The sequence below is a fragment of the Salmo salar genome, chromosome 12 (genome assembly GCF_965601325.2).
Source record: "Salmo salar chromosome 12, fSalSal1, whole genome shotgun sequence".
Taxonomy (NCBI): Eukaryota; Metazoa; Chordata; class Actinopteri; order Salmoniformes; family Salmonidae; genus Salmo; species Salmo salar.
In genome coordinates, this window is record NC_138302.1 from 59,807,339 (window position 1) to 59,925,829 (window position 118,491).

The following is a 118,491-nucleotide window of genomic DNA, read 5'->3' on the forward strand; positions in this document are numbered from 1 at the left end:
CGTACTATTGTTTGTACAGATGAACAGGGTACCTTCAGGCATTTTGAAATTGTTCCCAAGGATGAACCAGACTTGTGGAGGTCTATGATTTTCTTTCTGAGATCTTAGCTGATTTCTTTTGATTTTCCCATGATGTCAAGCAAAGAGGCACTGAGTTTGAAGGTAGGCCTTGAAATACATCCACAGATACACCTCCAATTGACTCAATTGATGTCAATTAGCCTATCAGAAGCTTCAAAAGCCATGACATCATTTTCTGGAATTTTCCAAGCTGTTTAAAGGCAGAGTCAACTTAGTGTATGTACATTTCTGACCCACTGTAATTGTGATACAGTGAATGATAAGTGAAATAATCTGTCTGTAAACAATAGTTGGAAAAATGACTTGTATCATGCACAAAGTAGATTTCCTAACCAACTTGCCAAAACTATAGTTTGTTAACAAGGAATTTGTGGAGTAGTTGAAAAATGACTTTTAATGACTCCAACCTAAGTGTATGTAAATTTCCGACTTCAATTGAAGGTGTTCCTTCTCTCCAGGTGGGAAAGGGCAGTGTGGAATGCAATAGAGATTGCATCATCCGTGGATCTGTTAGGGCGGTATGCAAATTGGAGTGGGTCTAGGGTTTCTGGAATAAAGGTGTTGATGTGAGCCATGACGGAAGTCATTTAGGCAGGTTACCTTAACCTCTATGGGCTAGGTGGGACGCTAGCGTGCCACCCGTGGTGCACTCCATCAACAGCAGGTGCATTTCAAGAGCGGCAAATTTGAATCCAAATAAATGTCAAAATTCAAATTTTTCAAAAATACAACTATTTTACACCCTTTGAAAGATAAACATCTCCTTAATCTAACCACGTTTTACGATTTCAAAAAGGTTTTACGGCGAAAGCATAAATTTAGAGTATGTTAGGACAGTACATTTACAAGAGTTGTGTGTAATGTTTTGTCAAGTCAAAGACAGGGTCACCAAAACCATAAAACCAGCTAAAATGATGCACTAACCTTTTACAATCTCCATCAGATGACACTCCTAGGACATTATGTTAGACAATGCATGCATTTTTAGTTCTATCAAGTTCATATTTATATCCAAAAACAGCGTTTTACTATGGCATTGATGTTGAGGAAATCGTTTCCCTCCAATAACCGGCAGTCAAGTCAGCGTCACAAATTAAATAATTAAAATTAGAAAACATTGGTAAAATATTATATTGTCATTTAAAGAATTATAGATTTACATCTCTTGAACGCAATCAACTTGCCAGATTTAAAAATAACCTTACTGGGAAATCACACTTTGCAATAATCTGAGCACTGCGCCCAGAAAAATACGCGTTGCGATACAGACTAGACGTCATGTTGGGGAGATCTAAAATCGAAAATACTATGTAAATAATCCATTACCTTTGATTCTCTTCATCAGATGTCACTTCCAGGTATCACAGGTCCATAACGAATGTAGTTTTGTTAAAAAAAAGCTCATCATTTATGTCCAAAAATCTCCGTCTTGTTAGCACATGATCTAAGCCAGCCGGACTTCTCGTCATGAACGAGGGGAAAAAATATATTTACGTTCGTTCAAACATGTCAAACGTTGTATAGCATAAATCATTAGGGCCTTTTTTAACCAGAACATGAATAATATTCAAGGTGGACGAATGCATACTCTTTTATAACGTATTGGAACGAGGGTACCCAACATGAACTCGCGCGCCAGGTGTCTAATGGGACATCATCGTTCCATGGCTCTTGTTCGGTCAGATCTCCCTCCAGAAGACTCAAAACACTTTGTAAAGGCTGGTGACATCTAGTGGAAGCAATAGGAAGTGCCAAAATATTCCTCAGCCCCTGTGTTTTTCAATGGGATAGGTTTAAAGGTAATACAACACATCAGGTATCCACTTCCTGTCAGAAAATGTCTCAGGGTTTTGCCTGCCAAATGAGTTCTGTTATACTCACAGACACCATTCAAACAGTTTTAGAAACTTTAGAGTGTTTTCTATCCATATATAATAAGTATATGCATATTCTAGTTACTGGGTAGGATTAGTAACCAGATTAAATCGGGTAAAAAAAATTTATCCAGACGTGCAAATGCTGCCCCCTAGCCCTAACAGGTTAATGTTCTTGGGCACAGGGACTATGGTGGTCTGCTTAAAACATGTTGGTATTACAGACTCAGACAGGGAGAGGTTGAAAATGTCAGTGAAGACACTTGCCAGTTGGTCAGCGCATGCTCACAGTACACGTCCTGGTAATCCGTCTAGCCCTGCGGCCTTGTGAATGTTGCCCCTTTTGAAGGTCTACTCACATCGGCTGCGGAGAGCATGATCACACAGAGCTAGTGCTCTCATGCATGTTTCAGTGTTATTTGTTTCGAAGTGAGCATGGAAGTGTCACTGGGCAGCTCTCGGCTTTGCTTTCCTTTGTAGTCTGTAATGGTTTGCAAGCCCTGCCACATCCAACGAGCGTCAGATCGGTGTAGTACGATTCGATCTTAGTCCTGTATTGACGCATTGCCTGTTTGATTGTTTGTCAGAGGGCATAGCGGAATTTCTCATAAGCTTCTGGGTTAGAGTCCCGCTCCTTGAAAGCAGCAGTCTAGTCTTTAGCTCAGTGTGGATGTTGCCTGTAATCAATGGCTTCTGGTTGGGGTATGTACTAGAGGTCGACCGATTTATGATTTTTCAACGCTGTCATAAGCTTCGTCTTCAGAAGAGGAGAAATCAATATCGGACCAATACGCAGCGTGGTAAGTGTCCATACTTATATTTTTATTTAACCATGAACACTAAACAAAACAAGAAAACGAACGACAGTCCTGTACGGTACTACGACAATACAAAGAAAACAACCACCCTCAAACACAAGAGAAAATAAACCCATATAAATATGGCCTCCAATTAGAAGCAACGACAACCAGCTGCTTCTAATTGGAGGTCGTTCCCAAAACTAACATAGAAATAGAACAACTAGAAATACGAAACATAGAACAATACCCCAAAAAAATCCGACAACACAAAAAACACACCCCTGCCAGGACGTTACAGTACCCCCCCCCCCCCCAAAGGTGCAGACCCCGGATGCACCTGAAACAAACAAAAAAAAATAACACAATAACCACAAAATAAAGGGAGGGAAGGGAGGGTGGCCACCGTCATCGACGGTTCCTGTGCAAACACCCCCCCCTTCCCCAATCCTCCCCCCTACGGAGGTGGCTCAGGTTCCGGCCCTAGTCCCCAACCTAACCTGTCCACCCCCGCTGAAGGCTCAGGGCTGTAGCGCGTCGCTGGAGACCTTGGGCTGAGGCGTGTCTCTGGAGACCTCGGGCTGAGGAGCGACTCTGGGAGCCCTGGACTGGAGGGCGACTCTGGCTGCGCCGGCTCCGGACTGGAGGGCGACTCTGGCTGCGCCGGCTCCGGACTGGAGGGCGACTCTGGCTGCGCCGGCTCCGGACTGGAGGGCGACTCTGGCTGCGCCGGCTCCGGACTGGAGGGCGACTCTGGCTGCGCCGGACTTGATAAGAGAATTATCTAATGAAGGTAAATGAATCAATAATCCATTATGAATTAGTAGTTATGTAGCATGGATAATGAACTGTAAGTCAATGTACTAAACGTTAGTCCCATCAAGTCTAGACATGGGTGTGTGAGATACCGGGAGTAGCCTTCAAGGTTCTCCTAATCTATGGGGAATGGAACAGGCAGTGCTGGAACAGTGGTGGGAGGTCAAGGAAGAGACACTGTTCACCTACTGTCTGTGCGTATGTGTGCGTATGTGTGTGCATAGGTTATCTACTGTTGGTGTGTGCGTAAGCGGAGAGAGAGGATAAAATGAACATCTTTGTTATTTGGACTTCAGAACATTCTCTGAATAAACTGTACAGACCTTTTGCAGAAAGCTGAGTCCTTGCCTAATTATTAACCCAGTGTCTTACAAACCCTGGGGATTAGTCAAGGCTTATTGATTGTTAATTATTCATTAGGATAGAAAATTCCTTTGACAGGACTGGAGGGCGACTCTGGAGGCTCCGGATTGGAGGGCGACTCTGGCGGCTCCGGACTGGAGGGCGACTCTGGCGGCTCCAGACTGGAGGGCAACTCTGGCGGCTCCGGACTGGAGGGCGACTCTGGCGGCTCCGGACTGGAGGGCGACTCTGGCGGCTCCGGACTGGAGGGCGACTCTGGCGGCTCCGGACTGGAGGGCGACTCTGGCGGCTCCGGACTGTAGGCCGTCTTTGGCGGCTCCGGACTGGAGGGCGACTCTGGCGGCTCCGGACTGTAGGCCGTCTCTGGCGGCTCCGGACTGTAGGCCGTCTTTGTCGGCTCCGGACTGTACAGGCGCACTAAAGGCCAGGTGCGTGGGGCTGGCTTTGGAGGCGCCAGACTAGGGACACACACCTCAAGGCTAGTGCGAGGAGCAGAAACAGGACGTACTGGACTGGGCAGGCGCACTACAGGCCTGGTGCGTGGGACTGGCTTTGGAGGCGCCAGACTAGGGACACGCACCTCAAGGCTAGTGTGAGTAGCAGGAACAGGATGTACTGGACTGGGCTGACGCACTACAGGCCTGGTGCGTGGGACTGGCTTTGGAGGCGCCAGACTAGGGACACACACCTCAAGGCTAGTGCGAGGAGCAGGAACAGGACGTACTGGACTGGGCTGACGCACTGGAGACCTGGTCTGTGGAACTGGCTTAGGAGGCGCCGGACTAGTGACACGCACCACAGCGCTAGTGCGAGGAGCAGGAACAGGGTAAACTGGACCCTGGAGATGCACTGGAGGTCTGGAGCATACGGCCTGCACAACCCTTCCTGGCTGAGTGCTCACCATAGCTTGGCCATACTGAGGAGCTTTCATCAATAGCAATGGCCTTTGAACGCGTCTGGGCAATATAGTGCGCATTTCTGCATAGTGCGGTGCTTTCATGATCCGTTGCTCCCCATAATAAGCACGGGGAGTTGGCTCAGGTCTACGACCTGACTTAGCCATACTACCCGTGTGCCCCCTCCAAAAAATGTTTTGGGGCTGCCTCTCAGGCTTCCTTGCCAGCCGTGTTCCCACATAACATTCGCGGTTTTCTTCAGCCTTCTTCCATGGTCCCTCTCCAGCTAATATTTCCTCCCATGTCCACGACTCTACATAGCTCCTCTGCTGCTCCTTCCTCCGCTGCTTGGTCCTCTTTTGGTGGGTGGTTCTGTCAGGTGCGTCGTAGTGATCAGACCAAACTGCAGCGGGAATGTGAAACATCTTCTTTTATTGAAGAAAAGAAACAAACACTTGAACAAAAACAACGACGAAAAACAGTCCTGTAAGGCTCACAGCTATACACGGAACAACCACCCACAAACAAGAGAAAATAAACCCATATAAATATGGCCTCCAATTAGAAGCAACGACAACCAGCTGCTTCTAATAGGAGGTAGTTCCCAAAACTAACATAGAAATAGAACAACTAGAAATACGAACATAGAAATACAAAACATAGAACAATACCCAAACAAACCCGACAACACAAAACAAACACACCCCTGCCATGTCCTGACCAAACTACAATAACAAATAACCCCTTTTACTGGTCAGGACATGACAAACGCTGATACCGATTATTGGAGGACCAAAAAAAGCCAATACCGATTAATCGGCTGATTTTTTCCTTTATTTGTAATAATGACAATTACAACAATACTGAATGAACACTTATTTTAACTTAATATAATGTTTCAAATAAATAATGAAACATGTTCAATTTGGTTTAAATAATGCAAAAACAAAGTGTTGGAGAAGAAAGTAAAAGTGCAATATGTGCCATGTAAGAAAGCTAACGTTTAAGTGCCTTGCTCAGAACATGGGAACATATAAAAGCTGGTGGTTCCTTGTAACATGAGTTTTCAATATTCCCAGGTAAGAAATTTTAGGTTGTAGTTATTATAGGAATTATAGGACTATTTCTCTCTATACGATTTGTATTTCATATACCTTTGACTATTGGATGTTCTTATAGGCACTTTAGTATTGCCAGTGTAACAGTATAGCTTCTGTCCCTCTCCTCGCCCCTACCTGGGCTCGAACCAGGAACACATCGACAACAGCCACCCTCGAAACAGCGTTACCCATGTAGAGCAAGTGGAACAACTACTCCAAGTCTCAGAGCGAGTGACGTTTGAAACGCTATTAGCGCTCACCCGCTAACTAGCTAGCCATTTCACATTAGTTACACCAGCCTAATCTTGGGAGTTGACATGCTTGAAGTCATAAACAGCGCAATGCATTGCAAAGAGCTGCTGGCAAAACGCACGGAAAGTGCTGTTTGAGTGAATGCTTACGAGCCTGCTGGTGCCTACCACCACTCAGTCAGACTGCTCTATCAAATCATAGACTTAATTATAATATAATAAACACACAGAAATACGAGCCTTAGGTCATTAATATGGTCGAATCCGGAAACTATCATCTCGAAAACAAAACGTTTTTTTCTTTCAGTGAAATACGGAAGCGTTCCGTATTTATTCTAACGGGTGGCATCCCTAAGTATAAATACTCCTGTTACATTGCACAACCTTCAATGGTATGTCATAATTACGTAGAATTCTGGCAAATTAGTTCGCAACGTGCCAGGCAGTGACACAATTTCGCGTTGGACTAGTAACCAGAAGGTTGCAAAAACAAATCCCCGAATCGCCCCTGAACAAGGCAGTTAACCCCCATTCCTAGGCCGTCATTGAAAATAAGAATGTGTTCTTAATCTGATTTGCCTAGTTAAATAAAGGTGTAAAACAATAAATAAATAAATAAAAAAATCGGCGAATCGGTGGCCAAAAATACCGATTACCGATTGTTATGAAAACTTGAAATCGGCCCTAATTTATCGGCCATTCCGATTAATCGGTCGACCTCTAGTATGTACGTACAGTCACCGCGGGGACGACGTCATCGATGCAGTTATTGATGAAGCCAATGACTTATGTGGTGTACTCCTCAATGCCATCGGAAGAATCCCGGATCATATTACAGTCTGTGCTAGCAAAACAGTCCAGTAGCTTAGCATCTGCTTCATCTGACCACTTTGTTATTGATCGAGTCACTGGTGCTTCCTGCTTTATTCATTTTTGCTTGTAAGCAGGAATCAGTAGGATAGAATTATGGTCAGATTTGCCAAATGGAGGGTGAGGGAGAGCTTTGTATGCATCTCTGTGGAGTAAAGGTGGTCCAGAGTTTTTTCCCTTTAACATCCCATTTAACATGCTGATAGAAATTCGGTAAGACAGATTTAAGTTTCCCTGCATTAAAGTGCCCGGCCACTAGGAGAGCAACCTCTGGGTGAGCGTTTTCCTGTTTGCTTGTGGCAGAATACAGCTCATTCAGTGCGGTCTTAGTGCCAGCATCGGTCTGTGGTGGTATGTAGACAACTATGAAATATACAGATGAAAACTCTCTAGGTAGGTAGTGTGGTCTACAGCTTATCATGAGATACTCTACCTCAGGCGAGCAAAACTTCAAGACTTCCTTAGATATCGTGCACCAGCTGTTATTTACAAAAATACACAGTCCGCCACCTCTTGTCTTACCAGATGCCGCTGTCCTGTCCTGCTGATACAGTGCATAACCAGGCAGCTGTATGTTGATAATGTCGTCGTTCAGCCACGACTCCGTGATGCATAAGATATAACAGCTTTGACTGTCCCGTTGGTAGTTTAATCTTCTGCATACGTCATCGATTTTATTTTCCAAAGATTGCACGTTTGCTAGCAGAACGCAAGGCAGTGGGGGTTTATTCGATCACCCACGAATTCTCAGAAGGCAGTCCGACCTCCGGCCCCTTTTTCTCTGCCTCCTCTTCACACAAATGACGGGGATCTGGAACTGTTCCCGGGAAAGCAGTATGTCATTCATGTTGGGCTCGTCAGACTCATTAACGGAAAAAAGTATTTTGCCAGTTCGTGATGAGTAATCGATGTTCTGATGTCTAGAAGTTATTTTCGATCATAAGAGACGGTAGCAGCAACATTATGTACAAAATAAGTTAAAAAAAACGAAAAACGAAACGAACAAAAAAACACAATTGGTTAGGAGCATGTAAAACGTCAGCCTTCTACGGCGCCATCTTACGATCACTAACTATTCACTAATCAGCTCTGGGTGTGCGGTAGATTCCGCCTATTATCTACAATTTTTGGTTAGGCAATGCTAATATTAGCGGTCGAAACTGTTGCAAACATTTGCACCAACATTGGGGATTGTAGCACTGGCACCTAAAATGACAAACTGAATGCAAACAAGACAAAGCCATTTGACATGAAATGCAATCCATGAAGCACTCCTCTAATATCAAACAAAAGAAGGGACAATATTTGTAACTTTTTCAAATGTAATTGTATAATACATAATTCATTTGTTGACTGTTGTGTACAGTAAGATCCCACCATTTACCATACAGCAAATATCTGTGGCGTATAGTGTCCAGTAGCCAGGGGCGGACTGGCCATTTGTATCCCAGTGGGCCTGTCTAACTTGGGTTTTTGCTCAAAATAATCAGTATCTGGCTAATAATGGGGGGCTTGAGAACAAAAATGGACCGGTGTGGGGGCCACAAGGAAATAAAATGTGTTGGTGTGTTTGAAATGCCAGGGCTAATTTCTGGTCACAGTCCGCCATGCCTGTAGACCACTACAGTCTTACATTTTGCCATCATTCAAATGGACTGACTGCATGACAAGCGCTTGAGACTAGTACGCTATTGCCACATACAGTACAACTACTTACTTTCAGTGGGACAAAAACAATCACCACTCACTCACCAAGGAACTAAGAACCAGCTGTAGTAACATTACTTGAACAGTTGGTGGTACTAACGCACTACAGCTGTGACATGGATATGGTTGTGGTAAAGTCATTTTCATGGAACTACATGCATTGATTATACTTTTGTAATAATAATAAGACGATTATTATGGTACCAGAGGTGTCACGCACCAAATTATTGAAGGGCCACGGATGGCCAAATTTTATATATTTTAATTAAACAATATCTTAAATATTTACATTTTGATAATTTATCAGATGCTCTTCTCCAGAGCCACTTACAGTAAGCTGATTCAACTAAAGGTTGCTAGATATCACAGTATTTGTAAAAACCAGTCATTACAAAGTCAGTGCTAGTAGAAAAGACACATGTTAGTAAAAGAAAACAAGTACAACTGTAAGGTGATTGTTTTTTTGTTAGGGGGTAGGGGTTTTAGGGGGATAACAGTGAAAGAGCCTAAATGGGTCTGTTTATAAGTAACTAACATCACCTTTACATCACAGTCTTACATAACTTTTTGTGTGGTGACACAGTTTAGTGATCTGTATTCTTTGGCCAAAACCGTGAAATGGAGATAATTTACTAACATTTAGAATAAAGGAGCATCTTTCTCAGTTTTGTCTTTTCAGAGCGCTCTGCCTTACAGTAGGTCCACATAGGCAAATATAGCACAATATTCAAATCATAAAAATACAAGAAAAACGTTGTGATGAATGAAGTTAAGAGGCGTTCAGGGGAAATTCTTGAAGAATGCTGCTTAACTACAAAGCATGGAGAATGGTGAGCACTACAGATTTCATTAACTGCTTTGAGCTAGATGTTTTGGTAACACTTTATATTACAGTGCCCTTATTACAGTGGAATTATTCCTATAAGTACAGTGCGGCAGTATTGTAATTACTCATTGTTATACTGTACTTACACTGTATTGTAAAATGCAACAGATTTTCTTGACGTGACCCTCACCTGAAAGTCACTGGATGTTTACACTACTTTAACATAATTACTGTGTCATTAACATGTTATTTCTTAGTAAATGGCTGGTCATTTATGTTCTGTAAAATATTGTTTGGACACACCTACTCATTCAAGGGTTTTTCTTTATTTTTACTATTTTCTAGATTGTAGAATAATAGTGAAGACATCAAAACTATGAAATAGCACATATGGAATCACACTATGGGCCTTAAAGAGGCCTTAACAGAATGCTTTTATTTATATCATATTTCATTGGCTGAAGTTTTAGATTCCATCCACAGTCATTAGACACCATCCATCCAGTTAGCAATTGTTGATCATGCTGATATGTTGAAATACTACATAATGTACAGCATATTTTAAACTGTTGAAATCAGTGGACTTTGGTATGAGGTAATAAAAAAAATACATCTGTCAAACTCGATGTAACATTATCACTCTCCATTACATTTTAAAAGTTTTGCAAGTAATGTACATTAGATGTATTATGCCCCCTTTTCCTATTCATTTAAGTGCTCATGTTCTGTCACTCCTCTCCTCTGTCCATTGTAAAGTCATAACGAAGAGAGTTTATTTGTTCACATTACACAAATCCATGCCCCTTCAGCATTCACATATGGTGCGATGGGTAGCCTAGTGGTTAGAGCATTAGGCCAGTAACTGAAAGGTTTCTGGATCAAATCCCCGAGCTAACAAGGTAAAAATCTGTAATTCTGAACAAGGCAGTTAACCCACTGTTCCCCGTCGTTGTAAATAAGAATTTGTTCTTAACTGACTTGCCTAGCAGCATAATTGTCAAAACTAACTGTCGCCAACTCTTAGCTATGATGTGGGCTTGCCCCAAGGGAATGGGGGATACCTAGTCAGTTGTCCAACTGAATGTATTCAACTGAAATGTGTCTTCTGCATTTAACCCAACCCCTCTGAATCAGAGAGGTGCGGGGGGCTGCCTTAATCAACATCCACGTCTTCAGCGCCTGGGGAACAGGCGGTTAACTGCCTTGCTCAGGGCAGAACTACAAATTTTTACCTTGTCAGCTCGGGAATTCAATCCAACAACCTTCCGGTTACTGGCCTAACGCTCTAACCACTAGGCTACCTGCCACCATGCCGCCCAAGGGTCAATACTGTACATTCATGATTTGCCTTCTGTCTGTACTGGGTCTGAAGTTCAAACGTATGCAGATGTTACGCACGCCTCTAGAAAGAGGGAACGCAACACCCTACTACAACTTAACTCTCCGTGGTGTGAAAGTGATATGGACTGTAGGTGTGAGTAAGGATGACAAATAGGCAGAGAATACCATTAACAGGGAATTTATTCCTTCACACGGTAAGTTTGGGGAAAAGGGGCTGGACGGAACCAAAGCAAAGAAAGTAAATATCAAAGCCCCCTCTCCTACCTTACCTGTCTACCCACTACTTACCTAACTAGCACCACCTGGTGCACTAACCAAAATACAGGGGATGGTCCGCCCAGGTCTTTCCTAGTGTGCATAGACAGTAAACTACTACGGGTATATGTATGCCCGCGGGCCTCTTGCCTAAGCACTCCCTAGGTGCCTTCCCCTTCCCACCTGGGAACAAAGGAAACAGAATAACACAAATGTACAAACTACTTCACAACAAAACCTGAGAAAACACTAACCCAGGACATTAAAGAAAAACTCTGAGCACTAAACACAGAACATAACAATAAGCTTACTCAGCAACAACTAACTAAGTACATACCCAATTCTCTTTCTGAGAAACAACCAACATATATAACCCTCTGCCATCAACCTCTCTCTCAGCAAATATCTCTCTGCAATCATCTCTGTGTGTCCTCTGAGCAACAGCACACTGGCTTATATAGCTTTAGGTGGGGTTGTTAATTGGAGACAGCTGCGTCCTGACGAGGGGGCGGGGTAAGCTCTCCAATCATCGATGGGGCCGACCAATCAGCTGCTTGGAGAACTTCAGGAAGCCATTACCTGAAACTCACTCACAAATATACAAACTACAACACAGAAACTGGGGAACGTAACAGCAGATGATACAGCGATATATGTGCATGCAAAGAGCAAACAACAAGCTGCACAAGAACTCACTACTGTAATGGTCCAGGTTACAAAGTGGCTCAGTGACTCATGTTCGCATCTCAAAAATCAGTCTGCATGTTCTTCACAAAGAGGGCAACTGATGCTACTGAGCCAGATGTCTATGTGTCAAGGGAGAAACTTCAGGTGGTATCTGATTTTAAGTACATTTTAAGGCATCATACTTGATTCCAGCCTCTCTTTTAAAAGCAGGTGAAAAAGGTAACTCAAATAACCAAATTCAACCTAGCTAATTCCCGATATATACAAAATTGTTTGAGTACAGAGGTAGCAAAACTGTACTTCAAATCTATGATACTCCCCCACTTAACATACTGCTTGTCTAGTTGGGCCCAAGCTTGCTGTACAACATTAAAACCCATTTAGTCGGTCAACAAACAGGCTCTCAAAGTGCTTGATAGGAAGCACACTTGTTACATCCATAGGAAGTATGAGCTCCTGAGTAGGAAAAATATTGTGCAATACACCGACAAATGTCTTGTATTCAAGATCCTAAATGGCCTGGCTCCCCCTCCACTCAGTACTTTTGTTAAACAGAAAACCCAAACCTATGGCAGCAGATCCACAAGGTCTGCCATGAGAGGTGACTGTATAGTTCCCTTAAGGAAAAGCACCTTTAGTAAATCCGCTTTCTCTGTGAGAGCTTCCCATGTCTGGAATACACTGTCGCTTTCCATGTTGTCTGTAGCTGGTGAGGTGTGGAAACACTTTGTTGCTTTTATGGATTTTGTTTTGTTGCTTTTTGCGTGCTACGTGTTGCTTGGTCTATGTTTATGTGCTCACCGCTCATTGATTGTCTGTATTGTTATTGTAATTGTTTTTAATAACCTGCCCAGGGACTGCGGTTGAAAATTATCCCTGGCTAAAACTGACACTTTTACTGAAATGTTGATTCATGTGCACTGTTCCTGTAAAAATACAAATAATCTCAAACTCAAAACTGCAATCCATTTTAATGACCAGACATTATTCCACGTAATAGAAACAGATTATAATGTTAGAATACATTCATTTCCTGCTCAAATTCACTGGTGTTACCTAAACTATAAAACCCAGCAACAGTAATCAGAAATCACAGATTGTTTCCGATTCAACTATTCAGACCTCTACTGAAAACGACCCACTACATCCCTTACAGCCCGATATAGCCCAGCGAGCACGACTAACTCTTCTATTCTTACCAGTAGGAAAAAAATATAACCCATTCTCAAACAACGTTCTGCCTTTACCTCTATCGTAAGGTTAAAAACAAACTTGACAATTATCTCTTCTCTTCCGGCTTCCTACTTATGAAAAGTACAAGACTTTAAAAGTATCAAGTAATGCGCCAAATTTATAAAATACATCAGTCAGTCCATAATAAAACAAAATGTATTAAGTTATTTAAATATGATTCCTTTCTCAATATGTTATTCCAGCAGACCATTTAGGCAACAGACAACGTATTACATCGAAATCGCCTCGCTATATGTTGAATAAATTAGCCTTTCAATTTGAACTAAGCAAGTTGTTAAAATGTTCAGTTTATATCTTAAACAAACACTGGCGGAAGTATCTGTCCAGACAAAACGTACCAATACTTGAATTACAATCAGAAACCCATTTTTTGTCAATATCATTGACCCAATGCTATTGAAATGACAAATAAATCCTGCAAATAACCCAATTACAATGGTTTGTAAGTCTTAACATCTGGCACATAATAACGACACAATTCCCAGAAAATAACCTTAATTAATTGTCAAAGCGTTTCTCCGTAGAGATTCTCACATGCGCAAAGGGAATAGATTTGCAGTCAATGAGTTAAATCGACATTAATTGACTAAGAAACAGATCTTGCGCTTTTCAATAAAATCAGATTATGTTTTCTCATGCAACATATTTCAATTACTTTGCTACATCACATTAATCCCGCAATGATAATTAGTTTGATGGCTAGCCTAGGCTTTGTACGACGTTACAAATTACGTAGAGAATCCATCTTAATTCGCTCTAACTAAAAAAGGTTTATTCAATAAATATAGCAACTCCTCTCACACTGGGAAGAAAATAAAAAGACAATTTTCAGGCCTCAAGGGCAGTTTTATTTCAAATGTAGTAACCGAAAGTAGAAAATCCAATAAGCGTTTTATAGTTACATCGTTAGGGTAAGTTAACCAAAAGTGGACACACTCCAATCAGTTTCTGAGATTATTGTCCAGACTTTGTTGACAGTTTTATAATGCTTAAACCTCATCTTTATCAAATAATCCATTAAAGGGACCAACTCAAAACCTCATCTTTATCAAATGATCCATTAAAGGGACCAACTCAAAACCTACGTACGTCTACGTATGGGTTGTTTAAGTTGCATTTCATTATATTCACAGTATTACTTTATCAAATCTCCGGTAATTGATTATACACACATACAATTCATCATATTTTCATATCGTCACAGAACCCATATAAAGTGTAAGAATTTCTTAGGTACTCACAGCTACGAAGTCTCCACAGCTACGAAGCAGCTCTCCAAACATACTCCCAACTTTTGTTTCCCGGACAATGACCGGCCTCAACGGTTCTCTAACCCCCCCAAAAATCAAGGCAAAGTCTAGCCTCCCAGAAACAATAGACTTGCTGCTAACATCCCCCTCTCAATGCTACCCTGAGATATTCTATGATGGGCAGTGATGGACAGAACCCCAAAATAACATTATATCAACTCTTATTACCAAATTTCAATCATCTTATTATGCAAATGTCTATATCTTATTTACACACTCACACAACTCTCATATCACATTCACACAATGCTAATCCCAAACATGCCTAATCAATTAGAGTTTAACCTACAGGGATATTTTCTCATTTCTATCTCATGGTTAGTTACTATGATAATGCAACTCATGCATTTAAATCTTTCAATACTTCTGAAATGGGGTACAGGTTTAAAACAATTACAGGTGCACCTTACTATCTTATACTATATATCATAAATGGTCTTACCTAGTTCACACAGATTCTAGTTTTCATCCAGGTCACATAGATTCCGGACATTTTAACATTAAATGGCCAAAACTAGTTCACACAGATACTAGATGTTTAACACTAAATGACCAATCCCAGGGCATACCTGGTTAGCACATTTAAAATAATTTGAATTCACCACTTCTGAGGGTCACTTAGACGGTCACACAGACACTTTTCAGAATGAGATACTTCTTCCAATATGGTTTCACCAGGTACCGTGTTCACACAGAACCCACAGTCACCCTGGCCCCTCACTCCTACAGACCGCGCCAATCCCCTCTGTGTTCAATTCAGTGTCAGGACGGATCTAGGTCGCCCGCAACTGACCAATGATAGGTGTCTTTGAGTCGACTATCTCTCAGATCATCCTCCACTGACTCGGCCCTGTTTACGCCTCCAAGGTGCCCCCCTCACACAGGAATACAGACGCAGAGCCTACGTAACAGAGGCTTTTCTTAAAAACTCGACTTTGCATGTTTTGCTCACCTCTTTCTTTTTTTAAACTAAGCTCGGGACGTGGTATCCACTCGGCTCGCTGCCTCTCAGATCAAAGGTGGGTCAATCTGCTTCGTTCCCGAAGTGTGGTCTCCCTGAGATCCCAAGTTTGAGGGATCCCTCGTGCACCATTTACACAGGTCGTCAGGAGCGGTCACCAAGTGAAGATTCACATCCCATCCTCGTCACCAAATGTGGTGGTTAATTTATTTACTATCAAATGAGAAGAAACAAACTTATCACACAAGTCAGAGTTATACTTAAACTAAATCTTTATTCACTTATTAATAAGGGAGCAAGTCAATACAACATACAAAGTGAATCAATTGGGTGATCTACGATAATGGATAGCTGGTCGACGAATCACCAGATGATTCGTTGAGAGCCCTGAGACAAAGTGACAAAGGTTTTATAGCCAAGATACACCCCCTTCAGTCTATATGACAAACAACAGATGTATGGAATGGGTCACAAGGTAAACATTTGTATGAAAGATACTTATAATTCACAACAGACAGTATCTTTGCACCCCATTATTTATATTTTTACTTTGCACTTTCTTCCACTGCAAATCTACCATTCCAGTGTTTTACTTGCTATATTGTATTTACTTCGCCACCATGGCCTTTTTTGCCTTTACCTTCCTTATCTCACCTCATTTGCTCACTTTGTATATAGACTTATTTTTCTACTATATTATTGACTGTAGGTTTGTTTTACTGTGTAACTCTGTGTTGTTGTATGTGTCAAACTGCTTGCTTTATCTTGGCCAGGTTGCAATTGTAAATGAGAACTTGTTCTCAACTGACCTACCTGGTTAAATAAAGGTGAAATAAATAAAGGTGAAAAAATCTTCTGTAAAAACTGTTCTCATTGTGTATAAACCAGGGTCTGGCTCCGAGCCATCTCTCCCTTGTGCCTTATAGAACAGAAACATTAACTAATGCTCTGGAATGCAGTATCACCCAAAGACATTGTGAATCTCATGTCAGTGTTAAATCTCCAAGAGGCCCACTTTCAGTTCACACAGACACAATAGAGTTAAAACAACCCTCTATTCTGTTGCATAAAACAACCATTTCATGCAATTATAGTATTATAACATGATCCTGCAATTTTGCTCCCACATAGATCATATGTAGCTGGTCATATGTAATGTAGCTGGTCATATGTAGCTGGTCATATGTACTGTAGCTGGTCATATGTAGCTGTTCATATGTAGCTGGTCATATGTAACTGTTCATATGTAGCTGGTCATATGTAGCTGGTCATATGTAGCTGGTCATATGTAGCTGGTCATATGTAGCTGTTCATATGTAACTGTTCATATGTATCTGGTCATATGAAGTAGGTCATATCTAGCTGGTCATATGTAAGTGTTTATATGTAGCTGGTCATATGTACTCTAGCTGTTCATATGTAGCTGGTCATATGTAGCTGGTCATATGTAACTGTTCATATGTAGCTGGTCATATGTAGCTGTTCATATGTAACTGTTCATATGTATCTGGTCATATGAAGTAGGTCATATCTAGCTGGTCATATGTAACTGTTTATATGTAGCTGGTCATATGTACTCTAGCTGTTCATATGTAGCTGGTCATATGTAGCTGGTCAAATGTAAGTGTTCATATGTAGCTGGTCATGTGTACCAGGTCATATCTAGCAGGTCATATGTAGCTCAGCATATGTAACTGTTTATATGTAGCTGGTCATATGTACTGTAGCAGGTCATATGTAGCTGGTCATATCTAGCTGTAGCTGGTCATATATAGCTGGTCATATGTAACTGTTCATATGTAGCTGGTCATATGGAGCTGGTCATATGTAGGTGTGCCTATGTAGCAGGTCATATGTAGCTGGTCATATGTAGCTGTTCTCATGTATCTGGTCATATGTAGCTGTTCTCATGTAGCTGGTCATATGTAGCTGTTAGCTGTGTGCCCATATACTGTCTTCATAGCACACAGACTATGGTAGATAAATGTGTGTTCACCGCATAAAACCAACATTGTCTTTGTCTTCCTCAGTGTTATGGAAAAGCATAATGATCCCAATTTGAGGTTCAATATGCTTTCCCAGCAGGAGATGGGTCTGGTCCATCCTGTCCCTGTGCCAAGCACCCAGACTAGGGGACAGTGGTCCAGCAAGCTGGAGTTCCTCCTGGCTGTGGCCGGACAGATCATAGGCTTGGGGAATGTATGGAGGTTCCCATATCTGTGCTACAAAAATGGAGGAGGTGAGCCTCACATCACATCTTTTTATAGAATTTTTTTTTTTTAAGTAATCTTTATGAATTATATCATAAATAGGACTGGTGGAGTTATGTCACACATGCAGCTAACACCGACATGTGGAAATGTCTGCTCTACCCAAAATTACAACCAAGTGATTGCAGCATTACCTCAAATATGGAAAAGGCAAGTGGAAGGGGGAACAAGTAAGGAACTTGTCTGTCGGCCCTGCAAGACCAAAATTGGTTAAAGAAAATTATGCTAAATAAAAATATATACCATTTTCATTTAAGGACCAAAACAGTGACAGCTGTGCCATATAAATTGCAAAATAGTTGGGAAGAGATTTTCGATGTTCCGATTCCATGGCACATGGTTTATGAATTGACATGTAAAACGACACCAGATTCAAAACTTTGGATTGTTCAATTTAAATGAATTTGCTAAATTCTTGCAACCAATAGAATGTTATATATATGTAGGGGATACAATTTTCCCAGCTCTACAGAATTTGCTGTGTGGAGGCAGAGTCATTAGATCATTTATTTTGGTACCGTCCATATGTAGCTGAATAATTGCAACATTTACCTAGAGCTAACGCTGGAGATAACAATACTAGGTGATTGGAAAAGTCATAGTCAATTGATCAATAAAATAATAATTATTTTAGCAAAAATGTTTATCTTTTATTTATAAACTGTAGAAACTATGAGAATAGAAAGATTCAGTACTTTTGTGAAGCATCACAGTACAGTTGAAAAATATATGGCAAATAGAAATCCAATATGGATGGTGTTAAGAGATAGATGGGAGGGGTTGAATGGAGCTGAAGGGTGGGAATAATAACAACGGGATAACAAATGTAAAACATATGGGGTCTGTAAAATGTATATAGGTTCAGAACTTTTGTGAAATAGCACAGTTACAAATGTATGGCAAATATAAACATCAGAAATAGAGGAAGGCCAGGACAAAAAAAAAAATATATATAACTATTGTAAATTAGATTGTGTCTGTAAAATGTATATAGTATGTATAAGCTGGAAGTAGAAACCTAAGTGTTGTTATTTATTAGTTTACTCAAATTGGGCGAGGGGTGGTAGGGTTTTATTTATATATATATATATATATATATATAAACATTTTTTTTCACCTTTATTTAACCAGATAGGCTAGTTGAGAACAAGTTCTAATTTATAACTGTGACCTGGCCAAGAGAAAGCAAAGCAGTGCGACACAAACAACAACACTGAGTTACACATGGAATAAACAAGCGTACAGTCAATAACACAATAGAAAAAAAATAAGTCTATATACAGTGTGTGCAATTGGCGTGAGGAGGTAAGGCAATAAATTGGCCATAGTAGCAAAGTAATTACAATTGAGCAAATTAACACTGGAGTGATAGATGAGCAGATGATGATGTGCAAGTAGAAATACTGGTGTGCAAAAGAGCAGAAAAGTACATTTAAAAAACTATATGGGGATGAGGTAGGCATATTGGAGGGCTATTTACAGACGGGCTATGTACAGCTGCAGCGATCGGTTAGCTGCTCAGATAGCTGATGTTTAAAGTTAGTGAAGGAAATATAAGTCTTATATAAGATTTTTGCAATTCGATCCAGTCATTGGCAGCAGAGAACTGGAAGGCTTTGGGGATGACCAGTGAGATATATAAAAATATATACTAAAAAGATATGCATATATGTATGTGTATTTGTATGTATGTATATGTATGTGTATTTGTATGTATGTATATGTATGTGGATATGTATGCATGTTTATGTATATATATTTACACAAAAAAAATATATGGGGATTGGAAATGATGCAGACAATTACATTGATGGAAGTGACAGTCTATCCACAATATTAAAGCTGGTCCACCCCCTAAAAATATATAAATAAGAAATACTTGCGTTCTCTTCTCTGGGTGGTATAAATGCATTCAAACCTGAAGTGGGGGGGATGGTTTGAGGTGGTTGAGATGGCTTCTGTGAAAAATATTTGTCTTGTGAAACAATAATCACGTGAAGTGAAACATTAAGTTATGGTCTTGGGCCATATGTTTAATTGTGGTTTAACTTGTGTTGTTCATAAGGGGTGTTCTTCATCCCTTATGTGCTCTTTCTGTTCACCTGTGGCATTCCACTCTTTCTCCTGGAGACCTCCCTGGGCCAGTACAGCACGCAGGGCAGCATCACCTGCTGGAGGAAGATCTGCCCCCTGTTTGAAGGTAAATATCAGGGCTCATATTTATAAATTTTCATTGAGTAAGACTGCCGATCTCGAATCAGGTCCCCTCTGTCCATATAAGCTTAGTCATTATGATCTAAAAGGCTAATCTGATCCTAGATCAGCCATCCTACTGGTATGCTATATGAATGCTTTATGAATGCGGCCACAGGGTCTTGTTGTACGTATTGCATCCATATTAGGGATTCAATTGTCAGTGTTTGTCTGACCATTGATAGCATTTACTTCCTAAGATGGATGCCATCTTGGGGAAATAGACATGAAAGCCTGATAGCTAGAAGGAAGAAAGGCTAAAGCCTTCAGTAAAGAAAAGATAACATTTAGAGGGACTGCAGACCAAACTTTGTCTGTTTGTTGTATTTGTACTCAGGAAAACTCCTAGCTGCAATATCAAAACTTGAGAAAGTAGCATTGTAATCCAAAGCAATGTCAATATGATTTAAATTGGTATTCAGCACATAAACTCAAGGTTTCTGTCTGGAGCCTTTGTCAAGAATGTGCTGTTTGAGGGTGACATATACGGCCAGACAATTAGCCATAATAGGTACAATATATGCACAGTACATGCAGGCTTTTCCTTCTGTAAATGATAATGCGCTATTGTACTTGTACAAGTCAATCCACCATGATTTTGATCACATTGCTTTAACAGTTTGAAACAATGTAAGGATACATTTTAGATTCCTTGGGGGATGACTGGTCTGTTTCTGACCTGATTTAACTTCAAAAATGAAAAAGGGGTTAAAGTAACAAAACATTTCACTCAAGTTATTGGATGAAGGTTGGATTAAACATTAACAGTATTACTCAGGCTCACACTAATTCATGAGCTATTACATGATAGAGTAAGTGACAGTCCTTAAAGTGACACAACACGTGCATTCAGGACACTTGTCCTGCGTTCAAACATTCACAAATGTCTGTCTTGTTGGAATACCACCATAACTTATTAATCGGGGCTGGTGACTTTGAAAGGAGTCTAATCCACATCAAAAAGAATCACAGTTAAATGTTTTTTTATGGTTTTAGGTTGAGAATGTGATTGGAATTAATATATGTCACATATATTTCTTAGAAGAAGCCTTTTTTTACATTTACATCTTCATGTTTGTCTGTAAAATCTCTTCCTCCTCCTCCTCCTCAGGACTGGGTTATGGTAGTCAGGTGGTGGTTCTATATTCCAGCATCTATTACATCATCATTCTAGCCTGGGCCTTCTTCTACCTCTTCTCCTCATTCAGCTCTGAGCTCCCCTGGGCCAGTTGTAGAAACAGCTGGAACACAGGTATGTACTTCAGAGTAGCCTGAGTGCCAGTCTGCTTGTGCTGTCATACCAACTGCATGTCACTCATTGTCATAACAAACCAGTTTGGATTGACAAGAAACAGCAATGGAGTTTGCATTGCAAAGAACACAAACAGATCTGGGACCTGGTTAACTTCAGTGTGTAGACATACCTTTGTCATGCCCAAATGACAGATAGTATCTTAAATTTATGGACACCACTTCAAACTGAGATATTCTGTTTTTGACAAGTGAGGTATTATTTTGTTAATGTCTCCTTATCCAGGAACGATTCTGAGAGTTCTGAGACATGCTTGTTATTGTATAATTTCCTCCTAACCAGCAACCTGCACGGAGTTTAACAAAAGAGTAGTGGGACATCTAAATTGGACAGTAGCAGGAAACGCAACATCGCCAGTGAGAGAGTTCTGGGAGTGAGTACACAAAATCATTCCAATTTATCAACTCCTTATTAAGTCCTTACAGATGAAAATCATGGCTATTTGCCTTAGGAGGCAAAGAGAGAAGGGTGAAAAGCAAGTGGTGGGATTTAAACTGAAAATATGATTTTCAGGAGAAGAGTTTTGAGTCTCACAGACAGTCCAAACAAGCTAGGCAGTGTTCGCTGGGAGCTGGCTCTGTGTCTTCTACTGTCATGGATTCTCTGTTACTTCTGTGTCTGGAAAGGAGTGAAGTCTACTGGGAAGGTAAGATGGGATCTCTGCCATTCAACCTGATGACACCATGAACACTGTAGAGTTGTTAAGATGAGTCATAGACTGAGGGAATGTAATGCTGGTCTGGTCCCCCTCCCCTCAGGTGGTCTACTTCACTGCCACCTTCCCCTATCTGATGCTGGTGGTGTTGCTGGTCCGTGGACTCACACTGCCGGGGGCAATAGATGGTATCAAGTTCTACCTCTACCCAGACCCAGCCCGCCTCACTGACCCACAGGTAGGAACACACTTCACTGTATAATTTGTGTCCAGGTGTAACAGAAACTATCAGTACATACTGTAGTGATTCGTGGGGGATACATGGTAACGTCTCTGCCGGTGTTTGAACCCTTTTCAACATGACCGAGGGCAGCAATCATTACCACTGGCACAAGAAACGTAACTCCCTTGGTGGAACAGTTTCTGGTTTAAGAGCATCAGATATGTTACAATATCAATATCTAATAAAAAAATTACTCTGAATTTCAAAGCAAATGCATATCCTGTTGACTTATAGCTTGAAGGTCAAAATAGGTACCATTTGAATTCACCTCTAATACCCTGGGATGAGACTAGTGTATCGGAATTGTGAAACTATGAAGACTATTGTGTCTCTCTCTGGTGTGTCTCACAGGTATGGATGGATGCTGGAACACAAATCTTCTTTTCCTATGCTATCTGCATCGGCTGTCTGACTGCACTTGGCAGCTACAACAAGTATGACAACAACTGTTACAAGTGAGTGGAAGAATTAAGTACACAAAAAGTGGAGGAATGGAATGTATGATGGGCCTATGGAGAACCTACCTCAGAACAGTAACATGCAATAAATGGACTTTTGTCAGCCAAAATGGGGGTAATGACGATAGATGGAATATGAAAATGAGTGTCATTTTTGTTATGTTATTAAAAGTTAAATTACGACGTTATAAAGGAAACATTGTAACTTGAAGAGTCTTCATAATATGTACCTGATGTTTACATACTGTATGTTATGTGGAAAATGTCCAGATGAAATAGAATGTTTTTGTAAAGATGAAATGTGAAGTTAGTTGTCTAAATTGGATCTGAGTAAAATCCAGACCTTGCCTCGTAACTAGCGACGCCAAGAGAACTTACCATAAAGACGGAAACGCCCATTTCTGACCCGAGGATATTAAACATGTGAGTTTAGAATTTACATAGCAGACTAGGTGACCAGGGTCACGGTCAGAGGTACAGTAGTTGCAAACCCAAAATGCAACACAAGGTCGAAGAAGACAATGGAACCTCTTAATCTATGCTACAGATGAGTAGCTGTGTCGAAGAGGGTGAATTCGAGCAGGACCACCCGGTTATTCTCTCCAGGGAACCGTGTGTCTACACTGCTTTCATTCCCACGCTGGAACCAACTATACGGCTAATTAGCCGTCCTCAGAAGACCCTTTTTCAGAACAAGGGCGTGGATAACAGACCACTAAGACAAAGGACACTTACATCGTGTGGACAATCAGAGACTTATACCCGGTAACATCGGAGGTGCCGCAATCAGAGGAGAAGGAGGAACTCGGTACACGAGGAGCTACCCCACCGGAGACCTTCGACACGTAATTACATCATTATATTCTGACCCATAAGAGCGGCAGTTCAGGGCAAGGTTAGGGCTAAACTTAGCATAGTTTACAAATGTTCCCAAATGTGCCTTTCTTTCTTTTTAAATCCCCATTTTGTGTCATACTGTGTTGACCTGCTAGGGTCCTGTTTCATTGTACTAAGTTCTAATCAATAGCCTAGACTGTGTGTTTGTGAATCTTATACAAAGTACTATCATTTTAGCTTGTTAGTAAATAAATAATCAACTCAATTGGTGAGGTACAGACTTATTTAGTGGGACTCGGGTTTGTGCAGATTCACAGATTATGCGATGTTCAGGACGAGACTGTAGAGGAAATTAATGAATTAGCGACTGTTGTAAAATCAATATAGTGACATTCTTTGAGTTAATTTGGGAAATGTAACCTCAATAAAACCAAACTTTCCCATGATGCCCCAGGTTGCTGAGTTAATAATTACCTGATTCATTTAATCACGTAATTATAAACAGTTATTTATTCGATGAACAACAGTCGTCACATTAATCAATACAACATCACGACACTACATAAAATGTGCAGGCAGAAAGTTTTCTCTTGCCAGCAAAAACATCCCCTGTGCACATAATTCTTTGGAGGTTGGGTTGCAGAAATGGTATGGTATCTGGAAAGTTTGACGATCCCCATATTGTAGGTCATTTGGATGCCTTTGCGTTGTGACTAACAGGGAAGTGAATCTCTTTTTAGGGACTGTGTGTACCTGTGCCTTTTGAACAGTGGAACCAGCTTTGTGGCCGGTTTTGCGATATTCTCTGTTCTGGGCTTCATGGCTTATGAACAAGGGACAGACATCTCAACCGTGGCGGAATCAGGTAAGTGTTGCAGCAGTGAGATACGAATGAATTAATGAATAAACAAATTAACATACCCTTCTAAATTCTGCTTTGTTACAAGACAGGTGTCTTAGCATTTGAAGGAGCTAAATCTTCCCTCTGCCCCTGAGAGTTCGGTAATGAGTTTACCTGTGTTGCTGCATACAGGTCCTGGCCTGGCATTCATCGCCTACCCTCGTGCCGTGGCCATGATGCCATTACCCCAGCTTTGGGCCATCTTCTTCTTCATCATGATAATCCTACTGGGGTTAGACAGTGAGGTGTGTTAGAGTGGCCCTGAAGGTCTACGGAATATTTTCTTTGCGAAGTATAATTACATAACCTACAATAGATGCTACAATCATCACTAAACTAATGGATGTGAACCTGTGAATGAGTAGCTAGTATTTCAAAGAAGAGAGTTTCCACTAAACTTCCCAATTCTCTTTCCTTCAGTTTGTAGGTCTGGAGGCTTTGGTGACAGGTATCTCAGACATGAATCCCTCTTTCTTCCTGGTTGGCCATCGGCGTAAAATCCTCCTCCTCATCATCAGTGTGGGTAGCTTCTTCATCGGCCTGGTCATGGTCACAGAGGTGAGAGGTCATTTGAAGTCATCATTCTATAAGGATATAAAATATAGAATTTCAAGGCCATCATTATTAGATCAATCATGACAGTAACTAGATATATGATCGATAATGTACCTCCCAAGTGATCTGTTTCAACATATCCCTGTGTTTCAACATGCCTACTCGTTCTGCATAATTGTTGGTAGATTCCACTTATTCTGTAAGCGATTGGGCTGCTGGACACACCTACGATCATTGTCTGAGTGTTTTGTACACCCTGGATGTAGATTATAGTCATATTGTTGTGCTCAGTAAGACTGTACCTTATACTTTCTTTCTCTTTCTACCCCTCCTCTATTTGCAGGGAGGCCTGTATATCTTCCAGCTGTTTGATTACTATGCCTGCAGTGGGATGACTCTGCTTCTCTTCGCTATATTACAGTCAGTGTGTATCAGCTGGGTTTATGGTGAGTTAGCCTGACCTACTCCCAGTGCCATTTTTAGGTATAAGCAGCCGCTTAGGGCCTGCAACCACTTTTGTTCAATGTCAGTCGGGGTCTCAACTTACTGTTAGTTAAGATAGTAGAATACACAATGTGACATTTTGAAATGTGGTAGTGCAGCCGCAGTTTTCCTCTTGTTATGTCAGTCACCGACATTCACCCAATTAACCCATGTCAGCTAACATGTTATAGTTTACTAGGTAAGTTTGTCTAGCCAGCTATCTAAACCTTGTTTTATATTACAAACATTTATGAAGGTATTTTCATGTAAGTTATTATTAAGTGTTACCACTATCATTGTAGGTCTTACGAAAAGATAACAGTAAAACATGGTCAGTGCTATCAGGGATCCTTGGGACGTCCCTACCTTAACCTCTATGGGCTAGGTGGGACGCAGGTGCCCCGTGGTGCACTCCATCAACAGCAGGTGCATTTCAAGAGCGGCAAATTTGAATCCAAATAAATGTCAAAATTCAAATTTTTCAAACATACAACTATTTTACACACTTTGAAAGATAAACATCTCCTTAATCTAACCACGTTTTACGATTTCAAAAAGGTTTTACGGCGAAAGCATAAATTTAGAGTATGTTAGGACAGTACATTTGCAAGAGTTGTGTGTAATGTTTTGTCAATTCAAAGACAGGGTCACCAAAACCATAAAACCAGCTAAAATGATGCACTAACCTTTTACAATCTCCATCAGATGACACTCCTAGGACATTATGTTAGACAATGCATGCATTTTTAGTTCTATCAAGTTCATATTTATATCCAAAAACAGCGTTTTACTATGGCATTGATGTTGAGGAAATCGTTTCCCTCCAATAACCGGCAGTCAAGTCAGCATCACAAATTAAATAATTAAAATTAGAAAACATTGGTAAAATATTATATTGTCATTTAAAGAATTATAGATTTACATCTCTTGAACGCAATCAACTTGCCAGATTTAAAAATAACCTTACTGGGAAATCACACTTTGCAATAATCTGAGCACTGCGCCCAGAAAAATACGCGTTGCGATACAGACTAGTCGTCATGTTGGGGAGATCTAAAATCGAAAATACTATGTAAATAATCCATTACCTTTGATTCTCTTCATCAGATGTCACTTCCAGGTATCACAGGTCCATAACGAATGTAGTTTTGTTCAAAAAAGCTCATCATTTATGTCCAAAAATCTCCGTCTTGTTAGCACATGATCTAAGCCCGCCGGACTTCACTTCATGAACGAGGGGGAAAAATATATTTACGTTCGTTCAAACATGTCAAACGTTGTATAGCATAAATCATTAGGGCCTTTTTTAACCAGAACATGAATAATATTCAAGGTGGACGAATGCATACTCTTTTATAACGTATTGGAACGAGGGTACCCAACATGAACTCGCGCGCCAGGTGTCTAATGGGCCATCATCGTTCCATGGCTCTTGTTCGGTCAGATCTCCCTCCAGAAGACTCAAAACACTTTGTAAAGGCTGGTGACATCTAGTGGAAGCAATAGGAAGTGCCAAAATATTCCTCAGCCCCTGTGTTTTTCAATGGCATAGGTTTAAAGGTAATATAACACATCAGGTATCCACTTCCTGTCAGAAAATGTCTCAGGGTTTTGCCTGCCAAATGAGAAACTTTAGAGTGTTTTCTATCCATATATAATAAGTATATGCATATTCTAGTTACTGGGTAGGATTAGTAACCAGATTAAATCGGGTACATTTTTTTTATCCAGCCGTGCAAATACTGCCCCCTAGCCCTAACAGGACCTTCCTTACACTAGCCCTTACCTTAACCATTTTAAATGTCAACTTCAATGGTGTAGGAACGTCCCAAGGATCCCTGATAACAAGGAGCTGTAAAATACCCTGCATGGGCCCATTCCATCAATCACAGAAACCCTAATTGCAGGTCAGCTTCCCTCAGGATGTTTCTGTTCAAGGTGTTTATGGCATTATCCAAGTTGTTCCTCTGGCACACATTGCCACTTTGGACATTGATGTGAAACAACACCTCGTTACCTTGGGATTATAAGGTTCTGACATGTTGGTGAAAAATGAGATATTCACATAGAGTTGCTCTTTAGGTGGTCTTTTACGTGTGAGATATGTAGTGTTTTTGAAAAAGTCCATTTACAATGAAAAAATGAAAAATCGAAAAGTTATATCTATGCAAACACCTTTTAACTTGGTGCTATAAGGTTCTACATGCAATCCAATCACACAATGCTGGGTTGTCAATAACAAATAATTGTACATAAGGTGATATACTTGAAAATAGAAGAACATCACAAAACACTTCTGAGATCTGGGACTTGAAACATTCTCATTATCTCAAAACTATTAATTTTGCAGATAGAACATTATAGTCCCGAGTCCTTGATGATTCACATCACAGGTTCTGGTTGTAACATGTACGCTGGGAGTCGGGAAGCAAGTACAGGGAGTGAATTGAATAACTAAATGAACATAGAACAAAACAAGAAGCGTACAGACATGAACACCGGAACAAAAACAATAACAGCTGGGGAAGGAACCAAAGGGAGTGACAGATATAGGGAAGGTAATCAGGAAGGTGATGAAGTGCAGGTGAGTTTGATAAGGTGCTGGTGCGCGTAACGATGGTGACAGGTTTGCATAATAATGAGTGGCCTTGGTGACCTAGAGAGCCGGAGAGAGAGTACATGTGACACTGGTCCTCTTTTAATATTACTTAGATTTTTTTTCACCACTTTTTCAGAAGATTGGCCATAACGTGAGCTCTTATTTTCTAAACAAATAAATACAGGTACCTTGAACCAGTGTTTCCTAAACTCGGTCCTGGGGCCCACCCCTGGGTGCATGTTTTGTTTTTTGCCATAACACTACACAACTGAATCAAATAATAAAAGCTTGATGATGAGTTGGTTATTTGAATCAGCTGTGGGGGGCCCAGGACCGAGTTTGGGAAACCCTGGTTAGAGCTGTTGTCCAGGTTTCCTGATCTGCAATTGTTTAAACCAGTCTGTCACTTGGTGGTTTGAGAATGTTTACCTGGGTATTTGACAGACCAACTGACCAAACACTTTTATTGACTGCTGTTATTTTGAGTCTCTGTTGATATGTTTACTCCACAGGTGCAGACCGTCTGTACGATAATATAGAAGACATGATCGGTTATCGACCATTACCCATCATTAAGTACTGTTTGAAGTATGTCACTCCAGTCATCTGCACTGTAAGTTTTATTTATTTACACCCCACTCTCAACAGCAAATTTATTTTGTTATTTTTCCAATTATATTTATAGTAAACATGACGTTGTCAGAGTAATACAAGTGATTTACAGAAAACCAAAAGTTAAGATGACAATACAGAGAAATAGAAATCAAATGGATGCCGATGTGTAACCTATGTAAAGTAGATAATCCTAACTTTATGTTCATTATAAATGCTTCTATAAAAACAAAGAGAGTCGCACGCTCTATGTATAAACTCACTGTAATTTATTGGGTAAACCACCAACCTTTCGGCATCATTGTTCCTTCTTCAGGGTGATGTCATGAATGCTTGAACCAGGTTATGTAGACCAAACAGTGCAATTAGTGCAACTGATGACAATAGTGAGGGGTGTGTCATAGTTACTAGGTTGATTAGAATGAATTTAGTGAAACAGTTAGAAGATAATAGTTTACAGCATATTTAATATATTAGCCTATTGTTATCATTAGCACAAGCATGGGATTAACATCAACATACATTACTGTTTAGTTTAATTTCAAATATACAGTAGCACTCAAAAGTTTGAACACATCTACTCATTCAAGGGTTTTCATTATTTTTACTATTTTCTACATTGTAGAATAATAGTGAAGACATCACAACTATGAAATAACACATATGGAATCATGTAGTAACCAAAAAAGTGTTAACTAATCAAAATATATTCTTCAAAGTAGCCACCCTTTGCGTTGATGACAGCTTTGCACACTCTAGGTATTCTCTCAATCAGCTTCATGAGGAATTATTTTCCAACCCCCCCACCCCCACCGTCACACCTCCTCCTCCATGCTTCACGGTGGGAACCACACATGCTGAGATCATCCATTCACCTACTCTGCATCTCACAAAGACACGGCAGTTGGAACCAAAAATCTCAAATTTTAACTCATCAGACCAAAAGACAGATTTCCACTGGTCTAATGTCTATTGCAAATAATTCTTGGCCCAATCAAGTCTCTTCTTATTATTGATGTCCTTTAGTAGTGGTTTCGTTGTAGCAATTTGGCCATGAAGGCCTGATTCATTCCGTCTCCACTGAACAGTTGATGTTGAGATGTATCTGTTATTTGAACTCTAATTGAATTGAACTTGCATTTATTTGGGCTGCAATCTGAGGTGCAGTTAACTCTAATGAACTTGTCCTCTGCAGCAGAGGTAACTCTGGGTTGTCCTTTCCTGTGGCGGTCCTCATGAGAGCCAGTTTCATCATTGCCCTTGATGTTTTTTGCAACTGCACTCAAAAGAAACTTTCAAAGTTCTTGAAATGTTCCTCATTGTCTTACCTTCATGTCTTGAAGTAATGATGGACTGTCATTTCTCTTTGCTTATTTGAGCTGTTCTTGCAATCTTATGGACTTGGTATTTTACCAAATAGGGCTATCTTCTGTATACCACCCTTACCTTGTCACAACACAACTGATTGACTCAAACGCATTAATTTCACATATTAACTTTTAACAAGGCACACCTGTTAATTGAAATGCATTCCAGGTGACTACCTCATGAAGATAGTTGAGAGAATGCCAAGAGTGTGCAAAGCTGTCATCAAGGCAAAGGGTGTATAATTTGAAGAATCTCAAATATAAAATATATTTTGATATGTGTAACACTTTTTTGGTTACTACATGATTCCATATGTGTTATTTCATAGTTTTGATGTTTTCACTATTATTCTACACCACTGCTACTAAGGTAGAAAATAGTAAAAATAAAGAAAAACCTTGAATGATTAGGTGTGTCCAAACTTATTACTAGTAATGTATATTTCATTGTTTCCAATTTCATAACATGTTTGTTAAATCTAATCTTTAGTTTCAACTATAATGCATGATGAGCATCATCAACAGGGGGAACATATTGGGCTTGCGCCAGCTCATGCCTTTTATTAGACCATTATAAATGCTTCACCAGAAGCCTGACCTAAATGTACTGGAGAAACCATAACCTTGTTCTTAACCTTATCTTGTTCATCTCTGTCCTCACTCAACCCTCACTGTTACCATAATATGTTATAATTAGTACAATGCTATCGGAAAATACATTGTGTTCTTTAATGTTTATTTTACAACCTCCATCCATATTTTTTGTTCTAGGCTACATTTGTCTTCTCCTTGATAAAGTTTTCCCCACTGAAGTTCAACAACACCTTTCAGTATCCTTGGTGGGGTTCCGCCGTTGGTTGGTGGTTCACTCTCTCCTCCACCCTCATGGTTCCATTATGGATGGTGTACATCGTGAGCATCACTCCTGGTACACTGCGACAGGTAAATAGGGACATCATTTATTATGTTTCTATAGAGTTTCCCATTGCTTGACTTGGGCAGGAGCTCACCGGAGCTGAGTACCGGCACCTAAAATGTTTAACATGTTAGGGATAGGGGGCAGTATTTTCACGGCCGGATAAAAAACATACCCGATTTAATCTGGTTACTACTCCTGCCCAGAAACTAGAATATGCATATAATTAGTAGATTTGGATAGAAAACACTCAAAAGTTTCTAAAACTGTTTGAATGGTGTCTGTGAGTATAACAGAAGTCATATGGCAGGCCAAAACCTGAGAAGATTCTATACAGGAAGTGCCCTGTCTGACCATTTCTTGTCCTTCTGTAGCCTCTCTATCAAAAATACAGCATCTCTGCTGTAACGTGACATTTTCTAAGGCTTCCATTGGCTCTAGGAAGGCGCCAGAAAGTGGAATGATAGCTCTGCAGTCTCTGTGCGAAAAACAGCAGGGGTTTTTGTGAGTGGTCCTTCTGAGGACAATGACACTGGCGCACGCGTGCACGAGACGACTCCATTTTTTTCTTTCACTGTTTGAACGAATACAACGTCTCCCGGTTGGAATATTATCGCTATTTTACGAGAAAAATCGCATAAAAATGTATTTTAAACAGCATTTGGCATGCTTCGAAGTACGGTAATGGAATATTTTGAATTTTTTTGTCACGAAACGCGCTGGTGCGTCACCCTTCGGATAGTTACCTGAACACACGAACAAAACGGAGCTATTTCAATATAACTATGCATTATTTTGAACCAAAACAACATTTGTTGTTGAAGTAGAAGTCCTGGGAGTGCATTCTGACGAAGAACAGCAAAGGTAATCCAATTTTTCTTATAGTAAATCTAAGTTTGGTGAGTGCCAAACTTGGTGGGTGTCAAAATAGCTAGCCGTGATGGCCGGGCTATGTACTCAGAATATTGCAAAATGTGCTTTCACCGAAAAGCTAATATCGGACACCGCGATTGCATAAAGGAGTTCTGTATCTATAATTCTTAAAATAATTGTTATGTTTTTTGTCAACGTTTATCGTGATTAATTTAGTAAATTCACCGGAAGTTTGCGGTGGGTATGCTAGTTCTGAGCATCACATGCTAATGTAAAAAGCTGGTTTTTGATATAAATATGAACTTGATTGAACAAAACATGCATGTATTGTATAACATAATGTCCTAGGAGTGTCATCTGATGAAGATCATCAAAGGTTAGTGCTGCATTTAGCTGTGGTTTTGGTTTTTGTGACATATATGCTTGCTTTGAAAATGGCTGTGTGATTATTTTTGGGAGGGTACTCTCCTGACATAATCTAATGTTTTGCTTTCGCTGTGAAGCCTTTTTGAAATCGGACAGTGTGGTTAGATTAACGAGAGTCTTATCTTTAAAATGGTGTAAAATAGTCATATGTTTGAGAAATTGAAGTTCTAGCATTTTTTAGGTGTTTGTATTTCCGCTAGCGGAACATCTGTCCCTAACAGCTTTTAACTGCTTGAGCTCCTGTTCCTCTTATAGAATATTATCTCAATAGTGTTGTGGAGCTCATGCACCTAAATGTAAACAGTACCGGCACCAAACATGAGTACCGGCAACTGTCTCAGCCCAAGTCAAGCACTGGAGTTTCAAAACAGAAAAGCATCTCAAAAAGTGGTCCATAAGCAACAAAAAAACAAGCACTATATCATAGGTAGCCTAGCTATAGCTAGTTACGTAGGTCAAAGATAGAGGCTAAGTCTTTGAGTACATCCTCCAAAGATGGAGCAATGGTCATTAGAGGCCATGGTTAATTTCTCACTATCAATTCCAAACTTCAGATCTTTTAAAAAGTGGCAGGTACAACTTGTGTTGTTATCGCTAGTTATGTCTCTAATTATGCAATGATCAGATCCATAACCCAAACCCCATTTACTCCCCAATACACACTGATGATGTTGTTTCTTCTACCAACTAAGAAAAGAAGACAAACAATCAACGTTCTGCAAACATCACCAGTTATTTTATGTCTCATTCCTTTGGTGATCTGTCTTTGAAATGCTCCTCTGTCCTCTCTATTACTCCTCAGAGACTGTCCATCCTCACCACGCCGTCAGAAGATCTCCCCATGACCAAGGCCCAAAAGAATTCCCTCCTGGCCAAGCAGTCAGAGCAAGACAGACCCCTGGGGGACATGGAGATACCAGCCTGGGGCCACAACCTCCTAGACAGAGACACTGGCCCCCTGTAGAGACACTGGCCCCCTCTCTCAGCCACCATCCCTATAGGACTAGAGATAAGCAGGTCCAGCCAGTCACTCAAGGTCCTGACATAAACAATACAAATACTTCCCGTTGTGTAACAGAGGCTTATGTGACCCTTCGCTTGGTCTGAGTGGCTTAGAAAAGTATAGTACAGAACATAATCCACCCCATGCCTTTTTCTTGGGAGGGCGATGTGGGCAAGTGTTTCCAAAACACACACTATTTCCTCCAAAACACACACTATTTCCTGTATGTAGCGCTGATGAGACGTAGAACCACTCATTCTGGAAAGTCTTGATGTGAAAGAGAGAGATGCGGTCATTCTGTTTGGTCCAGAGAACCCAACCTAGAATTATTAGAATTACAGGTCAATCTTGCAGTCTCATGTCAGAATGCAGAGAAAGCATCTGAAGTGAGATATTGAGTAAGGTCCGGCAAAATTAACCAGGTCATGGCAGAGTAACCAGGTCATGGCAGACTTGGGTCTTGGCAGAGTAATGGATGGATAGATCAAACACCTGTCACACAACAATGGTGGAAACAAAACATTGGTACCAGTTGGTTAACTGAGTCTGTATAAACAAGTGAACAAAATTTTTTTTTTTAAAGATACATTTTATCTTTTTTTTGGGTGGGTTTAATATTCCGACATACAGTAGTTTTTTCTACTACTATGTAATTTCTTAAGACTTTGTGAAGTATAACAATTGTGAAAACGTATCGATGGTTAATTATAAGGGATTGGGTAGATGCATATATAGTAGAAACACTGCACAATACCGAGATAGGATTTGATGCCAATATCAATAAAATCATTAAACCTTGTGCCGAGATTTATATGTCATTTTCCCACCCTTATTCTTTGGAGTACTTTAAATAAAAAGTGTAATTCGCAACAGAAATCTCTTCCGATATTCAGACCTAACTTTAATCTGAGACCTGGGCCTGTATTCATAAAGCGTCCTAGAGTAGAAGTGCTGATCTAGGATCATAGAAAAGGCTAAACTGAACCTAGATAAGCGCTCCTACTCTGAGGCAATTAAACAGAGACATCATCATTCCACTGACTGTAAATACGTTTTCCCCAGAGGGTACAGACTCTGTTCTATAGCCGAGCTGAAGACTAATACGGGAACAATGCCCTTCTATGAGTTACTGATAAGACCAGTAGGTAACAGCAGTTATCATTAACTGCCAGTTCAGGCTAAACCAACACAGAGCTCACCCCACCTTCAATTGTGTCTGAGGTGAATTTAGCCTGATATGAAAAATGAATACTCGTAGCTTCAGACAGTTGTTTGTACAATATCTATATTCATCCTTTAATTAAGTATTATGGTCTGTATTACAGTGTACAAATGGCTCTGATGATTGCTGACCAAAGGTGGCAGCTCCAGCTCTACTATCCCTGATGACAGTTTGTGTTTTTTCATTCATAGATACCATTACGACCCTCAGTGTAGCAGGTTATGGTGATAATAGTGTTTCAAGATTTTGATATGTTATTGTTGTTCTCGTGATCCTTTTACACAATACCTCAGATGCACGTGACGTACTCCACTAGTGTTTGACATTGTGGTCAATTGATTGGTTGTGTCACTCCACATGTCACATGGCTATTATCTGGAGTGCTTCAGAAACTTGTAATACTAGCTCTAACAGAGATGTTAGACTCTGGTTCTAAACTCTGCTGAGTTTAAAGACTAGGCGCTCTATTCAATCTGTAAAGCTGAAGCGTAACAGATTCTGTGATAGAAATGTTAAGGTAATTTCCGATTGGACCGACATATACAGCGTCCACTAAAGCGAGGACATTGCCTTTAAATCTCAATCACACTGTAAAGATGAATTTCTGCGATGCAGATTGAATAGAGCCCTAGGTCGTTCAGGGTTTCAGGGGAAGAAGTTTAATGGTAATTTATGAATTCATATCTCTCAGAATCTCCATTGAGAATGCCTTTTAGTCCTGGGTTAGGCTTAATCTGTGTCTGGGAAACTGGCCCATTATTTCCTACCTTTTTTAATACTGATTTGAAATTTGAAAGAGTAGCCAATCCAGGAAGAGACTTACAAGACATAATTCTGACATCATCTCAACATAAACAAGCTTTTGAAAGGGACCCTTGTTGCCCTGTTATGGTATTGCATTACAGTAAATAAAGAAGAACAGAACAACACTGATATCGTGTGCTCCATGGAATTCAAATATGAGGAAGCTTGACAAGTTTGTCGTTGTGTGTAAGGTAAGACAGAATGCCTATTAAAAGTGTGCCAGTTATCAGGTTGTACAACATGCTTACAGTATGGGTTACTATGAGATCTCTTAGTGTGACTGTGATGAGTGAAAAGTTGTACTTTGTCCTATTGCCTTCTTCATTCATATGTCAAATGATAAAACATGACACTTGGACCCTTTCTGTATTTGACATTTCAGGCCAGAAGGGAAGAGAACTGAGAGCTTAGTATAACAACCCTTATTTCTGGTTGAAGATATTTTATTTTACCTCCACCGGAGTACTTATGGTTCTGCAGTAAAAAAGAATACACGAGTTACAACAGGTAATATGACTTGTAGTGAATATATAATACATCTAAGCCTACATCAGCGACACACTATCTCATAACTGAAATGGTGTCTGACTTCACTTTTATTTCCATAGATAGGAGAAAACTGAGGATGGATTGTAACGGTTGTCGTCGGGGATAGAGGACCAAAACGCAGCAGGAATGTGGATGCTCATCTTGTTAATTTATTTTAAATCAAGAGAACACCAAAATAACAAAATGAAGAACTAAAGAACAACAAAACAGTCTTGTCTTGTCATGCTCACACAGGCAAAACAAGAAACAATCTCCCACAACACCAAACCAAACAATTACCCATATATAGGACTCTCAATCAGAGGCAACGAGAAAGCACCTGCCTCCAATTGAGAGTCCAACCCCCCCATCAACCTAAACATAGACATACAACAAACCAGAAAGAACATAGAAATACAAAACATAGAACATAGACCAAAACCCGGAAATAATAAATCAAACACCCTACTACATAAATCACCACCCCGAACCACATAAACAAAATACCCTCTGCCACGTCCTGACCAAACTACAATAACAAATAACCCTTATACTGGTCAGGACGTGACATGGATCAACAACATTGCCTAGTTCAATAAAGGTTACACTAAGAGTGTAACATTTCTGCACCCTCATTTTCTAATTCTTGTCTAACCATACCCAAACGGAGATGAAGTGAAAATAAAAATCTCGTTGATTTATCAAGACCAGTCCCCATGCCTGCCTCAGAGCAGCGCGAAACGGTGCTAAAATAGCTGTAGGCTTTTGCTTCTAACTTCAATATGCTCTTTAAATAAATAAGACCTACACCATTTTCAACAGCACATTACTCAACACTAGTGAGACTCATTTCGTCTATGGTAGGCCTTCAGTATATCGAAAAATATTGTTTTCAATGACGTGACTCTCCGCCAATAATTACATTTAGAGGATTGGAGGACTCTAAATGAAAATCTAAGGGACATTTTCCATTAGGAACTGTGAGAATATCTGAGAATATCTAAGGGGCTTTTATATAATTATAAATGAATTAATAATAATAATCGGTTTGTCTAAAAAGGAACAATATTTTGGAGATTTCGTTTTCATTTAACCTAGAGTGAGCGAGAAAAAGGCAATTCTTGAACATGGGGTGAGACATTCTCACTAATTTGTAAATAAAGCCAGTTTGTTATTTAGAATAATTTATTTCTGGAGAAACCTAACTTGATTATTTAGCAGACTTCACTTGCTTATATTCAGTCAACACATATCTTAAGAATATCATGGAATATTTTTGTTTCTCCATGCTTATATATATATTTTGGGTCCCTATAAGTCCCACGGTGTAAGCTCACAACTTTTAAAGGAGGAACCACTGTAGATGCGCTCGGGAGGACAATTCCGGGTGCGGGCTCCCTCTCTAGAGCATGGCGGATGTCCACATCTACGTCCCAAACCACTGGACCTACGACTCGGGAGGATGGGATTATGGGTGCCCTCTGGACAGGAACCTCTCCCGAATCGTAGATACGGGACAGGGCATCGGCCTTGATGTTCTTAGAACCTGGGCGATAGGTCAGCGTGAAGTCGAACCTAATGAAGAATAGTGCCCACCTGGCTTGGCGTGGATTCAGTCTTCAGGAGCAGGAGAAGATGTGACAGCAACATGGTAGTTACTCCACAACACTAACCAAATTACACAGTGAAAAGAATGAAGTCTGTAAAAATATTCCAAAACATGCATCCTGTTTGCAATAAGGCACTAAAGTAACACTCTAAAAAATGCTGCAAGAAATCAAATCAAATTTTATTAGTCACATACAACAGGTGCACACCTTACAGTAAAATGCTTACATACAAGCCCCTAACCAACAATGCAGTAAAAAAAAAAAAAAAATACAATAAGTATAAGAAATAAAAGTAACAAGTAATTGAAGAGCAGCAGCAAAATAACAATAGCAAGACTATATAAAATCGGGTGCCGGTAGGGAGTCAATGTGCGGGTTAGTCGAGGTAATATGTACATGTAGGTAGAGTTATTAAAGTGACTATGCATAGATGATATCAACAGAGAGTAGCAGCGGTGTAAAACGTGGGGGGGGGGGGTGCAAATAGTCTGGGTAGCCATTTGATTAGATGTTCAGGAGTCTTATAGTTTGGGGGTAGAAGCTGTTTAGAAGCCTCTTGGACCTAGACTTGGTGCTCCGGTACCGCTTACCGTGAAGTAGCAGAGAGAACAGTCTATGAGTAGTGTGGCTGGAGTCTTTGACAATTTTTAGGGCCTTCCTCTGACACCTCCTGGTATAGTGATCCTGACCTGTTTAAAGGTCTTACTCACATCGGCTGCAGAGAGCATGATCACACAGTCTTCCAGAACAGCTGGTGCTCTCATGCATGTTTCAGTGTTATTTGCCTTGAAACGAGCATAGAAATAGTTTAGCTTGTCTTTTAGGCTTGTGTCAATGGGCAGATTTCGGCTATGCTTCCCTTTGTAGTCTGTAATAGTTTGCAAGCCCTGCCACATCCGACGAGCGTCAGAGCCGGTGAAGTACAATTCGTTCTTAGTCGTGTATTGACGCTTTGCCTGTTTGATTGTTTGTCGGAGGGCATAGCGGGATTTCTTATAAGCTTCCGGGTTAGAGTCCTGCTCCTTGAAAGCAGCAGCTCAACCCCTTAGCTCAGTGCGGATGTTGCCTGTTGCATGGCTTCTGGTTGGGGGTTGTACTGTGGGGTCACTGTGGGGACTACGTCATCGATGCACTTATTGATGAAGCCAATGACTTATGTGGTGTACTCCTCAATGCTATCGAACATATTCCAGTCTGTACTAGCAAAACAGTCCTGTAGCTTAGCATCTGGTTCATCAGACCACATTTGTATTGATTGAGTCACTGTTGCGTCCTGCTTTAATTTTTGCTTGTAAGCAGGAATCAGGAGGATAGAATTATGGTCAGATTTGCCAAATGGAGGGTGAGGGAGAGATTTGTATGCATCTCTGTGTGTGGAGTAAAGGTGGTCCAGAGTTTTTTCCCCTCTGGTTGCACATTTAACATGCTGATAGAAATTTGGTAAGACGGATTTAAGTTTCCCTGCATTAAAGTCCCCGGCCACTAGGAGCGTCACCTTTGAGTGAGTGTTTTCCTGTTTGCTTATGTCGGAAAACAGCTCATTCAGAGAGGTCTTAGTGCCAGCATCAGTCTGTGGTGGTATGTAGACAGCTACGAAAATAAAGATGAAAACTCTCTAGATAGATAGTGTGGTCTACAGCTTATCTTGAGATACTCTACCTCAGGCGAGCAAAACCTCAAGACTTCCTTAGATATTGTGCACCATCTGTCATTTACAAAAATACACAGTCCGCCTCCCCTTGTCTTACCAGACGCCGCTGTTCTATCCTGCCGATACAGCGTATAACCAGCCAGCTATATGTTGATAATGTCGTCGTTCAGCCACGACTCCGTGAAGCATAAGATATAACAGTTTTGAATGTCCCGTTGGTAGGTTAATCTTCCGCGTAGGTCATCAATTTTATTTTCCAAAGATTGCACATTTGCTAGCAGAACGCAAGGCAGTGGGGGTTTATTCGATCGCCTACGAATTCTCAGAATGCAGTCCGACCTCCGGCCCCTTTTCCTCCGCCTCCTCTTCACACAAATGACGGGGATCTGGAACTGTTCCCGGGAAAGCAGTATGTCATTCACGTTGGGCTCGTTTGACTCATTAAAGGAAAATAATTATTCTCCAGTTCGTGGAGAGTAATCGCTGTTCTGATGTCTCAAAGTTATTTTAGGTCATAAGAGACGGTAGCAGCAACATTATGTACAAAATAAGTAAAAAAACAAAAAACGAAATGAACAAAAAAACACAATTGGTTAGGAGCATGTAAAACGTCAGCCTTCTACGGCGCCATCTTACGATCACTAACTATTCACTAATCAGCTCTGGGTGTGCGGTAGATTCTGCCTATTATCTACAATTCTTTGTTAGATAATGCTAATATTAGCGGTTGAAATTGTTGCAAACATTTGCACCAACATCGATTATAGCACTGGCACCTAAAACGACAAACTGAAGGCAAACAAGACGAAGCCATTTGACATGAAATGCATTCCATGAAGCATTCCTCCCATATCAAACAAAAGAGGGGACGACATTTGGAACTTTTTCAAATGAAATTGTATAATACATCATTCATTTGTTGACTGTTGTGTACAGTAAGATCCTACCATTTACCATACAGCAAATATCTGTGGCCTGTAGTGTCCAGTAGCCAGCGGTGGTACCAGAGGTGTCACGCACCAAATTATTGGAGGGCCATTGATGGCCAAATTCAATATATTTTAATTTAACAATATCTTAAATTTTATTTTTTGATAATTTAGCAGATGCTCTTCTCCAGAGCCACTTACAGTCAGTTCATTCAACTATAGGTTGCTAGATATCACAGTATTTGTAAAAACCAGTCATTACAAAGTCAGTGCTAGTAGAAAAAGACACCTGTTAGTACAATAAAACAAGTATAACAGTAAGGTGATTGTTTTTTTAGGGGGTTTAACAGTGAAGGAGCCTAAATGGGTCTGTTTATAAGTAACTAACATCACCTTTATATCACAATTATAGATTACTTTTTGTGTGGTGACACAGTTTTGGGATCTCTAACCTTTGGCCAAAATCGTGAAATGGAGATGATTTATTAACATTTATTAACATAATTCTTAGTTTTGTCTTTTCAGAGCGCTGTGCCAAAGAGTAGGTCCACATAGGGTATGATATCTAAACGATATCATAACCGCCATCGATAAAAGACAGTGCTGTGCAGCCATCTTCATCGACCTGGCCAAGGCTTTCGACTCTGTCAATCATCGTATTCTTATCGGCAGACTCAACAGCCTTGATTTCTCTAATGATTGCCTCGCCTGGTTCACTAACTACTTCTCCGATAGAGTTCAGTGTGTCAAATCAAAGGGCCTGTTGTCCGGACCTCTGGCAGTCTCTATTGGGGTGCCACAGGGTTCAATTTTCAGGCCGACTCCTTTCTCTGTATATATCAATGATGTCGCTCTTGCTGCGGGTAATTCTTTGATCCACCTCTACGCAGACGACACCATTTTGTATACATCTGGCCCTTCTTTGGACACTGTGTTAACAAACCTCCAAACGAGCCTCAATGCCATACAACTCTCCTTCCGTAGCCTCCAACTGCTCATAAATGCTAATAAAACGAAATGCATGCTCTTCAACCGATCGCTGGCCGCACCCGCCCGCCTGACTAGCATCACTACTCTGGACAGTTCTGACTTAGAATATGTGGACAACTATAAATATCTAGGTGTCTGGCTAGACTGTAAACTCTCCTTCCAGACTCATATTAAACATCTCCAATCCAATACTAAATCTAGAATCGGCATCATATTTCGCAAAACAAAGCCTCCTTCACTCATGCTGCCAAACATACCCTCGTAAAACTGACTGTCCTACCGATCCTTGACTTCGGCGATGTAATTTAAAAAATAGCCTCCAACACTCTACTCAGCAAACAGGATGCAGTCTATCACAGTGCCATCCGTTTTGTCACCAAAGCCCCATATACACCCGCCACTGCGCTATGCTCTCGTTGGCTGGTCCTCGCTGCATATTCGTCGCCAAACCCACTGGCTCCAGGTCATCTATATAAGTCTTTGCTAGGTAAAGCTCCACCTTATCTCAGCTAACTGGTAACCATAGCAACACCCATCCGTAACACACTCTCCAGCAGGTATATTTCACTGGTCATCCCCAAAGCCAACTCAAATGGCCGCCTTTGGCCGCCTTTCCTTCCAGTTCTCTGCTGCCAAGGACTGGAACGAATTGCAAAAATCACTGAAGTTGGAGACGTATATCTCCCTCATTAAGCATTAGCTGTCAGAGGAGCTTACCGATTGCTGCAGCTGTACATAGCCCATCTGTAAATATCCCATCCAACCAACTACCTACCTCATCCCCATATTTGTTTTTGTTTTCTGCTCTTTTGCACACCAGCATTTCTACTTGCACATCCTCATCTGCACATCTATCACTCCAGTGTTATTGCTAAATTGTAATTACTTTGTCACTATTGTCTATTTATTGCCTTACCTCCTTACTTCATTTGCACTCACTGTATACAGATTTTTCTATTGTGTTATTGACTGTACGTTTGTTTATCCCATGTGTAACTCTGTGTTGTTGTTTTTGTCGCACTGCTTTGCTTTATCTTGGCCAGGTCACAGTTGTAAATGAGAACTTGTTCTCAATTGGCCTACCTGGTTAAATAAAGGTGAAATAAACAAAAATATATTTGAAAAAATAGGCAATTATTACACAAAAATTCAATTAATAAAAATACAAGAAAAACATTGTGATGAACGAAGTTGAGAGGCGTTCAGAGGAAATGCTTGAAGAATGCTGCTCAGCTACAAAGCATGGAGAATGGTGAGCACTACAGTTTTCATTAATTGCTTTGAGCTAGATGTTTTGGTAACACTTTAAATTACAGTGCCCTTATTACGGTGGAATTATTCCTGTAAGTACAGTGCAACAGTATTGTAATTACTCATTGTTATACTGTACTTACACTGTATTGTAAAATGCAACAGATTTTCTTGACGTGACCCTCACCTGAAAGTCACTGGATGTGTTTACACTACTTTAACATAATTACATTATTATGTTATTTCTTAATAAATGGCTGGTGATTTATGTGCTGTAAAATATAGTGTTACCACTGTGGCCCTTAAAGAGGCCTTGACAGAATGCTTTTGTTACATCGTATTTCATTGGCTGAAGTTTTAGATTCCATCCACAGTCATTAGAAACCATCCATCCAACCAACCAAACAGACTGTGTTTGTTGGAGGGAAAAGCATAGGGGATAATGGCCACCACTCAGTTAACGAATAATGTAGAAAAATGATCAGTGTGGCTTACATTTCCCATCAAGGCACTCTTGAAGAATGGACGAAGGTGATTCTTGATTTAAATACACAGAAGTTATTTGGATGACTGCTTACACAGTGTGAGAGGGAAATTAAACAAATGTATTGTTTTATATTCATAATCGCCACAAATATTTGAATGAGTGCATGTACAGTCAGCGCGAGAAGTCAAAGCATCTATGTCATGTTCTCAAAGCCTTGTTTTTGAGACTGACACTATTTGTGGAGACAACAAATGCACTGTTTTGTTGTGAAAACACTGACATTTACTGCCCTTCCCCTACTGAAATGTATGATTACAGAACCAGTCAAAAGTTTGGACACACCTAATCATTGAAGTGTTTTTCTTTATTTTCATTATTTTCTACATTGTAGAATAATAGTGAAAACATCAAAACTATGAAATAACACATATGGAATCGTATAGTAACCAAAAAATGTTAAACAAATCCAAAATATATTTTATATTTGAGATTCTTCAAAGTAGCCACCCTTCGCCTTGATGACAGCTTTGCACAGTCTTGGCATTCTCTCAACCAGTTTCAGCTGGAATGCTTTTCCAACAGTCTTGAAGGAGTTCCCACATATGCTGAGCACTTGTTGGCTGCTTTTCCTTCACTCCGCGGTCCAACTCATCCCAAACCATCTCAATTGGGTTGAGGTCGGATGATTGTGAATGCCAGGTCATCTGATGAAGCACTTCATCACCCTCCTTCTTGGTCAAATAGCCCTTACACAGCCTGGAGGTGTGTTGGGTCATTGTCCTTTTGAAAAACAAATGATAGTCCCACCGCGCGCAAACCAGATGGGATGGCGTATCGCTGCAGAATGCTGTGGTAGCCATGCTGGTTAAGTGTGCCTTGAATACTAAATAAATCACTGACATTGTCACCAGCAAAGCACCCCCACACCATCACACCACCTCCATGCTTCACGGTGGGAACCACACATGCGGAGATCATCCATTCACCTTCTCTGCATCTCACAAAGACACGGCAGTTGAAACCAAAAATCTCAAAATTGGACTCGGTATAATGTCCATTTTTCGTGTTTCTTGGCCCAAGCAAGTCTCTTCTTATTATTGGTGTCCATTAGTAGTGGTTTCTTTGCAGCAATTTGACCATGAAGGCCTGATTCACGCAGTTTCCTCAGAACAGTTGATGTTGAGATGTGTCTATTACTTGAACTTTTTGAAGCGTTTATTTGGGCTGCTATTTCGGAGGATGGTAACTCTAGTGAACTTATCCGCTGCAGCAGAGGTAACTCTGGGGCTTCCTTTCCTGTCCCGGTCCTCAAGAGAGCCAGTTTCATCATAGCGCTGGTTTTTGCGACTGTACTTGAAGAAACTTTAAAAGTTCTTGACCTTTTCAGGATTGATTGACCTTCATGTCTTAAAGTAATGACGGACTGTCATTTCTCTTTGCTTATTTGAGCTGTTCTTGACATAATATGAACTTGGTCTTTTACCAAATAGGGCTATCTTCTGTGTACCAACCCTACCTTGTCACAACACAACTGATTGGCTAAAACGCATTAAGAATTAAAAAGATTCCACAAATGTACTTTTAACAAGGCACACCTGTTAATTGAAATACATTCCAGGTGACTACCTCATGAAGCTGTTTGAGAGAATGACAAGAGACTAATATCTCCCTCACTAGCTTTAAGCACCAGCTGTCAGAGCAGCTCACAGATCACTGCACCTAGCCCATCTGTAAATAGCCCATCCAACTACCTCATCCCCATACTGTATTTATTTATTTATCTTGCTCCTTTGCACCCCAGTATCTCTACTTGCACATTCATCTTCTGCACATCTATGACTCCAGTATTTAATTGGTATATTGTAATTACTTTGCCACCATGGCCTATTTATTGCCTTACCTCCCTTATCTTACCTCATTTACACATACTGTATATAGACTTTTTTCTACTGTATTGTTGACTGTATGTTTGTTTATTCCATGTCTAACTTTGTGTTGTTGTATGTGTCGAACTGCTTTGCTTTATCTTGGCCAGGTCGCAGTTGTAAATGAAAACTTGTTCTCAACTAGCCTACCTGGTTAAATAAAGGTGAAATAAAAAAAATTAAAAAGATTGCAAAGCTTTCATCAAGGCAAACTTTTTACTTTGAAGAATCTCAAATCTAAAATATATTTTGATATATTTAACACTTTTTTGCTTACTACACGATTCCATATGTGTTATTTCATACTTTTAATGTATTATTCTACAATGTAGAAAATAATAAAAATAAAGAAAAACCCTTGAATGAGTAGGTGTGTCCAAACTTTTGACTGGTACTGTAGGTTCTCTGCATTACCACTAGACATTCAGAATAGTTTATAGTAAAATAAAATAGCAGCAATTATTGATCATGCTAATATGTTGAAATACTGCACCATGTACAGCATATTTTAGAAAGTTGAAATCAGTGGACTTTGATATGGGGTAATAAAAAAAGATGAATAAATAAACGCAACATAAAACAAACAAGAAGCACAGATTTAACACTGGAACAGAAACAACAATGCCTGGGGAAGGAACCAAAGGGAGTGACATGTATAGGGAAGGTAATCTGGGAGGTGATGGAGTCCAGGTGAGTCTGATGACGCGCAGGTGCGCGTAACGATGGTGACAGGTGTGCGCCATAACGAGCAGCCTGGTGATCAAGAGGTCCGAGAGGGAGCACACATGATAGATAGACATTTGGGTGACAACTGAATCAAGAATCAGACATTGTTTTTCCATTGGAATTTGGTTGTGCTTTTAGATGGCTGAAAGTATAGTGATAACACATTGGAAATTCAACTAACTTTTGGCTGTCTTTTTACGTGAGTGAATATAGGTTTAAATCGCATTGATCAACGTCTCAACCGAATATTACCCAATTATCAACGTTGAAATGGCATGGTGTCCCCAGTGAGTAGCCACATCCACCAACCTCTAATATAAGCATTTTCTTATCAGAAAACAAATGTTAGTCAATGTCCCTCAATAGAACAATTCAAATATCATGAGTTTTTCCTAGACAGGATGCAAGTTGATTTAGATTTTTGGTTAGACAATGCTAAAATGGCACCTAAAATGACAAACTGTTGGCAAACAAGACAAATCCATTTGACATGAAATGCATTCCATGAAGCATTGCTCTCATATCAAACAAAAGAGGGCACAACATTTAGAACTTTTTCAAATGTAATTGTTTAATATATAATTAATTTGTTGACTGTTGTGTACAGTAAGATCCTACCATTTACTATACAGCAAATATCTGTGGCCTATAGTGTCCAGTAGCCAGGGACGGACTGGCCATCTTGGGGTTTTTGCTCAAAATAATCACTATCTGGCTAATAATGGGGGCCTCAAGGGAAAAAATGGGTTGGTGTTTGAAATGCCAGCGCAGATTTCTGGTCACAGTCCGCCCCTGCCGGTAACCCACTACAGTCTTACATTTTGCCATCATTGAAATGGGACTGACTGCATGACAAGTGCTTGAGACTAGTGCGCTATTGCCACCTACTGTACTAGATTTACACTACCATTCAAAAGTTTGGGGTCACTTAGAAATGTCCTTGTTTTTGAAAGAAAAGTTCATTTATTTTGTCCATTAAAATAACATCAAATTGATCAGAAATACAGTGTAGACTTTGTTAATGTTGTAAATGACTAAGTACATTAGAGTGTCTAGTTTGAGAAACAGACACCTCACAAGTCCTCAACTGTCAGCATCATTAAATAGTACCCGCAAAACACCAGTCTTAACATCAACAGCGAAGAAGTGACTCCGGGATGCTGGCCTTCTAGGCAGAGTTCCTCTGTCCAGTGTCTGTGTTCTTTTGCCCATCTTAATCTTTCTTTTTATTGGCCAGTCTGAGATATGGCTTTTTCTTTGCAACTCTGCCTAGAAGGCCAGCATCCCGGAGTTGTCTCTTCACTGTTGACCTTGAGACTGGTGTTTTGCGGGTACTAAACAAGGACATTTCAAAGTGACCCCAAACCTTTGAACGGTAGTGTAGGTAACTTAATTTCTTTCAGTGGGACAAAAACAATCACCACTCACCAAGGAACTCAGAACCACCTGTAGTAACATTACATGAACAGTGGGTGGCATTAACACACTACAACTGTTACATGGACGTGGTGAAGTCCTATTGATTGAACTACAGTTATTTATTTTTTAAACTTTATTTAACTAGGCAAGTCAGTTAAGAACAAATTCTTAATTACAATGACTGCCTAGGAACAGTGGGTTAACTGCTTTTTTCAGGGGCAGAACAACAGCTCGGGGATTCGATCTAGCAACTTTTCGGTTACTGGCCCAACGCTCTAACCACTTGGCTACCTGCTGCCCCATGCATTGATTTTACTTTTGTAATAACAATAAGAGGATTATTAGGGTACCAGTGGTGTCACGCACTAAATTATTGAATTTAGCAGACGCTCTGAACCAGAGCCACTTACAGTCAGTTCATTAAACTATAGGTTGCTAGATATCACAGTATTTGTAAAAACCAGTCATTACAAAGTCAGTGCTAGTAGAAAAGACACCTGTCAGTACAAGAAAACAAGTACAACTGTAAGGTGATTGTTTTTTTGTTAGGGGGTAGGGGTTTTAGGGGGATAACGGTGAAGGAGCCTAAAGGGGTCTGTTTAGTGATCTGTATTCTTTGGCCAAAATCGTGAAATGGAAATAATTTATTAACATTTAGAATAAAGGAGCATCTTTCTCAGTTTTGTCTTTTCAGAGCGCTCTGCCTTACAGTAGGTCCACATAGGCAAACATAGCACAACATTCAAATCATAAAAATACAAGAAAACGTTGTGATGAATGAAGTTAAGAGGTGTTCAGGGGAAATTCTTGAAGAATGCTGCTCAGCTACAAAGCATGGAGAATGGTGAGCACTACAGATTTCATTAACTGCTTTGAGCTAGATGTTTTGGTAACACTTTATATTACAGTGGAATTATTCCTATAAGTACAGTGCGACAGTATTGTAATTACTCATTGTTATACTGTACAAACACTGTATTGTAAAATGCAACAGATTTTCTTGACGTGACCCTCACCTGAAAGTCACTGGATGTGTTTACACTACTTTAACATAATTACTGTGTCATTAACATGTTATTTCTTAGTAAATGGCTGGTCATTTCTGTGCTGTAAAATATAGTGTTCCCACTGTGGCCCTTAACTTCTATGGGCTACGTGGGACGCTAGCGTCAGCCAGTGAAAACACAGCCAGTGAAATATCGGGGCGGCAAATTCAAAAACAACAAAATGTCGTAATTCAACTTTCTCAAACATACAACTATTTTACACCATTTTAAAGATACACTTCTCCTTGATGTAACCACATTGTCCGATTTCAAAAAGGCTTTACAGCGAAAGCAAAACATTAGATTATGTTAGGAGAGTACATAGACAAAAATAATCACACAGCCATTTTCCAAGCAAGGACATGTGTCAATAAAACCTAAAACACAGCTAAATGAAGCACTAACCTTTGACGATCTTCATCAGATGACACTCCTAGGACATTATGTTACAAAATACATGTATGTTTTGTTCGATAAAGTTCATATTTATATCCAAAAACAGCATTTTACATTGGCGCGTGATGTTCAGAAAATGTATTCCCACCAAAACGTCTGATGAATGTGCACATCAATTTACAAAAATACTCATCATAAACATTGACAAAATATATAACAATTATTTAAAGTATTATAGATGGACTACCCTTGGATGCAACCGCTGTGTCAGATTTTAAAATAGCTTTACGGAGAAAGCACAGTTTTCAATATTCTGAGTACATAGCTTGCCATCACAGCAAGCTATACAGACACCCGCCAAGTTCGGGGTCACCTAAACTCAGAATTAGTATTATAAATATTCTCTTACCTTTGCTGATCTTCGTCAGAATGCACTCCCAGGACTGCTACTTCCACAAGAAATGTTGTTTTTGTTCGAAATAATCCATATTTATATACAAATACCTCCGTTTTGTTCGCGCGTACAGATCACTTATCCAAAAATAAAGTTATTAATACGCTACTAGCTAGTGTCGCTGACGACGTTCAAGCTCTACGATGAGAACCGCGTTGTTACTTTTTAGTCTAGACTGTCGATCATATATCTTAGATGGAAATGATAACTATGATTCCAGGACTGGGATTTTGACTTTGTGTTTGTCAGAATCATAGACTGGGGATTAATTTTTATTTCTATTGATGAAGATCAATAGAAATGTCAAACACACAAACCGAGTGTGGGGATGGTGGAAGAACAGCACGGAATGAGAGACGAAAAGTCTAAATGTTCCATTACCGTACTTAGAAGCATGTCAAACGCTGTTTAAAATCAATCTTTATGGTATTTTTTACGTAAAATTGCGATAATATTCCAACCGGACAATAGCATATTCATTCAAGAAGAAAAAGAAGGAACGGCGTGCTCGCGTGACCGCGCATATCCAATCCCTTTGTTGCCAGGCAGACCACTCAGAAACTGAGCTCCTATTATCTGCCCAGTGACAGGAAAATGCTCAAACCACTTTCTGAAGGCTTTAGACAGCCAATGGAAGCCTTAGGAAGTGCAATGTCACCCCACAAACACTGTAGCTTCCATAGAGAATCAAAAGAAGAACTACAATTCTCAGACTTTCCACTTCCTGCTTGGATTTCTCTCAGGTTTTTGCCTGCCATATGAGTTCTGTTATACTCACAGACACCATTCAAACAGTTTTAGAAACTTCAGAGTGTTTTCTATCCAAATCTACTAATAATATGCATATTCTAGTTTCTGGGCCAGAGTAGTAACCTGTTTAAATTGGGTACGTTTTTCATCCGGCCGTGAAAATACTGCCCCCTAGCCCAGACAAGTTAAGAGGCCTTGACAGAATGCTTTTGTTAACGTCATATTTCATTGGCTGAAGTTTTAGATTCCATTCACAGTCATTAGACACCATCCATCCAACTAGCAATTGTTGATCATGTTGATATGTTGAAATACTACATTATGTACAGCACTTTTTAGACTGATGAAATCAGTAGACATTGGTATGACGTAATAAAAAAAATATATCTGTCATTCTAGATGCAACATTATCACTCTCCATTACATTTCAAAAGTTTTGCAAGTAATGTACATTAGATGTATTATGCCCCCTTTTCCTATTCATTTAAGTGTTCAAGTTCTGTCACTCCTCTCCTCTATCCATTGTAAAGTTCTAATGCAGAGAGTTCATTTGTTCACATTCCACACATCCATGCCCCTACAGCATTCAAAAGAAGCCCGCCTGCTGCTGCCACTTTCACAGAGCAAATCCCCTCCTCTTCCCCGCAATGAAGGAGCCAGTGTTACCTCGACTCAATAGCTCCGCCTCACACACACAGGCTCATGAACACACAAACACTCCAAACTATCCACATGGGTTCACTCATGGTTAGTTCTGGGAAGGGCATTTGACAGGGAGAAACACAGGGTCTAGGTTTGCTTCCAATGAAAGGGACCAGAACAAGTCTTCTTTAATGGAGAAGTAGACTACTACAACAGACTTCAGAACTACAACTTCATCCTTAAGGTACTCTCTCTCTCGCGCATTCTAGTCTCTTCCGTTTCTATCAGGAAACCTTTTATTTAGACTGTTTATCACTGTTTGTATTTGAAATCTAGCAGACTTGGCAGGCGGGGGCTGTGATAACACCTAGACATCTCCCTAGTTGTATAGAGAGACAGAGACAGACATGAGGCTTCAGGCAGTGGTACGGTAGCTCTCTCTTTCTCTTTCTCTCACTGTCTCTCTCGCTCTCTCTCTCTCTCTCTGTCTGCAGTCAGTAGCACTTGTTGCAGGCGCTGAATGTAGGCCAAAGGTTACAGACTGGAGGCTCAGCAGTGCCAGTGAGAGCAGCAGTGTCTTCCTGTTCTGTGTAACTATACAGCCATGTCTAATAAACGTAGAAGTCCTCTTATCACATTCTTTCGATTTGAAAGCAGAATTACTGGTTGTTAAGTTAGATATTATTTTCATAATTCAAGCTGCAAACCTTAAGAGAAAAAAAGAAACACTACAGTATGCTAAAATATTAAACAGAGACGACTCAGACATGAACAATGAACATAGAAAATACAATGTATTTATAAAGCCCTTTTTACATCAGCAGATGTACAGAAACCCTGCCAAAAAACCCAAACAGCAAGCAATGCAGATGTAGAAGCACGGTGGCTAGGAAAAACTCCCTAGAAAGGCACGAACCTAGGAAGAAAGCTAGAGAGGAACCAGGCTCTGAGGGGAGGCTAGTCCTTTTCTGGCTGTGCCGGGTGGAGATTAAAAGAGTAGATAGCCATTGAGGCCAGAGCGTTGTTCAAGCATTCATAGATGACCAGCAGGGTCAAATAATAATCACAGTGGTTGTAGAGGATGCAACTAAATGTCAGTTGGTTTTTCATAGCCAAGCATTCAGAGAGAGAGAGAGAGAGAGAGAGAGAGAGAGACGAAAACAGCAGGTCCGGGACACGGTATCACATCCGGTAAACAGGTCAGGGTTCCATAGCCACAGACAAAACAGCAGAAACTGGATCAACAGCACAACCAGGTGGACTGGGGACGAGGACAGCAAGGAGTCATCAGGTCAAGCGAAGACTGGGGGTTAGCTACCCAATAATCCCCTCCATGTAGCCTAACTCTTACAATCACACACACACATATAATCAAACATGTTTTTTTCATATATACTGAGTATATCATGTACAATTATAATTAATATGCTTTGTTTAACTGATTAAACTAACTTTTTTTTGTACTTATATTTGTGGTGCGGTTTTCATATACAGTGCCTTAGGAAAGTATTCAGACCCCATGACTTTTTTCACATTTTGTTAGTTTACAGCCTCATTCTAAAAGCGATTAAATAGTTTTTTCCCCTCATCAATCTACACACAATACCCCATAATGAGAAAGCAAAAACAGGTTTTTAGACATGTTTGTTAATTTATTAAAAATAAAAACAACTGAAATATCACACTTACAAAAGAATTCAGACCCTTTACTCAGTAATTTGTGGAAGCAACTTTGGCAGCCATTACAGCCTTGAGTATTATTGGGTATGACGCTACAGGCTTGGCACACCTGTTGGCTACATTCTTCTCTGCAGATCCTCACAAGCTCTGTCAGGTTGGATGGGGAGCATTGCTGCACAGATGCTGCACACTGTCTGTGTGGGTGGATGTGTGGGTGGATGCTGTGACGTGTAGGAACTTAACTTTCCACCTTCTCCACTACTATCCCATCCATGTGGATAGGGGGGTGCTCCCTCTGCTGTTTCCTGAAGCCCATGATCATCTCTTTTGTTTTGTGGACATTGAGTGTGAGGTTATTTTCCTGACACCACACTCTGAGGGCCCTCACCTCCTCCCTGTAGGCCGTCTTGTCGTTGTTGGTAATCAAGCTTACCACTGTAGTGTCGTCTGCAAACTTGATGATTGAGTTGGATGCGTGCATGGCCACACAGTCATGGGTTAACAGGGAGTACAGGAGAGGGCTGAGAATGCACCCTTGTGGGGCCCCAGTGTTGAGGATCAGCAGAGTGGAGATGTTGTTTTCTACCCTCACCACCTGGGGGCGGCCCGTCAGAAAGTCCAGGACCCAGTTGCACAGGGCGGGGTCAAGACCCAGGGTCTCGAGCTTAATGACAAGTTTGGAGGGTACTATGGTGTTAAATGCTGAGCTGTAGTCGATGAACAGCATTCTTACATAGGTATTCCTCTTGTCCAGATGGGTTAGGGCAGTGTGCAGTGTGATTGCGATTGCGTCGTCTGTGGACCTATTGGGGCGGTAAACAAATTGGAATGGGTCTAGGGTGTCAAGTAGGGTGGAGGTTATATGATCCTTGACTAGTCTCTCAAAGCACTTCATGATGACGGAAGTGAGTGCTACGGGGCGATAGTCATTTAGCTCAGTTACCTTAACTTTCTTGGGAACAGGAACAATGGTGGCCCTCTTGAAGCATGTGTGAACAGCAGACTGGGATAGGGATTGATTGAACATGTCCGTAAACACACCAGCCAGCTGGTCTGCGCATGCTCTGAGGACGCGGCTTGGGATGCCGTCTTAACTGGCAGCCTTGCGAGGGATACAACGTTTAAATGTTTTACTCACGTTGGCTGCGGTGAAGGAGAGCCCGCAGGTTTTGGTAGCGGGCCGTGTCGGTGGCACTGTATTGTCCTCAAAGCAAGCAAAGAAGTTGTTTAGTTTGTCTGGGAGCAAGACATCGGGGTCCGCAACGGGGCTGGTTTTCTTTTTGTAGTCCGTGATTGACTGTAGACCCTGCCACATACCTCTCGTGTCTGAGACGTTGAATTGTGACTCTACTTTGTCTCTATACTGATGCTTAGCTTGTTTGATTGCCTTGCGGAGGGAATAGCTACAGTTGTGGCCAAAAGTTTTGAGAATGACACAAATATAAATTTTCACGAAGTCTGCTGCCTCAGTTTGTATGATGGCAGTTTGCATATACTCCAGAATGTTATGAAGAGTGATCAGAGGAATTGCAATCAATTGAAAAGTCCCTCTTTGCCATGCAAATGAACTGAATCCCCAACAAAACATTTCCACTGCATTTCAGCCTTGCCACAAAAGGACCAGCTGACATCATGTCAGCGATTATCTCGTTAACACGTGTGTGAGTGTTGATGAGGACAAGGCTGGAGATCACTCTGTCATGCTGATTGAGTTTGAATAACAGACCGGAAGCTTCAAAAGGAGAGTGGTGCTTGGAATCATTGCTCTTCCTCTGTCAACCATGGTTACCTGCAAGGAAACATGTGACGTCATCATTGCTTTGCACAAAAAGGACTTCACAAGCAAAGATATTGCTGCCAGTAAGATTGCACCTAAATCAGCCATTTATTGGATCATCAAGAACTTCAAGGAGAGCGGTTCAATTGTTGTGAAGAAGGCTTCAGGGCACCCAAGAAAGTCCAGCAAGCGCCAGGACTGTCTCCTAAAATTGATTGAGCTGCGGGATCGGGGCACCACCAGTACAGAGCTTGCTCAGTAATGGCAGCAGACAGGTGTGAGTGCATCTGCACGCACAGTGAGGCGAAGACTTTTGGAGGATGGCCTGGTGTCAAGAAGGGCAGCAAAGAAGCCACTTCTCTCCAGGAAAAACATCCTCCAAAAGGTACAGGGATTGGACTGCTGAGGACTGGGGTAAAGTCATTTTCTCTGATGAATCCCCTTTCCGATTGTTTGGGGCATCCGGAAAAAAGCTTGTCCGGAGAAGACAAGGTGAGCGCTACCATCAGTCAGCGCTACCAACAGTAAAGCATCCTGAGACCATTCATGTGTGGGGTTGCTTCTCAGCCAAGGGAGTGGGCTCACTCACAATTTTGCCTAAGAACACAGCCATGAATAAAGAATGGTACCATCACATCCTCCGAGAGCAACTTCTCCCAACCATTCAGGAACAGTTTGGCGACAAACAATGCCTTTTCCAGCATGATGGAGCACCCTGCCATAAGGAAAAAGTGATAACTAAGTGGCTCGGGGAACAAAACATCGATATTTTGGGTCCATGGCCAGGAAACTCCCCAGACCTTAATCCCATTGAGAACTTGTGATCAATCCTCAAGAGGCAGGTGGACAAACAAAAACTCACAAATTCTGACAAACTCCAAGCATGGATTATGCAAGAATGGGCTGCCATCAGTCAGGATGTGGCCCAGAAGGTAATTGACAGCATGCTAGGGCGGATTGCAGAGGTCTTGAAAAAGAAGGGTCAACCCTGCAAATATTGACTCTTTGCATCAACTTCATGTAATTGTCAATAAAAGCCTTTGACACTTCTGAAATGCTTGTAATTATACTTCAGTATTCCATAGTAACATCTGACAAAAATATCTAAAGACACTGAAGCAGCAAACTTTGTGGAAATTAATATTTGTGTCATTCTCAAAACTTTTGGCCACGACTGTACACTGTTTGTATTCGGTCATGTTTCCGGCCGCCTTGCCCTGATCTTGCGCTTGTGCTTCTATAACTGTATAAGTACAGGGTGTTCATTTTCAGAAATCACCATAATAGTAGTAGCAGCAGCAGCACATATTTTCCATTGTATGTGTCCTACTCCCACAGGGATACTAGGCAAGGGCACAAAGGCAACATTGATTACAGGATTACACTAGTCCCACCAAGCTGTGCTGATCCCCTCCTACTCTAATGCAACAAGACTGGTACAACAGTGTGGAATTTTAACATTCATACACATTGCCAAGCAGTGAGATGCTGCCCTGGCTCCTCACAATACAAGATTCAATTGGAATCTCACCTCTTTGTGTGGCCAATGCCAAAAAGTCTGCTGGTATTGACTATTCCCAGATAATTTGGCTTCTCCCGATACTCAGGCTACTTCTAGAATAGACCATAGTATGGATCAGTGTATGGGAACCGTGACTTTTCTCAGGATCATTAAAGAATAAAAATGTATGTGTCTTCATACTGTCACGTGTAGCTCAGTTGGTAGAGCATGGTGCTTGCGATGCCAGGGTTAAGGGGTCAATTAACCAGTACAAAAAAGTATTCACTTACTATTGTAAGTTGCTTTGGACAAGAGTGTCTGCTAACTTACAGAAACGGTTAAAATAATACACGGAACACAATACAGTAGTTGATTCCACTGTTATAAGTCAACATTGCTGTATTTTACCATCAGAACAGTACTTTTTTCACCTTTATTCAACCAGGTAGGCTAGTTGAGAACAAGGTCTCATTTGTGACCTGAACAAGTTCTCACTGTGACCTGGCCAAGATAAAGCACAGCAGTTCGACACATACAACAACACAGTTACACATGGAATAAACAAACATACAGTCAATAATACAGTAGAAAGAAGAGTGCAAATGAGGTAAGATAAGAGAGGTAAGGCAATAAATAGGCCATGGTGACGAAGTAATTACAATATAGCAATTAGACACTGGAATGGTAGATGTGCAGAAGATTAATGTGCAAGTAGAGATACATTACATTTAAGTCATTTAGCAGATGAGATACTGGGGTGCAAAGGAGCAAGATAAATAAATAAATACAGTATGGGGATGGGGTAGTTGGATGGGCTGTTTACAGATGGGCTATGTACAGGTGCAGTGATCTGTGAGCTGCTCTGACAGCTGGTGCTTAAAGCCAGTGAGGGAGATATGGGTCTCCAGCTTAAGTGATTTTTGCAGTTCGTTCCAGTCATTGGCAGCAGAGAACTGGAAGGAAAGGTGGCCAAAGGAGGAATTGGCTTTGGGGGTGACCAGTGAGATATACCTGCTGGAGCGTGTGCTACAGATGGGTGCTGCTATGGTGACCAGTGAGCTGAGATAAGGCGGGGCTTTACCTAGCAGAGACTTATAGATGACATGGAGCCAGTGGGTTTGGCGACGGGTATGAAGCGATGGCCAGCCAACGAGAGCAAACAGGTCGCAGTGGTGGGTAATATATGGGGCTTTGGTGACAAAACGGATGGCACTGTGATAAACTGCATCCAATTTGTTGAGTAGAGTGTTGGAGGCTATTTTATAGATGACATCGCCGAAGTCGAGGATCAATAGGATGGTCAGTTTTACGAGGGTATGTTTGGCAGCATGAGTGAAGGATGCTTTGTTGTGAAATAGGAAGCCGATTCTGGATTAATTTTGGATTGGAGATGCTTAATGTGAGTCTGGAAGGAGAGTTTACAATCTAGCCAGACACCTATGTATTTGTAGTTGTCCACATATTCTAAGTCAGAACCGTCCAGAGTAGTGATGCTGGACGGGCGGGCAGTGATCAGTTGAAGATCATGCACTTAGTTTTACTTGCATTTAAGAGCAGTTGGAGGCCACAGAAGGAGAGTTGTATGGCATTGAAGCTTGTCTGCAGGTTAGTTAACACAGTGTCCAAAGAAGGGCTAGAAGTATGCAGAATGGTGTCATCTGCGTAGAGGTGGATCAGAGAATCACCAGCAGCAAGAGCGACATCATTGATGTATACAGAGAAGAGAGTCGGCCCGAGAATTGAACCCTGTGGCACCCCCATAGAGACTGCAAGAGTTCCGGACAACAGGCCCTCCGATTTGACACACTGAACTTTATCAGAGAAGTAGTTGGTGAACCATGCGAGGCAATCATTTGAGAAACCAAGGCTGTTGATTCTGCCAATAAGAATGTGGTGATTGACAGAGTCGAAAGCCTTGGCCAGGTCGATGAAGACGGCTGCACAGTAATGTCTCGATGGTGGTTATGATATCGTTTAGGACCTTGAGCGTGGCTGAGGTGCACCCATGACCAGCTCTGAAACCAGATTGCATAGTGGAGAAGGTACGGTGGGATTCGAAATGGTCGGTATTCTGTTTGTTGACTTGGCTTTTGAAGACCTTAGAAAGGCAGGGTAGGATAGATATAGGTCTGTAGCAATTTGGGTCTAGAGTGTCTGGGGGATGACCGTAGCAGCGGCAACAGTGCCCTGCTAATTTCCTTTCATAGGAGGGGGTTTTATGCACATCCAATGTAATAACAGGAGCTGGACAAAAGGAAGATCCAATTTATTGAATAATAGGGGCTCATGTTTTGCTGCACTGGACCTTCCCTTTTTCCCCCTTTTTTCTTGACAGGTCATATGAAACTGTTCATATGTACATTCATATTTATCCATCGCAACTTACAGGAGCAATTTGGGTTAAGTGCCTTGCTCAAGGGCACATCAGCAAATTTTTAACCTGGTCTGCTGGGGGATTCAAACCAGAGACATTTCACTTACTGGCCCAACACTCTTAACCACTAGTCTATCCAATCAATCAATCAATCAATCAATCAATCAATCAATCAATCAATCAATCAAATGTATTTACATCAGCAGATGTCACAAAGTGCTATACAGAAACCCTGCCTAAAACCCCAAACAGCAAGCAATGCAGATCTATCCAAAGCATGGAAGAAAGGGGCTCATGTTTTGCTGTACTGGAACTTCCCCTTTTCCCTCAATTTTATTTTTCTTGACAGGTCATATGTAGCTGGTCATATGTACCGTAGCTGTTCATATGTAGCTGTTGATATGTAGCTAGTCATATGTAGCTGGTCATATGTAGCTAGTCATATGTAGCTGTTCATATGTAGCTAGTCATATGTAGCTGTTCATATGTAGCTAGTCATATGTAACTGTTCATATGTAGCTTGTCATATGTAGCTGGTCATATGTACCATAGCTGTTCATATGTAGCTGTTCATATGTAGCTAGTCATATGTAGCTGGTCATATGTAGCTGTTCATATGTAGCTAGTCATATGTAGCTGGTCATATGTAGCTGGTCATATGTAGCGTTCATATGTAGCTGGTCATATGTAGCTGTTCATATGTAGCTGTTCATATGTAGCTGGTCATATATAGTTGGTCTCATGTAGCAGGTCATATGTAGCTGTTAGCTGTGTGCCCTTATACTGTCTTCATAGCACACAGACTATGTTAGATAAATCTGTGTTCACCGCATCAAACCAACTTTGTCTTTGTCTTCCTCAGTGTTATGGAGAAGCATAATGATCCCAATTTGAGGTTCAATAAGCTTTCCCAGCAGGAGATGGGTCTGGTCCAGCCTGTCCCTGTGCCAAGCACCCAGACCAGGGGACAGTGGTCCAGCAAGCTGGAGTTCCTCCTGGCTGTGGCCGGACAGATCATAGGCTTGGGGAATGTATGGAGGTTCCCATATCTGTGCTACAAAAATGGAGGAGGTGAGTCTCACATCACATCTTTACATGGTCATACAATTAAACACACATTAAATGTATGGCAAGGTGAGCCTTTGTCTTTTACATTATCAATGCAAAAGAGCTAGTCACTTAATTTAACTTCATTGTGGTGGAGACAGTACAGAGTTGTTCTTTTCATATCTTAGTCTAATATTGAAATCACACAATTACAAGATGATAATGGATTAATCATTAAGAGATGGGTAATCATGGCCTGATATAAACATATCAGTGGTTGCTATAATATTATAGGGATATTTACACACTAGGGCTAGATGTTATCTGGCGGCACTATCATAAAAACAACAGTGCGTGCCTGGGTGCACAAAAGAAACCAAAACCTTCTAGGTGCTTCCAGAATCTCTATACTGATATGCACATCACTACTGTATAACGTTTTGTTATGCTCTGATAGAAATATGCTATGGAGAACAAACATGCCTCTCTGACATGTAGAATTAGGAATCAAGTCAACTCTATTCATGGCCTTTCTATCTGCAATGTTCAATGATGTTAGGCTACTGAACGTGTCCCAGAAACCCCACGATAATATCCCTAACACTTACATGCCGAATGTACACACAACACTTCAGGTGGTAGCTAAGTCCGTCAGCCACACAAACAAATTCTTGAGTTCTTGTGGTTAAACTCAAATATACTAGTTGATAAAAAATTGTTTTTCAATAACATTAAAAAAAGTATAATCTTTGTAAATTATACCATAAATTGGGCTGGTGGAGTTATGTCACAGCTAACATGCAGCTAATATGCAGCTAACACAGACATATGCAAATGTCTGCTCTACCCAAAATTACAACAATGTGATTGCAGCATTACCTCAAAAATGGAAGTGTCAAGTGGAAGGGGGAACAAGTAAGGAACTTGTCTGTCGGCCCTGCATTAAAGACCAAAATTGGTTCAAGAAAATTGTGATAAATAAAAATCTATACCAGTTTCATTTAAGGACCAAAAAATTGACAGCTGTGCCATATAAATTGCAAAATAGTTGGGAAGAGATTTTCGATGTACCGATTCCATGGCACATGGTTAATGAATTGACACACAATACGACACCGCATTCAAAACATAGAATTTTTTTATTAAAATAATTTTGCAAAATTCTTGCAGCCAATAGAATGTTATATATATGGGGGATACAATCTTCCCAGCTCTGCAGAATTTGCTGCGTGGAGGCAGAGTCATTAGATCATTTATTTTGGTACCGTCCATATGTAGCTGAATAATTGCAACATTTACCTAGAGCTAACGCTGCAGATAACAATACTAGGTGATTTGAAAAGTCATAGTCAATCGATCAATAATATAATAATTATTTTAGCAAAAATGTTTATCTTTAATTTACAATCTGTAGAAACTATGAGAATAGAAAGGTTCAGTACTTTTGTGAAGCATCACAGCACAGTTGGAAAATATATGGCAAATAGAAATCCAATATGGATGGTGTTAAGAGATAGATGGGAGGGGTTGAATGGAGCTGAAGGGTGGGAATAATAACAACGGGATAACAAATGTAAAACATATGGGGTCTGTAAAATGTATATAGGTTCAGAACTTTTGTGAAATAGCACAGTTACAAATGTATGGCAAATATAAACATCAGAAATAGAGGAAGGCCAGGACAAAAAAAAAATATATATAACTATTGTAAATTAGATTGTGTCTGTAAAATGTATATAGTATGTATAAGCTGGAAGTAGAAACCTAAGTGTTGTTATTTATTAGTTTACTCAAATTGGGCGAGGGGTGGTAGGGTTTTATTTATATATATATATATATATATATATATATATATATATATATATATATATATATATATATATATAAACATTTTTTTTCACCTTTATTTAACCAGATAGGCTAGTTGAGAACAAGTTCTAATTTATAACTGTGACCTGGCCAAGAGAAAGCAAAGCAGTGCGACACAAACAACAACACTGAGTTACACATGGAATAAACAAGCAGTCAATAACACATAAATATATGGCAAGTATAAACATCAGAAATAGAGGAAGGCCAGGATTAAAAACAAACAAAGTAAACTATTGTAAATTAGATTTTGTCTGTAAAATGTATATAGCATGTATAAGCTGGAAGTAGAAGCCTAAGTGTTATTATTTATTGGTTTTCTCCAATTAGGGGAGGGTTGGTAGGGTTTGCTGGGAATAATAAAGGAAAATATATTCAAAAAATATATGTATATGAATATATGTATGGGTGTTTATATGTATGTATTTGTATGTGTATATGTATGCATGTTTATGAATATGTATGTATGTATGTATGTATGTATGTATGTATGTATGTATGTATGTATGTATATATAAATATATATATTTACACAAAAAAATATATGGGGGATTAGAAATGATGCAGACAATTACATTGATGTAAGCGGCAATCTATCCTCAATATTAAAGCTGCTCCACCCCTAAAATATATATATTAATACTTGCGTTCTCTTCTCTGGATGGTATAAATGCACTCAAGCCTGAAGTGGGGGGAGGGTTTGAGGTGGTTGAGATGGCTGCTGTGAAAAATGTTGGTCTTGCGAAACCATAATCATGTGAAGTGAAACATTAAGTTATGGTCTTGGGCCATATGGTTAATTGTGGTTTAACTTGTGTTGTTCGTAAGGGGTGTTCTTCATCCCTTATGTGCTCTTTCTGTTCACCTGTGGCATTCCACTCTTTCTCCTGGAGACCTCCCTGGGCCAGTACACCACTCAGGGCTGCATAACCTGCTGGAGGAAGATCTGCCCCCTGTTTGAAGGTAAATATCAGGGCTCATATTTATAAAGCGTCATTGAGTAAGACTGCTGATCTAGAATCAGGTCCCCTCTGTCCATATAAGCTTAGTCATTTTGATCTAAAAGGCTAATCTGATCCTAGATCAGCCATCCTACTGGTATGCTATATGAATGCTTTATGAATGCGGCCACAGGGTCTTGTTGTACGTATTGCATCCATATTAGGAATTCAATTGTCAGTGTTTGTCTGACCATTGATAGCATTTACTTCCTAAGATGGATGCCATCTTGGTGAAATAGAAATGAAAGCAGGATAGCTGGAAGGAAGAAAGGTTATAGCCTTCAGAAAAGTAAAGATTTGATAGTACTATAAACTGTGCCAAAAGAAAAGATAACATTCAGAGGGACTGCAGACCAAACTTTGTCTGATTGTTGTATTTGTGCTCAGGAAAACCCCTAGCTGCAATATCAAAACCTGAGAAAGTAGCACTGTAATCCAAAGCAATGTCAATATGATTTCAATTGGTATTCAGCACATAAACTCAAGGTTTCTGTCTGGAGCCTTTGTCAAGAATGTGCTGGTTGAGGGTGACATATAGGGCCAGATAATTAGCAATAATAGATACAGTAAATGCACAGTACATGCAGGCTTTTCCTTCTGTAAATGATATTGCACTATTGTATTTGTACAAGTCAATCCACCATGATTTTAATCGCATTGCTTTAACAGTTTGAAACAATATAAGGAATTATTTTAGATTGCTTGGGAGATGATTGGTCTGTTTCTGGCCTGATTTAATTTTAAAAAATGAAAAAGGGATTAAAGTAATAAAACCGTAATTCAAGTTATTGGATGACGCTTGGATTAATCAACAGTATTACACAGGCTCACAATGTGATTCATTAGCTATTACATGATAAAGTAATAGTCCTTAATGTGACATGACACGTGCATTCAAGACACTTGTCCTGCGTTCAAACATTCACAAATGTCTGTCTTGTTGGAATGCCACCATAACTTATTAATCGGGGCTGGTGACTTTGAAAGGAGTCTAATCCACATCAAAAAGAATCACAGTTAAATGTTGTTTATGGTTTTAGGTTGAGAATGTGATTGGAATTAATATATGTCACATATATTTATCAGAAGCCTTTTTTTACAATTACATCTTCGTGTTTGTCTGTAAAATCTCTTCTTCTTCCTCCTCCTCCTCCTCCTCCTCCTCCTCATCCTCCTCCTCCTCAGGACTGGGTTATGGTAGTCAGGTGGTGGTTCTATATTCCAGCATCTATTACATCATCATTCTAGCCTGGGCCTTCTTCTACCTCTTCTCCTCATTCAGCTCTGAGCTCCCCTGGGCCAGTTGTAGAAACAGCTGGAACACAGGTATGTACTTCAGTGTAGCCTGAGTGCCAGTCTGCCTGTGCTGTCATACCAACTGCTTGTCATTCATTGTCATAACAAACCTGTTTGGATTGACAAGAAACAGCAATGGAATTGGCTTTGCAAAGAGCACAAACAGATCTGGGACCTGGTTAACTTCAGTGTGTATACATGTTGACATTGACATACCTTTGTCATGCCCACATGATAGATAGTATCTTAAATTTATGGACACCACTTCAAACTGAGATATTCTGTTCTTGACAAGTGAGGTATTATTTTGTTAATGTCTCCTTATCCAGGAAAGATTCTGAGAGTTCTGAGACATGCTTGTTATTGTATAATTTCCTCCTAACCAGCAACCTGCATGGAGTTTGACAGAAAAGTAGTGGAACATCTAAATTGGACAGTAACAGGAAATGCAACATCGCCAGTGAGAGAGTTCTGGGAGTGAGTACACAAAATCATTCCATTTTATCAACTCCTTATTAAGTCCTTACAGATGGAAATCATGGCTATTTGCCTTAGGAGGCGCTGAGATAATGGTGAAAAGCAAGTGGTGGGATTGTAACTCAAAATATTATTTTCAGGAGAAGAGTTTTGAATCTCACAGACAGTCCAAACAAGCTAGGCAGTGTTCGCTGGGAGCTGGCTCTGTGTCTTCTACTGTCATGGATTCTCTGTTACTTCTGTGTCTGGAAAGGAGTGAAGTCTACTGGGAAGGTAAGGTGGGATCTCTGCCATTCAACCTGATGACACCATGAACACTGTAGAATTGTTAAGATGAGTCATAGACTGAGGGAATGTAACGCTGCTCTGGTCCCCCTCCCCTCAGGTGGTCTACTTCACTGCCACCTTCCCCTATCTGATGCTGGTGGTGTTGCTGGTCCGTGGACTCACACTGCCGGGGGCAATAGATGGTATCAAGTTCTATCTCTACCCAGACCCAGCCCGCCTCACTGACCCACAGGTAGAAACACACTTCACTGTATAATTTGTGTTCAGGTGTAACAAAAACTATCAGTACATACTGTAGTGATTCGTGGGGATAAATGGTAATGTTTCTGCTGGTGTTTGAACGCTGGTCAACATGACCGAGGGCAGCAACCATTACCACTGGTCCAAGAAACGTAACTCCCTTGGTGGAACAGTTTGTAGTTTTAAGAGCATCAGATATGTTACAATATCAATACCTGATAAAAAAAATAACTGAATTTCAAAGCAAATATATTTTCTGTTGACTTAGTATAGCTACAAGGTCAAAATAGGTACCATTTGAATTCGACCTCTAATACCCTGGGATGAGACTAGTATATCGGAATTGTGAAACTTTGAAGACTATTGTGTCTCTCTCTGGTGTGTCTCACAGGTGTGGATGGATGCTGGAACACAAATCTTCTATTCCTATGCTATCTGCATCGGCTGTCTGACTGCTCTTGGCAGCTACAACAAGTATGACAACAACTGTTACAAGTGAGTGGAAGAATTAAGTACATAAACAGTAAATGTGCCTTGCTAGATAAAATGTGCAGGCAGAACGTTTTCTCTTGCCTGCAAAAACGTCCCCTGTGCACATCATTCTTTGGAGGTTGGGTTTCAGAAATGGTAGAGTATCTGGAAAGTTTGATGATCTCCATATTGTAGGTCATTTGGATGCCGTTGCGTTGTGACTAACAGGGAAGTGAATCTCTTTTTAGGGACTGTGTGTACCTGTGCCTTTTGAACAGTGGAACCAGCTTTGTGGCCGGTTTTGCTATCTTCTCTGTACTGGGCTTCATGGCTTATGAACAAGGGACAGACATCTCAACCGTGGCCGAATCAGGTAAGTGTTGCAGCAGTGAGATATGAACGAATTAATTAATTAATTAATACAAATAAATAGAAAATGCACAAACAAACAAATTAACATACCCTTGTAAGTTCTGCTTTGTTACAAGACAGGTGCCTTAGCATTTCAAGGATCTAACTATTCCCTCTGCCCCTGAGAGTTCAGTAATGAGTTTACCTGTGTTGCTGCATACAGGTCCTGGCCTGGCGTTCATCGCCTACCCTCGTGCCGTGGCCATGATGCCAGTACCCCAGCTTTGGGCCATCTTCTTCTTCATCATGATAATCCTCCTGGGTTTAGACAGTGAGGTGTGTTAGTGTGGTCCTGAAGGCCTAGGAAATATTTCCTTAGTTAAGGATAATTACATAACCTACAATAGATGCTACAATCATCACTAAACTATTGGATGTGAAACTGTGAATGAGTAGCTAGTATTTCAAAGAACAGAGTTTCCACTGAACTTCCCTATTCTCTTTCCTTCAGTTTGTAGGTCTGGAGGCTTTGATGACAGCTATCTCAGACATGTATCCCTCCTTCTTCCTGGTTGGCCATCGGCGTAAAATCCTCCTCATCATCATCAGTGTGGGTAGCTTCTTCATCGGCCTGGTCATGGTCACAGAGGTGAGAGGTCATTTGAAGTCATCATTATATAGGATATAAAATATAGAATTTCAAGGCCATCGTTATTAGATCAATCATGACAGTAACCAGATATATGATCGATAATGTACCTCCCAAGTGGTCTGTTTCAACATATCCCTATGTTTCAACATACCTCCTCGTTCCGCCTAATTGTTGGTAGATTCCACTTATTCCGTAAGCGTTTGGGCTGCTGGACACACCTACGATCATTGTCTGAGTGTTTTGTACACCCTGGAGGTAGATTATAGTCATATTGTTGTGCTCAGTAAGACTGTACCTTATACTTTCTTTCTCTTTCTACCCCTCCTCTATTTGCAGGGAGGCCTGTATATCTTCCAGCTGTTTGATTACTATGCCTGCAGTGGGATGACTCTGCTTCTCTTCGCTATACTACAGTCAGTGTGTATCAGCTGGGTTTATGGTGAGTTAGCCTGGCCTACTCCCAATGCCGTTTCTAGGTATAAGCAGCCGCTTAGGGCTTGCAACCACTTTTGTTCAATGTCAGTCGGGGTCTCACCTACTCAATGTCGTCCCACCTACTCAACAGCCAGTGGAATCCCGTGGCGCGATATTCAAATACCTTAGAAATGCTATTACTTCAATTTCTCAAACATATGACTATTTTACACCATTTTAAAGACAAGACTCTCGTTAATCTAACCACACTGTCCGATTTCAAAAAGGCTTTACAACGAAAGCAAAACATTAGATTATGTCAGCAGAGTACCCAGCCAGAAATAATCAGACACCCATTTTTCAAGCTAGCATATAATGTCACATAAACCCAAACCACAGCTAAATGCAGCACTAACCTTTGATGATCTTCATCAGATGACACTCCTAGGACATTATGTTATACAATACATGCATGTTTTGTTCAGTCAAGTTCATATTTATATCAAAAACCAGCTTTTTACATTAGCATGTGACGTTCAGAACTAGCATACCCACTGCAAACTTCCGGTGAATTTACTAAATTACTCACGATAAACGTTCACAAAAAACATAATTATTTTAAGAATTATAGATACAGAACTCCTTTATGCAATCGCTATGTATTTAAAATAGCTTTTTGGCAAAAGCACATTTTGCAATATTCTGAGTAGATAGCTCGCCATCACGGGCTAGCTATTTTGACACCCACCAAGTTTGGCACTCACCAAACTCAGATTTACTATAAGAAAAATTGGATTACCTTTGCTGTTCTTCGTCAGAATGCACTCCCAGGACTTCTACTTCAATAACAAATGTTGGTTTGGTTCAAAATAATCCATAGTTATGTTCAAATATCCTCTGTTTTGTTCGTGCGTTCAAGACACTATCCGAAGGGTAACGAAGGGTGACGCGCCCGGCGCGTATCGTGACAAAAAAAATCTAAATATTCCATTACCGTACTTCGAAGCATGTCAACCGCTGTTTAAAATCAATTTTTATGCGATTTTTCTCGTAAAAAAAAAACGATAATATTCCGACCGGAAAACCCTGTTTTCGTTCAAAGACTAAAAATCTAAAATGGACTCTTCACGTGCACGCGCTCCCCCGTCTCATTGTTCTCTGATCGACCATTTACCAAATGCGCTACTGTTTTTCCGCCATGGCCTGCAAAGTCATCATTCAACGTTCTGGCGCCCTCTGAGAGCCTATGGGAGCCGTAGGAAGTGTCACGTTACAGCAGAGATCCTCAGTTTTCAATAAAGAGAGTGTAGAAGGCCAAGAAATGGTCAGAGAGGGCACTTCCTGTTTGGAATCTTCTCAGGTTTTTGCCTGCCATATGAGTTCTGTTATACTCACAGACACCATTCAAACAGTTTTAGAAACTTTAGGGTGTTTTCTATCCAAATCAAACAATTATATGCATATTCTAGTTTCTGGGCAGTAGTAATAACCAGATTAAATCGGGTACGTTTTTATCCGGCCGTGCAAATACTGCCCCCTACCCTAGAGAGGTTAACAACTACCCTTACCCTTACCTTAACCATTTTAAATGTCAACTTCAATGGAGTACGAACGTCCCAAGGATCCCTGATAGCAAGGAGTTGTAAAAGGCCCTGCATGGCCCCATTCCGTCAATCCCAGATAATCAATCACAGAAACCCTAATTGCAGGTCAGCTTCCCTCAGGATGTTTCTGTTCAAGGTGTTTATGGCATTATCCAAGTTGTTCCTCTGGCACACATTGCCACTTTGGACATTGATGTGAAACGACATCTCGTTACCTTGGGATTATAAGGTTCTGACATGGTGGTCAAAAATGAGATATTCACATTGAGTTGCTCTTTAGGTGGTCTGAAAAATCTAAAAGTTATATCTATGCAAACACCTTTTAACTTGGTGCTATAAGGTTCTACATGCAATCCAATCCCACAATGCTGGGTTGTCAATAACAAATAATTGTATATAAGTAAGTGGATATACTTGAAAACAGGAGGACATCACAAAACAGTTCTGAGATCTGGTACTTAAAAATACTCATTATCTTAAAACTATACATTTTGCAGGTAGAACCTTATAGTCCCAAGTTCTTGATTATTCACATCACAGGTTCTGGTTGTAACATGTACGCTGGGAGTCTGGAAGTTCAGGGAGTGTATTTAATAACTAAATGAACATAGAACAAAACAAGAAAGATGGATTGCGTACAGACTTGAACACTGGAACAGAAACAATAACGCCTGGGGAAGGAACCAAAGGGAGCGACAGATATAAGGAAAGTAATCAAATCAAATTTGTTACATGCGCTGAATACAATACATGTAGACCTTACCATCAGGGCACAAGGCAAGACCCAGATGCAGACACAGGAGGCAGATGGTTGGAGTCTTAGATGTTTATTGATCCAAAAAGGGGTAGGCAAGAGAATGGTCATGGACAGGCAAAAGGTCAAAACCAGTTCAACGTCCAGGAGGTACAGTGTCAGGCAGGCTCGAGGTCAAGGCAGGCAGAATGGTCAGGTAGGCAGGTACAGAGTCCAGAAACAGGCAAGGGTCAAAACCGGGAGGACTAGCAAAAAGAAAATAGAAAAGGCATCGGAAAAACACGCTGGTTGACTTGGACATACAAGACAAACTGGCACAGAGAGACAGGAAACACAGAGATAAATACACTAGGGAAAACAAGCGACACCTGGAGGGGGTGGAGACAATCACAAGGAAAGGTGAAAGATCACGGTGTAACACAGTGAAATGCTTACTTACAAGCCCTTAACCAACAATGCTTTAAGAAGTTAAGAAAACAAATTCAAATAAGTGTTAATTAAAAAATAGATAAGTAAAAATAGAAAATAGAAGTAACCAATAATTAAACAGCAGCAGTAAAATAACAAGCAAGGCTATATATAGGGGGTACCGGTACAGAGTCAATGTGCAGGGGCACCGGTTAGTCGAGGTAATTGAGGTAATATGTACATGTAGGTAGAGTTAAAGTGGCTATGCATAGATTATCAACAGAGTCACAGCAGCGTAAAAGAGGGGTCTGGGTAGCCCGTCGATTAGCTGTTCAGGAGTCAGGAAGGTGATGAAGTCCAGGTGACAAGTGTGTGCAATAATGAGCAGCCTGGTGACCTAAAGCGCCGGTGAGTATACGTGACAGTACCCCATCCCTGACACACGGCTTCAGCCACAGGACACTGACCAAAAGGACAATCCCTGTGACCATGAGTGGACCGGTCGTCTCTGCTGAGGCGTGGGAACCTGTCGAGCCGGAAGAGGAGCGGGAACCTGACGAGCCAGAAGAGGCGTGTGAACCTGACGAGCTGGAAGAGGGGCGGAAATCTGATGAGCCGGAAGAGGCGCGGGATCCTGACAAGCCGGAAGAGGAGCGGGAACAGGACGAGCCAGAAGAGGCGCAAGAACAGGACAAGCCGGAAGAGGCGCGGGAACCTGACGAGCCGGAAGAGGCGCGGGAACCTGACGAGCCGGAAGAGGCGCGGGAACCTGACGAGCCGGAAGAGGCGCGGGAACCTGACGAGCCGGAAGAGGCGCGGGAACCGGACGAGCAGGAAGAGGCCCGGGAACCGGACGAGTCGGAAGAGGTGCGGGAACCTGACGAGCCGGAAGAGGCGCGGGAACCTGACGAGCCGGAAGAGGCGCGGGAACCTGACGAGCCGGAAGAGGCGCGGGAACCTGACGAGCCGGAAGAGGCGCGGGAACCTGACGAGCCGGAAGAGGTGCGGGAACCTGACGAGCCGGAAGAGGTGCGGGAACCTGACGACCTGGAAGAGGAGCGGGAACACTGGAACAGAAACAATAATGCCTGGCGAAGGAACCAAAAGAAGTGACAGATATAGGGAAGATAATCAGGACGGTAATGAAGTCCAGGTGAGACTGATGAGGCGCTGGTGCGCGTAACGATGGTGACGGGTGTGCGTAATGATGAGCAGCTCGGTGACCTAGAGCACCGGAGAGGGAGTACACGTGACACCGGTCACCATCGTGACACCGGTCACCACGTTAGATTGTTTTTCACCACTTTTTCAGAAGAATGGCTCTTATTTTCTAAACAAATAAATACAGGTAGCTTAGACCAGGGTTTCCTAAACTCGGTCCTGGGACCCACCCCTGGGTGCATGTTTTGTTTTTTGCCATAACACTACACAATTGAATCAAATAATACAAGCTTGATGATGGGTTGCTTATTTGAATCAGCTGTAGGGGGCCCAGGACCGAGTTTGGGAAACCCCTCATTAGAGCTGTTGTCCAGGTTTCCTAATCTGCAATTGTTTGAACCTGTCTGTCACTTGGTGGTTTGAGAATGTTATCTGGGTATTTGACAGACCAACTGACCAAACACTTTTATTGACTGCTGTTATTTTGAGTCCCTGTTGATATGTTTACTCCACAGGTGCAGACCGTCTGTACGATAATATAGAGGACATGATCGGTTATCGACCATTACCCATCATTAAGTACTGTTTGAAGTATGTCACTCCAGTCATCTGCACTGTAAGTTTTATTTATTTACACCTCACTGTCAACAGCAAATGAATGTTCTTTTTCCAATTATAGTTATAGTAAACATGATGTTGATGTCACAGTAATATAAGTGATTTACAGAAAACCAGAAGTTTAGTTGACAATACAGAGAAATAGAATCAAATTGAAGCCTATGTGTAACCTATGTAAAGTAGATAATCCTAACTTTATGTTCATTATAAATGCTTCGATAAAAACAAAGAGAGTCGCACACTCTATGTATAAACTCACTGTAATTTATTGGGTAAACCACCAACGTTTCGGCAGAATTGTGCCTTCTTCAGGGTAATGTCATGAATGCTTGAACCAGTATAGACAAAACAGTGCAATTAGTGCAACTGATGACAATAGTGAGGGGTGTGTCATAATTATTAGGTTGATTAGAATTAATTGAGTGAAACAGTTAGAAGATAATAATAATTAGTTTACAGCATATTGAACATATTAGGCTATTGTTATCATTAGCACTAGCATAGGATTAACATTAACATACATTACTGTTTAATTTAATTTCACATATACAGAAGCACTCAAAAGTTTGAACACACCTACTCATTCAAGGGTTTTTCTTTCTTTTTACTATTTTCTACATTGCAGAATAATAGTGAAGACATCACAACTATGAAATAACACATAAGGAATCATGTAGTAACCAAAAAAGTGTTAAACAAATCAAAATATATTTTTGATCTTACATTCTTCAATGTAGCCACCTTTTGCTTTGATGACAGCTTTGCACACTCTAGGCATTTTCTCAACCAGCTTCATGAGGAAAGCTTTTCCAAGCCCCCCCCCCCCCACACCATTACACCTCCTCCATGCTTCACAGTGAGAACCACACATGCAGAGATTATCCATTCACCTATTCTGCATCTCACAAAGACACGGAGGTTGGAACCAAAAATCTCAAATTTGGACTCATCAGACCAAAGGACAGATTTCCACTGGTATAATGTCTATTGCTCATGTTTCTTGGCCCAATCAAGTATCTTCTTCTTATTGGTGTCCTTCAGTCGTTTTTTTTAAGCAATTGGACCATGCAGGCCTGATTCACGCAGTCTCATCTAAACAGTTGATGTTGAAATGTGTCTGTTAATTGAACTCTGTGAAGTATTTATTTGGGCTGCAATCTGAGATGCAGTTAACTCTAATGAACTTGTCCTCTGCAGCAGAGGTAACTCTGGGTCTTCTTTTCCTGTGGCGGTCCTCATGAGATCCAGTTTCATCATAGCGCTTTATGTTTTTTGCAACTGCACTCAAAGAAACTTTCAAAGTTCTTGAAATGTTTCGCATTGTCTTACCTTCATGTCTTGAATTAATGATGGACTGTCATTTCTCTTTGCTTATTTGAGCTGTTTTTGCAATCTTATGGACTTGGTCTTTTACTAAATAGGGCTATCTTCTGTATACCACCCCTACCTTGTCACAACACAACTGATTGGCACAAATGCATTAATTCCACATCTTAACTTTTGAACAAGGCAAACCTGTTAATTGAAATGCATTCCAGGTGACTACCTCATTAAGCTGGTTAAGAGAATGCCAAGAGCTTGCAAAGCTGTCATCAAGGCAAAGGGTGAATAATTTGAAGAATCTCAAATATAAAATATATTTTGATTTGTTTAACACTTTTTTGGTTGCTACATGATTCCATATATGTCATTCCAACAATAGTAAATAGACAATAGTAAAATGCATGATAAGCATCATCAACAGGGGTAACATATTGGGTGTGCGCCAGCTCATGCTTTTTATTAGACCATTATAAATGCTTCACCAGAAGCCTGACCAAAACGTACTGGAGAAACCATAACCTTGTTCTTAACCTTATCTTGTTCATCTCTGTCCTCACTCAACCCTCACTGTTACCATAATATGTTATAATTAGTACAATGCTATCGGAAAATACATTGTGTTCTTTAATGTTTATTTTACAACCTCCATCCATATCTTTTGTTCTAGGCTACATTTGTCTTCTCCTTGATAAAGTTTACCCCACTGAAGTTCAACAACACCTTTCAGTATCCTTGGTGGGGTTACGCCGTTGGCTGGTGGTTCACTCTCTCCTCCACCCTCATGGTTCCTCTATGGATGGTGTACATCGTGAGCGTCACTCCTGGTACACTGCGACAGGTAAATAGGGACATCATTTATTATGTTTCTATAGAGTTCCACATTGCTTGACTTGGGCAGGAGCTCTCCGGAGCTGAGTTCCCGGCACCTAAAATGTTTAACTGCTTGAGCTCCTGTTCCTCTTATAGAATATTAACTCAAAAGTGTTGTGGAGCTCACGCACCTAAATGTAAACACTACCGGCACCAAACATGGGTACCGGCAACTGTCTCAGCCCAAGTCAAGCACTGGAGTTTCAAAACAGAAAAGCATCTCAAAGTGGTCCAAAAGCAGCAAAAAAACAAGCAATATATCATAGGTAGCCTAGCTATAGCTATTTACGTAGGTCGACGATAGAGGCTAAGTCTTTGATTACATCCTCCAAAGATGGGGCAATGGTTATGAGAGGCCATGGTTAATTTCTCACTATCAATTCCAAACTTCAGATCTTTTAAAAGTTGGCAGGTACCACTTGTGTTGTTATCGCTAGTTATGTCTCTAATTATGCAATGATCAGATCCATAACCCAAACCCCATTTACTCCCCAATACACACTGATGATGTTGTTTCTTCTACCAACTAAGAAAAGAAGACAAACAATCAATGTTCTGCAAACATCACAAACAACCAGTTATTTTATGTCTCATTCTTTTGGTGGTCTCTCTTTGAAATGCTCCTCTTTCCTCTCTATTACTCCTCAGAGACTGTCCATCCTCACCACGCCGTCAGAGGATCTCCCCATGACCAAGGCCCAGAAGAATTCCCTCCTGGCCAAGCAGTCAGAGCAAGACAGACCCCTGGGGGACATGGAGACACCAGCCTGGGGCCACAACCTCCTAGACAGAGACACTGGCCCCCTGTAGAGACACTGGCCCCCTCTGTCAGCCACCATCCCTATAGGACTAGAGATAAGCAGGTCCAGCCAGTCACTCAAGGTCCTGACATAAACAATACAAATACTTCCCGTTGTGTAACAGAGGCTTATGTGACCCTTCGCTTGGTCTGAGTGGCTTAGAAAAGTATAGTACAGAACATAATCCACCCCATGCCTTTTTCTTGGGAGGGCGATGTGGGCAGGTGTTTCCAAAACACACACTATTTCCTGTATGTAGCGCTGATGAGACGTAAAAGCACTGGTTCTGGAAAGTGAAAAGAGAGATGCGGTCATTCTGTTTGGTCCAGAGATCTCTACCTAGAATTATTAAAATTACAGGTCAATCATGTCAGAATGCAGAGAAAGCATCTGAAGTGAGATATTGAGTAAGGTCCGGCACAAAATATGGACCTTTGAAGTTGTCCTTTAACCAGTACTTGGGTCATGGCAGAGTAATGGATGAATGGATCAAACACCTGTCACACATCATGGTGGAAACAAAAAATGACGGTCATGCTATTGGTCCTGGGGTCTGTATATACAAGTGAACAAACATTTTTTTTTAAAGATACATTTTATCTTTGATTTGGGTGGGTTTAATAATCCGACATTGTTTTTTTCTACTACTATGTAATTTCTTAAGACTTTGTGAAGTATGACATTTGTGAAAATATATTGATGGTTAACGAGAAGGGATTGTGTAGGTGTATATATATAAAAGAAAAACTGCACAATACTGTGATAGGATTTGTTGCCAATATCAATAAAATCATCAAACCTTGTGCCATGATTTATATGTCATTTTTCCACCCTTATTCTTTGGAGTACTTTAAATAAAAAGTGTAATTCGCTGCAGAAATCACTTCCGATATTCAGACCAGGGCCCGTATTCATTTTATTTTTTTTATTTTTATTTCACCTTTATTTAACCAGGTAGGCAAGTTGAGAACAAGTTCTCATTTACAATTGCGACCTGGCCAAGATAAAGCAAAGCAGTTCGACAACATACAACAACACAGTGTTACACATGGAGTAAAACAAATATACAGTCAATAATACAGTAGAAAAATAGGTCTATGTACGATGTGAGCAAATGAGGTGGAATAAGGGAGGTAAAGGCAAAAAAGTCCATGGTGGCAAAGTAAATACAATATAGCAAGTAAAACACTGGAATGGTAGATTTGTAGTAGAAGAAAGTGCAAAGTAGAAATAGAGATAATGGGGTGCAAAGGAGCAAAATAAAATAAATAAATACAGTAGGGGAAGAGGTAGTTGTTTGGGCTAAATTATAGATGGGCTATGTACAGGTGCAGTGATCTGTGAGCTGCTCTGACAGCTGGTGCTTAAAGCTAGTGAGGGAGAAAAGTGTTTCCAGTTTCAGAGATTTTTGTAGTTCGTTCCAGTCATTTACAGCAGAGAACTGGAAAGAGAGACGGCCAAAGGAGGAATTGGCTTTGGGGGTGACCAGAGAGTTATACCTGCTGGAGCGCGTGCTACAGGTGGGTGCTGCTATGGTGACCAGTGAGCGGAGATAAGGGGGGACTTTACCTAGCAGGGTCTTGTAGATGACCTGGAGCCAGTGGGTTTGGCGACGATTATGAAGTGATGGCCAGCCAACGAGAGCGTACAGGTCACAGTGGTGGGTAGTATATGGGGCTTTGGTGACAAAACGGATGGCACTGTGATCGACTGCATCCAGTTTGTTGAGTTGGGTATTGGAGGATATTTTGTAAATGACACCGCCGAAGTCGAGGATCGGTAGGATGGTCAGTTTTACTAGGGTATATTTGGCAGCATGAGTGAAGGATGCTTTGTTGCGAAATAGGAAGCCAATTCTTGATTTAACTTTGGATTGGAGATTTTGATGTGAGTCTGGAAGGAGAGTTTACAGTCTAACCAGACACCTAGGTATTTGTAGTTGTCCACATATTCTAAGTCAGAACCGTCCAGAGTAGTGATGCAGGACAGGCGGGCAGGTGCAGGCAGCGATCGGTTGAAGAGCATGCATTTAGTTTTACTTGTGTATAGGAGCAGTTGGAGGCCACAGAACGAGAGTTGTATGGCACTGAAGCTCGTCTGGAGGGTTGTTAACACAGTGTCCAAAGAAAGGCCAGAAGTATACAGAATGGTGTCGTCTGCGTAGAGGTGGATCAGAGACTCACCAGCAGCAAGAGCGACATCATTGATGTATACAGAGAAAAGAGTTGGCCCAAGAATTGAACCCTGTGGCACCCCCATAGAGACTGCCAGAGGTCCGGACAACAGGCCCTCCGATTTGATACATTGAACTCTATCAGAGAAGTAGTTGGTGAACCAGGCGATGCAATCATTAGAGAAACCAAGGCTATTGAGTCTGCCGATGAGGATGTGGTGATTGACAGAGTCGAAAGCTTTGGTCAGGTCAATGAAAATGGCAGCACAGTATTGTTTCTTATCGATGGCGGTTACGATATCGTTTAGGACCTTGAGCATGGCTGAGGTGCACCATGACCAGCTCTGAAACCAGATTGCATAGCGGAGAAGGTGCGGTGGGTTTCGAAATGGTCGGTAATCTGTTTGTTGACTTGGCTTTCGAAGACCTTAGAAAGGCAGGGTAGGATGGATATAGGTCTATAGCAATTTGGGTCAAGAGTGTCCCCTCCTTTGAAGAGGGGGATGACAGCAGCTGCTTTCCAATCTATGGGAATCTCAGACGACACGAAAGACAGGTTAAACAGGCTAGTAATAGGGGTTGCAATAATTTCTACAGATCATTTTAGAAAGAAAGGGTCCAGATTGTCTAGCCCGGCTAATTTGTAGGGGTCCAGATTTTGCAGCTCTTTCAGAACATCAGCTGAATGGATTTGGGAGAAGGAGAAATGGGGAAGGCTTGGGCGAGTAGCTGTGTGGGGTGTAGTGCTGTTGACTGCAGTAGGGGTAGCCAGGTGGAAAGCATGGCCAGCCGTAGAAAAATGCTTATTGAAATTCTCAATTATGGTGGGTTTATCGGTGGTGACAGAGTTTCCTATCAGTGCAGTGGGCAGTTGGGAGGAGGTGTTCTTATTCTCCATGGACTTTACAATGTCCCAGAATGTTTTTGAATTTGTGTTTCAGGAAGCAAATTTCTGCTTGAAAAAGATAGCCTTAGCTTTTCTAACTGCCTGTGTATATTGGTTTCTAACTTCCCTGAAAATATGCATATCACGGGAGCTGTTTGATGCTAATGCAGAACGCCATAGGATGTTTTTGTGTTGGTTAAGGGCAGTCAGGTCTGGGGAGAACCAAGGGCTATGTCTGTTCCTGGTTCTACATTTTTTTAATGGGGCATGCTTATTTAAGATGGTGAGGAAGGCTTTTTTTTAAATAACCAGGCATCCTCTACTGACGGGATGAGGTCAATATCCTTCCAGGATACCAGGGCCAGGTCGATTAGAAAGGCTTGCTCGCTGAAATGTTTCAGGGAGCGTTTGACAGTGATGAGTGGAGGTCGTTTGACCGCTGACCCATTACGGATGCAGGCAATGAGGCAGTGATCGCTGAGATCTTGGTTGAAAACAGGTGCATTTAGAGGGCAAATTGGTTAGGGTGATATCTATGAGGGTGCCAGTGTTTACGGCTTTGGGGTGGTATCTGGTGGGTTCATTAATAATTTGTGTGAGATTGAGGGCGTCAAGCTTGGATTGTAGGATGGCTGGGGTGTTAAGCACGTCCCAGTTTAGGTCACCTAGTAGCACGAGCTCTGAAGATAGATGGGGGGCAATCAGTTCACATATGGTGTCCAGAGCACAGCTGGGGGCCGAGGGTGGTCTATAGCAGGCGGCAACGGTGAGAGACTTGTTTTTAGAGAGATGGATTTTTAAAGGTAGAAGTTCAAATTGTTTGGGTACAGACCTGGATAGTAGGACAGAACTCTGCAGGCTATCTCTGCAGTAGATTGCAACACCGCCCCCTTTGGCCGTTCTATCTTGTCTGAATACGTTGTAGTTAGGGATGAAGATTTCAGAGTTTTTGGTGGACTTCCTAAGCCAGGATTCAGACACGGCTAGGACATCCGGGTTGGCAGAGTGTGCTAAAGCAGTGAATAAAACAAACTTAGGGAGGAGGCTGCTAATGTTAACATGCATGAAACCAAGGCTATTACGGTTACAGAAGTCATCAAAAGAGAGCGCCTGGGGAGTAGGAGTGGAGGTAGGCACTGCAGGGCCTGGATTCACCTCTACATCACATCACCAGAGGAAGAGAGAAGTATGAGGATAAGGGTACGGCTAAAAGCTATAAGAATTGGTCGTCTGTGACGTCCGGAATAGAGAGAAAAAGGAGCAGGTTTCTGGGGGCGATAAAATAGCTTCATGGTATAATGTACAGACAAAGGTATGGTAGGATATGAGTACAGTGGAGGTAAACCTAGGCATTTAGTGATGATGAGAGAGATATTGTCTCTAGAAACATCATTGAAACCAGAAGATGTCATAGCATGTGTGGGTGGAGGAACTGGGAGGTTGGATAAGGTATAATGAGCAGGGCTAGAGGCTCTACAGTGAAATAATCCAATAAACACTAACCAGAACAGCAATGGACAAGGCATATTGACATTAAGGAGAGGCATGCTTAGCCGAGTGATCAAAGGGTCCAGTGAGAGTTAGATAGCTAGCCGAGCCATAGGTAGCAAGCTGGTAGAAGATGGAGGGAGGTCTGTTTTTAGCCACCTCATGCGATTCCGTCTGTAGATTAGTGGGGTTCCGTGTGGTAGGGGGGACCAGTCCAATTAGCAAAATAGTTAGTTATAGTGGCCCAAGAAAATTGTCCGATAGACCTATTCGGATAGCAGCCGATGAGACAGCTAACGATTAGCGGGCCGCAGATGGGCATTCGGGTTACGTCGCGACGGAGGGGCCAGTTGGATAACTCCCTCGGGCAGATAATGTCGGTGGTCCAGTCGTGAAGGCCCGATGGGTCTCCGCATCGGCAGTAAAACGGGTCCGGATAGGTGATTGTAGCCCAGGAGAGGCTGATGGAACTCTTCAGCTGGCTAGCTCCGGAATAGCCCAGGAGTGGCTGATGAAACTCTTCAGCTGGCTAGCTCCGGAATAATTTATGTTTACTCCGGGGCCTACGTTGCCAATAGTCACTCAGGTAGCAGCTAGCTAGCTGAAAGATCCAGGTGTAAATGTCCAGAGCCTGCGGTAGAAATCCGGGGATATGGAGAGAGAATAGGTCCGGTAAGCTCTGGTCTGAGTCGCGCTGTACAAAAACTGGCGATGGCTTTACGAGCTAATGGATAGCTGAGGACCACTAACCGTGGCTAGCTGAACTCCAACGTTAGCCAAGCTAACCTCTAGCTAGCTTCTGTTGTGGATTTCAGATTTGAGGTAAATAATACTTTTATTTTTAAATTGATGAGGCGGGTTGCAGGAGAGTGTTTTGAGGTTGAGTTTTTCGAAAAAAATATGTAAAAAGATATTCGAAGAAAATATGTAAATATATCTATACACGGGACACGACAAGAGGAAGACAAAGGACGTCTGAACTGCTACGCCATCTTGCTGTAGACATTCATAAAGCGTCCTAGGGTAGAAGTGCTGATCTAGGATCATAGAAAAGGCTAAACAACCTAGATAAGCGCTCCTACTCTGAGGCAATTAAACAGAGACATCATCATTCCACTGACTGTAAATACGTTTTCCCCAGAGGGTACAGACAGTGTTCTATAGCCGAGCTGAAGACTAATACAGGAACAATGCCCTTCTATGAGTTACAGATAAGACCAGTAGGTAACAGCATTTATCATTAACTGCCAGTTCAGGCTAAACCAACACAGAGCACACCCCACCTGCATTTGTGTCTGAGGTGAATTTACCCTGATATGAAAAATGAATACTCGTAGCTTTAGACAGATGTTTGTATAATATCTATATTCATCCTTTAATGACTTACTATGGTCTGTATTACAGTGTACACATGTCTCTGATGATTGCTGAACAAAGGCGGTGGCAGCTCCAGCTCTACTATCCCTGATGACAGTTTGTGTTTTATCATTCATTGATACCATTATGACCCTCAATGTAGTGGGTTAGGGTGATAATAGTTTTTCAAGGTTTTGATATATTATTGTTGGTCTTGTGATCATTTTACACAATTCCCCAGCTGCACCTGACGTATTCCACTAGTATTTCACTTTGTGGTCCAGTGATTTGTTGTGTCATTCCATATGTAAGGCTATCATCTGGTGTGCTTCAGCAACTTGTAATACTAGTTCTAACAGAGATGTTAGACTCTGGTTCTAAACTCTGTTGAGTTTACTAGGGGCTCTATTCAATCTGTAAAGCTGAAGTGTTACAGATTCTGCGATAGAAATGTAAAGGTAATTTCCGATTGGACTGACATATACAGTCGTGGCCGAAAGTTTTGAGAATGACACAAATATTAATTTTCACAAATTCTGCTGCCTCAGTTTGTATGATGGCAATTTGCATATACTCCAGAATGTTATGAAGAGTGATCAGATGATGAACTGAATCCCCAAAAAACATTTCCACTACATTTCAGCCTTGCCACAAAAGGACCAGCTGACATCATGCCAGTGATTATCTCATTAACACAGGTGTGAGTGTTGACGGGGACAAGGCTGGATATCACTCTGTCATGCTGATTGAGTTTGAATAACAGACTGGAAGCTTCAAAAGGAGGGTGGTGCTTGGAATCATTGTTCTTCCTCTGTCAACCATGGTTACCTGCAAGGAAACACGTGCCGTCATCATTGTTTTGCACAAAAAGGGCTTCACAGGCAAGGATATTTCTGCCAGTAAGATTGCACCTAAATCAACCATTTATTGGATCATCAAGAACTTCAAGGAGAGGGGTTCAATTGTTGTGAAGAAGGCTTCAGGGCGCCCAAGAAAGTCCAGCAAGCGCCAGGACTGTCTCCTAAAGTTGATTGAGCTGCGGGATCGGGGCATCACCAGTACAGAGCTTGCTCAGGAATGGCAGCAGGCAGGTGTGAGTGCATCTGCACGCACAGTGAGGTGAAGACTTTTGGAGGATGGCCTGGTGTCAAGAAGGGCAGCAAAGAAGCCACTTCTCTCCAAGAAAACAACAGGGACAGACTGATATTCTGCAAAAGGTACAGGGATTGGACTGCTGAGGACTGGGGTAAAGTAATTTTCTCTGATGAATCCCCTTTCCGATTGTTTGGGGCATTCGGAAAAAAGCTTGTCTGGAGAAGACAAGGTGAGCGCTACCATCAGTCATGTGTCATGCCAACAGTAAAGCATCTTGAGACTATTCATGTGTGGGGTTGCTTCTCAGCCAAGGGAGTGGGCTCACTCACAATTTTGCCAAAGAACAAAGCCATGAATAAAGAATGGTACCAACACATCCTCCAAGAGCAACTTCTCCAACCATTCAGGAACAGTTTGGTGACAAACAATGCCTTTTCCAGCATGATGGAGCACCTTGCCATAAGTCAAAAGTGATAACTAAGTGGAACGGGGAACAAAACATCGATATTTTAGGTCCATGGCCAGGAAACTCCCCAGACCTTAATCCCATTGAGAACTTGTGGTCAATCCTCAAGACGCGGGTGGACAAACAAAAACCCACAAATTCTGAAAAACTCCAAGCATTGATTATGCAAGAATGGGCTGCCATCAGTCAGGATGTGGCCCAGAAATTAATTGACAGCATGCCAGGGCGGATTGAAGAGGTCTTGAAAAAGAAGGGTCAACACTGCAAATATTGACTCTTTGCATCAACTTCATGTAATTGTCAATAAAAGCCTTTGACACTTATGAAATGCTTGTAATTATACTTCAGTATTCCATAGTAACATCTGACAAAAATATCTAAAGACACTGAAGCAGCAAACTTTGTTTGAAAATGTATATTACTTTTTATTAATATTTATTAAAATTAGAAATTAATATTTGTGTCATTCTCAAAACTTCTGGCCACGACTGTACTGTGTTTACAGTGTATATCTCCACTAAAGCGAGAACATTGCCTTTAAATCGCAAAGATGAATTTCTGCAATGCAGATTGAATAGAGCCCTAGTGTTACACCCTGACCATAGAGAGCCCTCGGGGTTCTCTATGGTGTAATAGGTCAGAGCGTGACTATGGGGGGGTTCTAGATAGTATATTTCTATGTTGGTGTATGTGTATGGTTCCCAATTGGAGGCAGCTGAATATCGTTGCCTCTAATTGGGGATCATACTTAGTGTGTTCCTTTTCCCACCTGCGATGTGGGATATTGTTTTGTTTGGTATGTGTGCTTATGTGCGCTACGTATTTCAAATCGTGCAACCTGTGCCGGCTCCACGCACCAGGCCTCCAGTGCGCCTTCCCAACCCGGTACGTCCTGTGCCGGCTCCCCGCACTCGCCCTGAGGATCATTTCATCAGTCCGGTGAAACCTGTGCCAGATATTGCCTTCTGCATTCATATGTCAAATTATAAAATATGACACTTGGATCCTTTCTGTATTTGGCATTTCAGGCCAGAAGGGAAGAGAGCTGAGAGCTTAGTGCCTGGGTATAACAGCCATTATTTCTGGTTGACGATATTTTACATTACCTACACCGGAGAACTTATACGTTCTGCAGTAAAAAATAATACACAAGTTACAAGAGGAAAAATATGACTTGTAATGAATATAAAATACAGCTAGGCCTACAACAGCGACACACTATCTCAGCAACTGAAATGGTGTCTGACTTCGCTTTTATTTCCATAGACACACTTTGTATCCTACCTCCCCCTTGTTTGACACCTCAAGTATTATAGGTTTTTGTTCCACAAAAACATATTGCTAAAGAGCAACACTAGACTCATGATACTACCTAACTTATACAACATTTGGTTTAAAGCAGAGTAAAAGAAATACAATTTCAAGTTCTCTTTACAGGCAATTGATATTGGGGCTTTTTGATTTGGGTTTTCTTTGTTCCTTTTGAAGTTATGTTATCTTCAAATATTTACACACAGAAGGACATCATCTTGATCCTCTGACTGAACACCATGGAGATCCAGTCACTCGTTTCACTAATGTCCCGTGGTAGACAAAGAACACTTATCACTAACAGTACAGTTGGGTCAGGGGGCAGGTCAATGCAAACTAAAATGTAATCTCTAATGCCTGAATTTGCAAATTTACCAGAGATAGAGGGAATACTTAATCATTGGATGATACACAGTTTCAATAGCATCTGTGTCATGTTAATAACACTTACTGTACAGTACGTGATATATAGTATTATTACACTCTAAGACTCCGTTACGCTCAGTGTAGTCCAATAACATTCATAGTTTGCTCCCCTAGAAAACAGTACAAATCGAGGGAAAGTCATTTGTATCCAAAGCATTGGTGAACAAATATTATGGATATCATTAGCATAGAAACTCTTGATAAGGTTTTTAATGCTCTGATATCTAATCCTGGCAACACTACACTTAACTCCTTACCCTGTGGCATTAATGTAGGTATAGGTAACTAGCCTCCAATTACAAAAATACATATTTTTTAACTAGGCAAGTCAGTTTAGAACAAATTCTTATTTTACAATGACAGCCTACCACGACAAAACCCTCCCCTAAACCGGACGACGCTTGGCCAATTGTTGGCCGCCCTATGGGATTCCCGATCATGGCCGGTTGTGATACAGCCCAGGATCAAACCAGGGTCTGTAGTGATGCCTCTGTCACTAAGATGCAGTGCCTTAGACCACTGCACCACTCGTGAGCCTTCAAAAACAGTGCTGGGTAAAGACAGACATTTTTAATAAAAATAAAAAAGCATACGCACAAGGATTCAATGGTTTCTTTTTATATTGAGAGTTTAAGCCTGCCTTTTTTTGTTTCAAAATGATAATATCAGTAAGACACCCAAGGGCCTGATGTCCAACGAATGCAAAAGCAAATGTCCAAAAATATAAAGCCCAGATTTTATCCAAGGCTTAAATCATTGTGTGTTACTTTTCTTAAAAAGACAACATCGGTGGTTTTACAATCTTTGCTGAAGATTGAAGTGAATCATTGTCCATCATTTAACACTCTTTTAGTAGAGGGAAATAAGTGTACTAAATGGTCAGACAGTACAGTCACCCATTCCAGGACTGGGGAGGAAGAGAACTACACAACTAGAATCTATATGCCCTAATTATCATCAGTCACATAACCCAAATTCTAACAGCGTAGATGGAAAAAAGCATTTGTCCAGGAGAGAATGAAATGTTGAAGTCAGAGAGGACTGGACAGCAGCTTGGAAAGCTGAGACTTAAAGCTTCATTATTGGACTTCCTTTGATTTTGGACTTCCCGGACAGTCAAAGAGAGTAGCAAACACATAACAGTATGTAGCATCTGCAGCATGCAATGGTCCATGAGTCTGTACTTGTTAATTCTCTATGTTCAAGAGTAAAGAGTGGGAGGTTCTTCAGCCAAACTGTCTGTACAAATATACTGTATGACTCACTGTCTAAACATAACTAGTCTTTTGGGACTGTGGGTGTCATGACAACTAGGTGACGATGATGCCAGCTGTTTTGTCTGTTATAGTGGCTCAGCGTCGCACCACTGTTCCACATGGTGAAGTTATATATATTTAGGATTCCAATTGTGAGTTTAAGCACAAGGTGTAAGGCAACCCCAGACATCCCAACCAATAGATCAAAGCAACCAAAATACAATGATACCCGTTGTTCATCTGTATGTGCAAAACGGGAAAATGCAATGCCAAGCAAAAAGATATTATATTATCTTATGTGATTCATTTTGATTTGATTATCAACATAATGCAGTCTGTGGATCTGAGTTAAATTGAGGTGTGCATTTGGAGGAATTGCGCAACGCATGATGTTGAGGACAAGACCTGGACAGGATTCCATGTTATAGACTGAAGGAAGGATTGCTGTTTGGCTTGGAGCCTTCCCCACTCACTCACGCCCCCTGTCTGTCGTGCTGGGTACAGCACACATGGTGGAGGGGTAGGTAGAGGATGATGAGATCAGGGTGGAGGGGTGTGGTCCAGCCCCGTCCAGTCCCTGCCTCAGACCCCTGGTCTCTGTGTGGGTAGCGAGGGGAGACCTGCCCCCCTGGCTTTGCCCTCCTCCGGACCTCCTCTGGAGCATCAGGGACAGTCCTGGCCGTGGTCCTGACTCCTGCGTCGTCTCTTAATGGCCACTTGATGGTTCTCGTTCATCACTCCACTGTCCTCCCCCCTCCTCCTCTTCCCCTTCCCTGCCTGTTCGAGCACACAGATACAAAGGACAGAAACTTGAGTAAAGAATGTTTATGGAAGTCATGTATAGATTTCTTCCATTGTGCTAAAATAAATAACTTTTCCTACATTTTGTTTTATAATATGAATTAGTATAATATAAATGTTTATGTTAATGAAGACACAACTTGATAATAGATTATGGAGTAAAAAGGAAGCATCAGTGAGTGGTCCTTTGTAGCTCATTTGCTAGAGCATGGTTCTTGCCACGCCAGGATAGTGGGTTTGATTCCCAGGACCACTCATGCATAAAAAATAATTATGCATGAGTCACTTGGATAAAAGTGTCTGCTAAATGGCATATATTACAATGAGAGAATTTGATAACAAAAGTTCAAATAAAGTTGCCACTCAATACTACCACTAGGTGTCAGCCTAGTACCAGTAAGCGTGAATCTCTAAACCATGAACGATGGACTACAATAGGTCAGCAGCACAGCAGAGATGATTGAAATAGATGTGTGATATCACATGTATCCACTTACTCAAACAGAACAGGGAACCAGGTCAGATTGTACAACTGATTACACATCCAGACAGCATCCCAAATGGCACCCTATTCCCCATATAGTGCACTACTTTTAACCAGGGCCTATAGGGCTCTGTTTAAAAGTAGTACACTATATAGGGAATAGGTTGCCATTTGGGATGAAGCCCATCCAGACTGTGAAAGACGTTGATACAGACCTTGACGTCACGCTCAGCGAACTTCTGGAACATGTTGGCATAGATCTTCTTGTCCTTTTCGTGGTGTTCCCGGATATTGCGTTGACAGATGGATACTTGACCGCGTGCTGCCCGGTTGGATGGGTTGACCTGCAGCACCAGTTTAAAGTCAGACATGGCCAGGCTGAACTCGTTACGGAAGAGACGAGCCTCCCCACGCCGGTACAGAGCCTTCTCATTCTTCTCATCCAGCTCTATCACCTGGGAGATACACACATAGATACTATATTTGTAACTATATTTGTAACATTAAGGTGTACCTACAGGGATTTATAAAGGGCTTTATAAGTTTACAAAGCTGTTTAAGTTAGTTTATAAAGCTGTTTAAAAAAAAGTTACAGAATGGTTGAAAATGTGTGATTGTTATTTTAATGCTTGCCAAACAGATTAATACATGTATACAACCCCTGTGACCCAGAGCAAAAAGTCATAGACAAACACAACTGTATGCTATTCCATGAACAGGTGTAAGCTGCATGCTCTTTGTGGCTTCAGTATGGTATACGTGTATATGTTTGTGGGGTTTCTCATGCATGGTGCCAGGTATGCAGTGAGAGTGTACCTTGTTGCAATTCTCCACAACCAGTGCATACTCTCTCAGCTTCAGGTAGCACATAGCCAGGTTGAGCTGGGCAGCCAGTAGGAAGTCCTGGAGCTTCTGCTGCTCCTCCTTGCCCACACCAAACTCCATCTCCAGCCACGACACAACGCGCTGGTACTGGACCACCGCCTGAAGATAACGCCCCGCCTACAACCAGGGACAACACATGGGCTAAGTTTAGCAGGTCTCTCATACAAAAGAGATTTTAGACAACATTTTCATAGTTCAAAAGCAATGTACAAAGTGCAAAAAAAAAATGTGAACCTAATTATAATCTCACAATTGTGATTTTGAAGCTTTTCTTCAACAATGTGCGGTATGAGGTGTTGATTATTTAACTAGACTTTAGTAATCTGAGCAATATATAAAAAGTCACCTCTTCATAATGCACGTTGTTGAAGAACATTTTCTAATTAAATCACTCTTCCGGGTTATAATGAGGTTTATGGTAATTTTGACACTGTACAATGCTTTTGCACTACGAAAATGTCGCCATTTGTCTAAATAAATCGTTAAATTAAAAATTCTGAAACAAAAAGAAAATGCAATTTTTCATGTCCTTGTGAACTTGTTTGCAGGGTTCATGTTCTGCAAGTTCACAGGGTTTGGTTCAAGTTAATGAAATATTCATACACAGATGCATCCAATGGCCCTGAGAGTTTTGTCTATTTTCTGAAAGACAGAGATGGCCCACTATACCTTGAAATATTGGGTCCCTTTCTGTTTGGCTGCAGCAGACAATTTCAGTTTCTCCTTCTGATCCAACTCCCAGGATTCTTTGGCCTTGAAAAGAAAACATATTGTTATGTTTCAGAGGAGGAGATTTGAGGATGACTTTCATTGAGATGATGCCTGTTTCTTCCCATTATTTTCTCCAGGGTCACTCTGCCATCATGCAATCAATATTTAACTGAGACCCTCATTGTCTAAACTCCACCAGCTCAAATAAAATCAATCTGTTAGTATCTTCCAGGGACACTAACAGGATACTTGAACACATTGTTGTTACCCTATCTAATCCGGCAAGTATAACTCACCTTCTGAAAGTTGTTTAGTGTCACTTCATACACCAGGTCTGAGTTTGGTCCAATCTTATACTGTGCTCTACCCTCTTTCCCAAAACCATACCTACAAAAAACAAGACAGAGAGTATTGTATGGCTGATTAGTCCTGACATACACCTGCTCCATGAAAGGCAAACATAAAGTCAAGATTTTTGTATAGTGATGCTTGTTTAAAGCAGCAATCAGCAGATGACAAAATAACAAAGCGTCCTCCCCGACCCTGTTTCGGTAAAAAGCTGAGTGATGGGGCTGGAGAAATGTAACCACTCTCAAATTCATAGATATGGATGGTCTTACCATCCATGATATCAAAATTATAGTTTTAACCATGTTTTGAGGCAATGTTTGTTTACAACAATTTGAGTTATCTTGGGGTATGACAGTTGAACTAAGCTCATGAGGCATTTATAAGTTATATTCTTCAAGAATCAATCGGTATATATCAATCATTTATAAGTCCAGAAATGTATGTAGAAACTGCAGATTGACCCTTTATTACCCATAATTAACTACAATATGAGTGAAATAGTTTTCCTTCCAAAAAAAGATTTTCTATGTTGCAATGGTGTGGGCATATACTAGTCATTCAAAATAATGAATGTGAGTAGACCACTGATTGGCTAGCTCTTCCTCCTCAGGATGATGACATCATCCTCTATGAGGAACTAGCAGACATTTTTCTGTTTGATATATAATTTGAGGTGGGGTTTTGGATGGGTTTCTTTTATATATTATTTTTTTTATCTGGCCGAAAAATACGGGTATAGGATGAGTCAACAACATTATTTGGGTATGAGCGTATCTACTTTGTGTTGCAACAGGGACACTTCAGCAATAGGTAGTGATGTAAGTCTGATACCGGAGTTTCGAGGTATGCGTCGAAATCTGCTACCATTTCTGTCAGGCTGTCTACGCAGACAGTTTGACACATACGTTCAATAAATCCAACGTCTGCACCACACAGAACGCACTGCAACTGCCTCTGCAACGCAATGCTGCAAGGCAAACGCAGTGTTCCGTTGGAAATGTATGTACTTCTTGTGTACCAAAATGCAAAAATGCTATTGGTGTGATCGAGGCGAAAGCAGCAAAATTTGAAGCAGTGTGCCAATGCGTGTATCAATGACATCCGAAGCTTAGTCTGTTCATGTGATTGGCGAGATCCCACTTGATTTCGCAATGATTCCGGTGCTTTCTTCGATTCCAAGCTGCCTTCAAACACCGACCTCTACTGGATACAGTACTTACACATTTTGGATTTTGTATAAAAAGTTTCACCTGACTGGTAGCTTATGCCTTGATCACACCGACAGCATCATTGCATTTTGGTACACAAGAAGTACATACATTTCCAATGGAACACTGCGTTTGCCTTGCAGCATTGCATTGCAGAGGCAGTTGCAGTGCGTTCTGTGTGGTGCAGACGTTGGATTTATTGAACGTATGTGTCAAACCGTATATGTTAACGGCTTGACAGAAATGGTAGCAGAAGGTGAATGTTGAACTTTTGTTGCACACATATCCAGATGATACTGCCTACCATTTTGCCCCACAACACTGTTGGTGTGATCAAGGTGTTGGCGGGTCGAGTAGGGAACATTCAGGGATGTGAGGGTGAGGTCAAATCCTGATGAAGGCAAAATTGAAACCACACTTTCTGCACTGATGTTCAAATAATTGTATTTAGTTTTAATTGTAATTATATTTAGTATAGTATAAGCTTCTGTCTTAAGCATCCTAATTAAAGCCATAAATTCAGTTGTTTTATATATATATGTATTAAACTTGAAGGCAAAAAAGGGAAGCATGATGTGAACCTAGAATTCCAACTTTAGGCTACTGATGCCAAAAACTTACTACTGCGCCACAGAGTTTTGATAAAACCAGTGGAGAACGAAAAAGTCTATCTGATAACCACACACTGCTATTTATTGTTGACCAGCAGATGTCATTTTTTACATTTTAGTCGTTTCAGCAGACACTCTTATCCAGAGTGACTTACAGTAGTGAATGCATACATTTAAAAAAATAAATAAAAATTGTACTGGCCCCCCGTGGGAATCGAACCCACAACCCTGGTATTGCAAACACCATGCTGGCATTGCAAACATCATGCTCTACCAACTGAGCCACAGGGAAGACCTAAAGTTACTAATGTGCATTGTGAACAAATAATGAAGCTACGAGTAATCAACCGTTTTTTGGAACAATTTGGTAAAAGTGCCGAAGCCTTCAGAAATCCTCGTTTTCCCATCACTAGCGATAAGGAGTAGAGTAGAGTCATCACTAGCGATAGGGAGTAGAGTAGAGTAGAGTAGAGTAGAGTAGAGTAGAGTAGAGTAGAGTCATCACTAGCAATAGGGAGTAGAGTACAGTAGAGTACAGTAGAGTAGAGTAGAGTAGAGTCATCACTAGCGATAGGGAGTAGAGTAGAGTAGAGTAGAGTAGAGTAGAGTAGAGTAGAAGCTCTTACTTGGGTTTTAAGTAGAGCATGCAGCATTCTCCTTTCTGCATCTTCTCCATGGCCCTGTCTACACCTAGAGGAACACCCATGTCCTCTGACTCGCCCACCACGAAGTGCACATCCCTGGAGTCAAACAGACGCCCTTCACAGCGACCCTCCAGGTGCACTGTGGGATACAGGAGGAAATTGGAAAATAAGATCATTTTTTTCATGGTAAATATTAATATTATTATATTTCACTTAATGGGAATGGACTGTTCAGATAGCATAATATAGTTTAGATTGTTCAACATGTTTAGTTTGAGTGTTCAAAATGTTTTTTTTTTGTCTTGTTTGAGACTGTACAAAAATCTGTAAACATTTTGATCACAATCAATCTGATCACAGTCACGAGCTAGGTTTCCATCCAATTGGCGACAGATTTTCCTGTGAATATCCTCAAAATCTGCATAAATACAATATGCGCATTTTCCCATCAGATATGCGTTTCCATCTAATTGACTTGTTGCGGATAAACGGTTGTCGGTGATGACCTGGTGCACATAAAAATAACTTTGGTGATTAAATTCCCATGTACTGAATAAAAAACAGTGTGGGTAGGCTAGCCTACATGATGACATTATTATGGACAACATAGCGAGATTCTTTTTATTTGTCAAACAGCAGCCAAGCCTCGATCATCATGTCACCAGAATAAGACCCTCAATATTTATTGTGTAGGAGCCTCTATTGGAAAGGAGCATCAAGCTTATCACCGTGCACTTTCACCACCCTGTGAAGTTCATCACAACTTATTTCATCTGTAGCCTAATAAATTAAACTCTATGCTTTCCCGAGTTGTAGCGAGAGGACCACATAGCATATCATTGCTTGACTCCAAGTTTACTTTGTGATATGATGGTTATAATAATACCACCATTTCTCGCATAATGTATTTTACCGACACAAAAAGAGCTCACTTTGTCTAGGGTAATTTGTTTTGTTGACATTTGGAAAGTTTTTTGCTGTTTCAATCAGGCTTGTCGTAAAAAAAATTATCCAACATGCACTTTACTCAAATAAAAAGGTTGGATGGAAACCTGGTTAATGTGAGACAAAGCCTTTGTACCAAAATCAATTAACATATTGATCACCAAGATCACAGTCAATTAGATCACAGTGAATGTGATAGAGAGAGAGCATGTTCACCTTACCGTGGACTGTTGATCCGTCGTTGGGGTTATTATAGCCCTCCCCTTTGATCTTTATCCTCCTTGTGATGCCGCCGTCGTCCGTCAGCACCTCCCCTTGGAAGCTCAGCAGCTCCACCTACAGGAAGTGAAGAAACACGTAAGGTCAGAATAAAACGTCACGTCACGTTCATGTGTTGCCATAGCAACACTAGCAGCAGTGGCACACTTTTACACAATGGTAGCTGAAAGATTCCATAATGATGAAAATGATGACAGAGACAGTGTTATGTGTTCTGTTCACAATGCCGAGAGAGAATCTAGGACAATGCACAGTCAGAATATAAAGGGGGAAACTGTTACGTGCAGAGGAAGGTCTATATACCATCATCCTCTTGGTAACCACTAAGCTTTACCTACCTCAAACTGTAACATGGCGTTGGGAGGTATTTTGGGCGGGCATCCAGCTGACCCATAGGCATATGCTGGTTTACAGAGGAGCATGCACACCTCTCCTCTCTGCATAGAGGACACACCAATATCCAAGCCCTTAATCACCTGACCTGTGGAGTGATACAAAATTAGAGACATGGTAAACAGATGTAGGCTACATATGCAGTGACATATGGGCGATACATTCGGCGGATGAGTTAATGGAGTTCTTTCTTCCATACATACAGATGTCAAAAATGTAAGTATAATATAGAAGCTATATGTATAATATGTACATCTGTATGTCCTGATGACAGTTCTTCTTGAGCTGAAAAGGTATCTGAGATGTTTAGAAACGAGTACCGCAGTAAGAGGCAGTCTCAGGCTACATACCCTTTCCCAGACTGAAGGTGAAGGGTTTTTTGCGTTCCATACTGGAGTCAAACTTCTTCCCATTGATTAGTTTGCCAGTGTAGTGTACTGCTACCTTGTCCCCGATCATGGGTCTGTCCCCATCCTCTCCCTGTTTTTTCACCACCTGTATAAAGAACAAATGTCAGCCCTGAGATAATCTCAACTCAGCATGCTAGTACTTGTTTCTCTAGCTAGACAGTGATGATGGTTTCTTCGTATCACATATTTCTTTTTCATGTACCCCTATTATTATTATTCATCCTAACAGTTAGGCATTTCTTGCAGTGCTCTGTTTTAGAGGTAACACTGAGGATGTGCTCAATACAAAGGAACACTCTTGATTCTGGTGGCAGAATTATGAAGGATGCGTTGCTCTGAAGTCTCTCTGATTACTGTGACAGGGAAGACTTTGTGTGTGTGCTTCATGTAATAAGTTGAGCTGCACTCCTGTATGCAGCTTGGTCTCATAGACTAGACGTAACATAGTAAAAGTACATCTGAAACACTCAAATTAGTAGGATATGTTACGTTTGGTATGGTTACAGGCAAAAACGAAAGGAGGTGGTTGGTTGGGGTGGATGAGAAGGTGTATAACGGTGAACGTCTAGCAACCCAAAGGTTGCGTGTTGGAATCTCATCACGGACAACTTTAGCATTTTAACTAATTAGCAACTTTTCAACTACTTGCTACTTTTTAGCTACTTTCCAACTACTAGCATGATAACTAACCCTTCCCCTAACCCTAACCTTAATCCTAACCCTTAATCCTAACCCTTAACCCTAACCCCTAGCCTAGCCATCTTAGCCAGCTAAATAACACTAGTGTTAGCCACCTAACCACCTAGCATTAGCTACAAAAAATTGGAATTCAAAACATATCATACGTTTTTGAAAATTCATAACATATTGTACGTTTTGCAAATTCGTAACATATAGTATGTTTTGCAAATTCGTAACATATCATGAGAAATGGATAATGCACATCCACGAATTAATACATACCATACGAAATGTAACATATACTAAAGGGAGTGTCTCGGTTTACATACAGAATAAAACAAAATGCTCTGAGACCAGGTTGCTGTATGTCAAGACAGAGTTTGTCCCTTACAGAGGAGGTTGGGAATGAGGTCGAAGCCTACCTTGAGAACTCCCTCATCTTTGCTAGGAGTGACGTCGATACCCTTGGCAGCAAAGACCACAACAGGAGACTGGTCATCCATGGACTGGTCCTTATCTGTGGTCATATCTGCACCTGTGCATGCCACTCTAAACCTGCACAAAAGAGTCACACACACATTGTTTATAACTGGGATGCGCACCAACGTAATAACAGACTCACAAAACTCCATCAACACACAAAGCCCCCCTTAAGAAAGGCCTTCCAGAACCACCTGAATGTCAATTAAACTGTAATCAATTATACGCATATGCTTTAAGTAGGTAAATGTGTTAGCTATGCTATATCGCTGACATTCTGTGAGTCAGGGAATTACGTTTCTAACATCTCAACTCTGTTTCTTCTTCATTCTGATAAAATGCATGAGCTGACGCAGTGTATGTAGAGGTGCTGACTAACGGAGAGTAAACTCTGTGCCGTTACTTCTTTTGAGACTTGCAGCACAGTACATTATTGAGAGACGGTTGAAGAGCCAAACAAGCTTTCTGATGATGAGCTACAGAAATAATATCCTCATATGCCTCAATGGCCAACCTTCTCCCAGCCCACAGTACATTATGCTAACTCTGGGAATTTGCTACAGTGATACCATCATACTAATGTCAAGACTCCAGTAAACACGCTGGTTCATAGCAGTATACTACGCCCACATTTACTTTTGACAATGTCGAAGGTTTCAATTCAACCAAAACCGCAATGTGGTAACCTACTTGCACAGTAGCTTGTTTTTTCCATGGTCAAATAAAAAAAAGTGTTTCTTCTTCATTCTGAAAAAAACTGGACCGTGAAATATGAGATCTGGTGGAACAACAGTGCTGTCACTCTTTGTGAGACATGCTGCACCACCGTTTTTGGGTACTGTTGAAGAGCTTTCTGGTGATGAGCACATTATAATATTATCCTGATGTCTTTCTATAGCAGCCTTTATCTCGCAAACCACAGTACATCATTTAAACACATTTTAATTCATACCATAATACTAGTGTCATGTGTGCAGTGGATGTAGGTCTGACCTAACTAAGTGTAATACAAACTTCTCACATTTAATGACTGAAAATGCCACACACTGTCACAATTATCTTCGTCTTCTGACAATAATGCGAAATCGTCAACTGAGAATGTAGACCAATACGCAGTAGGTGTGCAGTTGTTCATTTTGAACATTTAATTAAATCAAAACGAATACAAAAACAACAAACAAGAAAACGAACGATAAACTGACAGTCTGCAAAGCATAGGCTCAACACAGAACAATCACCCACAAATAACAAACACACCCTCATATATGGGACTCTCAATCAAAGGCAGATAGACAACACCTGCCTTCAACTGAGAGTCCCAACCCCAATTAACTAAACATAGAAACAGACATACTAGACAAAATCATAGAATACCTGAAAACCAAACAGTGCCCAAAAACCCCGGAATACTTAAACAGAATGCCCCTTCAACAAAACACACCACCCCGAACCACATAAAATGAATACCCTCTGCCACGTCCTGACCAAACTACAATACCAATTAACCTTATACTGGTCAGGACGTGACACACACGATGTGTCACAAACACGATGGCTTTTTGCTCTAGGACGCCCACAGGCCCCACAAGACTCTTCTGAAGGTCCACGGTACCAGTTAAAAAAAATGTATGAAAGTATACAGTACCAGTCAAAAGTTTGGACACACCTACTCATTCAAAGGTTTTTCTTTATTGTTACTATTTTCTACATTGTAAAACTATGAAATAACACATATAGAATCACGTAGTAACCAAAAAAGTGTTAAACAAATTCAAATATATCTCATATTTAGGATTCTTCAAAGTAGCCACCCTTTGCCTTGATGATAGCTTTGCACACTCTTGGCATTCTTCTTGGCATTCTCTCAACCCCCATCCTCCCCGTTCCAGAACAACAAGTGTATGTGCACAAATGGCAGTAGTTTGTAAATAAAGTCACCTGGATCTGTTGAAAGCAATGTCCAAGTTCCAAATTACAACAAATATTTAATGAATGGGTGACAATTTGCATGACAACCAACTAAGAATTTGTTGAAAAGCCAGTAGCAATCTTAATGAATATTCTGTTACCACCACCTGTTGCATCTTTTCACAAGTTAAGATAAGATAAAAACGTAATTTATCCCCTCCGGGCAATGAGTCACAATCAGGGTTAAAGTCATCATCATTCATCAACCCCAGACTTGAGATCCACCCGCCATGACGCTATGTGTCTGCTATCTAAAGAACGGTGAGGTATTAAAAGTGTGTTATAGAAATCTCAGGTCCTCCATATGCTGTCTTGCTGTCATATTTGCTATTTTAACCTTTACTGTGTCAATGTTGATTTTGGAATGTCTTTATCTGTTTTTAGCTTTAGCCTGGCTGTGAACTATGGACTAACTTTTAAGATATAATGTTGACGCTATTAAGCTTCAGTGTTTTCTGTGACATTGGGTATTATGCCCTATTGACCCATTTTAAATCAATTCTAAATACATTATTTATTTAATACAATTATCGAGTCATTGATTATTGAATAATCTGTATTGACATATTATGATATTTTATGGGATAGACAACAATCTTATGTTGAATAAAATTGTCAAAATGTAAAAACTATGAAGGGATCTAATATCAGATGGTGTAGGGTATTTCAAACAAGGCAGAAACATTTTCTTAAAAATGTCTTAAATTGAAGCGGACTGAGGAATACGATGAAACAAGCACAGTAGAATTACTGTAACACTTATTTCTGCACAGTTTGTAATGTAATTTCACCATACCTCAGAAAACAAAACAAAAAATAAGAAAACATGATGCTAGCCCAACACTTATCTAAAATATCTAACAGCTAATTGAACAACTTGCACCATACTGTTAAACAAACGTGAAACAGATTTAAACCATCAACATAACCTTGATGCTTAGCTAATTCATTAATTAAACTTTTTTGCTGTTGACTTCTCTTGCTCAATGAATACAAACAGCCCATTGTAAGCTAACAAATCAAACATCCCAAGTGGACTTTGAGTCTTTCAATGTCATTACAGCATGCCATGACACCCACCATCTCAGATTGTTCTGAAGTTGTTTCTGTAGTTAGAAACAGGTAAGCTTGGCATTCTTAAAATATTATCTTCTTGAAATTATATTTTATATCTGAGAAATTAAGCTAATTGATTGCACCCAAATTTCCCATTTTAATTCATAGGATTCAGATAATATTCAATAAATACAGTACCTATCATCCCAAACCTCTTCCTACCAATAAGTAAAGGCGTCCACATTCATCCCAGCCGAAACAGTTTGGAAGAGTTTGTGCATATTATGATGACATTTTGTGATGTTTTGTTCGTTTTGGACTTCGGTGAGGGTTTTTTGGGCAGTTCGGGCACACAACATTTTTTCAGGAGGCAAGCCAAAGTTCGGAGCCAAAGTCACGCCTCTTTGTCGGTGATTGGTGAACAGTAGGGATTCTCAATAATGTCTTTGTTGTCAATTTTTTTTCATTGAGAAATACTGCACTAAACATCTTAGATAGATGTAAAATTGCACGACTAAGATCTCCCCGGCAAAAAGATCAAAATGAATGACAGATTTCTTGAGTTATCTTAGATTAATTCTGACTATTTTGAGGAAGTGTATACTGGCTACTCCCACTCAAAATGGACAAACAGTACTATTGCCGTTTTTCTCATTTTTCAAGCGAAGGTCTTTTAAGGGAGTATGCAAGCACACTCGTTCAGTTCGGCTAGACGAGTTCGGCTAGGCGCCAGCCATACTGAAGCATGCTGACGCCTTAAGACATAAGGAGTCCCCAAAAATTGTCAAAAACCCACCACTATTTCGCTGGTCTCTTTTGTTTGGCTCATGATGAAAATACATTTTGTGTGTCATCCTCACAAATCAAGCCAGTCCTCCATGAAAGCAAATCAGTCTGTCCTTCTTTTACGCTTAATCTTTATCCAGGAAACGGGCCCTTTGTCAGTGGTTTATTCCCTTCATAAAAGGTCTGTATTAGTTACTGTTAGACCATTCCTGGTGAACAAGCAAACCATTAGGCTTCAGTTTCATTGTTATGGTCTCTAATGGTCTTCAATGGTAAAAGTCCCAAACACACAATGTATACTGTTTTGCAATTGTAATGGTATTGGGTTGCATTGAGTTTAATGGTAAATATCACTTTCACAATACATATAAATCTGTTTCCTGATAATTTTATTGAAAACATGACAGCCATGCAAATCATTATTTGATTAGGGTTGTCACAACATTTTAGTCCCTAGCCCATTTCTATGTCAAAGGTTTGGGCTTGTAGGAAAAGTCTTCATACAAGAATTGCATAGGGATAGCCCTCTCAGAGAGCGGCCATTTGTTGGACTATTCACGGAGAGTTGGGTTGAAGCTAATATAAGGACTCACTGAATTGCTTTCATGGAGGACTGGCTTGAATTGTGAAGATGACCACACAATTCATTTTCATAATGAGCTAAATCTATTGGTTTTCTACCCAAAGTTGCAAAGGAAATTGTGAAATTGTGTGTAAACACAAGGGACCAACAACATGGATAAAAGAGTGTGGCTGTATAGCCAGAATAGTAGCTTCTAGTGGTCAAAACCTGGTACTTTCACACTATATTTATTGAATATTATCTGAATATTATCTGTCCAACTTGGGTGCAATCAATTAGCTTAATTTCTCAGTTCAAATTATATTTCAACAAAATAATGTTTCAGGAATGCCAATTGTATCTGTTACTAACTACATAAACGATTTCAGAACATTCTGAAATGGTGGGTGTCGAAGTCCTCTTTCTTGTGCTTTTTGAGGTGGAACAACCCCTTTGTCATATAGGCTATAACAGTACATAATTGACTGACTATGAGTGGCCCTCCACAGACATCCACAGTGAAGTCACACACACAGCTGATACCAATTCTCTCCCTACACTTTCCCCTTGGCCCTAACCAATTATGTATTTAAACCCTGGATTGCTGATGCAATGTATTGGCAAAAGAGAGTCTTTGAAGCCACTGGTCGGCCATTTTGGCACTCCCCAGAAGAAGTAGTCCTCCATAGGAATGAATGGAATTCTACAGTACTTAAATTCAATGTTTTAGGGACAAAATTACATGTATTTAAGTGTAGTGGGGACAGTAACATTAGTACTTTCAAAAAATTATACTTTAAAGTGGCAATCAACAGTAAAAACAATAACAAAACACCCTCCCCAAAAAGCTGAGGGACGGGGCTGAAGAAATGTAACCACTCTCAAATTCATAGACAGAGCTATGGATGCAAGGTCTGACTATCCATGAAATTAAAATTATAGTTTTAACCATATTTTGAGGCTATATAGTGTTTGTTTACATTTACTTTGATTACATTGAAGTAAAATAATTATATTTTGGTTTCCCATGGGATTTGACAGTTGAAAAAAGCTCATGGGGCATTTCTTAGCTATATTTTTCAAGAATCAATGAATTGCTAAGTAAAAAAATGAATATAGTATAATGCCTTCCTTTACTTTTTCCACATTTTGTTGTGTTACAGCCTGAATTAAAAATGTATTTAATTGAGATTTTGTGTCACACAACACCCCATAATGTCAAAGTGGAATTTTGTTTGTAGAACATTTTTGAAATTAATAAAAAATGAAAAGCTGAAATGTCTTGAGTTGTGTGTCGATTGGTGAGAGAAAAATATCTATTTAATCAATTTTGAAATAAGGCTGTAAATCAACAAAATTTGGAATAAGTCAAGGTGTATGTATACTTTCTGAAGGCACTGTTACTTCCTCTTCAAGGAAAAATGTTTTTTTATATATATATATATATATATACAGTGCTGTGAAAAAGTATTTGCCCCCTTACTGATTTCATTTTTTTTCTTCACGTTTGTCACACTTAAATGTTTCAGATCATAAAACACATTTTAATATTACACAAAGATAACCCAAGTAAACACAAAATGCAGTTTTTAAGTGATGATTTTATTTATTAAGAGAAAAAAGCTATCCGAACCTTCATGGCCCTATGTGACAAAGTAATTGCCCCCCCTTGTTAAATCATGAATTTACTGTGGTTAATCAAATTTTTTGGAAAGCTGAGTTCAATTTCACTAGCCACACCCAGGCCTGATTACTGCCAGACCTGTTGAATCAAGAAATCACTTAAATAGAACCTGTCTGACAAAGTGAAGTAGGCCAAAAGATCTCAAAAAACAAAACATCATGCCGCGATCCAAATAAATTCAGGAACAGATGAGAAACAAAGTAATTGACATCAATCAGTCTGGAAAGGGTTACAAAGCCATTTCTAAAGTTTTGGGACTCCAGCGAACAACGGTGAGAGACATTATCCATAAATGGAGAACATTTGGAACAGTGGTGAACCTTCCCAGGAGTGGCCGGCCTACCAAAATTACCCCAAGAGCGCAGCGACGACTCATCCAAGAGGTCACAAAAGAACCCACAACAACATCTAAAGAACTGCAGGCCTCACTTGCCTCAGTGAAGGTCAGTGTTCATGACTCAACTATAAGAAAGAGACTGGGCAAAAATGGCATCCATGGCAGAGTTCCAAGGCGAAAACCACTGCTGACCAAAAAAGAACATAAAGGCTCGTCTCACTTTTGGCAAAAAACATCTTGATGATCCCCAAGACTTTTGGGAAAATATTCTGTGGACTGACGAGACAAAAGTTGAACTGTTTGGAAGGTGTGCGTCCCATTACATCTGGCGTAAAAGTAACACAGCATTTCAGAAAAAGAACATCATACCAACAGTCAAATATGGTGGTGGTAGTGTGATGGTCTGGGGTTGCTTTGCTGCTTCAGGACCTGGACGACTTGCTGTGATTGATGGAACCATGAATTCTGCTCTCTACCAAAACATCCTGAAGGAGAATGTCCGGCCATCAGTTCTTGACCTCAAGCTGAAGCGCACTTGGGTTCTGCAGCAGGACAATGATCCAAAACACACCAGCAAGTCCACCTATGAATGGCTTAAAAAAAATGAAGGTTTTGGAGTGGCCTAGTCAAAGTCTGAACTTGAATCCGATTGAGATGCTGTGGCGTGACCTTAAAAAGGCGGTTCATGCTCGAAAACCCTCCAATGTGGCTGAATTAAAACAATTCTGCAAAGAAGAGTGGGCCAAAATTCCTCCACAGTGATGTGAAAGACTCATTGCCAGTTATCGCAAACGCTTGATTGCAGTTGTTGCTGCTGAGGGTGGCACAACCAGTTATTAGGTTTAGGGGGCAATTACTTTTTCACATAGGGCCATGAAGGTTCGGATAGCTTTTTTCCCTTAATAAATAAAATGATCACTTAAAAACTGCATTTTGTGTTTACTTGGGATATCTTTGTGTAATATTTCAATTTGTTTGATGATTTGAAACATTTAAGTGTGACAAATGTGCAAAAAAATAAGAAATCAGGAAGGGGGCAAATACTTTTTCACAGCACTGTGTATATATATATATATATATATATATATATATATATAGGTGTGCTCCCGCACATTGGCTAACCGGGCTATCTGCATTGTGTCCCACCCACCACCCACCAACCCCTCTTTTACGCTACTGCTACTCTCTGTTCATCATATATGCATAGTCACTTTAACCATATCTACATGTACATACTACCTCAATCAGCCTGACTAACCGGTGTCTGTATGTAGCCTCGCTACTTTTATAGCCTCGCTACTGTATACAGCCTGTCTTTTTACTGTTGTTTTATTTCTTTACCTACCTATTGTTCACCTAATACCTTTTTTGCAATATTGGTTAGAGCCTGTTTGTAAGCATTTCACTGTAAGGTGTTGTAATTGGCGCACGTGACAAATAAACTTTGATTTGATATATATATTCATGCTTAATTTATATAATCTAATTAAAAGTATGCATGAAGGTGTATGTAATAGAATAAACGTGGCAAGTGTAGACGATAATAAATGCTTTTCTATAACTTCCAAAATATTTTTTACAATGGTGGGTGAGTGCCAAGATGGAGGCACGGTGGCTTCAAAACAGCGCCCCCTGTCAGTCATAGTGTATATATAAACCTTTGGCTCAAACCCTTCAATATTTGTAGATGGAGCAGCTGACACAGTTGATCTGTTGGCCCCCTAGATACCAAGTGACCTGCTTCACTGCTGGTCTAGACAATCCATGCCAAACATGATAAACTAAATTAATTGGCTTACTATTAATCATTGTGCTCAGTCTTCCCTCCTTACATCTCTTCCACCACTCTACCCCTCCCCTGATACATCTCTGCATCTTTGTTTACCCCTTGCTCTCACATTTCACGTTTTGTTCAGCTTCATCTCTTCCTCTTTCTGATGGAGAGTACCTAACTGTGTACTGGTGCTATTGTTCATAATGTACAGAAGTGCCTGTGGGCGCGCAAACACAAACACTCTATCGCTCTCATACACACACACATACTCTCTCACTCCATCTCTCTCATACAACCACATAAACTCTCTCACTCCATCTCTCTCATACACCCACACATACCTCTCCTCACCCTCACACACACATACCCTCTCCCACTCCTCTCTCTCTCTCTCGCTCACACACACACACGCACGCACGCACGCACACACACACACACACACACACACACACACACACACACACACACACACACACACACACACACACATCACACAAACAGATTTGATGCTTCATTTAGGTCTACAGTGCATTCAGAAAGTATTCAGACCCCTTCCCTTTTTCCACATTTTGTTACATTACAGCCTTATTCTAAAATGGATTCAATAAAATAAAAATCCTCATCAATGTACACACAATACCTCACAATGACAAAGTAAAAAGAGGTTTTTAGAAATGTTTGCAAATGTATTAAAAATAAAAAACAGGAATGCCTAATTTACATACGAATTTAGACCCTTTGCTAACAAATTCTAAATTGAGCAAGGCACATCCTGTTTCCATAGATCATCCTTGAGATGTTTATACAACTTGATTGGAGTCCACCTGTGGTAAATTCAATTTGATGGCCATGATTTGGAAAGGCACACAACGGTCTATATAAGGTCCCACAGTTGACAGGGCATTTCAGAGCAAAATCCAAGCCATGAGGTCGAAGGATTTGTCCGTAGAGCTACAAGACAGGATTGTGTCGAGGCACAGATCTGGGGAAGGCACCAAAAGGCACCTAAAGGACTCTCGGACCATGAGAAACAAGATTCTCTGGTCTGATGAAACCAATATTGAAGTCTTTGGCCTGAATGCCATGTGTCACGTCTGGAGGAAACCTGGCACTATCCCTAAGGTGAAGCATGGTGGTGGCAGCATCATCATGTTATGGGGATGTTTTTCAGTGGCATGGACTGAGAGACTAGTCAGAATTGAGAGAAAGATTAACAGAGAAAAGCACAGAGATATACTGCTCCACAGCGCTCAGGACCTCAAACTGGGGCGAAGGTTCACCTTCCAACAGGACAACAACTCTAAACACACAGCCAAGACAATGCAGGAGTTGCTTCGGGACAAGTCTCTGAATGTCCTTGAGTGGCCCAACCAAAGCCCTGACTTGAACCCGATCAAACATCTCTGGAGAGACCTGAAAATAGCTGTGCAGTGGCGCTTCCCATCCAACCTGACAGAGCTTGAGAGGATCTGCAGAGAAGAAGGGGAGAAACTCCCCAAATAAAGGTGTGCCAAGCTTGTAGTGCCATACCCAAGAAGAAACGAGGATGTAGTCGCTGCCAAAGGTGCTTCAGCAAAGTACTTAGTAAAGGGTCTGAATGCTTATGTAAATGTGATATTTCCATTTTTTATTTGTAATAAATTTGCAAACATTATTATAGGGTATTGTGTGTAGATTGATGAGGGGGAAAACAATTGAATCCATTTTAGAATATGGATATAAAGTAACAAAATGTGGAAAAAGTCAAGGGGTTGGAATACTTTCCGAATGGACTGTATGTAAGAATCTCGCATTTGTTCTCACATACGTCAAAATTATATAAGTAGCGTGTAATCCACTTGCCATTGTTAACGGAAACAACAATAACCATAGTGTAACACCTCTCGTTAGAAGGAGAAGTGGAACAAGGCGCAGCGTGATAAGTGTTCATGATACTTTATTTCAAGAAACAAGAATAACCAAAAGCAACAAAACGAAAGCGAACAGTTCCGTCAGGCACAGACACTAAACAGAAAATAACATCCCACAAACACAGGTGGAAAACAGGCTGCCTAAGTATGAATCCTAATCAGAGACAACGATAGACAGCTGCCTCTGATTGGGAACCACACTCGGCCCAAAATAAAAGAAACAGAAAACATAGACTTTCCCACCCGAGTCACACCCTGACCTAACAAAACATAGAGAATAATAAGGATCTCTACGGTCAGGTCGTGACAGTACCCCCCCCCCCCCCCCCAAAGGTGCGGACTCCGGCCGCAAACCTGAACCTATAGGGGAGGGTCCAGGTGGGCATCTCCTCTCGGTGGAGGCTCCGGTGCGGGACGCAGATCCCCCTCCGCTTGGGGTTCCCCCCACTTTCGTGGAACCGGACCGTGGATCGTCGCCAGAGGCTCCGGACCCTGGATCGTCGCCGGAGGCTCAGGACCGGGGACCGTTGCCGGAGGCTCCGGACCGGGGACCATCGCTGCAGGCTCCGTGCCATGGATCGTCACTTGAGGCTTCGTGCCCTGGATCATCATTGGAGGCTTCGGGCCATGGATCATCACTGGAGGCTTTGCGCCATGGATTATCACTGGAGGCTCTGGGCCATGGATTATCACTGGAGGCTTCGTGCCATGGATCATCATTACAGGCTCTGGGCCATGGATCATCACTGGAGGCTTCGTGCCATGGATTATCACTGGAGGCTCCGGACCATGGATTATCACTGGAGGCTTCGTGCCATGGATCATCACTACAGGCTCCGAGCCATGGATCATCACTGGAGGCTTCGTGCCATGGATCATCACTGGAGGCTTCGGACCATGGATTATCACTGGAGGCTTCGTGCCATGGATCATCACTACAGGCTCCGGGCCATGGATCATCACTGGAGGCCTCGTGCCATGGATCATCACTGGAGGCTTCGTACGTGGAGCCGGAACCGGTCTCACCGGACTGAAGAGACACACTGGAGACCAGGTGCGCGGAGCTGGCGCAGGATATACTGGGCCATGGAGGCACACTGGAGGTCTGGAGCATAGGGCTGGCACAACCCGCCCTGGCTGGATGCTCACTTTAGCCCTGCAAGTGCGGGGCGCTGGCACAGGACGCACTGGGCTGTGAAGGCTCACTGGTGACACAGTGCGTAGAGCTGGCACAGGATATCCTGGACCGAGGAGGCGTACTGGAGACCAGGAGCGCTGAGCCGGCACAACCCTTCCTGGCTGAATGCTCACTTTAGCCCGGCAAACGCGGGGCGTCGGCAACGAGCACACCGGGCTGTGAATGCGCACTGGAGATATGGTGCGCATCACCGCATAACACGGTGCCTGACTGGTCACACGCTCCCCACGGTAAGCACAGGGAGTTGGCTCAGGTCTACACCCTGACTCCGCCAATCTCCCCGTGTGCACCCCCCCAAAAAAAATTGGGGAGGTGCCTCTTGGGCTTACGTCGTTGCCGTACTAGTTCCTCGTATCGTCGCCGTTCATCTCTTGCTGCCTCCATCTGCTCCATTGAACGGCGATACTCCCCAATCCGCATCCAGAGTCCTGCTCCCCTCATGATCTCCTCCCATGTCCAACTATCCTGGCCACGCTGCTTGGTCCGTTTTTGGTGGGATGTTCTGTAACGCTCGTCGTTGGTAGTAGAAGTGGACTTAGGCGCAGCGTGGTAAGTGTTCATGATACTTTATTTCAAGAAACACTCAAACAAGAATAACCAAAAGCAACAAAACGAAAGCGAACAGTTCCATCAGGCACAGACACTAAACAGAAAATAACATCCCACAAACACAGGTGGAAAACAGGCTGCCTAAGTATGATTCCCAGTCAGAGACAACGATAAACAGCTGCCTCTGATTGGGAACCACATCCGCCCAAAAACAAAGAAACAGAAAACATAGACTTCCCCACCCGAGTCACACCCTGACCTAACCAAACATAGAGAATAATAAGGATCTCTACGGTCAGGGCGTGACACATAGTAATAAAGCTTAAAATGATCAGTCTTTTCTGGGACTGGGGCATTTCTTAATATGGAATGAACATCACTTCTAAGAAAAGTTGGAACGGAACATCATGTTCTGGGAGCTGTAACGTTATAGCTTTCACATTGACAGGGCCAAATGTATTAACACACACACACACATACACACCAATAACATGTAAGAATAATGAGTTGATTTAATGATCTAGTAAAAAATATTTACAAATTAAACCTACAATATGAGTGGCTCTGTGCGGGGGAATGCATGTATGCCTATGTGTGCCAGTGTGTCAGTCTGTCTGACTCTGTCTCTGTCCACCTCTGTGTCTGCCTCTGTCCATCTCTGTCTGTGTTCATTTGCGCAGTAGTGTGTGTGCGTGTGTATGCGTGTGTCCATCTGGGGTGTGTGTGTGTCCGTCTATGTGTGTGTCTGTGTAGTGTGTTTGTAAGACTGTGTGTGTGTGTGTGTGTGTGTGTGTGTGTGTGTGTGTGTGTGTGTGTGTGTGTGTGTGTGTGTGTGTGTGTGTGTGTGTGTGTGTGTGTATGTGTGTAGAGTGTGTGGGGGGGGGAACACGATGTTCCTTCTGTTCTGAGTTCCTGGCACAATCTGATGGTGTTCACCAATCTGAAACCTACTCAGTCAGAACACAGCATCTGCTTCGGATGGCAATACCCAAGTAGGCTCCCCTCAACACAAATAGAGACTAACGCACATTACATAATTTTTTAATTGGGGAAATGCTGGGACTGACGCAGAAAAAATATATATAATTTGTTTAAATTATTGCTGAAATGTCCAATTTGACTTTGGAGGGGGGAAAGTAAAAATTCTAAATATTAGAAGTACTCTGTAAAAAAAAAAATTAACACAGGCTATGGTACTCTAATAACTGAATGTATAATGTAACTGTTAGTAATTATGTACCACAGTATTTAATCCAATCACCAGTCATTCAGAATGCTTGTGCATGTGTCTTTAAATTCATCTTTATGATGAAGAAATGTAAACCATCTGGGTATAGAATTATCCATATAAGTTACAGCTGTGGTAGAGCCAGCAGCGCGTCTCTTAGTCAGAGGGAGCGTGGAACTCAGAGACCCTGTGGAGAAATGCAGGGACGGAACATAACAAAGCCGAGAACATTCAGTCCTGAGAGCTCCAGCAGCACAGTCACTTCACAGATACACATTGTGCCTCAAAGCACTTTATCACAAGTCAATGCTTCACGCTAATCCACATATAAAGAGCAGCGGTAGACAAACTGGACACACTGTCTGGCTGTCCTGGGTGACAAAGACTGACGTGGTTACAGAGTGGGATACTGTCTGAAAGAACAGGACATTGTCTACAAGAACAGGACATTTTCTGTCATTGTGGATATTGTCTAACATAGGCTAAGTAGACATTGTCGGTCCTGGGGAGAGGAACACTGTCTGCCATGGTCCAAAGAAGGAGTTATGTGAAAAATATTCATAAAATATTGGAAGACAAAGGAAGTTGACAAGAAAAAACATTTACTATTAAAACAAAATTAATTGGAAATATAGCCCTCATCAGGGTGTTCTACGGAAGTGCTTGGGTCTTTAGAAAGCCTTTCCTAATGGTTTCAGTTGAATTTCTCTGATTTAATAGGACACAATAAGAAGACTGTCGGTTTTAATTATACACACTTATTTTACAAGTCAACTTCCATTGTCCTCCAAGACTTGCTGAAATGTACACATTTCCAATTTGATCTTTTATTAAGCACCTTGGTTGGAAAGAAAGCCAGGTAGCAGCAGAATACCCTTTCATCTAGAAGCAGGGAATGGGGTCTGATATGTAATGACATGGGCATTATATGACCTGAGGTAAGAGGTATCTGTGCTGCTAAGTCAATACTGTCTGGACTCGTTTCATTCAGGGCGATCGCTGGATGCCATTTCTTGGAAATGCTCTCTTTTTCTCTCTCAGACTCTCTCTCTCCAACACTCTCTCTCTGATTTATTTCCACAGGGTCACGTCGTCACATCTATCCGTACCATACCACTCTTGGCCCCTTAATCATAGAGCGTCTAGGAGTAGAAGTGCTGATAAAGGATTAGTTTACCCTTAATAATGAATACAATTAAATGGACAGGTTGGTGGGACCTAATCCTAGATCAGTACTCATACTCCGAGACTTTATGAATATGGGCCAAGTCCTCCCTCTGACTGCCAGCTTTACCACCTTAAAATACTAAAGACGTGTACCCAATGCCATGTACTCTACCACAGAACCAACCTACCTGCCCCCACAACATTGGCAGATAGATAGGAAGGCTGAAATGCAGTAAACCATTATGTGGCCAAGCAGACCTTGGGAGGAAACCTTGGTCTGATAATACTGAGGGTACTGTATGTCCACGTAAATCCCCACACATAACAAGCCTTGAACAGGTGCTGCAATAAATGCCTTGGTTGCCTTCCAACATGCAACCTGTAAATTGTATACATGTATTGTGGCGCAAAGAAAATTACAGATACATGTATTTCTAACAGTGTTCTAGGTCATTTCTCTTCTGCTCAGTCTTCCAGTTAATAACTAGACTGAAACAAGAAATGTATAAAATCATGTTTGTTTTTTTCAAAGGAGAGTCACACCTATATGCTATGATTCATTCACTGCATCGCCACTGGTTCTGGAGATACATGTTGAATAAATGTAACATAAACGTTAATTGCAATGTCTTAATTACCTGTAATAAGAAGACATGGGGCTACATTTTCATTTTAGGTCAATTTGATTTACCTTTAATGAAATTGAAAATATTAATTGAGAGTAAGACATTAGATACATTATTCACAGTGTGTGTGTGTGTGTGTGTGTGTGTGTGTGTGTGTGTGTGTGTGTGTGTGTGTGTGTGTGTGTGTGTGTGTGTGTGTGTGTGTGTGTGTGTGTGTGTGCGTGCGCTTCTTTGTGTTTCTGACTATGTGTGCATGTGTGTAAGAGAGAGTGCGAAAGAAAGAACCGAAAATTATAATGAGTTATCCTTTATAATAGCATTTGACTAAAACCTTCAATGGATGTAAATTCATTCCACTCTCATTAAAAACATTGACAAGTGATAAGTAGAGGAATAGAAGTGAGCATGATATCCACATGTATCTGGAAAATAAGCCTAGAACACAACTTAATAGAGCTGAACAATGATTCTAGATAAGACAAATAAGCTAAATCATAAGTATATCAAATGAAAACTTGTATGTATTTTATTATCTATTTATTCTGTGGCACCTTAAATGTCTAACCGGGTACAATTGGATACAATGTAACTCGATTCCTACTCGGTCATGCTGGTTAAAATATGCCCAATAAATCAAACCAATTACACTTTTTCGATAAAATAATAAGAAATAGGCTAAAGCTGTAACTTACCTATTTATATTTTTTATTTGCTCTTCTTCTATTGCCCGTGTGCTATAACTTCAGCCGGTGTATCACTACACTGGCTCTGCAACGCACGTAAGCACGGTGATTTCAAACCCGCCCTCTCATAACCAACCAGGGTACTTAATGTTCTGTCGGCAGTTTTTTACAGTCGAAACCCCCCGGCACTAGTGACGATCAACACGCGAGTTTGAGCCACATGGAGAAGAGAATTGAAATGACACTGTGAAGAAGGTGGAGGGAACTGGGGGTTGGAGGGGGGGGGGGGGGGGGCATTTAGTGTACAAATTAAGGGCAGGTCTTGGAAAGTGGCCACAAAGTAACACAATGTTCCGGCTGTACTGTAGCTGCGCTCTGGTGAGGACACAGTGTTCTAGTAGACACCCTGACCCTTTAACCAGTTCTGTGCCGAGCGCCGCCGCAACTCGCGCAGCTCAGCGCAACTACCGGGAACAGTCTGTACAGCAGCAGTGTACTCATGGACTGTCCTCGATTACGAACGGAACATTTCACAGATTTCAGAATGGTTCCATGCTTTATTGGAGGACAGATAGGATAGGTGCGCCATCTGGATTGGAATAATTTCTCAAGCGCGCGACATTCTGGCTGCCGAGGTTATTATTGGGATGTGGAAAGAAATGTCGTTCAATTTGTTATGTAGGTTAAATTAAAACTCAGTGAGTTAGATTTTTCCCTTAGAATAATATTTACATTATCATTTACACATCTCGATCACCATAACAACTAACAGGCTATTAGGAGTGTTGATTGCCAGCAACAATTAATTAGGTTAATCAAGCACATGAGACATTTTATATAAGCTTCAACAGATTGAAGAGTGATTTGGGAGGTTTCTTTCCTACAGTTGTTGTTTAACAAAGCAGAATCCAGTCACTGATTTAGGCCAAATAGAAGTGGCCTCTGTGCAGAACCATCTTTTTGAACTAATACAAATGAAATAAACCAACATATAAATCATATGAACAATATTTAACGTTTTTAGTTTACCTTAGTGCTCTAATCATATAGTTCTATTTTTTTTTATTAACCTAGATAGAAAGTTTTACCAAGTGTGGTGTAGCCTAATGCAGTAGTTCTCAAACCTCTTCTCGGTGATCCATAGCGTTCCATGTTTTGACATATTCAAAGCTAGCACACCTTATTCAACTACTCATCAAGCCCTTTAGGTACATCAATTGAGATAGTTCAGGGCTACAACAAAGTTGTGAAATGTCCGGGGGTACCTGAGGAGAGTTTTGAGAACCACTGGCCAAATGCATAATACGCTACATGACCAAAAGTATGTGGAGACCTGCTTGTCGAACATCTCATTCCAAAATCATTGGCATTAATATGGAGTTAGTCCCCCCTTTGCTGCTATAAAAGCCTCCACTCTTCTGGGAAGGCATTCCACTAGATATTGAAACATTGCTGCGGGGACTTGCTTCCATTCAGCCACAAGAGCATTAGTGAGGTCGGGCACTGATGTTGGGTAATTAGGCCTGGCTCACATTCCAATTAATTCCAAAGCTGTTTGATTGGGTTGATGCCAGGGCTCTGTGCAGGCCAGTCAAGTTCTTCCACACCGATCTCAACAAACCATTTCTTTATGGACCTTGCTTTGTGCACAGGGGCATTGTCATGCTGAAACGTGAAAGGGCCTTCTCTAAACTGTTGCCACAAAGTTGGAAGCGCGTTATCATCTAAAATGTCATTGTATGATGTAGCATTAAGATTTCCATTCACTGGAACTAACAGCCCTGACCATTATTCCACCTTCACCAAACTTTACAGTCGGCACTATGCATTCGGGCAGGTAGCGTTCTCCTGGCAAACTGCCAGATGGTGAAGCGTGATTCATCACTCCAGCGAACGCATTACCACTGTTAAAGAGTCTAGTGGCGGCAAGCTTTACACCCCTCCAGCTGACGCTTGGCATCGCGTATGGTGATCTTAGGCATGTGTGCGGCTGCTCGGCCATGGAAACCCATTTCATGAAGCTCCCAACGAACAGTTCTTGTGCTGACGTTGCTTCCAAAGGCAGTCTGGAGTGTTGCAACCGAAGACAAACGATTTTTACGCGCTACGCGCTTGTGTGGCCTACCACTTCGCGACTGAGCCGTTGTTGCTCCTAGACGTTTCCACTTCCCAATAACAGCACTTACAGTTGACCGGGGCAGCTCTAGCAGGGCAGAAATTTGATGAACTGACTTGTTCGAAAGGTGGCATCCTATGACAATGCCACGTTGAAAGTCACTGAGCTCTTCAGCATGGGCCATTCTACAGCCAATTTCTATGGAGATTGCATGGCTGTGTGCTCAATTTTATACACCTGTCAGCAACGGGTGTAGCTGAAATAGCCAAATCCACTAATTTGAAAGCATGTCCACATACTTTTGGCAATGCAGTTATAGGCCAGGGATCATCAACTAGATTCAGCAGCGGGCCAATTTTTTCGGGGGGCCGGAACAAAATTACAAATCATTTGACTGCAAATTAACTGCAAGAATCCCAACCAGATATAATATTTTACTGAAACATAATCATTTCAAACCTTGCTTACACTTGTATACAATCACGTGTCTCTCTATTATGCATGGGAATACTTGGGAACAGATATCTCAAATAAAAGTAATTTGGAGTTGATCTCCAGGTGTTTTTACAGTATTTTATGTCCAACAATAAAAAGTACAAATAAAAAATATTTAGTTCTTTTTTTTTGCTCAGAAAATATGTGGGGCCAAATAAAAACCCCTGTGGGCTCCACTACAGCCCCGTTGATGTTAATGGGGGCCTGTTCGGCCCGCCTTTTCCTGTAGTCCATGATCAGCCCCTTTGTCTTACTCACATTGAGGGAGAGGTTGTTGTCCTGGCACCACACTGCCAGTTCTCTGACCTCCTCCCTATAGGCTGTCTCATCGTTGTCGGTGATCAGGCCTACCACTGTTGTGTCGTCAGCAAACTTAATGATGGTGTTGGAGTCGTGTTTGGCCACGCAGTCATGGGTGAAGAGGGAGTACAGTTGGGGACTAAGTACACACCCGTGAGGGGCCTCAGTGTTGAGGATCAGCTTGGAAGGAGTGTTGTTGCCTACCCTCACCACCTGGGGGGGGCCCGTCAAGAAGTCCAGGATCCAGTTGCAGAGGGAGGTGTTTAGTCCCAGGGTCCTTAGCTTAGTGATGAGCTTCGTGGGCACTATGGTGTTGAACACTGAGCTGTAGTCAATGAACAGCATTCTCACATAGGTGTTCCTTTTGTCCAGGTGGGAAAGGGCAGTGTGGAGTGCGATTGAGATTGCGTCATCTGTGGATCTGGGCAGCTCGCGTCTGGGTTTCCCTTTGAAGTCCGCAATAGTTTTCAAGCCCTGCCACATCCGACGAGCATCAGAGCCACTGTAGTAGGATTCAATCTTAATCCTGTATTGACGCTTTGCTTGTTTGATGGTTCATCTGAGGGCATAGCAGGATTTCTTATAGGCGTCCGGATGTCACGCCCTGACCTGAGAGAGACTTTTTATGTCTCTATTTAGGTTTGGTCAGGGTGTGATTTGGGTGGGCATTCTATGTCTGTATTTCTATGTTGGGGATTGCTTTGTTTCGGCCGGGTATGGCTCCCAATCAGGAACAGCTGTACATCGTTGTTGCTGATTGGGAGTCATACTTAGGCAGCATGTTTTTCCTTTGGGTTTTGTGGATAGATATTTTCTGTTTAGTGTTTTGCACCTGACAGAACTGTTTGGCTGTTGGTTTCTTGTTTTTGTGTTTAAAGTGTTCGATCTTTAATAAATTCATGATGAGCACTAACCACGCTGCGCCTTGGTCCACTCTCTCCAAAGACAGCCGTTACAGATCTACCCACCAAAAACGGACCAAGCAGCGTGGAGGGGAGCAGCACCAGGAGTGGAGGAAGCAGCGTGCTCGGGAGGTGATGGCATCCTGGTCGCTGGAGGAATTGGAGGGAAGAATAGACTGGACTTGGGAACAGCTATTTGACCATTGCAACAACCTGCCGGGGAAGCAGGTGGAGGTGAAGAGGCAGCCCCAAAAATTCTTTGGGGGGGCACACGGGGAGATTGGCGGAGTCAGGCGTTAGACCTGAGCCAACTCCCCGTGCTTACCGGAAGCGGCGTGGTACTGGTCAGGCACCGTGTTATGCGGTAGAGCGCACGGTGTCTCCAGTGCGCGCTCATAGCCCGGTGCACTACATCCCAGCCCCCCGCAAGTGCCATGTTAGAGTGGGCATCGAGCCAGGACGGGTTGTGCAGGCCGTGCGCTCTAGACCTCCAGTGCGTCTTCAGGACCCGGTCTATCCTGTGCCTGCACCCAAAACCAGGCCTCCTGCACGTCTTCCCAGCCTGGTGAGTCCTGTGTCTGCGCCCAGAGCCAGGCCTCCTGCATGTCTCCCCAGCCTGGTGAGTCCTGTGCCTACGCCCAGAGCCAGGCCTCCTGCATGTCTCCCCAGCCGAAAGAATCCTGTGCCTGCGCCCAGAACCAGGCCTCCTGCATGTCTTCCCAGCCTGGTGAGTCCTGTGCCTGCGCCCAGAGCCAGGCCTCCTGCATGTCTCCCCAGCCTGGTGAGTCCTGTGCCTACGCCCAGAGCCAGGCCTCCTGCATGTCTCCCCAGCCTGGTGAGTCCTGTGCCTGTGCCCAGAGCAAGGCCTCCTGCATGTCTCCCCAGCCTGGTGAATCCTGTGCCTGCGCCCAGAGCCAGTCCGGAGCCGCCAGTGCCACCCGCCAGTCCGGAGCCGCCAGAGCCGCCCGCCAGTCCGGAGCTGCCAGAGCCACCCGCCAGTCCGGAGCCGCCAGAGCCGCCCGCCTGTCCGGAGCGCCAGAGCCGCCTGCCTGTCCGGAGCAGCCAGGGTCGCCCGCCTGTCCGGAGCATCCAGGGTCGCCGGCCTTTCCGGAGCAGCCAGAGTCACCCGCCTGTCCGGAGCAGCCAGAGTCGCCCGCCAGCCGGGCGCAGCCAGAGTCGCCCTCCAGTCCGGGGCCCACTGCGAGGGTCCCCAGTCCATGGTCGGTGGCAAGAGATCACGCTCTAGGGGAGCCAGTGAAGTGGGGTGAGCCAGTGGTGGAGCGGGGTCTGCATCCCGCTCCAGAGCCTCCACCGCGGAGAAATGCCCACCCAGACCCTCCCCTATAGGTTCAGGTTTTGCGGCCAGAGTCCGCACCTTTGGGGGGGGTACTGTCACGCCCTGACCTGTCTCTATTTAGGTTTGGTCAGTGTCTGATTTGGGTGGGCATTCTATGTCTGTATTTCTATGTTGGGGATTGCTTTGTTTCGGCCGAGTATGGCTCCAAATCAGGAACAGCTGTACATCGTTGTTGCTGATTGGGAGTCATACTTAGGCAGCATGTTTTTCCTTTGGGTTTTGTGGGTAGATATTTTCTGTTTAGTGTTTTGCACCTGACAGAACTGTTTGGCTGTCGGTTTCTTGTTTTTGTGTTTAAAGTGTTCGATCTTTAATAAATTTATGATGAGCACTAACCACGCTGCGCCTTGGTCCACTCTCTCCAAAGACAGCCGTTACACCGGATTAGTGTCCCGCTCCTTGAAAGCGGCAGCTCTAGCCTTTAGTTCGATGCGGATGTTACCTTGTTGGCTTCTGGTTGGAATATGTACGTACGGTCACTGTGGGGACTACGTCGTCAATGCACTTATTGATGAAGCTAGTGACTGAGGTGGTATACTCCTCAATGCCATTGGATGAATCCCGGAACATATTCCAGTCTGTGCTAGCAAAACAGTCCTGTAGCGTAGTATCCGCATCATCTGACCACTTCCGTATTGAGCAAGTCACTGGTACATCCTGCTTTAGTTTTCGCTTGTAAGCAGGAATCAGGAGGATAGCATTATGGTCAAATTTGCCAAATGGAGGGCGGGGGAGAGCTTTGTATGCATCTCCGTGTGTGGAGTAAAGGTGGTCTAGAGTTTTTTTTACCTCTTTTACCTCTGGTTGCACATGTGACATGCTGGTAAAAATTTTGTAAAACTGATTTAAGTTTGCCTGCATTAAAGTCCCCGGCCACTAGGAGCGCCGCTTCTGAGTGAGCATTTTCTTGTTTGCTTATGGCCTTATAGAGTTGGTTGAGTGTGGTCTTAGTGCTAGCATCGGTTTGTGGTGGTAAATGGATGGCTACGAATAATATAGATGAGAAGTCTCTTGGTAGATAGTGTGGTCTATAGCTTAGCATAAGGTACTCTACCTCAGGCGAGAAATACCTCGAGACTTCTTTAATATTAGACATCGCGCACCAGCTGTTATTGACAAAAAGACACACCCCCACCCCTCGTCTTACCAGACGTAGCTTCTCTGTTCTGCTGGTGCATTGAAAATCACTCCGGCTCTCTATTATCCATGTTGTCGTTCTGCCACGACTCGGTGAAACGTAAGATATTACAGTTCTTAATGTCCCATTGGTAGGATAATCGTAATAGTAGGTCATCAATTTTATTTTCCAATGATTGCATGTTAGCAAGTAGAATTGATGGCAGTGGGAGCTTACTCGCTCGCCTACGGATTCTCAAAAGGCAGCCTGATCTGTGTCCTCTTTTCCTCTGTCTTTTCTTCATGCAAATGAAAGGGATCTGGGCCTGTTCCCGGGAGAGCAGTATATCTTTATCATCGGACTCGTTAAAGGAAAAAAGACGAGCGACCCAGGAATGTGTGTGCTTTGGGGACCTTTAACAGAATGTGACTGGCAGAACGGGTGTTGTATGTGGAGAATGAGGGCTGCAGTAGATGTCTCGGATAGGGGGGAGTGAGGCCTAAGAGGGTTTTATAAATTAACCAGTTTGTCTTGCGACGGGTATACAGAGATGACCAGTTTACAGAAGAGTATAGAGTGCAGTGATGTGTCCTATATAGATTTGGTGGCAAATCTGATGGCCGAATGGTAAAGAACATCTAGCCGCTCGAGAGCACCCTTACCTGCTGATCTATAAATTATGTCTCCGTAATCTAGTATGGGTAGGATGGTCATCTGAATTAGGGTTAGTTTGGCAGCTGGGGTGAAAGAGGAGTGATTACGATAAAGGAAACCAAGTGAAGATTTTACTTTAGTCTGCAGCTTTGATATGTGCTGAGAGAAGGACAGTGTACCGTCTAGCCATACTCCCAAGTACTTGTATGAGGTGACTACCTCAAGCTCTAAACCCTCAGAAGTAATAATCACACCTGTGGGGAGAGGGGCATTCTTCTTACCAAACCACATTACCTTTGTTTTGGAGGTGTTCAGAACAAGGTTAAGGGTAGGGAAAGCTTGTTGGACACTAAGAAAGCTTTGTTGTAGAGCGTTTAACACAGAATCCGGGGAGGGGCCAGCTGAGTATAAGACTGTATCATCTGCATATAAATGAATGAGAGAGCTTCCTACTGCCTGAGCTATATTGTTGATGTAAATTGAGAAGAGCGTGGGGCCTAGGATCGAGCCTTGAGGTACTCCCTTGGTGACAGGCAGTGGCTGAGACAGCAGATATTCTGACTTTATACACTGCACTCTTTCAGAGAGGTAGTTAGCAAACCAGGACAAAGACGACACCAATACTCCTTAGCCGGCCCACAAGAATAGAATGGTCTACCGTATCAAAAGCTTTGACCAAGTCAATAAAAATAGCAGCACAATATTGCTTAGAATCAAGGGCAATGGTGACAACATTGAGGACCTTTAAGGTTGCAGTGACACATCCATAACTTGAGCGGAAACCAGATTGCATACCAGAGAGAAAAATATAGACGTCAAGAAAGCCAGTCAGTTGATTATTGACAAGTTTTTCCATCACTTTTGATAACAGGGCAAAATAGAAATAGGCCTATAACAGTTAAGATCTTAATCTCCCCCTTTAAATAAAGGACGAACCGTGGCTGCCTTCCAAGCAATGGGAATCGCCCCAGAAAGGAGAGAAAGCTTAAAAAGGTCGGAGATAGGCTTGGCAATGATAGGGGCAGCAACCTTAAAGAAGAAAGGGTCTAAACCATCTGACCCAGATGTTTTTTTGGGATCAAGTTTCAGAAGATCCTTCAGCACCTCAGACTTGGTGACTGCCTGCAGGGAGAAACTTTGTAGCAGGGCAGGGGAAAAAGAGGGAGACGCGTCGGTGCTAGTCGCATTAGAAGGGGTGTTTGATGAGGAAATGTTGGACGGGCAAGGAGGCATGGCTGAGTCAAATAGGAATCCTGACTTATTGAAGTGGTGATTAAAGAGCTCAGCCATGTGCTTCTTGTCAGTAACAAACACATCATCAACATTAAGGGACATGGGCAACTGTGAGGAGGAGGGTTTATTCTCCAGGTCATTAACCATTTTCCAGGACTTCTTCAGGTTAGACCCACAGAGAGAGAACTACTCCAGTTATTAACATACTGTATATTTAGCCTTTATATTTAACATATATTTAGGCCAAGGTTTACATGTATTAGGCCTAGGCCATAGACTAAACTTATGTGATGGGCTAACCTTGTGTAGCTTTAAAACATTTATCAAATGTTGCCCAAATGACCTCATAAGGATCAGACCCCTTTTTCAATTTCCGCCTAAAATGACATTCCCAAATCCAACTCCCTGTAGCTCAGGACCTGAAGCAAGGATATGCATATTCTTGATACCATTTGAAAGGAAACACTTTGAAGTTTGTAGAAATGTGAAACTAATGTAGGAGAATATTACATTTTAGATCTGGTAAAAGATAATACAAACAAAGAAATATGCATTTCCTATTTTTTTTTGTTCCATCATCTTTGAAATGCAAGAGAAAGGCCATTCATTGAGATAGGACTTTAGATGTAATTTAGATGTTGTCCACAAGATGGCAGCAGTATGTGTGCAAAGTTTCAGACTGATCCAGCGAAGAATTACATCACTACACAATATTTTCTGTGAAGCCAGAGACAGCAGTGGGGTCAAACTGTAGAACCCAGTTCCTACATTTGAATTAAAAAATTGATTTTATCTATCAAAACTATGCTACATTTTATCTGGGACCCTCAGGATGACAAATCAGAGCAATATTACTGAACGTAAGTACATTATTTACATTCAGAGGTGAATGTATCAAACCAGTTGCTGAGATAAAAGTGTTTTTGTTGTTGTGCACTATCCTCAAACAATAGCATGTTATTTTTATGCTGTAATAGCCACTGTAAATTGGACACTGCAGTTAGATTAACAAGAATTTAAGCTTTCTGCCCGTATAAGACATGTCTATGTCCTAGAAAGTTCTAGTCACATTCCCGCACATTAGCGACAACTATCCCAGTTTAGGGACACCGATCCCGTAGAGGTTCATTTCTATGTAGTATTTTACTCATGTTTAATCTAAGTATTGTTTTAAATATCTGTCTATATATACGTATATATATACAGATCCAGTCAACCATTTGGACACACCTACTCATTCAAAGGTTGTTTTTTTTTGCTTATTTGAGTTGTTCTTGCCATAATACGGACTTGGTCTTTTGACAAATAGGGCTATCTTCTGTATACCACCCCTACCTTGTCACAACACTACTGATTGGCTCAAATGCATTAAGAAGGAAAGAAATTCCACAAATTAATGTTTAACAAGGCACACCTGTTAACTGATATGCATTCCAGGTGACTACCTCATGAGACTGGTTGAGAGAATGCCAAGAGTATACAAAGCTGTAATCAAGACAAAGGGTGGCAACTTTGAAGAATCTCAAATATAAAATATATTTTGATTAGTTTTTGTTGGTTACTACATGATTCCATATGTGTTATTTCATAGTTTTGATGTCTTCACTATTATTCTACAATGTATAAAATAGTAAAAGTAAAGAAAAAAGAAAAACCCTTCAATGAGTAGGTGTGTCCAAACTTTTGACTGGTACCGTACACACAGTGCCTTCAGAAAGTATTCACACCCCTTTACTTTTTCCACATTTTATTGTGTTACAGCCTGATGTCACAGGCGTCGAAATGAGTAGACCAAGGTGCAGCGTGGAATATGTTCATCTTGATGTTTAATGAAAGAATGAACACTTACAAATTAAACAAAAATGACAGCAGACAGTTCCGTCAGGTACTCACAACTAAACGGAAAACAACTACCCACAAAAAAACTAAGGAAAAACAGGCTGCCTAAGTATGGCTTCCAATCAGAGATAACGATGGACACCTGCCTCTGATTGGAAACCATACCCAGCCAAATCATAGAAAACAAAACATAGAATTCCCACCCACCTATCACACCCTGGCCTAGCTAAACAGAGAAAACACAGCTCTCCTAGGTCAGAGCGTGACACCTGAATTTAAAATTGATTAAATGTATATTTTTTTGTCACTGGCCCACACACAATCCCCCATAATGTCAAAGATGTTTACAGATTAATAAAAAAGGAAAAGCTGAAATGTCTTGCATCAATACATTTTCAACCACTTTGTTATGGCCAGCGTAAATAAGTTCAGGAGTAAACATTTGCTTAACAACTCACATAATATGTTGCATGGACTCACTCTGTGTGCAATAATAGGGTTTAACATATATGCTATTTAGCAGACACTTTTATCCAAAGCAATTTCCAATCATGCATGCATGCATTTTACATATTGGTGGTCCCGGGAATCAAACCAACATTCCTGGCATTG

The 118,491-nt window shown here is 41.4% G+C and overlaps 3 protein-coding genes across 4 annotated transcripts; 2 read left to right on the plus strand and 1 right to left on the minus strand.

The window, feature by feature from the left end:
- The first annotated feature begins 9,418 nt into the window (after nt 1-9,418).
- LOC106565344 (sodium- and chloride-dependent GABA transporter 2) lies at nt 9,419-33,991 on the plus strand. Its single transcript, XM_014132341.3, has 15 exons — nt 9,419-9,585; nt 17,420-17,628; nt 19,725-19,859; nt 21,024-21,164; nt 21,507-21,597; nt 21,738-21,870; nt 21,983-22,117; nt 22,514-22,617; nt 24,198-24,322; nt 24,491-24,603; nt 24,779-24,916; nt 25,257-25,359; nt 28,508-28,608; nt 30,746-30,916; nt 32,992-33,991. Exons 1-15 carry the CDS (start codon nt 9,515-9,517, stop codon nt 33,151-33,153), a joined length of 1,932 nt encoding a protein of 643 aa, XP_013987816.1. The 5' UTR covers nt 9,419-9,514; the 3' UTR covers nt 33,154-33,991.
- Nucleotides 33,992-45,515: 11,524 nt separating this feature from the next.
- On the plus strand, nt 45,516-73,801 carry LOC106565345 (sodium- and chloride-dependent GABA transporter 2). Of its 2 annotated transcripts, none has more exons than XM_082959167.1 (15): nt 45,516-45,602; nt 58,217-58,425; nt 61,099-61,233; nt 62,457-62,597; nt 62,954-63,044; nt 63,185-63,317; nt 63,430-63,564; nt 63,964-64,067; nt 64,292-64,416; nt 64,618-64,730; nt 64,906-65,043; nt 65,383-65,485; nt 69,903-70,003; nt 71,996-72,166; nt 72,847-73,801. In XM_082959167.1, exons 1-15 carry the CDS (start codon nt 45,586-45,588, stop codon nt 73,006-73,008), a joined length of 1,878 nt encoding a protein of 625 aa, XP_082815293.1. In that variant the 5' UTR covers nt 45,516-45,585; the 3' UTR covers nt 73,009-73,801. The 2 variants fall into 2 exon arrangements, with proteins under 2 accessions (XP_082815293.1, XP_013987818.1); XM_014132343.3 differs by lacking the exon at nt 45,516-45,602 and adding an exon at nt 50,068-50,266.
- A 9,000-nt stretch (nt 73,802-82,801) lies between these two features.
- On the minus strand, nt 82,802-108,145 carry LOC106565346 (peptidyl-prolyl cis-trans isomerase FKBP5). The gene is made up of 11 exons (XM_014132345.3): nt 107,876-108,145; nt 92,281-92,413; nt 91,118-91,262; nt 90,713-90,855; nt 90,317-90,431; nt 89,133-89,289; nt 86,633-86,723; nt 86,295-86,378; nt 85,557-85,742; nt 84,956-85,195; nt 82,802-84,232 (listed from the first exon to the last, which is right to left on the minus strand). The coding sequence occupies exons 2-11, from the start codon at nt 92,383-92,385 to the stop codon at nt 84,119-84,121; spliced, it is 1,380 nt and encodes a 459-aa protein (XP_013987820.1). The 5' UTR covers nt 92,386-92,413; nt 107,876-108,145; the 3' UTR covers nt 82,802-84,118.
- Between the last annotated feature and the right edge of the window lie 10,346 nt (nt 108,146-118,491).

What these genes read in the sequence shown, in the direction of transcription:
- LOC106565344 (XM_014132341.3), top strand. Translation starts at nt 9,515, where the DNA reads ATGAATGAAGTTAAGAGGCGTTCAGGGGAAATTCTTGAAGAATGCTGC. An exon ending in GTGCTACAAAAATGGAGGAG is followed by an intron (nt 17,629 to 19,724) that starts GTGAGCCTCACA and finishes GTTGTTCATAAG; the next exon opens with GGGTGTTCTTCATCCCTTAT. An exon ending in TCACTCCAGTCATCTGCACT is followed by an intron (nt 28,609 to 30,745) that starts GTAAGTTTTATT and finishes TTTTTGTTCTAG; the next exon opens with GCTACATTTGTCTTCTCCTT.
- LOC106565345 (XM_082959167.1), top strand. An exon ending in TCCTGGGTTTAGACAGTGAG is followed by an intron (nt 64,731 to 64,905) that starts GTGTGTTAGTGT and finishes TCTTTCCTTCAG; the next exon opens with TTTGTAGGTCTGGAGGCTTT. An exon ending in GCCTGGTCATGGTCACAGAG is followed by an intron (nt 65,044 to 65,382) that starts GTGAGAGGTCAT and finishes CTCTATTTGCAG; the next exon opens with GGAGGCCTGTATATCTTCCA.
- LOC106565346 (XM_014132345.3), bottom strand. Translation starts at nt 92,385, where the DNA reads ATGACCACAGATAAGGACCAGTCCATGGATGACCAGTCTCCTGTTGTG. An exon ending in CACCTTCAGTCTGGGAAAGG is followed by an intron (nt 90,856 to 91,117) that starts GTATGTAGCCTG and finishes ATCACTCCACAG; the next exon opens with GTCAGGTGATTAAGGGCTTG. An exon ending in TTGTGGAGAATTGCAACAAG is followed by an intron (nt 85,196 to 85,556) that starts GTACACTCTCAC and finishes TGTATCTCCCAG; the next exon opens with GTGATAGAGCTGGATGAGAA.